Raw genomic sequence first — 144,179 nt, forward strand, 5'->3', positions numbered from 1 at the left:
GGGTGGTGGGCCTGTATTACCGAATCTTTCATCGAGCCACTTTCAGGATGAAACATTCCTGCCCAAAATAACTTACCACGAACAATATTTACCTTCAGGGCCCCTTTTCGTTCATCATTTTCAATACTTCATACTTTAGTTTAGCTTAGAAACACAGAGCGTTAACAGGCCCTTCGGCCCACCGAGTCCACACCAACCAGCGATCCCCGCATACTAACCCTATCCTAGCGACTATTTAAAATTTTTACCTAAGCCAATTAACCTACAAACCTGTACGTCTTTGGAGTGTGGGAGGAAACTGAAGATATTGGAGAAAAGCCACGCAGGTCATGGGGAGAACATGCACATTCCACACTGACAGCACCTGTAGTCAGGATCGAACCTGGGTCTCTGGTGACATAAACACTTTAAGGTGGCAACTCTACTGTTGTGCTACCATGCCATCCCAACGCAATTTAAAAAATATATAAACACCTCCAGTCCCACTAACTGCTGCTCAGGACATAATGATTCATGGGCCCATTTCTGCCCATCATTAGCCCCATCATTTTCCCTCTGTTTCCCATTTTGCCAATTAATCCAATCTACAATTCCACCGTGGGCCCCACGAGAGATTCCCCATCAGACATACCTCATGACAAAAGCCTTGGCGAGGGTTTGATGTAAGTCAAGTTCCAGAAAACTTCCTAAGTGTGTTGTGACCTCATAGAGTTTAGAAAAATCTTTGCATGACCTGCCTCTCACGGAAACCTTGGGCGGGGCGCAAAGTCTCCAGAGGTTTCCGTTCAGGTTTCCGAAGTGGGACAGGGGCAAAAGTGGGACAGGGGCATAACAAAAAAGAAATGACAAATAATACACTGAGCTATTTTGCTAAATCATTTATTCAGTTTGTTTTCGTGGTATTTGGTTACATATTCAACGGTTAATCATCAGCGGTGAGTGTGTGGGTAACAATGTCTTATTTTATTCAGAGAGCAAACCGTAATTCTGATGAGATTTAGAGACAATCAATGCCTGAGATGAGGTCTCTGGACCTCACCAGAGGTGAAGGGGCCACCTGGTACAGAATTTTGAAAGTTATCCCAGTCGTGAGCTCCCTGCAACACCGACCCGTAGTCTTACCATGGCCTTAATGGCCCATTGTCTGCCAGGACAATGGGACATTAGGGCCATGATAAGACTACATATTATAGTTAAGGGCCTGTCCCACTTGGCCGTCATTTACGCGACAGGCCAGTAGTGACTGACGTGCGACGGTCGTGCGCGTCATCATGCGTCCGCACAGCCGTCTGGAGCACGTGACGTCATTTGGAGATAGACACAAAATGCTGGAGTAACTCAGCGGGACCGGCAGCATCTCTGGAGAGAAGGAATGGATGATGTTTCGGGTCGAGGCACTTCTTCAGTCTGAAGAAGGGTCTTGACCCGAAACATCACCCATTGCTTCTCTCCAGAGATGCTGCCGGTCCCGCTGAGTTACTCCAGCATTTTGTGTCTATCTCCAATCATCTTGGCCCCGCTCTGGGAGTAGGGGAGGGGGCGGATCTGGATCCACAACGGCCGTGAGCCCCAGGCCGAGCTCGGCGATCGTTTGCCTGCTTCTGCTGCTGCTGGAGGTGAGACTTTGCGCCGCGCCAGGATCTCGGGCCAGTCCCACCTTGGCCGTCAGTTACGCCACAGGCCGGTGGCGCGCGAAGATTGTGTGCAGGCCGAAGTCCACACTCCTCCACACCACTCCATGCACCCGTCCCGTGCTACCCACGCGCTACCCACGCGCTACCAGCACGCTAGCAGGTCGCGGAAATGGCGCGCGAATGACGGCCAAGTGGGACAGGCCCTTAACAACTTGACTGAAGACCACAAGATGGTGCTTGAAACATGGCGCCCCCTAGTGTACTGCCTCGGTGAAGTCTGCTATTCCTACACTGCAATTGTCGCAGTTTTGTAATTATTTATGATTGCCCTTATGCATAGTATGAATTTACTGATTGTGTGGAGTCTGCACATATTTAGGTTTATGTTTATTATTGTCATGTGTACTGAGGTACAGTGAAAAGCTTTGTTTTGCCTGCTATTAAAGCAGATCAGATAATACTATACATACATACAATCAAATCAAAGTACAACAGGTAGAGCAAAGGCTAAGATAGAAAGTGCAGAATATAGTTAGACAATAAACAATAGACAATAGGTGCAGGAGTAGGCCATTCGGCCCTTCGAGCCAGCACTGCCATTCACTGTGATCATGGCTCATCATCCACATTCAATACCCCGTTCCTACCTTCTCACCATATCCCCTGACTCCGCTATCTTTAAGAGCTCTATCCAACTCTCTCTTGAGAACATCCAGATAATTGGCCTCCACTGCCTTCTGAGGCAGAGAATTCCACAGATTCACAACTCTCTGAGTGAAAACGTTTTTCCTCATCTCCGTTCTAAATACCTACCCCTTTAGTTCTCAGCATTCTAGCGCATCAGTTGGTATCTTTTTTATTTATGTTTAAAGTATGTTCTTTAGTTTTTTTCTTTGGTGTTTTATGTGGGGGGGAAGAGGGTATGGCAAGGGGGAAACCATCCTTCAGTCACTTCCTGGCGAGGATGCAACTGTTATCCAAGTCGCGTTCTCGCCCCCCTCCTCGTGGCCTACCAGCTGGATTGGCGCGGCCTTTCCTGCCGGGACCAGACCACAGCTTTAGCAGCGGCAACGCAGCACTGGATACATCGCGGAGCGGGCAAGTCCTTACCTGGGATTGCCGTTTGGAGCTCCAGAGTGTTGGGCCTGCTGCATCGATATCGCGGAGCTGTGGTTGCGGGGCTGACTAACATCGCGGAGTCCTGGGACCCTTTGTCGGGAGTCGCCAGCGTGAATCTCCGCCCAGCTCGGCCTGTGGACATCGGGAGCCGCGGACTCCGGTGGGAGGTGGCTGATTTAGAGGTCCAGGCCGCTGAGGATGTTCTACCTTTCGCCATCGGGGTTCCATGATTTCCGGCGAGAGGGCCTGAACATCAGGCCGCCCGTAGCGTAACTGCGGAGGGATCGGGAGGCCCCGACCACGGGTGAACATTGGGGAACATCAGTGAGGAGGTTGACTGGATTTTGGTTCCTTCCCTCACAGTGGGGAACTTTGGTGCCGCTGTGGGGATGTTTGTGTTGTGGGCTGTGTTTTGTGTTTTTTTACTTGTATGACTAAGGAAAATAGTATTTTGTTGTCTCTTAATTGAAGACAATGACAATAAATGAATCCAAATCCAAATCCAAATCAGTTCCATAAACTCAGTCCAATGTTCACAATGGGGTCGAGAGATGACTGGATCAGTACCCTAGCTTGTGGAAGGGCCATGTAGAAGCTTGATCACAGAGGGGCAGAAGCTGTTCCTGAGTCTGTGGTGCGTGCTTTCAAGCTTCTGTACCTTCTGTCAGATGAAGCAGGGAGACGAAAGAATGACCGGGGAGTGGGTATTTGATTATGTTGATTGCTTTGATGAGGTAGCCTGGGTGTAGATGGAGTCAATGGTGGGAAGTCTGGCCAGTCTGGTGGACTGGGCCACATCTACTACTCTCTGCAACTACTCTCTTCAATTTCAGGGGTCTTAGGCAGAATGTGATGCAACCTAACAGGATGTTTGCTATGGTGCATCTGCAGAAGCTTCCCCTGCAACCCTGTGGGCTTCCTCTGGGTGCTCTGGTTTCCTCCCACATCCCAGAGAAGTGCAAGTTGGTGGGTTGGTGGGCTGCTGTAAATTGTCCCCAGTGAGTCTTAGAGTCTGGGGGGAGTTCATGGGAATGCAGCAGAGTTACTGCCTCACCAGAGGTCAAGGGGCCACCTGGTACAAGCAAACTCCACACAGACAGCACCTGTAAGCAGGATTCAACGGGGTTCTCAGGGAACCAAGGTTCAACCCTGGCAACAGGTGCTGTCTGTGTGACATTTTCACATTCTCCCTGTTACCGCATAGGTTTTCTCCGAGGATATCGATCGGAATGTTACAGCTGAGCTACCCTACCTCCCCTGATTATTCCGTTAATGTTTTCCCTTGCAATGCTACCAATAGCAATTCCCGAAAGAAAATGATGTCTGGCACAAACCATCATGGGAATCAGATGTCATCAAAGATCCCACTAAAAACAATGGGGGCAGCAACCAAGGCGTCTACTGGAGAATGTACAAGGAGCAGAATGGGCGGGTAATGAGCCAGTTAGAGATGGCCCTGCACTCCTGATCAAAATAGCAAGCTGGGAAATTCGTCCCTAGTTTAGCATTAGTTTTAGTTTTAGAGAGACAGCATGGAAACGGGCCATTCGGCCCACCGAGTCCATGCCGACCAGCGATCACCCATTGGCTAGTTCTATCCTACACACTGTGCACAACTTACAGGAGACAATCAACCTACAAACCTACGCGTCTTCGGAATGTGGGAAGAAACCGGAGCACCTGGGGAAAACCCACGCGGTCACGGGGAGAACGTGCAAACTCCACCCAGGCAGCACCCGAGATGAGGATGACCCGGGTCTCTGGCGCTGTGAGGGAGCAACTGCACCAATACGCCACCGTAAAGGACAGACAATGGTCATTCTTTCTAGTTGCCAGGCAGTACTGGATCAGAAACAATTGAGCTCATATGATGTTTATTTTACGTGTGTTGTTTTCAAATTAATCGAGCGACGAACTATTGAGACTTTATGAAGGTTTTGGTGCTCCACAATGGCGATGAAACTCCAGCGGCTCCATCTCCAACCCTCAGGACGCTGGTGGCTCAGTTGCTGCAGCCTCATCCTGCTCATCATTGACTGGAGGCTCGATGGTAGCTTCTGCGGTGCCTGGCTCCTCTCCCGAAGCTCCGGGACTGGACTCTGCAGGTTTAGAGTAAAACTGTTAGCACATTCTCCCCTCTCCCATCAGGCAAGAAGTCCAGAAGTTTGCAAACACATGCTTCCAGATTCATGGATAGATCTGGAATGAGGTCCACCACCTACCGGAGAAATTTCAGCCTATAGCCCGACATCGGATTAATTGCTGGGCCACTATTTATACAGCATTTGGAAGATTGGATCAGATATTGTGAACTAATGCATCTTTCCAAAAAATGTATTAACTCTGGGCTTCCAGATTATGATCGATGTCTCTCAATAGAAACATGCACCATTTTCCCAACTGCAACCAGAGGAAAATTCTCCATGGCAATTGGATGAAGGTATGTTGCTTTGATCTTCTTTCAGGGGGGTCTGGTCCTCAGCAGGCATAGCTGAGAGCGTCTGACATGGGTCTGAGCGAACGTGTTACAGACTTCTCCCTCACAGAGCTAGATAGGAGCTGAGACACAAGAAACTGCAGGATCTGGGATTACCAGCAAAACACAAAGTGCTGGAGGAACTCAACGGGTCAGGCAGCATCTGGGGAAGGAATGAACAGACAATGCTTCGGGCCGGACTCTTCTTCAGACTAAAGAAGGGTTCTGATCCAAAACTTTGTCTGCCCATTCCCTCCTCAGATGCTGTCTGACCCGTTGACTTCCTCCAGTATTTTAGTTTAGTTTAGAGATGCAGTGTGGAAACAGGCCCTTCAACCACCGAGTCTGCACCGACCAGCAAACAGTACACTAATTCCACCCTACCACTAAGGACAATTTAAGGAAGCCAATTGAGCCACAAACACACACGTCTTTGGGATGTGGGAGGAAACTGGAGAACCCAAAGGAAACCCACGCAGTCATAGGGAAGAACATGCAAACTCCACACAGACAGCGCCCGAGGTCAGGATCGAACCCGGGTCCCTGGTGTTTTGAGGCAGCAACTCTACCGCTGCGCCACAGTGCTGCCCAAAACGCATTTGTGCTTTAGAAAGGAGCTACGATGGAGAGGAGTCAACCAAGGCCAGTTTGAGGGCAGCTTCTGGAGATCAGTTGCCCATTCCTCATGTCGAGAACCGATGGGACCAAAGGAGACAAAAAAAGGAGATAGAAAATCCATCTGATACCTTCCGCCTGTTCCCTGCTGGCCTCAGCATCTTGTCCTTCGGATGGCAACGCAACCTCAGGATCATCTCCCTCGGATGGCAACGCAACCTCAGCGTCCTCCGGCAAGTTAATCTGCTCCTGCAGTTCACTAGGAGGTTGGTGGAAAGCAAGGTGGAATGTTATTGAGGGTTAAGACCATCTCTATTCATTGGCAACATTTCAACTCAGCATCAGGCACAAAAATACCCATGCAGAGCCTTCCCTTCAACTGACCCTTTAAAATAATTACATCTGCACAATGCTTCTCCTTTACAGGTAGGTTCCTTCAATCATATTTGTGATTTGTATAAAATCTTTATAGATCTCTTTTATAAACCTATATCATGGAGTTATAGTTATAGAATTATGCAGTAAAGAAACGCTGACCGTTAAGTACAAGAAGTTAGACACAAAAATTCAGCAGGACAGGCAGCATCTCTGGAGAGAAGGAATGGGTGACTTTACGGGTCGAGACCCTTCTTTAGACAGAGATGCTGCCTGTCCCGCTGAGTTACTCCAGCTTTTTGTGTCTATCTTTGGTTTAAATCTGCAGTTCCTTCCTGCACACCTGATCATTGTACAGGTAGTCTACCATAAAGATAGCACACTGACAAAGTATTTTTATTGTAGTATGAATGTCAAAATAAACTTGTACTATATTGTCACTTTATTCCCTAATGAAGCTCTACTCTATCTCTGATTATTGTTTTGGCCTTACTGTAGTTATATAACGCTTTGGGATTTTCCTTAATCTTATCCGCAAGTGACATCTCATTCTCCCTCAATGACCCATTTCTATTTGAAATCCTCCATGCAATTTCTATACATCTAAAGAGCTTTCTCAGTTTTCATTTCTGTAGATGTACAAGATTTTATGTTCTTTATTCAGCTCTCAACATCTCTCGATGACCACATTTCCCTTGGGCTTGGGCTAGCTGTCCATACGTTTCACCCTCCTGGAAATACATTGGTCTTTCCTGGGCTATATCTTGCACTAAAAACGTTACGCATATTATTCCCTTTATCATGTATCTGCACACTGTGGATGGCTCAGTTGTAATCATGTCTTTCCACTGACTGGTTCGCACGCAACAAAAGCTCTTCGCTATACCTCGGTACACGTGACAATAAACTAAGCTGAACTCGAATAATATTTCAGTTTTGAAGAACTCCAAATTGGTGGATGTGGACCAATCTTCAGGCATCTGTTCCCAGTCTGTTCCCAGTCAACTGCTGTCAGATCTTATCTTATGATATTGCGACTTAATTCTGGATTTCTGGGATATTCAATCCTTTTCCGTAATTAAATAATTCCGTAATCAATTAGTTATAGCCACTATCTACAAAATCACATTTCAGCTTCCTAGCCAGCAACATTCCTTACATAGATCGTCAACAATCAGCTCAAAAGGTTCTCTCAGTCACATTGTAAAATATCTCTGTAACATTTTCCTGCTACATAATCTTTGATAACATTGATATTTAGCAGGCAACCACTTCGGCCACTGCAGGCAAGGAGGGGGGGAATTATCGACGCAGAATTGCTGCATTATGGTGAACGGCTCCACTGTACCATTCAGCAGAACAGGACAATCAGCACCTCAGCCACAAGTGGTCACTGGAATATCATTCTGCTGGAATAATAGCAAGGATTAAAGGGTTAAACGGGAACAGGTGGTTCAAATGCGGTGGCTTATCGTCCTTTGATTACGGCAGATTGAAGGATCATTCATTGAGTGGGGATTTAATAGAGTGAATGAAACGTAATGTTCCCACTGAGAGGGAATACAGAAGGAAGAAAACCAGGAACAGCTGGATCAGGAGTGGAATACAGAAGTGCTCATTTCACACACAAGGGTGTTCAGAGTGAGAATTATCCCTAAAAATAGATTGTGGATACAGAAGGATAATGGAAGTTCTCAAGAGAAATCTAAGCTTTGAGTGGCACCCAGAGAGAGCCATGAAGAGACCTTTCCAGGCCAGCCAGAAGAGCTGAATACTTGGTTAATTTGGTTTAGTTTAGTTTATTGTCACGTGTACCGAGGTACAGTCAAAAGCTTTTGTTACGTGCTATCCAGTTAGCAGAAAGTCAATACATGATTACAATCGAGCAATTTACAGTGTATAAATACATGATAAGACAATAGACAATAGACAATAGGTGCAGGGGTAGGCCATTCGGCCCTTCAAGCCAGCACCGCCATTCAATGTGATCATGGCTGATCATCCCCAATCAGTACCCCATGCCTGCCTTCTCCCCTTATCCCCTGACTCCACTATTTTTAAGAGCCCTATCCAGCTCTCTCTTGAAAGCATCCAGAGAACCTGCCTCCACCGCCCTCTGAGGCAGAGAATTCCACAGACAATCGAATAACAAGGGAATAACGTTTAGTGCAAGGGTGACCAAAGAGGTAGATAGTAGTTCAGCACTGCTCTCTGGTTGTGGTAGGATGATTCAGTTGCCTGATAACAGCTGAGAAGAAACTGTCCCTGTGCGTTTTCACACATCTATACTTTTGCCTGATGGGAGAGGGGAGAAGAGGGATTGGCCGGGGTGCGACTCGTCCTTGGTTATGCTGCTGGCCTTGCCGAGGGCAGTGTAAGGTATAAATGCAGCCTAGGTTCACAAGGTTAATTCCCGGGATAGCTGGACTGTCATATGTTGAAGGAATGGAGCGACTGGGCTGGTATACACTGGAATTTAGAAGGATGAGAGGATATCTTATTGAAACATATAAGATTATTAAGGGTTTGGACACGCTTGAGGCAGGAAACATGTTCCCGATGTTGGGGGAGTCCAGCACCAAGTGCTACAGTTTAAGAATAAGGGGTAGCCATTTACAACGGAGATGAGGAAAATCTTTTTCACACAGAGGGCTGTGAATCTGTAGAATTCTCTGCCTCAGAAGGCAGTGAAGGCCAATTCTCTGGATGCTTTCAAGAGAGAGTTAAATAGAACTCTTAGAGATAGCGGAGGCAGGAATGGAGTGCTGATTGTGGATGATCAGCCATCATCACAGTGAATGGCGCTGCTGGCTCAAAGGGCCGAATGGCCTACTTTTGCACCTATTGTCGATTGTCTATTGTCTATAAATGGAGTCAATAGAAGGGAGGTTGGTTTGAGTGATGGTCTGAGCTGCATCCACAATTTGCTGCAATTTTTTGCAGTCTTAGATGGAGCTGTTCCCAAACCAAGCTGTGATGCATTGTGAAAAATATACAGTCTGGCACTCCAAGGCATATGTAAGGTGATATACTTACTGTTGAAACAGCAGGTCATGTAACCCTGGGGGGAAGAGATAATCAACCATTAAAAAGTACCAACGTCTCAATATAATCCATGAATTAGTTAAGGGAACAATGTTGGTATGCAAAGATCTGATAACAAACTTATTTTGTTTAATTCAATGTGCTTTAGATGTATAAAGTGTTTAGGCTGCAATTGTAGAAAATACAGCAGCTGCTTGTGAAGTTAATGGTCAATATTATGGAACAACCTAGTCATTTGGATTAATACCGGCTTTCACTTGAAAATGTATCATTTCCAAACAGTTCTTTCTTTCTCTCAGTCATTACCAAAGATCCTATAGCGAGCAAGATAGTCCATTCGACGAAAAAGACGTAGTACGGTCATGGGTAATTTTCGGCCCCATTTCCGTAACCGGCTTCCATCTCCGCACCAAAGATACCATAGGATACTAGTGCGGAGACGGGAGCTGGTTATGGAAACATCCTCGTAAAAATAAAAGTTATTTGGTAAAAATCTTCTCCTCATTTTCAGAATTATAATTTATTAACACAAACTGTTCCCCCGCAACGTTGATTACACTGCGGGTCGGGTCGGGTCTGGTTACGGAAATGGATGAAAAAAAGGCCCACGTTCCGTTCCATTGCATACTATACGTCAGCCCATTGCATTTAACAGGAGTGGTCTATCTTGCTCCGCAATAGGATCTTGGTCATTACCCTCCATCTAACCAGTGGCGCAGTGGTAGAGTTGCTGTCTTGGAGCGTCAGAGACATGGGTTCAATCCTAATTACGGGCGCTGTCTGTATGGAGTTTGTACGTTCTCCTGGTGACCTATTGTTTTCTCCGGGTGCTCCGGTTTCCTCCCACACTCTAAAGACTTGCAGGTTTGTAGGTTAATTTGCTTCAGTAATATTGTAAATTGTCCCTAGTGTGTAGGATAGTGCGAGTGTACAGGGTGATTTCTAGACACATAATAATAATAATAAATCTATACCAATATCAATACCATCAACCACCCATCTACACTAATCCCATATTAATTCCCTTTTCTTTATTCTCTTCCCATTCCTATCGTGTCCACCAGATTCTACCATGCACCTACACACCAGGGGCAATTTATTGACTTCAATTAACCCAACAAACCCACATGTCCTGGTGATGTGGGAGGAAACTAGTGTACCCAGAGGAAACCCACGTGCTCACAGGGAGAACGTGCAGACTCTGCACAGACAGCACCCAAGGTCAGGATCTAACCCGGGTCTTTGGCGTTGTGAACCAGTGCTTCGTTTAGTTTTGTTACTTTTGTGGAAACAGGCCCTTCTGCCCACCAAGTCCATGCTGACCATCAATTACCTGTTCACATTAGTTCTATGTTATCCAACTTTTTCATCCACTCCCGTCACACCAGGGGCAATTTCAAAGAGGTCACTTAACCTCCAAACCTGGGCCTCTTTGGGAGTGAACAGGAGCCAGAGGACACTCACGCAGTCACAGAGAGAACATACAAACTCCACACAGACAGTACCTGAGGTCAGAATCGAACCTGGGTCTCTGGTAAATTGTCCCTAGTGTTGCTGGTGGATAGGGTGATCTGATAGTGCTGGTGGACAGGGTGATCGCTAGACACATAATAAGAATAAATCATACCAATATCAATATCAACCACCCAGCTACACTAATCCCATATTAATTCCCTTTTCTTTATTCTCTTCCCATTCCTATCATGTCCACCAGATTCTACCATGGATTCTTTGGAGCGTGTGGGAGGAAACCGAAGATCTCGGTGAAAACCCATGCAGTCATGGGGAGAATGTACAGACTCCGTACAGACAGTACCCGTAGTCAGGATCGAACCCTGATCTCTGGCGCTGTGAGGCAGCAACTCGACCGCTGCGCCACTGCGCCGCCCGTAGTTCTGAAAGTAATTTATGTGCAAGCAGGATGTTAGTTACTTACATGGAATGTTTTCACGGTTCCGTATAACGTAGCGAAACAGCAACATGGTCCCGGCAACGGCAACCAGCATCCCGACCACGGCAGCACCAATCACCGCTGGCAAAGCACTGAACGGTGGGTCAGCTGAAAGATAGCCGGGAACAAGACCAACAATTCAGCAACGCCCTTTCAATCCATGTAGAGATCTCAGTTCAGTCAAACATCAATAGCAAGCTTAAAATTCAACTAAACCAGATAAAATAGTAAGATTAAACGAGAACTTACCAGTTTGAAGTTTGATCTGTATTTTATGAGGAGTTACGATGAGGGATTACGTGAAGAACCCGCTCAGCACGCATGCGCGGCATACTTCAAAGCAGCGGTGTGGAATCACAGATAGACACAGTTATTGAAGTAAACATAGTAAAGACAAGGAGACATCAGTTTATCAGTTTGACCCATATTATTGAGGGTAGGAGCGGAGGGCACGTAATCCCTCATCGTAACTCCTCATAAAATACAGATCAAACTTCAAACTGGTAAGTTCTCGTTTAATCTTACTATTTTACTTCGGAGTCACGTGAGTGACTACGTGAAGACTTCAAAGCTCTGTGATTTCAAACCGTGTAACAGGTATTATTTCACGCACTGCCGAAGTCCTTGAGGGAGGAAGTGTGTTATCGTAATCAACCAATGAATCTGTTTGTAGAAAAACACAATGGTATTTTTTAACAATAACAACAAAGAAATTAAATTGCTCCCCTGGGCTTAAATTAAATATTTGCAGTCTGTAAAATCTTTTCTGCAAATAAAACAGGTTTTGCCAAAGGCTTATTATAGAATTTCTGAACGGTCTTTCCCCCCACCATCCTGCTGTAGCCAGGATGTGGTCTATAAGCACGTCCATTCTTTTAGCCGTCGACGTGGATGCTGCCCGGGTGGAATAAAATTTGTACATGTTAGTGTTTATCCCAGCAGTTTCTAACACCTGCTTGAGCCATCTCGCAATGGTTTGGCTCGCCACCCGACCATAAGGTTTTTTATGACTGACCCACAAGGCTTTTCTTCTCCCTCTAATATTTTGGTTGTGTCTATGTAGGATAGTAGGTGGGTCATGGCACATAACCGTGGTTCTGGCGGGTAAGCCTGGAATTCCACGACTGGATTAGGTGTTCCTGGTCTGCTCTGTTTGATCAGTCTCTGGATAACGACAGAGATCTGGTCTGGAGCTGTGAGCATGCTGTCCAGTCGCAATAGGTGTAGTGACTGGACCCTCTGTGCAGATACAAGTGCCATCAACATGAGTGTTTTTGAGCATAGATTGTTCCAGGTTGAGGGATCTGGCTGGTGGCCATCCCCTGAGGTATGTCAGGACCACACTGACATCCCATATATGGGTGTACCTTGGTCTAGGGGGTTAGAGTTGTAAATACCCTTCATTAGTTTGACCACCAGCGGGTGGGACCCCATGGCCTGTTGTCCTGGAGCTGGTTTTAAATAGACAGGCAGGGCACTTCTAGCTGTGTTGAATGGCTCTGTAGCTGATGTCCTTCATCGTGGTGAAGGTTCGCCAGGAATTCCAGTACGTTGGTAACTGTAGCGGTTAAGTAGGTGGTCCCTGTATCCAAGCAGTACTTCTCCCATTTTTTGATGCTGAACAAGTGCTGTTTTTTAGTGGATGTTCGGAGGGATGGTGACATGGTGTCGACGGTTTGTTCTGATAATCCCAGTCCCAGAAGTGGTTTGTGCAGAATCTGCAACCCAGGAGTTTGATTTGTTCATGGCACGGGTGGCTTGTGCCCGACACTGGGTGTTAATAACTCTGGGTCACTGGGTAATACCATCGGAGTTTCAACAACCATGTCATGGAGTATTGGGAACCGTGGCTGTGTAGGCCAGTCGGGTACTATCAAAATACCTGAAGGAGAGTCCATTTGTATTGTGCGTAGTCCCCGACTGATGAGGCAGAAGGGAGGGAATGCATAGAAGAAGAATTTCCCAAATCCAGCGCGAACGCATCTACCGCTGCTGCCTCGGGGTCTGGTTCCCAAGCGACATACATAGGTACCTGGTGATTTAGCCTTGATGCAAATAAATCAATATCTGGCGTGCCATATTGCTTGATAACTTTTGCGAAATTTTTTTTTTGGGTTTTAACATCCATTCGATGTTGTCATTAAATTTACGTGACCTGGTGTCTGCCACTGTATTTAGCTTACCTGGCAGGTAAGTTGCTGATAGCCAAATATGTCTTTGGACACACCATTGCCAAATTGTGTTAACCAACTTGTCGCATGATACCGATTTTATGCCGCCCATATGGTTAATGCTGCAGGTAGAGCCTGCACCTGCAGCCGCACCCAGCACTGACAACCCGCCACTCGCTGTGAGTACGGAGGACGTCAGAAGAACACTCCGCAGGGTCAACCCCAGGAAGGCTGCTGGACCAGATGGCATCCCAGGGAGAGTATTGCGGGACTGTGCAGACCAGTTAGCGGAGGTTTTTAGCAAAATCTTTAACCTCTCTCTGTTAACGTGCACTGTCCCTAAATGCTTTAAGACTGCTACCATCGTGCCTGTACCCAAAAAAACATTCATTAAGAGCTTGAATGACTATAGACCTGTTGCTCTCACTTCGACCATGATGAAATGTTTTGAACGGCTGGTCCTGGCCCACATTAAGTCCTCACTCCCACCCACCCTGGATCAGCATCAATTTGCGTATAGAGCTAATAGGTCAACGGAAGATGCCATCAACACAGCTCTACATTCTGCACTGACACATCTGGAGCGTCCTGGCTCATATGTGAGGATGTTATTTGTAGATTTTAGTTCTGCATTTAATAAAATCATCCCCAGCAGAATGGTGGACAAACTGTCTGATCTGGGTGTTAATGCAAACACATGCGGATGGATTAAGGACTTTCTAACAGATCGCCCACAGACTGTCAGGATGGGGTCCAATTACTCCCCAGTCCTGACGCTCAGCACTTATGACTGTATACCAACACACAGTACAAACAGGATCATTAAGTTTGCGGACGACACGACTGTGGTGGGACTGATAAACAACAACGACGAATCTGCCTACAGGGATGAAGTCCAAAAACTGACTGTCTGGTGTACCAAAAACAACCTGGTACTCAATCCATCAAAGACAAAAGAGCTGGTCGTTGACTTCAGGAGGAAGAGGAGAGAGGAACCTGCTCCCTTATACATCAAAGGAGACATGGTGGAGAGAGTCACTGGCTTTAAGTTCCTGGGAATAAACATCTCCCAGGACCTCAAATGGCAAATGAACACTGTCACTCTCGTGAAGAAGTCACATCAGCGGCTGTATTTCCTGAGGTCTCTGCGGAGAGCAAACGTCTCACAGCCGCTGCTGCTGTCCTTCTACCGATGCGCCGTGGAGAGTATCCTCTCCTATGGAATCCTGGTGTGGTTTGCTAGCTGTACTGTGGCTGAGAGGAGGACGTTGCAGGGAATTATAAAAACTGCGCAGAACATTACAAACGCCCAACTGCCCTCCTTGGATGACATATATAGGGCCCGATGCTTGCGCCGGGCCACAAATATCAAGCAGGACACATCCCACCGTGCCAACCACCTTTTTACTCTGCTACCCTCTGGGAGGCGATTCAGGACTCTGAAGGCTCGCACCGGTAGACTAAAGAATAGTTTCTACCCATGTGCGATAAAAGAGCTAAATTCCAACAGAGAATGCTGGGGAAGCAAAATGTAATTCCAAGAAATGCCACCAAATTCTTTTAAATTCTTTTAAATTCTTTTAAAATACCTATTTATTTTTTACTGATAAGTGTACATATGTGTTAATGGTTGTCGTGTTTGTATTTTTTTTAACCGGAGGAGATGTAATGGAATTTCGTTGCACAGTATTGTGCAATGACAATAAACGTATTCATTCATTCAATGTAGGCCACCACCGTAGTATTATCTATTTGTAACCGTATATGCAAGTGATGCATATTTGTGCATATGCTTTTAAACCATAAAAGTCACCCAACATCTCTAGATAATTAATGCCCAGTGTAAGTGGTAACGATGACTCTGGGTTAGTCCATCTATTACTTGTGCTGGATATAGAGTTAGTTGCTCCCCAGCCTTGAGCACTGGCATCTGTTTGGATAACTGACGTAGGGTTAGTGATGATAATAGGCTGAAACTATGCCAAACGTTCTCTTGGCAATGTTACAGTCACGTAGACTGAATTAATTGTGAAGCCCAAGTAGTCCATGATTGTGGATGGCTTCAACTTAGATTTATCTGCATGTAAGACAATCCCAGGATTTCGAATAACTGTTTGGTAGCTGATACAGCTAACATAGTCAATTCCATGGTCTTGCCTACCATTTAAGATATCATCAAGATATGCCATGACAATATGTTTTTGTCTTCTGAATATTGTCAGAGCTGGTTTTAGTGTCTTGGTGAACAATCTTGGGCTGATGTGAACCCATTGGGTAACGCTTTAAACTGTTATAACTGCCCCATCCAGGTACATTTCAGGTATCTGCGATGATCCTTGTGAATGGTACTAAATAGTAAACCTTAAGATGAATGCTTGCCATGAAGTATCCTTTGGAATTTAGGTGTTTGGCAGTAACAACCGGTTCCATTTTGAAATGTATGTACTTAACAAACATATCTAGTGAAGTTAAGTCAATGATGATGCAACATCCACCATCTTTTTTGGGTTTAGTAAATATATTTGATACGAATTGCAAGGGTTCATGTTTTCCCATGATACCCTTTGTAATTATTCTCACCAGTTCAGCTTGTCCCTCTTGTTTCTTTAACGGAGAGGGGAAAAATACCCTCTGAGGTGAATGTTGACCTGGTGGCAATTTTTCTAGTATGAATATATTTGTATTCACTAATGCCATTGAGTATATACTGATCACTCGTGATAGACTCCCATGTGTTAGTATTACTCTATATACTGGTAGGAACCAGACCCACCTACCTCCATGGTTATGGGTATTCTTCTGTTTCCTGCCGGTCCAACGAGTGTTGCACGTCGTCTGACGTGGCGGTGACGTTGGGGGGTGGCACATTTTCCATGGGGTCTGCTCTGGGCCCTCGTCTAAAGAAGACTTTCGGTGATAGAATGCGGACCCCGAGCTTTCATCAGTCCGATATGGTAGACGTTGACTGATGGACGCGATGGGGTGCTGCTGCGTAGGAATGACTGTTTTTGGTTTGCTCGTCCCGGCCCTGCCATAATGAGCCGAAAGTTTTGTAAAACCTCTTTCATGTCCTTCATATGCTTTGTGAGGTTTTTGACAAAGAGCAGTGGGTCTGGCTCAGTGGCTGGGGTATGCACAACCCCGCAATGTAGGATTTTTATGGCAGGTCTTATGACTTGTTTACGAAGGTTGTGGTCATCTCCGTATTTGTCCATGGAATGAGGAGAAACGATGTGATGGCTGACGTCAGGCTTTTAACGGCCTCCTGTACGTGGGGTTGCCATGTAGCGGTCCACCACACCTAGCAGCTCTTCCTGTTCCTGCACCCCTTGCATACTCCTGAGATCTTCAGCCATTGCCCCTGTTCTTGACCAGCCCAGTCCTGGTCACCAAAGCTATCCTCTGGAAAGGAGGAAGCAATGGACAGTGCACAAGGCACTGTGGAGGGAGTGCCTGACCCCCCTCTGCGAGAGCGCCCCTCCTGGGGTGCACCTCGCTGGAGCTCCTGCTCCAAGAGCCGCTCCATGCGACTCAGGCGACTGTCTCTCCCCCGCCTGGGTGGAGAGACGTCCCCGTCCGACAAGTCAGAGCCACCGGCCGGACGCCTCTTCCGTGGCGTTACTTCCAGCTCGCTGCTCAGGCGCTAGCGGGGCTGGGCTCGGACGCGGTGTCGGGGAATAGTGGACCGCCCGGTAAGCGGTCCTACCGCCTTGTTGCTGCCCCCCCAGATGGAACGCTCCTCCGTGGAGTCGAGCGGGGGACAGGTCTGTTCTGTTGCTGCCCCCCCACCAGATGGAACGCTCCTCCGTGGAGTCGAGCGGGGGGCAGGTTTGTTCTAGAGCCTTTCTTCTCTGCCGGAAAGCAGAAGGCTCCCTGTGAAAGAAACCCCCGACCTCAGCTTACCTGACGGTCCGTTCTTTCACCTCCGTAGCGGGAGCGCCTGATTCCCGCTGTGCCGCTGTTGCTCTGCTGAACGTAATGCCGCGCATGCGTGCTGAACGGGTTCTTCACAGAATCACTCACGTGACTCCGAAGTAAAATTATGTCATAAGTTCATGCGATAGGAGCAGAATTAGGCCATTCAGCCCATCGAGTCTACTCCGCCACTCAATAGTGGCTGATCTACCTCTCCCTCCTAACCCCATTCTCCTGCTTTCTCCCCATTACCCCTGACACCCGTACTAAACAAGATCGATCTCTGCCTTAAAAATATCCATTGACGGCCTCCACAGCCAACTGTAGCAATTTCCTCTGCAATTTTAACAAAACATCTCTTGGGCAATGTAAGATCCTTAGAGGAGAGATGAAAAGTATCAAGGGGGAGAGAGCCCGGGGGAGATTTTCAGGTAATATCAAAGCCCAGCTCAAAGCCCTGTGACTGAGGCTGCAGCAGGGATTGTGGGGTAGTACAGTCCCCCACAGTTCGTGAGTGAAGACTGCCAACTGCGCTGAATATGTACCAGAACAATAAATGTGAGGTTATCCATTTTGGTGGCAAAAACATGAAAGCAGACTATTATCTAAATGGTGGCCGACTAGGAAAAGGGGAGATGCAGCGAGACCTGGGTGTCATGGTACACCAGTCATTGAAAGTGGGCATGCAGGTGCAGCAGGCAGTGAAGAAAGCGAATGGTATGTTAGCTTTCATAGCAAAAGGATTTGAGTATAGGAGCAGGGAGGTTCTACTGCAGTTGTACAGGGTCTTGGTGAGACCACACCTGGAGTATTGCGTACAGTTTTGGTCTCCAAATCTGAGGAAGGACATTATTGCCATAGAGGGAGTGCAGAGAAGGTTCACCAGACTGATTCCTGGGATGTCAGGACTGTCTTATGAAGAAAGACTGGATAGACTTGGTTTATACTCTCTAGAATTTAGGAGATTGAGAGGGGATCTTATAGAAACTTACAAAATTCTTAAGGGGTTGGACAGGCTAGATGCAGGAAGATTGCTCCCGATGTTGGGGAAGTCCAGGACAAGGGGTCACAGCTTAAGGATAAGGGGGAAATCCTTTAAAACCGAGATGAGAAGAACATTTTTCACACAGAGAGTGGTGAATCTCTGGAACTCCCTGCCACAGAGGGTAGTCGAGGCCAGTTCATTGGCTATATTTAAGAGGGAGTTAGATGTGGCCCTTGTGGCTAAGGGGATCAGAGGGTATGGAGAGAAGGCAGGTACGGGATACTGAGTTGGATGATCAGCCATGATCATATTGAATGGCGGTGCAGGCTCGAAGGGCCGAATGGCCTACTCCTGCACCTAATTTCTATGTTTCTATGTTTCTATGTTTCTAACAATGAAATTTTGTACTTGTTGCAGCCCTACAGGCTCGTTAGACACAACAACAACAAGAAATATAGAATAAATTGTCAGTTAATCTCAGAACAACGTGGGGGGGGACCTCCGTGAGGGAGGGGGAGAACAAAGAAGGAACTGGCGCGGGGGTACTTTGTAACTTTGTCAGTGCCCTTTATGTAGCAACTATTTGCATACCTTGGGTAGGCAAGCAAAGAATTTCACTGTGTCTTGTTACGTGACAATAGAGTATTCCATTCCATAAATTAGACCAGGATAAAGCAGAATAGGAAGTAGCAATCATCACAATGCAAACTCCGTAGTTGGGAGCTGAGGTAGGGTTGTGGTTAGGGTTAGTGCAAGGTGGTTCAAGAACCTTATGGTTGAGACGAAGAAGCGGTTCTCCAATCTGAGGAACCAGTTCTCAGGCTGAAGTATCCTCTCCCTAATGGCAGCAGTAAGACGTGAGCATGGTCAGGGTGGTGTGGATCTTTGATGGCATTAGCTGCCTTCTTGAAGTGGAGCTTCCAGTACAGCAGATCTCTCCGATGGTAGGGAGGTCAGTACTCCTGATGGATCGGGCCATGTCCACCACTTTCTGCAGCCTCCTTCGTTCTTGAGTGTCTGAATTTCTGCACTGCGTTGTAATTCAACCAGTCAGCTTGCCTTCCACCTGTAAAGGTTCTACAGTCAATGAGGCAAGGTGCCAAATCTCCTCAAACCTATGAGGAAACAAGGGCATGGGTGAACTTTCTTTGTGATTGCATTAATATGCTGAGCCCAGGATAGATCAGCAGAGATGTGTACACCAGGAACTTGAAGATCTCCACTATCGGCTCGTCAATGAAGATAGGTGAACAGTCCTCGAACAGCAGTCGTATTAGTGTCTGGCTACAGTCATGGGTATAGAGGGAGCTGAGCAGGGGGCTCTGCATGCAGCCCTGAGATGGCCATGTGCTGATGGTTAGCGGGAGGATGTGTTGTTGCCAATCTGTACTGATTAAGGTCTTCCAATGAGGAAGTCGAGGATCCAGTTGCATCGAGGACAGCAGAGACCCAGTTCCCTGAGTTTGACGATAGGTTTGAAAGGGATGATAGTGTTGAACACCGAGCTGCAGTCAATGAAAGAAAAGCATGTGTTCCTTTTGTCCAAGTTGGTCGAGTGCTGAGTGAAGAGCCACCGAGATTGAATTCGCTGTCGATCTGTCGTTGCTCCAGGTCATTACTGAGGCAGGAATTGAGACATCATAAACAACCTTCTCAAAGAGTTTAGTCGCAATGGATATGAGTGTTGCCAGTAGTTTTTGGAGATATGCACCTTGTACTTCCTGGACATCAAAATTAGAATTATCCTTTTAAAGCAGATGGAAATCTTGGATCATAGCAGTGAGAGGTTGAAGATGTCCGTTAAACCTCTAGCCCATTGTTGCACACAGGTTTGAGAATGCAACCAGGTACACCGCCAGGGCAAGACGCTTTTTGCGGGTTCACCCTTGAGGAGGAACGGCTGGTATTGTCCTCAGATACTGAGATCATGGGATCATCGGGGACTTTAGGGGCTCATGAAGGTATATCAATGTTTTCCCTTTCAAAGTGAGCATTGAGGTTGTCCAGTGATGCTCGTCCTGCTTGGTTTCAGCGTGTAGGAAATTAATTCGGAGAAAAGGCTGCTTTAATAGCGTTGCGGAGGATTTGGTGAAAGTGGACTGTGTCGAGATAGTTGTGCATAAAATGCCATCCGATTAGTGTGAGTCTTTTAAGAGTGAGTTATTAAGAGGTCAGCACCATGTTTCAGTAAGGATGAAAGGCAAAGATTGCAAGGTCAGAGAACCTTCAATGACATAGAACGTTAAAGGTTTGATCAAGATCCTAATTTGAGGAAGGACATCCTTGTGATTGAGGCAGTGCAGCGTAGGTTCACAAGATTGATCCCTGGGAAAGATTGAAAAGACTAGGCTTGTATTCACTGGAGTTTAGAAGGATGAGGGGGATCTTATAGAAACATATAAAATTATAAAAGGACTGGACAAGCTAGATGCAGGAAAAATGTTCCCAATGTTGGGCGAGTCCAGAACCAGGGGCCACAGTCTTAGAATAAAGGGGAGGCCATTTAAGACTGAGGTGAGAAAAAACATTTTCACCCAGAGAGTTGTGAATTTATGGAATTCCCTGCCACAGAGGGCAGTGGAGGCCAAATCACTGGATGGATTTAAGAGAGAGTTAGATAGAGCTCTAGGGGCTAATGGAGTCAATGGATATGGGGAGAAGGCAGGCACTGGTTATTGATAGGGGACGATCAGCCATGATCACAATGAACGGCGGTGCTGGCTCGAAGGGCCGAATGGCCTCCTTCTGCACCTATTTTCTATGTCTATGTCTAACAAAAAGGAAGCGCAAGAGACTGCAAATGCTGAAATCTTGCACAAAAAATTAAATATTTGATGGACTCAGTGAGTCAGGTAACATTAGAGGTGGAAAGTGGACATAAAATGTTTTGTGTTAGAAACCTTCTTCAAGACTGGAGTAGAAGGGAAATAGGTGGTAGAAAGAGGTGAGGGGAGCTCTGGTCTATGAGCAGTCTATGTATTGGGCCAGGAGGATGTAACAAGGTATTAAATGAATACTTCTGGTCTGTATTCACCAAGGTGAAGAACATGGAGGGTATCGAGTCTGGGAAGGAGTAGATGGATAGACTGAAGTACCTCAGGATAAGTACCCAGGCCAGATGAGATCTATCCTAGGTTTCTACAGGAAACAAAGGAGGTGATTACTGGAGTCCTGCTGGAAATTTCTGCATCTTCATTAGCCACCATTATATAGATGTTGTCTTCATGGAGTTTAGTAAGGCATTTGATCGCGTCCCAGGTCAAATCCAGATGGTCAAGGTACATGGGATCCAAGGCAAGTTGGTTCATTGAATCCAATATTGATTTAGTGACAGAGTGAAAGTAGTAATGGAGTGAGACAAAAATGCGGGAGAAACTCAGCGGGTGAGGCACCCTCTCCTTACCTTGGAGGACTTACACAGTTCCCGCTGCATCAAAAAATCCCAGAGTATTATAAAGGACATTTCCCACCCCGGACACTCCCTGTTTGAACTGTTACCGTCAGGCAGACGGTACAGATTTACAAGGACAAGGACAAACAGACTTAAAAACAGTTTTTACCCCACTGCTATAAAGGCACTAAATGTAGCCGCCAAGGAACGCAGGGGCGATACATACTAAGAGACTGTGAAATCGACAGAAGGATGTAGGGCTGGGTGTTTATGCGTGCTATTTTTATGATATTTATTTTAGTTGTTTATCTTTTTTTAAATATTTTACCTTGTATGTATCGTTAGCTTTTAGAAATGTTTGAATGGTGCACTGACTGGCTGACATTTTACAATTTCGTTGTACATGGTTCATGTTACAATGACAATAAAGAAACTATTCTATTCTATTCTATTCTATTCTATGGAGCGAAGGAATGGGTGACGTTTCGGATCGAGACCCTTCTTCAGTAGGTAGTATTGGATGTCTGTTACCAGTGGTGTACCCGCAGAGGTCAATGGTGGGACATTATTTGTCTGTTAGATGTATTAGCAACTCAGATGTGAATTTAGGTAAGTTTGAAATATGGGGTGTCATGGATAGTAAAGAAACTTGGCCGACTAATAGACAAATGATGGAGAGGGAGAGGGGGAGAGAGGGAGAGAGGGAGAGAGGGAGAGAGGGAGAGAGGGAGAGAGGGAGAGAGGGAGAGAGGGAGAGAGGGAGAGAGGGAGAGGGAGAGGGAGAGGGAGAGGGGTTGAAAATGAATAAGGGGCATCTTTAAAGTAGAAAGGTCATTTACTCTGACCGGTGCATATAATATACTGAGGGAAGCATGTAAGGTGAGACAGACGATAGAATTTAAAGTGATTTGTATCTGAACACAAGGATAAGCCCGGCATCAGTAAAGGTGTTGCTGACAATAGGAACAATTTTAGCAATGATAATCCAAATGCAACTTCAGTGTTGCTTTAGGTTTGTATATTAGAACCAGCATCATTCATTAAAGACCAGTGGCTGGTTGTTGTGTGGGAATGGTGTCAGATAATTAGAGATTTAGAGGGGAAGAACAGTTTAGGTATCGTATGATTAGGTTTTGGATAATAGATGGTGAGGATATTAGATGTCTGCAATATAAATGATGACAGTACCTAGGTTGTATCAAGTACTGGATACTTCTGACCATCAGGGTTATTACCTAATTAAGTTTCCCAAGGAATGTTGTACCAGATAATTACAATAATGAGAAGCCTGAGGTAGTCAATGAGATAATTCCAAGGAATCAAACAGCATATTCTTGTCCGCAACCCTTATTTGTGAACAGTCATCAAAAGACAAAAGATTTTCATCACACCGATAGGCAAAATACTGCAGATGCTGGAAATCAGAACTAAATACAGAAAATGTTGAATATATTCAATGGCTCTGGCAGCGTGTGCGGAGAGATTTGATTAACTCTGTTTACTCTCCACAGATACTCTTCTGCTGAGTACTTGCTGCCAATTCCATTTTTCTCCCATTACCTTGAGCTGGGCTAGCTTTAAAACGGCAATCTTGCCACTTTCCACAGAAAAACAAGTTTACAGAGACTTAAAGTAGCTTATAATGATGCCATGAGAATACTACTAAAGAAACCTAGATGGTGTAGTGCAAATGAAATGTTTGTGGCTGCAGGAGTCAGTACTTTACAAGCTATCCTAAGAAATCTATTTATTTGCCGGATTAATGACTCAGAAAATGAAATCATCTTGCCCCTATCAAACATAAGGTTTAGCACTACACGCCACCAATCCCAGCTGTGGGGACATTGGTATAGTTGTCTCATTGTAGGACACTGGTCTTTCTTTTATTCTGGATCTTAAACCATGTGTTGTGTTTATGTATATCATTTATGGTGCTCTTAGAAGTAATTTGCTAAGATTTTATATGTAATTTATTGTGTTTTTATATGCAATGTATTCTATGTAATGTTGTCATTTATCTGGACCTTGAGTCTGTAATAAAGTTTAATCATTATTATTGTTATTATAATATGCACAGACAGACACACACACAGACACGCGCACACGCACACAGTGACACACACACACAGACACGCGCACACGCACACAGTGACACACACGCACACACAGTCACACACACACACAGTGACACACACACACAGACACGCGCACACGCACACAGTGACACACACACACACACACACACAGTGACACACACACACAGACACGCGCACACGCACACAGTGACACACACACACACGCGCACACGCACACGCACACAGTGACACACACACACACACACACACAGTGACACACACACACACACAGTGACACACACACACAGACACGCACACACGCACACAGTGACACACACACACAGACACGCGCACACGCACACAGTGACACACACACACACACACATACAGACACACACAGTCACACACACACACACAGTCACACACGCACACACACACACACACACACAGACACACGCACACGCACACGCACACGCACACGCACACGCACACACGCACACGCACACACACAAACACACACACACACACACAGTGACACACACACACACGCACACAGTGACACACAAGCACACAGTGACACACACACACATATACAGACACACACACACACACACGCACAGTGACACACACACACACACACACACACAGAGTGACACACACACGCACACAGTGACACACACACACACACACACACACACACACACACACACACACACACACACACACACACACACACACACACACACACACACACACACACACACACACACACACACACACACACCCCCCTATAATGGTGATATAAGAAACTGCAGATGCTGGAATCGAGGGTGAAATACAAAACGCTGGAGCTACTCAGTGGGTCAGGCAGCACAGGCAGTTTGAAGAAGGGTCCTGACCTGAAACGTTGCTTGGACATTCCCTCCAGAGATGCTGCCTGGCTCGCCGAGTCACTGCAGCACTTTGTCTTTCACACTGAGCTCCACAACCTTTCCTCACACCAGTGAAAACTTTCCTATTTTCTCAGAATTAGATCTGAATCCACATTAAGAGAAAAGTTTAATCTCTTCAAAGGAAATCTTCGTGAGTGATGTACTCTAAATACTAACTTACTGCCGGTCGATGTTGAAGATTGCCAGAACAACAAGATATCCATCAGAGTCCTGCACGTCAAGTCAGCTAACTTTCAAACAATAAAAAATAACGCAGAGGCTGGATGTCTGAAATAAAAACAAGGAGTGCCATATATTCCAAGATGGCGCCCAAGCTCGGTGGCTCTTTGTGTGCTGGTCACAGAAGTGGGCCTGCAATCACTAATTACAATCGCTCCACTCTTTTAAACCTCTACACCAACAGCAACACTTTCTTGCACTAAACATTATTCCCTTTATCATGTATCTGTACACTGTAAATGGCTCGATTGTAATCATGTATAGCCCTTTCACTGGCAGGTTAACGAGCAACAAAAGCTTTTCACTGTACTTCGGTACAGATACAATAAACTTAAATAACTAACTAATGAACTAACTAACTATCAAGTCAGACAGCATCTGTAATATGGTTTAACAATTACCAGAGCCTGAAGCTTCTTGGTCTGTGTGATGAGTGTGATAAGGATAAGAGTTTGATTGATCATCAAGCACAGTTTAACAATTTAACAGTCTACCCATTCATTTATCGTGGATTATTGTTGTGACAGGCTGATATTTGCATATGCTCACTGACAGTGACTGGGGAGGGATTATTTTTGGTATCTCATTTTTCTTTTATTGTTATTGTCTTATTATATATTAGCATAAGTTGTATTTTACTTATTCTTTGGACAACTTTGCACTTTGTTATGTCCTGACAACTAAATAAAAAAGATTTCGATTTAAAAAAGGATAAGAGTTTGGGACCTCCTTGTTTGGCCTGACTTATACAAGTGGGATAAGAAACACAAAGACAACATGATATACAAACAGAAACAGATTTTCCATTTGCTTTTCCCCCACCTTCTCTCCATCTGAGAACTAACTTGTATCTCACTCCATCCAAATCCCGATGCAGGGTGGCACACCCAAACCCTCGGCCACTTCTCTCTCCACAGTTACTGACTGATCTGTTGATTTTTTTGTGTTGCATTTTTTTGAGTTGATAACAATGGTGCAATCAAATTCCTTGCCTTTAAATAAACATTTCTGAATAATTAATAAAAGATATGAAGCGTCTGAAGAAGGGACGAGACCCGAAACGTTACCCATTTCTCCTCTCCGGAGATGCTGCCTGTCCTGATGAGTGCTCCAGCTTTTTGTGTCTATCTTCGAAAGATATTTTCCTACAAAGCAAATCAATCCAATGTATCAAATCATTGCTATGGTCAGGTCTATATCAAGCAGTGGCCACTCGAATCCCACAGCCCAACATTTAATTTACATTGTTCAAGAAGGAACTGCAGATGCTGGAAGATCGAAGGTACACAAAATGCTGGAGAAACTCAGCGGGTGCAGCAGCATCTATGGAGCGAAGGAAACAGGCGCCGTTTCGGGCCGAAACCCTTCTTCAGACTGATAGGGGGTGGGTGGGGGGGGGGGGGAGAAGGAAGGAAAAAGGGAGGAGGAGGAGCCCGAGGGCGGGGGGATGGGAGGAGACAGCTCGAGGGTTAAGGAAGGGGAGGATACAGCAAGGGCTAGCAAAACTGGGAGAATTCAACGTTCATGCCATCGGGACGCAAACAACCCAGGCGGAATATGAGGTGCTGTTCCTCCAATTTCCGGTGTTGCTCACTCTGGTAATGGAGGAGACCCAGGACAGAGAGGTCGGATTGGGAATGGGAGGGGGAGTTGAAGTGCTGAGCCACCGGGAGTTCAGGTAGGTTATTGCGGACTGAGCGGAGGTGTTCGGCGAAACGATCGCCCAACCTCCGCTTAGTCTCCCCGATGTAAATCAGCTGACATCTAGAGCAGCGGATGCAGTAGATGAGGTTGGAGGAGATGCAGGTGAACCTTTCATTTAAATTCATTTATATTCTTCGTTTGCCAGTCATAACATCATAAGTGATAGGAGCAGAATTAGGCCATTCGGCCCATCAAATCTACTCTGCCATTTAATCATGGCTGATCTATCTTTCCCTCCTAACCCATTTTTCCTGCCTTCTTCCCATAACCCCTGGCACCCGAACCATTCAAGAATCTATCTATCTCTGCCTTAAAAATATCCATTGACTTGGCCTCCACAGCCTTATGTGGCAAAGAATTCCACAGATTCCCCACCCTCTGTCTAAAGAAATTCCTCCTCATCCCCTTCCTAAAGGAACGTCCTCTATTTCTGGGGCTGTGACCTCTAGTCCTAGACTCTCCCACTGGTGGAAACATCCTGTCCACTTCCACTCTATCCAAGCCTTTCACTATTCAGTACATATCAATGAGGTCCCCCCTTAATCTTCTAAACTCCATCGAGTACAGGCCCAGTGCTGTCAAACGCCGATCATATGTTCACCCACTCATTCATGGGATCATTCTTGTAAACCTCCTCTGGACCCTCTCCAGAGCCAGCACATCCTTCCTCAGATATGGTGCCCACAATACTCCAATGTGTGAAAACTCTTAAAAACCACTGGCTGCATGAAGTAGGTTAGCAAATGCCTTTTATCATCATGAGCAGAAATCCAGTTAGAAATGAGAAGAGGCAGGAAGCAGGAAATCACTTCTTCATCTGGGAATAAGCAGTCCAATATCCAATTGTAAACTGGGATAATTGGGAGAAGGGGTTAGAAACATAGAAACATAGAACATAGGTGCAGGAGAAGTCCATTCGGCCCTTCGAGCCAGCACCGCCATTCATTGTGATCATGGCTGATCATCCCCTATCAATAACCCGTGCCTGCCTTCTCCCCATATCCCTTGACTCCACCAGCCCCTAGAGCTCTATCTAACTCTCTCTTAAATCCAGGTTAGGTGTGGTTAGATGACACTCAGCATAGCATTGGAGTGTGTTTACATTACATTGAATTGCCTTTCAGGAAGGCTTAAGTGAAGAAATATTCTTTAGTTTAGAAAAAACCCATCAATAATTATATTATCTAGAAAATCAACGAGAACACAACACCATTTACCATGCAAATGATATGAAAATCAAGGGATAGAAAATAAAGACGTCTGCAAAATAGGTGCAAAGATAGTAAATGGATCACCAAATAACAACATATATCAACAGCAATGACTGCAGTTCCAGAAATACATGGCTCTGCACATATTGAACTTGCAGATTCTTATGTTTCCTCATAAACCTGTTACTACTTGGAATTAATTCAATAAACTATCCAATAAACTCCAAACTCTCCAATAAACTCTACCAAGTGCACATCCGATTGATTGGTGGCAGATCCTGTTGGATCATTGAATATTCTTCACATGTGCGGTGATTTAGCTCACTGATGCAGTACCACCTCCTTCACCCCAGGGGGCCACATGAGTGGCAAGGGTGCCGGGCATAATTACGGTTTTTGGGAACATGTATAGCCATGGAGAATGCCGAAGGAATTTTGCACTCCTCTTGTTTTGTATTTATTTTTTATCCTGAATAAAGTTTATTTAGATTTTTTTAAAAGTATGACTGCCTTTGAAAACCAATCAAGTCAACCCTCATTTGCATTCTCCCCAAAATCTCTCTAATGTTTCTCTGAGGTAGTTTGTTCTGAATACTGGGCCTGAAGGGCCTGTCCCACTTGGGCGTCATTTACGCAACATCATTTACGCGTCACGACGCACGACGCGTGCATTGTGATGCGCACGTGCTGCGTGCATGGCATGCATTACGCGCCCATGGTGCGTGGTGACGTAGGCAGTGATGTGCAGTCGTGCGCGGCGCCCCAGGATTTTGGGATTCACAAAATCTTCGCGCGCCACCTGCGTGACGCGCAAATGACGCCCAAGTCCAATGACAGGCCCTTAATTCTCTTTCCACAAACCTACGTATCAAATGAGCAATGTGAATCCTTTCTGCTTACGTGCGAAGATAATTCTTTCTGCTCCATCACCTACGTTCAATCTAAATCTGTGATATCTCATTATCAAAGCATGAGATATCAGAAGCAGTTACTTTTCATACACTTGATCTACGCTTGTCGCGAATTTTCCTCTCCTCTGACGCACATCATATCACGAGGCATTCCCAACACAAAACTATTGTTCAGTGCAGCCAGTCTCTGCCAATGTTTGACATGATCCCACCTGAAACCACTAAAGAAGCAGCAGACGTAAAGGGGGTGGAACACTGACAAATATCGCAGACCTAACCTGCAGATCAGCTCAGACCCTCTGCAGTCCTGTCATGTCCAGTCAAGAAGTATGGTGGATAATTGAACAGCTAACAAGCGGGAACGACTCCAAGAATATACCCGTTCTCAACAGCAGTGTTACTGAAGCATTTTGCAACCATTTCAGCTGAAAGGAGCATGCAGATAATTTGACTTCCTCCGTCCCTGCCATCACAATCATCCCCCAATTCAATCCACTCTACACGTATCAAGATGCAGCTGAGAGCGCTGAATACACAAAAGGATAAGGAACCACACAGCATCCCAGCCAGAGTGTGGCGATATAGACAATAGACAATATACAATAGGTGCAGAAGTAAGCCATTCGGCCCTTCGAGCCAGCACCGCCATTCAATGTGATCATGGCTGATCATCCCCAATCAGTACCCCGTTCCTGCCTTCTCCCCATATCCTCTGACTCCGCTATTTTTAAGAGCCCTATCTAACTCTCTCTTGAAAGCATCCAGAGAACCCGCATCCACTGCCCTCTGAGGCAGAGAATTCCACAGACTCACCGCTCTCTGTGAGAAAAAGTGTTTCCTCGTCTCCGATATGCTCTCGAACTGGCCATTCCGATGATCTAAAGGTTCCAGTACAGTTAAAACACTGACATTTCCCCAATATCTCCCACAATAAAAACAGAACAATTACACTTCAGCTCATTAATCCGCCTGCTCTCAGTCATTGACCAAAGTGGTCATAGATGTGTCAAAAATGCCACTTGCTCACCAATATCACACTCACTGATGCCCAGTTTGGATTTTCCTGGAGTCCTTATCTCCAGATCTCACTACAACTTTGGACCAGATATGGACCAAAGATATGTGTTCCAGAGAAGGGGTGAGAGGACTACCTCTGACACCAAGGCAGACATTTACTAAGTGTGCCATCTGGGAGTCATGGTCAAAGGACAAATAGACTCAAGGAAAGCGTTTATGGTTGCTGAAGGTCAGTCACATAATTAAGGGCAGCAACGGTGGCACAGCGGTAGAGTTGCTGCCTTACAGAGCTTGCAGCGGCCGGAGACCCCGGTTCGATCCTGACTACGGGTGCTGTCTGTAAGGAGTTTGTACGTTCACCCCTTGACCACGTGGGTTTTCTCTGAGATCTTCGGTTTCATCCCACACTCCAAAGCCATGGATTAATTGGCTCGGTGTATATGTGAATTGTCCCTGGTGTGTGTAGGGCAGTGTTAATGTGCCGGGATCACTGGTCGATGCGGACTCGGTGGGCCGAAGGTCCTGTTCCCACACTGTATCTGTAAAAACTAAAAACATCAACCTCAAGACATCGTTGCAGGGATTATCTTGGGGCGTGCCTAAATCTAACCGTTGCATTATGCTGTCTCCAGTAGATAGTTCGTTAAATAATGTATTCCTTATCATATTCTTGATGTCAAAGTATGATATTATTTCTGGGCTACTCACAAGCCTGCAGAGTGGTCATCCGCCATCTTGCCAACAACTCCAGCACTGGATGCTGGATGCTAAAATTGTATTAGTCAGTTGGCACTGGAGGGTAGGACATCTTCTCCATCTTTCCTTTTACAGTTGTTTCAGTTTGTGCTGATTTCAACATTCAACAAAATGGAAAGTCCACACTCCTAGTGTTCCAATAAACACAAATAAATTCATATGCATTAGCTTCCAGGAAATGTAAGCTATTTCTTAACATAATCTGACGAGCCGTCAAAATAAATTTTCAATGCAAACTTTCAATCAACACATACACAGGTCTAACACAAAGCTCACAAGATGCTTTGGTTTCTAATAGCTCTCAGAGAACTGGCCATGATTTGGTTGCTAGTCATTGTGTCCCAGTTGAACAAGAGTTGAGGCGCATCATCTTGAGTTCTTCTTCTTCTTCTTGCATAGCTTAAAGTTGGAGGACAACTTGTTCTATTTGATCTTATTTGATTGTGCACGCCGGGTCGATTGCATTCGTCGAAACAGGGTGGACCACATGAAGGTTGCAATCTTCCACCCCATCATGAGTTCATTATTGGCTTTGGTCTCCTGCTCCTCTTCCACAGTTTTCTTCTGTGTATTTCTATGTCTGTCACGCCTGTCTCAATCCTCAGTGCACAGGTTTCAGGGTCGATATGGTGACAGGTGACTCCAGCTTCGCTGCTTCTTCCTGGTTGGTATCATGGTCGAATTTCGAGCGGTGGGAGTTCCTTCGCTATCATGTTGTGGTCGGACATTTACTTTCCTTCTTGCTTTTCCTCCATCTGCTTATTCCATTTGGAGTGTTAGTTTTCCACCACCATCAGCTGTTGCTCTCTTTGACAATTCATCAGTCTTTAAACTTGGCTTTGACTGAACTCTGGCATCGGTGTCTGTCCGTGTTCCACGAAACTTAGCCGGCACCATGTTTAATTATTTGCTTTGCTCGGTAGCAGTTGATTGCCTTTAAAATATCCTCTTTCATTCCATTGGACTGTGGCCAGAGTGATGACCATGAAGCATGAGTGAATTTCCAAGTAGCTGAAGACTGGAAACTCATCCAAAGCAATGTGTGTTTTCCCATCGCAATATCATGTCTGGCCAAAGGCTCTGTCAACTTATGAATAATAGTTGATGATCTAGTTCTATTGATGTAAACTATTTCCAGGATGCTGGATAAATAGCCACTTGTCATTAGGTATTGGTCTTGGCTGTGATGAGATCTATTGCTATCATGCCCAAGACTGATGTGGCATCGTATGTTCAGGCATTTCTTTCCCAATGTAGATCTTCACATATAACAACTTCATGTCAAGCCTCTCAGCTCTACAGTGACTCCTTGCCATCACGATGATCCGTGACCTCTCCGCAATCTTGCACGTTGTTCAATTCCGCGCACAATCCAATCGCGGACCGTCCAGTCCCTCAGACCACGGAAGTTATGATTTGCAGTCAGCAGCTTCGGTTTTGTCAAGTAAATGCAGAGGTTTTTGCAGAGATCGCAAAAACTGGAATTACTTGGCCCATTGCAATGATTCTTAAAGACTTTGAGAATCTCTATCAAAAATCTCACTGGTCATCGCATTGGTCCAGTGAAGCGTCAGATACACCAGCATCTTCACTGTTGTTTTCTCTTCCTTGGTAGTCAACCTTCCTCCTTCCTCCTTCTCTTGCTTCCACTTTGGTGAGGTTTGCCTCAGTTTGCTCCACCAGTGTAGTCCAAGTCCAAGTGTACCATCTAGAAATCCAGACCTACCCTTGCACCATGTATATATTATTGCTACCTGGTGGGATTCTACCTACCTAATATCTCCCATAACCATCATCCTCTAAAATCTAGAGACACAAGAAACAGTCGAAGCTGGAATCTAAAGCAAAACACAAACTGATAGAAGAACTCAATGGGTTAGGCAGCATCTGTGGATGGAATTTCTTGGGACCCAAAATCTCTCTTTTTCCAAGCCTCTCTGCACATCATTCTCCTACATCGGTTTGAATAACATTGTCTCATCAGCAGTCTTTCAAGCGAAATGATACTAATGGGCCTGTCCCACTTATGCGAATTTTTCGCCGACTGCCGGCACCCGTCATAGGTCGTTGCAGGTCACTAAAAATTTTCAAAATGTTGAAAATCCAGCGGCGACCAGAAAGACACTATGACTCTTTGGGCAACTGAAGAGACTACTCACGACCATACAGCGATATGTCGCGGGGTGAAGGCTGTATGGTCATGAGTAATCGCCCAAAGAGTCTTACCTTGTTCTGGTCGTCGCTAGATGTTCAACATGTTGAAATTTTTCGGCGACCTGCAACGACCTATGACGCGTGCTGGCAGTCGCCGAATAAGTTGCGGAAGTGGGACAGGTCCATTAAAGTCAACATAAAGTAATTCAACCACTTTTGACACCTTTTTGGTTGTCATTTCTTTCAGTACTTTACTCGTTGTCATGTTCCATGGTTTCTGACTGAGTTACCTCTGAGCTCCTCACCAAACTTCATTGTGGACAACCTCCATTTTGTCAACATCTTCTGAGCCTGATGCACATGATCAAGGTGCTTCCTTAAAATGATGCTAGATGGCTACTTCACATACACCAGCTTCAGCTAGTTTACCAATGTCCTTCATTCCAATGTAGGACCAGAGGAGGGGATGTCGACTGATGATTAGTCAAGGAGCAATGTTCACAGTCTCTTCCCAAGCAGCAGGCCTTGGACAACATTTATGGACAGGTCGAGTATAATTTCTGTCATACAACTGCTAAGCAATAGCAATCTTCAAAATGAGTGTCGAACAACTATCTTTGTCATTTAGTCATAGACATACATCATGGAAACAGACCTTTCAACCCAACTTGCCCATGCCAGACTAGATGCCCCATCTACATGTCCTGCCTGCCTGCAATTGGCCCCTATCCCTCTAAAGCTTTCCGATCCATGAACATGTCCAAATATCTTTTAAATGTGCTTACATTACCTGCCCCAGCTACTTCTCTGGCAGCTTGTTCCATATAGCCACCACCCTCTGAATGAACACCCTCTGTAGAACTTTGAACAGTACAGCACAGGGACAGGCCCTTTGTCCCACTATGTCTGTCCTGACCACGTGCCAAATTAAACAAATCCCCTCTGGCTATGTGTGATCTGTATCCCTTCCATTCCCTGCCTGCATATGTGCCTGTCTAAATGCCCCATCTAACCTGCTTCCACCACCTCCCGAACGGTGGGTTACAACTACCTACTACTGTTGGTATAGAAAACTTCCCCCGTGCATCGCCTTCAAACATTCCCTCTCCCAGGTTTTAACTATGCCCTCCGGTCTTTGACATTTCTAATCTGGGAAAAAGATGCTGACAATCTACCCTGTCTGTGCCTCTCATAATTGTATATACCTCCATCAAGTTGCCCCTCAGTCTCTGACACTCCAGAGAAAACAATCCAAGTTTTCCTAACCTCTCCTTAACCAAGCTAATGGGCCTGTCCCACTCACGCAACTTTTTCGGCGATTGCCGGCACCCGTGATAGGTTGCGAAAATTTTCAACATGTTGTAAATTCAGCGGCGACCAGAAAGACGCTACGACTCTTTGGATGACTGAGGAGACGACTCACGACCATACAGGCGACATGTCGCGGGGTGAAGCCTGTATGGTCATGAGTAGTCGCCCAAAGAGTCGTACTTCTGGTCGCCGCTGGATATTCAACATGTTGAAAATTTTCGGAGACCTGCTGCGACTATGACGGGTGTTGGCGAGTCACTGAAAAAAATCACATAAGTGGGACAGGCCCATAATTCACTCCAATCCAGTTAACATCCTGATAAACAGTATACTCAGAATATTAATGTAAAATTATCGATTATCCACTTTAATAGCAGGAGCCTCTATGCGAATTTCAATAGTATTAAAGAGTATTTACAAAAAATTTTACAGCCATTCAATGTCATCGCAATATCTGAAACATGGATTAATCAGGAAAAAGGAATTGATTTTGAGATGGACGGATATGATTTCAATTACATCAATAGAAAAAATAAGGGGGGAGGAGGGGTAGCACTATATGTGGATACAACTCTGAATTATAAGGTAGTAGATAATATGACAACTGTGGTTGACAATCTGCATGAATGTATAACTATAGAAATAATTAATGGTGGAAATAAAAATGTAATCATTAATTGTATATATAGGGCACCGGGGTCAAGTATTGAAATCTTCAGTGGCTGGATGGAGAGTATGTTTTCAACAACAAGTAGTAAATCAGTGTTTTTATGTGGAGATTTCAATATTGACCTACTAAATCCTAATCAACACAACCTTACAGAAGATTTTATTAATACAATGTACAGTATGAGTCTATTTCCTAAAATCACTAGACCGAGTAGAATTACTTCCCATTGCGCTACACTCATTGACAATATATTTAACAATGATGTGGAAAATAAAATAGTAAGTGGATTATTAATTAATGATATAAGTGACCATCTGCCAGTTTTTATAGTTTATGATAATATCCACAGGAACAACAAACCAAACAAATTAATAGAATATAGACGAGTGAGATCGGAGGAAGCTATCAATGCACTAAAAAAGGATCTATTGGTACAAAACTGGGATATAATATACCAAAAAAGAGACATTGATAGTGCTTATGAAACATTTATTGCTATGTTTAAGTCATTATATGATCAAAATTGTCCAATTAAAGAATATAATAGAAAATCAAAATATACTAAATGTCCATGGATTACAAAGGGATTACAAAATGCTTGTAAAAAAAAGAATGCCCTATACAGAGATTTTATAAGAGAGAGAACTAAAGATACAGAAAATAAATATAAAATGTATAAAAATAAATTAACTTACATCATAAGAGAAAGCAAGAAAGATTATTATAAGAAGAAATTAGATGATAATAAAGACAATATAAAAAGAATATGGAGCATACTTAATAGCATTATCAGAAATGGTCCGGGGAGAACAAATTACCCGAAGTATTTTACTGATAAGGATAAGGAAAATTATAATATGGAAGATATAGCTAATAGCTTTAATAATTTTTTTGTAAATATTGGACCAGACCTGGCTAAACAAATCCCCGATTCAGGGACATCTGGAGAAACTCCTGAGAATTTAGTGGAGAGAAATCCCTGCTCTATGTTTCTTACGGCAGTAGAAGAAAAAGAACTGTTGGATATTGTCAAAACATGTAAAAATAAAAAGTCTACCGATTTCAACGACATTGGCATGTCGCTAGTTAAGATGGTCATTGAGGGGATCTCCAAACCTTTAACATTCATCTGTAATTTATCCTTCCAAACCGGTACTTTTCCAATTCAAATGAAAATAGCAAAAATAATACCAATATACAAAACTGGGAACAAGCATCATTTTACAAACTATAGACCTGTTTCCTTACTCCCACAATTTTCCAAAATATTAGAAAAAATCTTTGATAATAGATTAGACAAATTTGTAGAAAAGAATAAATTAATCACAGAAAGTCAATATGGATTCAGAACAAATAGATCAACATCACTTGCAATACTAGAATTAACTGAAGACATCACAAACGCCATTGATAATAAATTATATGCAGCTGGGATATTCATTGACATAAAAAAAGCATTTGATACAATTAATCATGGTATTTTATTAAAAAAATTGGAGAGGTATGGAATTAGAGGAATAGTACTGGACTGGATTAAAAGCTACTTAAGTAACAGGCAACAGTTTGTAAATCTGGGTAGTCATAATTCTACATGCTTGGACATTGTGTGTGGTGTACCACAGGGGTCAGTGCTGGGCCCAAAATTATTTATCATGTACATAAATGATATTTGTAATGTGTCCAATGTCTTGAGGCTGGTTTTGTTTGCAGATGATACAAATATTTTTTGTTCTGGGGAAAATTTAAAACAGCTATTGGATAAAATAATAAAAGAAATGGGTAAATTGAAAATATGGTTTGATAGGAATAAAATTTCATTAAATCTGAGTAAAACTAAAATAATGTTATTTGGTAATTGTAGAATAAATACACTAGTAAGTATAAAGATAAATGGGGTGGAAGTTGAAAAAGTGCATGAAAATAAATTTCTTGGGGTTATAATTGACGATAAAATAAGCTGGAAATCACATATTAAACATGTAAAATTAAAATTGTCAAAAAGTATCTCTGTATTATACAAAGCCAAGCAAGCTCTGGATTACAAATCACTCCGTATTCTTTATTGTTCATTAATTTTACCCTACTTAAATTATTGTGCAGAAGTCTGGGGTAATAACTATAAAAATTCGATACACTCATTAACCATGATGCAAAAAAGAGCAATTCGTATTATCCATAATGCTAAGTATCTGGGTCATACGAATCCATTATTTTTAGAGTCAAAATTATTAAAATTAGAAGATTTGGTTACATTCAAAACAGCTCAGATAATGTTTAGGGCCAAAAATAAAAATTTACCTGGAAACATTCAAAAATTATTTAACGAGCGTGTGGGGGGTTACAATTTAAGAGGAATATTTAACTTTAAGAAACAAAAAGTCCGTACGACTAGAAAAACCTTTTGTATTTCAGTTTGTGGAGTAGGAGTGTGGAATAAATTGAACGGGGAATTAAAGCAATGCACAAACATGAATCATTTTAAAATGATATATAAAAAAATAATTTTCAAGGGGTACAGGGATGGAGGGATGGTTGACAAGTGGGGGGGGGGTTAATGTTTATCTATTGCTTTACTATTGTTTACTTATGTTTGGGTACTTCAGACATGAAGTTTGTATGTACATAATAGTTGTATGTATATATATGTCTGTAGGTATTATGGGAAATTGCCTAGGGTAGTATTATTATTAGTAATTAATTGATTTTTAAATATGGTAGAAGTGTTGGGGAAAAGGGGTGAGATTTAATAAGTTATTCTTCTTCTCACTCCTTTTCGAGCTTGTACAGACACAGAGTTGGACATTGGAACTTTGCTTTTGTTCTTCTCATTGCTTTGTAAATATTGATTGTAATGTCCAATTGTTTGATAATTTCGATTTTGTTACTATTAATGTCTTTAATGTCTTTACTTGTTCGGAATAAATAAATAAATAAATAAATAAATAAATAAATAAATAAACCTCTTCTGCACCATCTCCAAAAGCTTCACATCCTTCCTGTAATGCAGTGACCTGAGCTGCACATAATATACCACAGGTGGCCCAACCAAAGGTTTATACATCTGTAACACATTCGACTGTGGACTCCGTGCTCCGACTGATGAAGGCCAGCATGTCTTCTTTACCACCCTTTCTACTCCTGTTGCTACCTTTAGGGAGCAATGGATGTGTAGTCCAAGTTCCCTTTACTCATCGATGCTCTTAAGGGTCCCAATGTTCTCCATATACTTTCCTCTTGCATTTGTCCTTCTAATGGCATTTCCATTGAGTTTCCCACTGTCAGCATCCCTGGGGCCATTGTAACCTGTTACTCAACTGGCATATCACATTAATACTGTGGCTAAAAGTGCAGGCCAGAGGCGAGGAGTTTATTGCTTTGCTCATTCTCCCACTATCTCCAAGCCTAGGATGTAATTAAATATTGTCCATGTATCTGCATGGGTGTAGATCCAGTAATAACCTAGTTAATGTACATTTCAGACCATCATTGGATTTCTTGATCGACCACCATCCCCACCTGTACCCCCCACCATCATAGCTCTCCACCCTGAGAGGCTTCCTCTCTGAACAACTGCACACAAAGCCAATGTTGCAATCTGCTGCACTAACCCTATCTGGCAGATTCTCGGCAGGACAACTAAAGGGCTGGTTCCGAACCTTACCTTTTGTGCAGATGCAAGTAAACGATAGGATAGAAGCACTATTACATAGCCCAATGTTTTATGTGTTATGTGATTCCCTTTTAACCTGTAAACTGATCATCAAACATTAGCAGTAATGCCCCTGTCCCACTTAGGAAACCTGAACGGAAACCTCTGGAGACTTTGTGCCCCACCCAAGGTTTCCGTGCGGTTCCCGGAGGTTTTTGTCAGTCTCCCTACCTGCTTCCACTACCTGCAACCTCCGGCAACCACCTGCAACCTCCGGGAACCGCACGGAAACCTTGGGTGGGGCGCAAAGTCTCCAGAGGTTTCCGTTCAGGTTTCCTAAGTGGGACAGGGGCATAACTGCTAATGTTTGATGATCAGTTTACAGGTTAAACGGGAATCACATAACACATAAAACATTGGGCTATGTAATAGTGCTTCTATCCTATCGTTTACTTGCATCTGCACAAAAGGTAAGGTTCGGAACCAGCCCTTTAGTTGTCCTCTCCCATTACACACAGAGACCGGAGGACATATAGTGATGTCAATCAGCAACGTCATGCTGATGTGATGTTGTGGTGCAGAGGTGCTTTAGAAATGGTGACAATTTTGAATTCATGAGCAAGACTTTGCTGAAGCATGGCGATCTGCTCCAGAAGTTAAAAGGCTTGTTCTTAGTCATGAAGCATCTCAAATGATTGTGGTGTCTTAAATCCAACAGCCACGTCCTTCATTCTCTGTCATTGCAGAAGAGTGTGGGCTGGGATGGGGCATATGATGCTACAGCCCTTGTCTTGGGAGCCCGTCTCCAACTACACATTGTTCTCTGGTCAGTCAGAGACATGGAGTGTCTGCTCCCACTGCCCACCAGAAACGTAAGGGTAAATCTGCTTTATTGTGAGACAATTTGCATGAGTCATCGAGTCAGAGGATATGGGGAGAAGGCAGGAATGGGGTACTGATTGGGGATGATCAGCCATGATCACATTGAATGGTGGTGCTGGCTCGAGGGGCCGAATGGCCTACTCCTGCACCTATTGTCTATTGTCTATTGAGTCATAGAATCATACAGTGTGGAAACAGATCCTTCAACCCAACTTGCCCACATCGACCCACATGCCTCGTCTCCACTAGTCGCACCTGCCTGCATTTGGCCCAAATACCTTTAAACATATCCTTCATCCGCCAGCTTGTTCCATATATCTGCCACCCTTTGCATAACAAAGGTGCCCCTCAGGTTCCTATTAAATCTTTCTACATTTAGCCTTTAGCTTGTAACCCTTCAGTAGATCTTGCAAGATATTTCACATCATGTGAATGAAAACAATCTTTCCCAAGAACTTGCAGGAAACTAATCTTGACTCTTCACAGTGTGCTATTTTACTGCATGTTTTAACACGTTAAAGCCACAAGATCTATATGAGGAAGGACCAGCTTTCCACCATCCTAACAACCTGAGTTTTGGATCACCTCAAAGTTAGCTGGTTCAGTGATCAGTGTGGGAGTGCAGTTGTGATATGGACAAGCTACTAAAGTCTACCTAGTTAACTGTGAGCCAATAGTCAAAGAATCAATAGTCAATAGACTGGTGCAGCACACAAACACGTATTTTGGCCCAACTCATCCATGCCAGCCAAGATGTCCCGTTTATCGTATATCCTACTAAATTTTTGCGATCCATATTCTCAACCAATGTTTTTTTAAATGTTGTTATTGTACCAGCGTTAATCACTTTCTCTGTCAGTTCAGAAAAAGATGATGTGCACTCCAAGGAATAATGATCTAGTCAACACAGCTCCACAAGTTTGAATGTCATAGGGACAGAATTACAGCATTCGGCACATCAAGTCTACTCCGCCATTCAATCATGGCTGATCTATCTGTCCCTTTCAACTCCATGCTCCTCACATAGCCTTTGACACCCTTACTAATCAAGAATCTGTCAATGTCGACATTAAAAATATCCAATGCCTTGGCCTCCACAACCGCCTGTGGCAATCAATTCCACAGATTCACCACCCTCTGACTAAAGAAATTCCTTCCCATCTCCTTTCTAAATGTAAGTCTTTTTATTCTGAGGATGTGCCTCTGGTCCTAGACTCGCCCACTAGTGGAAACATTCTCTCCACATTCACTCTATCCGGTCCTTTCATTATTTGGTGACTTTCAATGAGTTTCACTGAGAGTACCCTCATCGTTCTAAACTACAGTGAGTACACGCCCAGTGCTGTCAAACGCTCATCATACATTCATCCAAACATCCCCAGGATCATTCTCATAAACCTCCTCTGGATCCTCTCCAATGTCAGCACATCCTTCCTCAGATGTGGGTCCCAAAACTGCTCACAATACATCAAATGCGGTCCTACCAATGCCTTATAAAGCCCTCGCTTAACATCCCTGTTTTTAAATTCTAGTCCTCTCAAAATAAATGCTAGCATTGCATTTGCCTTCCTCACTACTTATTCAACTTGCAAATTAACCTTTTGAGAATCCTGCGCCAGCACTCAAGTCCCTTTGCATCAACTTCTCCCTATACCCAAGATCTCGAATCCTGGCAATATTCTCGTAAATCTTCTTTGCACTCTTAAAGCTTAAAGGTACAGTTTTGAGAACAGGTTGATCAAAGTTAAAAAAGATTGTCCCAACTTACTGGAGTAACTCAGTGGGTCAGGCAGCATCACTGGAAAGAAGGAATGGGTGACGTTTCAGGTCGAGACTACTCGCCAGGGGGGAGGGGTCTAGAGATATGGAAGGGCAAGGTGTGAAAATGACACATCAAAGCAGACGATGATAAGGAAAAGTAGAATGGTCCATTGTTGGCTGAGGGGAAGGTGACAGGGAGGCATTCAATCAGTAAAATTAATCATAAAGATCGTGAAACTAGTCGGAGAACCAAGGTGAGAAAGGGACACAGAGAGAGGGAAAGTAAGGGTTACTTGAAGTTAGAGAAATCAATATTTATACTGTTGGATTGTAACCAAAAATTTGTATCTGGAAATGGACAATAAACGTATCTTACGTTACGAACACCAGAGTCATCTTGAAATCACAAACTGAGACAGAGATTAGCTGCTCTTGTGAATTATTTTAAAAACTTCCAAACAATTTGATGGCCTACCTGGAGTTTTCACTTCTGAAGGATACCCTGTGGTCCTGTGATTGACGGCCAAGATGCGGAAAGCGTATAAGACGCGAGGGTCCATCCCGCCCAGTTTGTGACCCCTGACCGCAGGGTCAATGGCATTGGCGACAACCTGCCAGGGAATGTGTGGGTCGATGATGGATGCCTTCAAGTTGCCTGTGGCCCGACCAGCGAGGGACCTCCTTGCTGGTCGTCTCTGCACCAAGAAACCGGTTAAATCGCCAACCCCTCGGGTTATCCACTCCAGGACCACCTCTGTCCTCTGGCGGCCGTACAACAGCTTGCTGATCGTGACGTTTGGCGGCGTAGGATACTCTGTGAGGGGCAGATGGACAATCACTTGTTGTACCACAGCATATAGAGCCATCAAGAAAACACATTCAGTTCAGTTCAGCTCAGTTTACTCCCAAACTTGACGACACAGTTTCTCGAGCGGGGCGATCAAAGTTAAAAAAGATTGTCCCAAAATACTGCAGTAACTCGGCGGGTCAGGCAACATCTCTGGACAGAAGGAATGGTACCAAGGTATACTGAAAAGCTTTTCATAGAGTCGTAGAGTGATACAGTGGGGAAACAGGCCCTTCAGCCAACTTGCCCACACTGGCCAACATGTCCCAGCTACACAAAAATGCTGGAGAAACTCAGCGGGTGCAGCAGCATCTATGGAGCGAAGGAAATAGGTGACGTTTCGGGCCGAAACCTTTCTTCAGACTGATGTCCCTTTCTCGCCCTAGTTCTCTGACTAGTTTCACTGTCTTTCTGATTAATTTTACTGATTGTATGCCTCCCTGTCACCTTCCCCTCAGTCAACATGTCCCAGCTACACTAGTCCCACCAGCCAGCATTTGGTCTATATCCCTCCAAACCTGTCCTAGCCATGTACTGTTTCTTAAATGTTGGGATAGTCTCAGCCTCATCGGCCTCATCTGACAGCTTTTCCACACACCCAAAACGTTACCCCTCAGGTTCCTATTAAATCTTTTCATTCAAATTAAACCTATGGTCCTCGATTCACCTACTCTGGGCAAGAGACTCTGTGCATCTTTTGTTGTGTGCTATCCAGCCAGCAGAAAGACCATATATGATTATAATCGAGCCATTCACATAAGGGATAAGGGAATTCAAGAAAACACCTCACAAAGCTAATGATGAAGAAAGTCCAAAAGAAATAAAACATAGAACACAAAACAGTACAGCAGAAACAAGGAACCGCAGATGCTGTTTTACACAAAAGGATACGATGTGCTGGAGTAACTCAGCGGGTCAGGCAGCTTCTCTGGAGAACTTGGATGGGTGATTTTTCGGGAACCTTCTTCAGACCGAACAGCACAGAAACCACAATGCCCCACAATGTCCACACCGAACATGACGTCAACTTAACATCCTCTGCCTGTAGGTGTTGCATCTCCCTCCATTGCCAGCATATCCATGTGCCTGTCTAAAAGCCTCTTAAATGCCATTATCTCATCTGCTTCTGCCATCATCCCTGGCAGTGTGTTCTAGGCTCTCGCCACCCTCTCTGTTAAAAAACCCTGCCCTGCACCTCTCCTTTACACTTTGTCCCTCGCACTTTAAAACAATGCCCTTTAGTCTTTGACTTTTCCATCCTGGGAAATAGATTCTGACTGTCCACAGTATGTATGCCTCTCATCATTTGATATACTTCGATCAGGTCTCCCCTCAGACTCTGACGCTCCAGAGAAAACAATACGAGTTTGTCCATGTTTACTGTTGTATTCGAGGGCTCAATAATTCACAAACTATACTTGGTGTCCAGAACCCAAAGTGTATTTATTACAAGCCAAGCATGGCTGCCCTCCAGCCCTGCAGACCCCCCAGGGGAAACATTCATTTCAAGACTGAGCCCTCTAGTAGTGTCTCCAGGACACAACATTCACATCACCTGTCCATGTTCTCCGGAGATGCTACCTGACCCACTGAATTACTCCAGCACTTTAGGTTTGTTTTCCAACTTTGTCCAAGTTCTCCTCCTTACTAATACTCTCTAATCCAGGCAGCATTTTGGTTACAATGCAATATGGAGTGAGAAATATACTGGGCCATTGCATCAGGTGAGTGGGGTATTTTATGGAGTGGGATGTCCAATGATACAACATGAGTGGAAATAAAGTCCAAACAATCTAATGAAAGGTCATCTCCCTAAAATAATAACATAACATATATTGGCAAATGCAATGCTAGCATTTATTTCAAGAGCGCTGGAATACAAAAACAGGGATGTAATGTTCAGGCTCTATGAGGCGCTGGTCAGGCTGCACTTGGAATATTGTGAGCAATATTGAGCGCCATATCTGAGGAAGGATGTACTGGCTCTGGAGAGGGTCCAGAGGAGGTTTACAAGAATGATGCCAGGAATGAGTGGAATAACATATGATGAGCGTTTGACGGCACTGGGCCTGTACTCACTGGAGTTTAGAACGATAAGGGTGTCCTCATTGAAGCGTGCAGAATAGTGGAAAGCTTGGATAGAGTGGATGTGGAGATGATGCTTCCACTAGTGGGAGAATCTAGGACTAGAGGTCACAGCCTCAGAAGGAAAGGCCGTTCCTTTAGGTGTGCAGCGGTAGAGTTGCTGCGAATGCAGCGCTGGAGACCCGGGTTCGATCCTGACTATGGGTGCTGCCTGTACACAGTTTGTACATTCTCCCTGAGACCTGCGTGGGTTTTCTCCGAGATCTTCAGTTTCCTCCCACACTCCAAAGACGGAGAGATTTTCAGGTAAATTGGCTTGGTATAAATGTGTGTGTAGGATAGTGTTAATGTGCGGGGATCGCTGGTCGGCGCGGACCCGGTGGGTCAAAGGGGCTTTTCTGCGCTGTATCTCTAAAGTAAACTAAACTAAAAGGAGATGAGGAGCAATTTCTTTATCAGAGGATGGTGAATCTGTGGAAATCTTTGCCACAGAAAGCTGTGGAGGCCGTCAATTGATGTTTTTAAGGCAGATATAGATGGATTCTTGATTAGTAAGGATGTCAGGGGTTATGGGGAGGGCAGGGGAATGGGGTTAGAAGGGAGAAATAAATCAGCCATGATTGAATCCATCACTTATGAGCTTATTAATTGTATTATTCTCTCTCCATGGATGCTGCATGAATTGCTGAGTAGTTCCAGCACTTTCTACTTTTATTTGCATGGTATGCATTTTAATTATGGGGTAGCAATTGACTTCTGCACCTCAACATTGCCCCAAATTTGCATAGGATAACCAGTGGTAGTCAAAATCAAAGCTTTAAAAGCAACGTGATCACAGATGTGGTTTAACTTTCAATAGCCATACCACAGCCTTAAGATGAGTTATGGTTCCAGAGCCTTTCTGGATGATGCGTTTTGCTGGACCAACAGAGGTCACGTTCTCCGAGAGGAGTCCAACAGTACCGATTGGTCCGACTGGGATGGCCAAGAGCCGAGATACTAGCCCGCAAAGTCGGCCGCAAAAGTCGGCTATGGGAACGGTTCAGCAGTCTCCAGCCGGGCCACAGAGCCCCGGACACAGGGGGAAAACTGGACATGCTGACCGGCATGGAAGTCCCAATGAAGTTGAAATCGACCGCCTCACCCGAATTAGGCGCCACATTTTCAGGGGGACCTCCGTGAGAGCTTTCAAACGCGCTCTCGTAATTTTGTCTGGATTAATGGAGGTGCCGGAGCAGCAGTTGCCGGAATATCGGTGGTGGGCCTGCACACGCAACCACATGCGTAATCCACATAAACATTCCTGCTCAAACATATACATGCACTCCAGTAGCCAACTGCAATTTCACACCTACCCACACGCACACATACAGAATGTTTACAACTCAATGTAAAGGGCCTGTCCCACTTGGCCGTCATTTGCGCGTCACGCAGATGGCGCGCGAAGATTTTGTACAACATCACAAAATCCTGTGACGTCGCGCGCGACCGCGTGTCACTGCCTATGTCATCACGCACCATGCACGTGTAATGCGCACCATGCGTGCATCATGTGCATGTCACGACGCACGCGTCATGCGTCGTGACGCGTAAATGATGTCACGTAAATCACGCGCAAATGACGGCCAAGTGGGACAGGCCCTTTACTTTCTACAGAGCTAAGCGGTGGGGAAAGGCTGACTCACTGTTCACACGGAGCTTGATGCCCATGGTCGCGCTCCCCACTACGTTGACGGCTGTGCACCAGTATGTTCCATTGTCCACGTCTCCGTCTGTCTCCCGAATGGTCAAGTTTGACCAGAAGGCCTCGTGGTGAAGCTGGTACTTCTTGGGCTTGAGCCAGATGCTTTCGTTCCTGTTGTTGTGCCAGGCGATCTCTGTGGCGGGGTAGGCAGCTTTGAGGACACAGGTCATGTGGACATCACTCCCCTCGAAAACTGTCACTGCATTTCTCAGGGTGAGAAGGTTGGGAGCCTCTGCAATCAGGATGAAAGCCGTCAATTATAGCTCTCAATAACACCTTTACTCCCGTTAAGGACAGGAGATCCCGGGGAGAGGTTGCGCTGAATTCTAAGTCTTTCAACTTAGATTTCCTGAAGTCTGATTGCCCTTGGGTGACACGGTAGCGCAGCGGTAGAGTTGCTGCCTTACAGCGCCAGAGACACAGGTTCGATCCTGACCTCGGGTGCTGTCTGTGCAGAGTTTTAAGGGGCTGTCCCACTTGGGCGAGTTTAGAAGAGTTTTAAAAAAATGACATGTTGAAGACCTCCTTCGACTATGTAGAAGACTAGCTACGACTAGCTACGACTAACTTCGGGAAAATTGGACACCAAAATAGTGGAGAGTGAAGACGACCTCCTTCAATCTCCTTTGACCTCCCTTCGACTATGATAGAGACTATCTACGACTACCTTCAACTACCCTCGATTACCTACGACTAATATGCCGACCTACTACGACCAAACCTACAAGTAAAAAAAGTATTGATTTTTTCCATGGCGCCCTTTTTTACTTGAGGGCATTTTTTAACATATTGAAAAAAACGCCGCGACCTAGCTGAGGCCTCGAGTACACGGAGACCACTCTCGAGCATGAAGGAGAGTTACGAAGACCCCCTACGACCTTGTGTCGACCATGCTGCGAGTATGAGACGAGGGAAAACTCTCCAGAATGCGCAGATTAGGTCGCCCAAGTGGGACAGGCCCTTTACTTTCTCCCCATGATCGCGTGTGTTTCCTCCGGGTGTTCTGGTTTCCTCCCACATCCTGAAGATGTGCATGTTTATAGGTTATCTGTAAATTGTCCTTAGTGTCTAGTGGGATAACTAGTGAGAAGGGATCATCGATGGTCGGCGTGGACTCATTGGGACGCAGGGCCTGTTTCCATGCTGTATCTCTAAAACTAAAATTAAAACCTCCATCACCATGAAAGGAGTGGCCTGTGATATCGTCAGCTGTTCATGTGGTGGCTGCAGGCTGCATGGTGAGATGTTCAACCAGTGACATTGAGCTCCACGTGAATGGTGTGGGACCCCGTCACCAGCCACTATCACCGTCATAAGTTGGACTCAAATTGTGTGGCTTGGCAGGCGAATTGGCCACTGTAAGCTGCCCCTGGTGTGTAGGTGAATGGTCAAGTCTGGGAGGAGTCGGTGGAAACATGGGGAGAATAAGTTGGCATTAGTGTAGGATTGGTGCAAATGGGTTGTTGATGGTCAGTATGAAATCGATGGGCTGAAGGGCCTGTTTCCATGTTGTCTGACTCTATACTCAAAGACTTCCTTTATGTGTACATATGTGAGTCTTCTTTCTTAGGCCCCCTTCGGTCATGGCTGGCCATGGGTGTCTCCAGGGTTGGAGGACACCTGTGCGTGTCTTTGTTTAACGTGGGGAGACTGGTGCACAGACAGCCACCCCACGGCCCTTGGCAGATCTGGGTCAGGATCCAGTGGCATGGAGTCCAAGACGACAGGAGACCCCTTTCTGCTGCAGCCTTCATCCGCCTTCCCAGCTATTGTGACGCTCCACTAAAGTCAGCCATCATCCTCCGCCTGTTCCACCGTTGACGTCTTGGTTGGATTGCTCTTTGTCAGAGACCTCCCCTCGACCTTACCGCCATGGGTGGCCCTACCAGGAGCATAGCTCCAGACGGCATCGCTCTCAGGATCTCAGGTCCACACAAGCTTCTCAACCACGACAAGGTGACAATCCACAGAGAAGATGTAAGTAAGTGTAAGTTTATATATGTGTATATGAGTGTGTGTGTGTTATCTTTGTATGAATGCACATATTTGTATGTGAGTGTGTGTATTTTATCCATTGTGGGGCATTTGTACGAAAACAATTGTTAATCAGTTAATCCATTTTGCCTAAACCTCAATACCTGCTCAAGTCATTTCTTTACCAAAAGTGAAATGAACTAAATGTAATAAAAAGGAACTGCTGATGCTAATTGAAACCAAAGGTAGACACAATATATTGGAGTAAATCAGTGGGTCAGGCAGCATCTCTGAAGAAAATGGATTGGTGATGTTTCAGGTCAAAACCTTTCTTCGAGACATAAGAATGGTCCCTACCCAAACTTACCCTATCCATTTTCTCCAGAGATGCTGCCTGACCCGCTGAGTTACTCCAGCATTTTGCGTTTATCTTCGATAAGGACTAAACACTGTATTAGTCAAAGTTTAACCACTCCACACTTTGAGGGTAAAAACATAGAAACATAGAAAACATAGAAAATAGGTGCAGGAGTAGGCCATTCGGCCCTTCGAGCCTGCACCGCCATTCAATATGATCATGGCTGATCATCCAACTCAGTAATTAACTGTAGTTTAGTTTAGTTTAGACATACAGCATGGAAACAGGCCCATCGGCCCACCGTGTCCATGCTGACCAGCGATCCCCGCACATTAACACTATCCTACACACACTAGGGACAATTTACATTTATAGAACGGCAATTAACCTACAAATCTGTACATCTTTGGAAAGTGGAACCGAAGATCTGGGAGAAAATCCACGTGGTCAGGGTGAGACCGTACAAACTCCGTACAGACAGCACCCGTATTCAGGATCGAACCTGGGCCTCTGGCGCTGAAAGCGCTGTAAAGCAGCAACTCTACCGCTGCGCCACCGTGCCGCCTGGCAACGGTAAAATAATAATTTTCTCGGAAGCGCTCCTCACCTAGTTGAATGTTGCAGGTCCTACTTCTGGTCAACGGATGTTTCGCTTGGCAGATGAATTGCTTGCCATTGTACTGCTGGGCTGGACTTTAAGCACTTGGTTATTGATGGATCGTTCAGCCTTGCCCAAGAAGACACTTCTCCAGTCTGTCCACTGCAGTGAAGCCTGTGGTAGGCCCCCTTCCCAGCTACACGACAGCATGGTATATACCAAGCTCTTCACGTTGGTTGCAGTACATGTGGGCCGTCCTTCAGGCAACACTGGGGGGTAACCAAAACACAAGCACATTTTAAGATCAAATAGTCTTTACTTTACTTTAGACTTTAGATATACAGTGTGGAAACAGGCCTTTCGGCCTACTTAGTCTGCTCTGACCAGCAATCACCCCGTACACTTACACTATCCTACACACTATGGACAATTTACAAGTTACGGGAGTCAATTAACCTACAAACCTGCATGTATTTGGAGTGTGGGAGGACCTGGAGAAAACCCACACAGTCACAGGGAGCACGAACAAACTCTGTACGGATAACACCCATAATCGAGATTGAACCTGGGTCTCTGGTTCTGTAAGACAGCAACTCTACCGCTGCACCATAGTACCACCGCTGAATGAATCATTGAATAACTCAAGGTGTAAGTGATTTAAAGTGAGGCGAGTTGATAAAGGTCCGAGACAGAGCGGATATTTTCCCTGTGGGAAAACCTAAAACTAGAGTTCACTTTAAAAATAAGTGATTTCCCAATTAAGCCAGAAATGACGCAGAAAAAATGCCTCTGCTTATATTTAGGGTTACCTTTAGCTTTATTATTGTCATGTGTACCAAGGTACAGTGAAAAATAGTGGTTTTGTATTCTACTCAATCATATCAGGTGATATTTTACATACATACAATCAAATCTAACTCATAGGTAAAGCAATTGAGAAGGTACACAGTGGAGAATCAAGTTCTCAACATTATAGTGCAGCAGTCCAATGTCTGGTCAGGGAGGTGGGATTATTGGATATAGTTAAGATGCAAACAGATAAATATTTGATAGATTAGAGTATTTAGAGCATTGTGTTCATTTCTGGGCACCATGTTATTGGAAAGATGTTGTCAAGCTGGAAAGGGTACAGAGAAGATTTACGAGGATATTAGCCAGAAATCGAGAACCAGAGGACATAAGTTTAGGGTGAGGGGGAAAAGAGTTAATATGAACCTGAGGTCTAACGTTTTCACGCAAAGGGTAGTAGTGGGTGTATGGAACGACTGCTAGAGGAGGTATTTGAGACAGGCACTACCTCAAAGTTTAAGAAACATTTAGACTGTTACATGGATAGGATAGATTTAGAAGGATATGGGCCAAACGCAGGCAGGTGGGACACGTGTAGATGGGACATGCTGGTTGGTGTGGGTAAGTTGGACTGAAGGGCCTGTTTCCGCGCTGTGAGACTCAACGACTCTATTAAGGAATTGAGGGATTGGGGAAGTGCAACAGAAGAAGAGTTGAGGCCGGTGTAGATCAGCAATGATCATAATGAACGGAGAGGCCAAATGGTCAACTCGTACCCCTAGTTCCTTGTGCTCTTGTGTTCGAACGTTCCAGTTGACCATTGTGCATTGAGTGCAGTATAAAGTTCCTGCAAACAAATAATCAGAAGTTTCCGATGGCGGGAGAAATGATTGCTTTAGGGTTGAGGGGTGCAGGCTGGGGTGGGGAGTGATAGGTGGAGACGGCAGTGGGCATCATGGTAAGAGGCTAGAGCATTTTCTGCGCAGTTATATATGAACCAGTTGTACTCACGTGCGGTGGTTTTGCACGACCAGTCAGCCCTCAGAGCTGGGTGGGAAGGTCTGCAGGCGTACGTACTATTGTGTGCCATCTCCTGGCCTTGGATGACTCTTGAAACACTGGACCTTCCCTCAGCATCGGTGCTGCCACTCAGCGGATTAACCCAGCGCAGGGTCGCTGCAGGGTCTCCACCTTCCCAAGAGCACCACAGAGCAATATCCTGGTTATCATTAACAGACAGCACGGTGCAGATGGGCCTCCCGGCTGGCAGATCTATACATGGCATGAAGGACTAGAGAGATTAGTCACACCAAATCCGTGGAAGGCCAGCGAACAAGTCAGAATCTAGCGACAATTAGCCCATGGACAATCAAAAGGAACAGGGTATTACATATGTGAAGAAGGGTCTCAACCTGAAATGTCACCAATTCCTTTGCTCCATAGATGCTGCCTCACCTGCTGAGTTTCTCCAGCATTTTTATCTACCTTCGATTTTTCCAGCATCTGCAGTTCCTTCTTAACAGGGTATTACATATGGTTAACATGAATAGATCAATGAGGAAACACCTTATGTAGGAATTGGAAGCAATTGATTAGTCCATAGAGATTATCCTGTCTCTTCTGTAAAACCAGAGCCTGCTCCTTTCCCTGAGTCCATACAATTTCTCTGCAACTCCTCTTACCATCATTTCACCAGAACTGCTATCTGCTCATTCACTACTTCTATTGATTTTACCATTGTAAGGTTCATAAGATTCATTTATTGTCACACACACCAATTGGTGTAGTGAAATTTCACTGGCCAGGTCAGTCATACAATTTTAAAAAAGCAACACTCAAAAATCACATTTTAACATAAAACATCCATCACAGTGACTCCTACACATTCCTCACTGTGATACAAGGCGAAATAAAGTCGTCTTGTAGTCTTAGGAGCTAGCAATTCACAGAATCATGCAGACTTTTGTCTGCATGTGTTTTTAATATTTGTTATTAAAACATATAAATGTTCATGGAAACACTGCCTTACCAATTGCTCAAGTGAAACATTAATGTCAGAGCAATATCGGGTAAACACACGGAGTCTTTTGCCCAGAGTAGGGGAACCGAGAACCAGAAGACCTGGTTTAAAGTGAGGGGGAAAAGATTTAATAGGAACCCGAGGGGTAACTTTTTTACACAAAGGGTGGTGGGTGCATGGAACGAGCTGCCAATGGAGGTAGATGAGGCAGGTAATATCGCAATGTTTAAGAAATATTTAGACAGGTACATGGAAAGAATGGGTTTAGAGGGATATGAGCTAAACACAGGCAAGTGGGACTAGTGTAGCTGGGTCATGTTGGACGGTGTGTGCCAGTTGGGCCGAATGGCCTGTTTCCACACTGTAGGACTACAACTCTATGACTCAAATAGACAAAGAACTGTCAGGAAACAAAGAAATTTGATGCCCTCATGCTTAAATCAGTTAAACCTGGTGGCCAAATGTGAATCATTATTAAAAAAATCTAATGGTCTACATCTCTACACCTTGGTGTGTAAAGGAAGAAGTCATTCTTGAATTGTAAGGAGCTTTAGTCAGCCTCCAAGCAGGGAAATGCATGCCATTGTACTGACTTGAGGTAAAATGTGATGAAACAAAAGATGGAAATCATTTCATGAGAGAATTTGGACCGCGAGGCACATCTTAAAGTTAAAGCTCGGTCATCCAGGAGTGAAACCAGGAAGCGGATCTTCATGTGTAGGAAGGAACTGCAAATGCAGCTTTAAACTGAAGATAGACACAAAAAGCTGAAGTAACTCCACGGAACAGGCAGCATCTCTGGAGTGAAGGAATAGGTCTGAAGAAAGGTCTCGACCCGAATCGTCACCCATTCCTTCTCTCCAGAGATGCTGCCTGTCCCGCTGAATTACTTCAGCTTTTTGTGTCCAGCCAATCTTCATGGATGGTGTAGAAATCTGTAAATCTCTATCCAAAATGTTGGGTGGCCGTTTCACAGTTGGGATTGAAAATGATGTAAGTTTTCATAACGTGATGCTAATAAAGAATATGAACCAAGGGAAAGTACACAGATCATCTGTGATTTAATAGAATGACAGTACTGGTTCTGTTTACATGAGCTTAGATAGAGCATCAAGATGGTGTAACTACAAGCAGCTTGAGTAAGTCTCTTTCACTGATTGTCTAAGTTTGAAAAAAAATAATATACAGTAACTTACCTGTAAGGTGAGCAAACCAAGGCTTGTGACTGGATGGCCCCTCTTCCTCCAACTGAAGCTCATGAGCACAGATTACATTTGTCTCAATCATTAGGATGTTCTAATTCTTAATTAACATTATTATGAGCTTCTGCAGAGCACAGTAGACCTGAGGATCAATCTGCAGTCACCTCCAATTCTCCAACAATATGTTCCTTTAATTCTAGCCTATATATCTGTGTTGTCCCGAAAATTTAACCTTAAATCTCTCCCCTCTTTATTGTTTCCTCAACGTTTAAATACATCATGAAACATTGTTGCCAAACCTTTGGTCTTGTTCCAATATTAATGCGAGTTGGCGTCAATGTCCGATATGGCTTAGTGGCGGCGCCTAACGGCAGCGGCTCGACTACAGTCGTCTGTCTTTTTTTATTTTTGTCTTGTTAAATGTATGTCTTGAGTTAGTTTTTATTATTTTTTTTAGCTGTGTATATGTGGGGGGGCTGTGGGGGAAACCATTTTAAACCTCTTCCCTGTGCGGGGACCCGACTATTCCCTGTCGGGTCTCGGATGTCGTTGGGCCTAACATCGTGGAGCCGGCGGCGACATCCGGCCGGGACTAACCTGGGGGCTCCAGTCGCGGAGCCTGCGGAACTGACATCGCGGAGCTGGCCAACTTCGGAGCGGGAAGAGCTGTGGTGGCGCGCGGCTGCGACCCGACTTTTGGAGTTCGGAGGCACCGGCCACAGACCCGGTGGACGGGAACATCGGGAGCTCGCAGGTCCCTGGTGGGAGACCACTTTTCCGAGCTCCGCAACGGCGACTTCTCCCGCTGGAATCGCGGGTTTAAGGACATGGAGCCGGGGCCTAACATCGCCCGGCGTGGCTTAAACGGCCTCAGGACTTACCATCGCCCACCGGGGGCTTTAACATCGGAGCCCCAGTTCGCCTCGACACTGCAGTGGGACTGCTGAACCGCGGGAGAAGGAACAAAGGGAAGAGATAAAGACTTTGCCTTCCATCACAGTGACGAGATGTTGGAGACTCACTGTGATGGATGTTTATGTAAACTGTGTTAAGTGTGGGTCTTGGATTGTTTTGTAATGTAAAAAACTGTAGAAATGATATTTCGTTCAAACCTAGGTTTGAATGACAATAAATTGCATTCTATTCTATAAATGAAACTCTTTAGGACACTTCTCAAATTGAAGGGAGCTATAACAATGAAATGTGTTGCTATCGAAACAAACTCACTGGCACTGAGTCTTGGGAAGCTTTGTCTATTTTGGTTACAGAATCCATCTTAAAAAATGGCTATTAAACTCAGCCATCACTGTACCTGCCACCGTTCTAGTATGTGAACTCTGTACACTGTGCAGTCCAATTCAATCAACTCTCACTGGAGAGCTTCTAATTACATAAAGCCCCCAAGGGTCCTGATCCGAAACATCACCCATCCTTTTTCTCCAGAGATGCTGCCTGACCCGCTGAGTTACTCCCGCAATTTGTGTCGACCGATTGGGAATCTAATCACCAGTCACATTAACTGCCATTGCAAATATCTAGTACAATTCAGATATCCAATGTCAAAAATGCATCAATTAAAATAGTTTCATGCTGAGATTAACGAGGCCTGGCATTTCACCGAGAAGGACCGTTGGGGGGGAAGGGGATGTGGCGGGGAGGTAAACGGGCAGGAGTTGCATCTCTATAATTAGGTATGTTGCAAAGCCTACCTGAAGCGTCGCTGAAAATCTGTCGCTGCGGGTGTGCGCGATTTTGGCGCCGTTTAGAGGGGGCGGGTTTAAAACGCGATTTTCTCTAGGCTGTTCAAATCGAAGATGTTCAGCCTAGTTAATTATTAATGAAAAATCGCTGAAAGACCCCGTCGCAAAAGCTATTATTAGTTTTAAAGGCCTCGTAAAATAGTTATAGTAGTTTAAAAATCAATCTCTAAACCCGCGACCACCAGCAACCGCAGGGTCTCATAAAGCAAATAATTGAAGGTATGCTGTATATTTTTACATTAAAAAGGGCTTCTAAAGAACCCTTTATACAAAGTTTAATGTTGCGAGTAGCTCATTTTGGGCCCATTATATCCCGCAGTATTTTTCTGGGCATTTGGGGCACAAATCTACCGCAATGTGAACGTTCTAAACCAGCGCGTTCACAGGATCCCACTAGAAAGCTGATTTAAATGGGCATTTATTTACAGCAATTGAACACTAAATTCCTTCCATTTGGTCTATAAATTAATGTAAATGAGATTTAAAAATCATGTTTTATTGTGAATTATTTGTGAATATTATTTGGACATTTAGGCTATTTAAAAATGTTAATCATTTATTAAGAAATGGATAGATGTTTAGATCTAGTAATTCTGAAATTAGCTACAATTAGGTAACTAACTAATTATATGCTTTAATTTCAGGTCATCCAAGTAAGATTATTTTATATTTGTTTCAGAATGCTTCAATCTATGATAACTGAAAATTTCATTCAGTTCTCTTAATTTTTAAGAACGTTATGGGCTTTTGACTGTTCACGATCACAGCTTTTTTGTTATGTCCATAGAAAATCAATAGGGAACAAGATGCTCATTTCCCAGTATGAAAATGGCCATAACTTTTTAAATACTTGAGATATGAAAGTGAATTAGGTGTCAAATTAAACTTATTTTTATGCTTTATCTGATGGGATAAATTGCAGACTTGATTTTTAAAATCTCAAAATTTTGTAACATTGCTACTATAATAGCGTGGGAAAGTGCCATAGGGAGTTGATGGAGATGGAAGAACAGACCAGGGAGTTGCAAGATGAACAATCCCTATTGAATGTTGAAAATGGAGAGGGCGAAGATGATCTTCCACCTGTAAGGACTCCTAGATAGTGCAAAGGAAAGGGGTTAAAGGGCAAGTGTTAGCTTGAAGCTGGTTGCCTTTGATGTTCCATAGAGAGATAGGGTAAATTAAACAGATTGAAAACAGAAATTGTGTCTTCCATTCCACAATGCCTCCATCATTCTGCATCTGCAGAACCTCTGACTTGCCTTGTGCAATGCCAAAGGTGGCACATTTCAAGAAGTAAAAGTTAGTCAGACGAGGTGTTCTTCTGTGGTGAATCCATAATTGTGGGAGAATGTTGGCTTCATTCTCAAGAAATAGACATTATATTCTGTTTAGAGATATAGCGTGGAAATAGGCCCTTTGGCCCATCGAGTCCATGTCGACCATCGATCACCCATTCACACTAGTTCTATGTCATCCCACTTTTTCATCCTACATTCTAGGGGTGATTTACAGAAGTTAATTAACCTACAAACCTGCGTGTCTTTGCAATGTGGGAGGAAACTGGAGCAGCCGGAAGAACGTACAAGCTACTTACAGATAGTGCCCGTAGTCAGGATCAAACCTTGTTCTCTGACTCTGTGTGGCAGCAGCTCTACCACTACGCCACTGTGCCGACCAACTGGGTATATTCTGAACAGGTATACCCCAGAGATGCTATGATTTTAAAGAAGACATCTCACCATGGACAGGAGATCACAGTGAGGGTCAACCTCAGTATTCCTGTCCAAACAACCAGCTCCATTCAAATGGACTTCAAATGTTTCCACCAGTGGGAGAGTCTAGGACTACAGGTCGTAGCCTCAGAATTAAAGGACGTTATTTTAGGGAGGAGATGAGGAGAAATTTCTTCAGTCAGAGGGTGGTGAATCTGGAATTCTTTGTCACTCAAGGCTGTGGAGGCCGAATCAGCGGATATTTTTAAGGCAGAGATAGATTTTTGATTTGTGCGGGTGTCAGAGGTTATGGAGAGGAGGCAGGAGAATGGGGCTCGGAGGGAGAGATAGATCAGCCATGATTGAATGGCGGAGTAGACTTGATGGGCCGAATGGCCTAATTCTACTCCAATCAATTATGACCTTATGATCTTATGATTTTTGCCTCCAATAACCACTTTCCCCTTCAGCCCTCAGTGCTCCATCACCATCACAATACCAATGTTATCACGTCAACTAGGCTAGTTCTTCCGAACATCTTTTTTTAGCATGAGATCTATGTGCCTGGATAACATTCAGATATATGTGATTCATCTGCTTGGGCTCACGGGAATCTGTTGACAGGAGCATTGAAGACGGCGGTTATTGGGAAAAGCACCCAAGTCTGTGGTGGCTGGGTCTAAGGTGGTTAATGCAAAGGTGGGCAATAATGAACCCGCAAATCTTAATGCCTCCCTCAAACATCACAAAGGAATGATCTAATGCTACATTTCCATCATATATAATTCATACAGATGAGCCGTAGAAAGCATTTTATCGGGATACATCGCAGCTCGGTTTGGGAGAAGCTCCATCCAAGACAGCAAGAAATTGCAGAGAATTGTGGACGCAGCCCAGACCATCACACAAACCGACCTCCCTTCCATTGACTCCGTTTATACCTCACGCTGCCTTGGCAAGGCCAGCTGCATTATCAAGGGTGAGTCGCACCCCGGCCACTCCCTCGTCTCCCCTCTCCCACCGGGAAAATGTACAGAAGTGTGAAAACGCACACCTCAAGATTCAGGGACAGTTTATTTCCAGGTGTTATCAGGCAACTGAACCATCCTACCACAACTAGAGAGCAGTCCTGAGCTACTATCTACCTCACCGGAGACGATCTTTGATCGGACTTTACTGGCTTTATCTTGCACTAAATGTTATTCACGCTATTTCATGTAACATATATCTGTACATTTTGAAAGGCTCGATTGTAATCATGTATTGTCTTTCCGCTAACTGGTTAGCACACAACTAAAGCTTTTCACTGTACCTCGGTACACGTGACAATAAACTAAACTCAAACTCATACTGCAAATGTGTTACTTATTTGAATACATTAAACCAATCTTCAAATATCTCCACAGATTGCAATTAGTGAAACTACTGAAGCTTGCAACAAATGTAGATAGAATAATGTATTGTTCATCTTACATAGGAAAGTAAGAGACCCTTAGAACTCTCTTTTCCATGAACTCATAAATGCCTTCCACTGTGGCAGACCCTGACAGTAACTACGGTGGCTGATTTTAGCCAGAAAGATGGCAGAGGGAAGGACAGTAACTTCCATTCATGCAACCCATGGCCCCTGTTTTAGCTTCCATTTACTGTACATTCTGAGTATAATGTTGCATAATTCTTTCATTACATGATAGATAATTGTTTGAGAATAATATCATAGCATTCACAGAAACCATCAGTCGCTTTCCAAAGCCATATTTCAATTAACCTGGATCTGTCCTAAATATTACTCGCAATACAAAAAGCCATCACAGCTGTGTTGACTGCCTCAATCGTAGTGTTCGTAATTGGTGCAGGATGTTACAATAATATACTGACAGCACCTTGCACTTCACAAGTTTATTAATCTCACAACAGAGGTTTGAGAGGTCTCCATATCATCGACAATCTTGACATTTGCCAAAAAATTGAGCTTTCCTAAGATCACTGCATTCAGTAATACAATGAAGGCAAGAGAACACAGAGCATTGAAATAAAACAGAAAATGCTGGAAATACTCACAAGGTCAGGCAGCGTCTGTGAAGAGAGAAACACAATCAATGTTTCCCGAGGATGGTCATTCACAGATGCTGCTTGGCCAGCCGAGTTTTGCCAGAATTTTATTTCAGATATCCAACATCTGCAGTTTTTGTTTTTGCGCGTTCCGTTTAAATTGCAGAAGGATTCGTGAAACTTTTTGAGATTAAAATTCTACTCACAGTAGACAGTGAGTAGGATGGCAGACTTAGTTCTGGTGTTGAGGACTGTGTTGTGGGCAAGGCACATGTACGTCCCCGTCTGACTTTGGGAGATCCTCTCGATGACAAACTGCTGCCCGGCGTAGACCTGTGAGTTGTTGTGGAACCACACGTACTGGCTGGGTGGGTTGGAAGGGGCTGAACAGATCATAGACACGGTGTCTTGCTCGATGGCTGAGTAACCGACTGAATTGAGAGAGTAGGGAGTTATGTTGATGGCTGGCTGATCGGGTCCATCTGAAAAATATCAGGGTGAGCTACCATCAGTTCAAGAGCAAGACATGATCCTCCAACACTTTCGCCACCTCCAATGGGATCCCACTATTAGCTACATCTCCCCATCTCCACCCCGTTACGCTTTCCGCAGAGACCATTCCCTCTGCAACTCCCTGGTCGACTTGTCCCTTCCCACCCAAACCACCCCCTCCCCAGGTACTTTTCCCTGCAACTGCAGGAGATTCAACACCTGTCCCTATACCTCCACCTTCGACCCCGACAGTCTTTTCAGGTAAGGCAGATGTTCACTTGCACCTCCTCCAAACTCATCTACTGTATCCGCTGTTCCAGGTGTGGACTCCTGTATATCGGCGAGACCTAGCACAGGCTCACCGATCGTTTCACTGAAGACCTCTGCTCTGCTCAGTCCGCCTAAACCTACCTGATCTCCCGGTTGCTTAACACTTTAACTCCCCTCCCATTCCCAATCTGACCTTTCTGTCCTCCATTGTCAGTGAGGCCCAGCGCAAATTGGAGGAACAGTACCTCATATATCACTTGGGCAGCTTACACCCCGCCCAAGTAGCCTTTGCTTTCCCTCTCTCCCCATTCTCTCCCCCTTCCCAGTTCTCTGACTAGTCTTACTGTCTCTGACTATCTCTGTACTGCCCACTCCCCTGACATCAGTCTGAGGAAGGGTCCCAACATGATTTGTCACCCATTCCTTCTCTCCAGAGTTGCTGCCTATCCCGCATAGTTACTCCAGTATTTTGTGTCTACCTTCGATTAAACCAGCATCTGCAGGTCTTTCCTACACAAAGTTTCAATGGGCAGCCGTGATCCTTGCGTGGTCACACACATCTTCCATTTGGCCTTCTACACCAGGCACCTCAAAGCACTGGCACCACACCAACAATGCTGTCACTGTAAACTCCACCAAAAGTAAAACAATGTCCATAACCTTTCCCAGCATAGAGGTCCTAATTACAAACAGTCTGAAGAAGGGTCTCGACCGGAAACGCCATCCATTCCTTCTATCCAGAGATGCTGCTGGTCCCACTGAGTTATTCGAGCATTTTGTGTCACATTGAAATGACTTCTTGGACTTATTGCATTTAGGAACTATTCAAATAATTTAAAATATAAAAATGATCTGATAAATGATCTAATTTAGAGATACAGCGCTGAAACAGGCCCTTGGGCCCACTGAGTCTAATGAATGAAAAGTAATACATGTAATTACACAAATGAAAAACTAATTAAAAACTTTGAATTATAGTAAAATCAACTAAAATCATAGAACATAGACCAATACAGCGCAGGAACAGGCCCTTCGGCCCACAATGGCTGTGCCGAACATGATGCCATGATATACTGATCTCATCTCATCTGCACATGACCCATGTCCCTTCATTCCATGCTAATCTAAAAGCCTCTTAAATGCCACTATCGTATCTGCCTCCACCACCAGCCTGTTCCAAGCACCCACCACTCACTGTGTAAAAAGTCCCGCATACCACCATTAAACTTGGCTCCTCTCACCTTAAATCTATGCCCTCTAGTCCTTGACATTCCCACCTTGGAAAAACGATTCTGAATGTCTAAACTCTCATAAACAATCACCCATTCACACTAGTGGCATGAAGAAGGGTACAAACCCAAAATGTCGACTGTCCTTTTTCTCCAGAGATGCTGCCTGCCCCACTGAGTTACTCCAGCACTTTGTATCTATCCACACTAGTTAACACACACACACACACAGTGTGTTCTCATCCACTCCCGACACACTAGGGGAAAATTACAGCAACCAATTAACCTACAAACCCGCATGTCTTTGGGATGTGGGAGGAAACAGAGTCACCCAGAGGGAACCCACCCGGTCCACAGGGTGAACGTGCAAACTCCACACAGACAGCACCCGGGTTCAGGATCAAACACTGGTCTCTGGTGCCGTGAGGCAGCAGCTTTACCAGCTGCACCACTGTGCCTCGCTAAACATGAGGGGTGAGTAATTTTTCCAGGCCTTGTGACTGTGAGTGCTGTCCGTATGGAGTTTGCATGTTCTCCCTGTGACCGCGTGGAATTCCTCTTGCTGCTCCAGTTTCCTCCCACACTCTAATGAAGTGCGGGTTTGTAGGTTAATTGGCTTCTGTAAATTGTCCCTAGTGCATGGGCGGCATGGACTGGGGGGGGGGGGGGGGGGGGGGGGGGGGGGGGGGGGGGGGGGGCGGAGGGCCTGTTTCAAAGCTGTATCTCCGAACCAAACCAAACCGACTTTCAGAACATCTCGACCCACCAGAAGCTCTTGTCCGAGGTTACGGGGAGAAGGGATTAGAATGGGGTTAGGAGGGAGAGATGGATCAGCCATGATTGAATGGCGGAGTAGACTTGATGGGGCCGAATGGCCTAATTCTGCTCCTATCACTTATGATCTTTAACTGTACGCGTCAATAAGTCCTGTTGCCCGAGTACTGATGGGGACTCACAGATGACGTCAAGCCAGACCCGGTTGCTGGTGGCCTCATTCACCTCGTTCCTGGCAGAGCAGGTGTACCAGCCGGTGTGGTTCCTGTTTACCGTGGTGAGGTTGAGCAGGCTGCTGTCTGTCTGGGAGATGTTGACGGGGCTCCTGGACAGAGTCGCCTGCCTGCTCCAGGTGTATTCCAGCGGTCCAGTCCCATTCTCCACAGAACACAGGATTGAAACCGTGGAGCCTTCCACTGGCGCCGAGGTGCTCATCTGAATGGACGGGTTGGTAATTGGAACTGTGGAGTCAAAGGAGCATGGTCAATTCCACAAAAATAGCACCGATATTTTCACTTCAATTCAACAACCCCTCCTAACCCCCCCCCCCCACCCCCCCCCCGACTGAAACCATCGCTTGAAAAATGAGATTCTGTGGTCTTGGTCCAGTTCATCAAGTCGAACACGAGGGCCTGTCCCACTTTCATGACCCAATTCACGACCTCTGCCTAGATTGCCCTTGACTCATATTCGCAGCATGGTCGTCACGAGGTCGTAGGAGGTTGTGGGAGGCCGTAGGTAGGTCGTAGCAGGCCGTGATGCTAGTCGTAGGTACTTGTGGCATCAAGTAGGTCGGGGCGTTTTTCTAGCCTGATGAAAAATGTCCACGAGTAAAAAAGGTCGTGAATTATGTCGTGAAAGTGGGACAGGCCTAATCCTAAACCTGTCCATGGTTTAGTTAGTTTAGCTCAGTTTATTATTGTCACGTTAGCAATACAATACGATACGATAAAACTTTATTCATCCCCGGAGGGAAATTGGTCAGAAAAGCTTGGGGTATAAACTCTAAGGTGTGCTGCACACAATCCAACCTTCCTTCCATTGACTCCACTTGCACCTCACACTGCCTCGGCAAGGCCAGCAGCATAATCAAGGATGAGTCACACCCTGGTCACTCCCTCTTCTCCCCTCTCCCATCGGGCAATAGATGTTGAAGTGTGAAAACGCACACCTCCAGATTCAGGGGTAGTTTCTTCCCAGCCGTTATCAGGCAACTGAACCATCCTACCACAACTAGAGAGCAGTCCTGAACTACCGAGGTGACCCTCGGACTATCTATGATTGACCTTTGCTGGCTTTACCTTACACTAAACTTTATTCCCTCATCATGTATCTGTACACTGTGAATGGCTCGATTGTAATCAGGTATTGTCTTTCCGCTGGTTAGCACGCAACAAAAGCTTTCCACTGTACCTCGGTACGTGAGAATAAACTAAACTGAACTGCTGGATTGCTTTCTGAATCGTAGAAACATTACAACTCAAAAGGAAGCCATTCAGCCCATGAATTCCGTGCCAGTCTAATAAGAACTACCCCAACCAAAGGCCACCTTCCTGCCCCAGAACCATAGCCCTGAAGTCCATGGTTCTTCAAGCACACGCCCACTTTTTCTCAAACAGTACACTGGAGAAACACAGCATCATTCCAGTGTTGATAAACGGTCTCAACTCAAACCATCAACAAGTGGCACAGTGCCGCAGCAATAGAGTTACAGCGCCTTACAGCGCAAGAGACCTGGGCTCGATCCTGGCACAGGTGCAGTTTGTGTGGAGTTTGCAGGTTCTCCCTGTGACCGCGTGGGTTTTCTCCAGGTGTTCCAGTTCCCTCCCATATCCCAAAGACATGCAGGTTTGTGTGTGGGATAGAACTAGCGTATGGGTGATCATTGGTGGGCCGAAGGGCCTGTTTCCACACTGTATCTAAATCAAACAAAATCAACTTGCAACTTTATCCTCCACTGCTGCTGAGTGGCCACTAATTCCTCCAGTGTTCTGTTTTTGTTCTACCTTCCAGCATTTATTTGCCTCGATTAAATCTCCTTTCAGCATCTTTCCTCATCAAAATGGCAAAACCCCTCATAAATGTTGCCTTTTGTCTCGGACTTTTTATAAAGACGGAAAGAGTTTTGTCTCCAACCTTTCGTTCAGCAGTGAGTTCCAGATTCATCTCACCATCCAGGTGAAACAATATTTCTTCATTCCCTCCTCGTTATTCTTTCTACCAATGTATTTTATCCTTGGTTCCTTCCTACTTGCCTCAGCTCTTTATAATTTTACTTCGGAGTCACGTGAGTGACTACGTGAAGAACCCGCTCAGTGCGCAGGCGCGGCATTACGCCAGCAGTGCAACAGCGGCTGCAACGGGAGTTAGGCGCTCCCGCTAGTACCTGAGCAGCGGGCTGAATGCATAGCCACCCGAAGAGGCATCCGGCAGGTGTTCCCGATTTCGGACAGGACGTCTCTCCACCCGCACGGGGGGAGAGAGAGCCGCCTGAGCCGCTGGAGCGGCTCTCGGAGCAGGTGCCTGCGAGACGCGCTGCTTGAGGGGCGCTCTCGCTTCTACAAGGCACAAAAGCTCCAGAAGAAGGCGGTAGGAACAATTACCGGGCGCTCTGCTATCCCCATCACCGCGCCGAGCCCAGTCCCGCTAGTGCCTGAACTGCGGGCTGGATGTCTAGCCATCCGAACAGGCATCCGGCCGGTGGCGTCCGATTCGTCGGACGGGGACATGTCTCCACCTAAATGGAGGAGAGACAGCCGCCTGAGCTGCATCCAACAGCTATTGGAGCAGCTCCAGCGAGATGCGCAGAAAGAGCGCTCTCGCGGAGGGAGGTCAGGCACCCCCTCCACAGTGTTTCATGCACTGCCCTCTGCTCCCTCATTACTGGAGGCTAGCATTGGTGACCAGGGCTGGGCTGGTCTGGAACAGGGGCAGGCGGACGAATTCGGGAGTATGCCAGGGGTGCAGGAACAGGAAGAGCTGTTGGGTGTGATGGACCGCTTTGTAGCAACCCCACGGGCTGGAGCACCGCTGGAACCAAGAATGGCGGCCAGCATCAACCATCTATCCAATAAACCATTACTGGAAAAGGTGCTTGCTGAGGTGCTGAAACAACACACAGCACCAGAAAACTGTGAGGCCCTCAAAGTAAAAAGTGTCAACAGACAAATCTGGGGGCATGTGGGGTCACACATCCGGACCCAAGAACTCAAGCTACAGCGGATCCTAAGGCTCCTGACATCGGCCATCACAGCCTTTGCTCGTTCCGTGGAGACCACGGAGATGGATACCTGCCAGCAGGATGTGCTGGCATTAATGTGTACCACACAATTTGAGATCAACAATCTCCGGAGGGAAACATAAGACCTGCCCTCAATCCCAAATTTGCTAGCTTGTGTAAAGCCCCAGCTGCGGAGACGGACGCGCTGCTATTTGGGAAAGATCTCAATAAAAAGCTGAAGGAGATGGAGGAAGCATCAAAAACCTTCGGCCTAATGAGGGCAGGCCCTGGGACGAGCAAACCAAGACCTCCGATACCCAAGCGGCAGCACCCCACGGCATCCACCAGTCGACGTCCGCAATATGGGACTGGTGAACGCTTGGGGTCCGCACATTATCCCCAAAGATCTTTTTAGATCAGGGCCCGCAGCGGACCCTCTGGAAAATGCGCCTCCCCCCAACATCACCAGCACGTCAGAACAAAACCTTCAGGAAAATGAAGAAACAGAATTGCCAATAACCATGGAGGTAGGTGGGTCTGGTCCCTACCAGCATATAGAGAATAAGGGTGCTTTATTAACAGGGGGGAGGTTACACTTGTTTAAAGAAGCATGGGGTATGGTCACGAGTGACAAGTATATACTCAACAGCACTAGTGGATATAAAATACAATTCATGTCAGAAAAAACGCCGCCAGTTCAACATTGGCCCCAAAGGGTATTTCTCCCTCTGTCAAAGAGAAACGTGAGGGACAAGCTGAACTGGTGAGACTTATCACAAAGGGGGTCATCGAAAAGACCAAACATGAACCTTTGGAATTTGTATCGAATATATTCACTAAAACCAAAAAAGATGGTGGCTGTCGCATCATCATTGACTTAACATCACTAAACAAATTTGTTAAGTATATACATTTCAAAATGGAGACATATGTTACTGCCAAACAACTGAATTCCAAAGGACACTTCATGGCAAGCATTTATCTTAAAGATGCTTACTATCTAGTACCCATATACAAGGATCATCGCAGATACCTAAAATTTATCTGGATGGTACAAAGCATTGCCCTATGGGCTAACTTCAGCCCCAAGATTAGTCACCAAAATATTGAACCCAGCCATGGCAATACTAAGAAAAACATATTGTCATGGCATATCTGGATAATATTCTGATAGTAGGGAAAACGATGGAATTGGCTGTGGCAGCAGTATCAGCTACAAAACAGCTCCTCGAAACTCTGGGGTTCGTCCTACATCCAGATAAATCTAAGTTGAAGCCATCCACTATCATGGACTACCTGGGCTTCACAATTAACTCAGTCCATATGACTGTTACCTTGCCAAAGGCAAAAATGGTTGAATTAGCACAATCGTGCAACAATTTAATGGTCAACGAGCGACCAACTATTCGACAAGTAGCAAGAGTAATTGGGGAAATGGTAGCAGCATTTCCGGCTGCACAATTCGGACCTTTGCACTATCAAAAAATTTACAGAGAGCATAGGTACAGGCAATAAAACGACATACAGGTCACTATGATCGTGTCATGAACTTACCCACTGAAGCAATATCAGAGCTACAGTGGTGGGCAGAAAACGTTTGGCATAGTTTCAGCCCTATCTTTATCACTAACCCTACTTTAGTTACTCAAACAGATGCCAGTGCTCAAGGCTGGGGAGCGACTAACTCCATATCCAGCACAGGTGGTAGATGGACTAACCTAGAGTCATCATTACTACTTACACTGGGCATTAACTATCTAGAGATGTTGGGCGCCTTTTATGGTTTAAAAGCATATGTATCTAATATGCAGCACTTGCATGTTCGGTTACAAATTAATAAATACTACGGTGATGGCTTATATTAACCATATGGGTGGCATAAAATCATTATCATGCGACAAATTGGTCAACATGATTTGGCAATGGTGTGTCGAAAGACATATTTGGCTATCAGCTACTTACCTACCAGGTAAGCTAAACACCCATGCCATGAGAAAATTAAACGCCTGGGTTGCAAGTTTGAACAGACCTTACCTGGAACTGGGATTGTCCAAACAAACCATCACCACCATGTCGGCATCCCTTCGAACATCCACCAAGAGGCAGTACTTAACCAGCATCAAAAAAGGGAGAAGTACTGCCAGGAAACAGGGACAACATACGCAACAGCTACAGCCACCAACATACTGGAGTTCCTGGCCTATCTACACCACGATGTAGGGATCAGCTACAGTGCCATCAACACAGCGCAGAGTGCTCTTTCTGCTTATCTCAAACCAGCGCCAGGACAACAGGCGATGGGATCCCATCCACTGGTGGTAAAACTGATGAAGGGCATTTACAATATCAAGCCCTAAGCCCAGGTATACCCATATTTGGGATATCAGTGTGGTCCTGACATATCTCAGGGAATGGCCACCAGCCAGATCCCCCGGCCTCGAGCAAGCTACACTAAAGACGCTCATGTTGATGGCACTTGTATCCGCTCAGAGGGTCCAGTCACTACACCTATTGCGACTGGACAACATGATCACAGCTCCAGACCAGATCTGTCGTTATCCAGCGACTGGTCAAACAGAGCAGACCAGGAACACCTAATCCAGTCGTGGCTTACCCACCAGAACCACGGTTATGTGCCATGACCCACCTACTATCCTACATAGACACAACCAGAATATTCGAGGGAGATGAAAAGCCTTGTGGGTCAGTCACAAAAACCTTATGGTGGGGTACGAGCCAAACCATTGCGAGATGGCTCAAGCAGGTGCTAGAAACTGCTGGGATAAACACTAACATGTACAAATTTTATTCCACCAGGGCAACATCCATGTCGACGGCTAAAGAATGGACATGCCTATAGACCACATCCTGGCTACAGCAGGATGGTGGGAAGGGAAAAGACCGTTCAGAAATTTTATAATAAGCCGTTGGCAAAACCTGGTTTATTTGCAGTAAAGATTTACGAACTGCAAATATTTAATTTAAGCCCAGGGGAGCAACTTAATTCTTTGTTGTTATTGTTTAAAAAATACCATTGTGTTTTTCTACAAATAGACTCATTGGTTCATTACGATAACACTTCCTCCCTCAAGAACTTCGGCAGTGAGTGCAATGAAACTGTTACACGGTTTGAAATCACAGAGCTTTGAAATCTTCACGTAGTCACTCACGTGACTCCGAAGTAAAATAGTAAGGTTAAACGAGAACTTACCAGTTTGAAGTTTGATCTGTATTTTATGAGGAGTTACGATGAGGGATTACGTGCCCTCCGCTCCCACCCTCATTATATGGATCAAACTAATAAATTGATGTCTCCTTATCTTTACTATGTTTACTTCAAAATAACTGTGTCTATCTGTGATTCCACACCGCTGCTTGGAAGTATGCCGCGCCTGCGCACTGAGCGGGTTCTTCACGTAATCCCTCATCGTAACTCCTCATAAAATACAGATCAAACTTCAAACTGGTAAGTTCTCGTTTAATCTTACTATTTTATTTCCTAAGTACAATAGTCCTGACAAAGCCGAACAACTCACCATCAGTCACCCCAGAGAGAATCGCTGATGAACAATCTGCTTATCAGTATGTTGCTGAATGTAACTGGAGATTCTTATTTTCTGTCATGTCTAATCCAGCTTGATTGCTTAACCAGTTGAAAGATACAGGGATTGAAACGGCCCTTCTTCCCACCGAGTCCACGTCAACCATCACAATCTCCCGTTTACATTAGTTCTATGTTATCCCACATTTGCATCCATTCCATACACACTGATGGCAGTTCACAGAAGGCCCTTTAACCTACAAACCCGCACATCTTTGCGATGTGGGAGGAAACCGGAGCACCCAAGGAAACACACACACACAGGGAGAACGTTCAAATTCCACTCAGACAGCACCTGATGTCAGGATCGAGTCTGGGTCTCTGGCACAGCGAGGCAGTAGCTCTAATAAATGTCAGCATGCATATCTGCATCCTGGCGAGAAAAGTACAGCGAAGCAAACTCAATCACGCACAATGTACTGGACTGGGCTCGCACTGCCTCGCAGATTCAAATCTCAAACTCACCAAGGACGTGCAGGTCCACATAGATGTACACCAGCCTGGCTCCATCGTTGCTGTCGTACAAGCTTTGACATGTGAAGCGGCCCTCCGCTGCCAGCTGCAGATTGCCTATGACCAGCGACGCACTGTCGGAGAGCACTTTCACCTCACCGAACGCGGAAGCCATCTTCTGCAGTTTGGCGCCCATCCCGTAGTCATAGAGCACGGCTCGGATGCCGCTGGACCCAGGCCGGGTGAATCCCCAGATGTAAATGGTGGGCAAGGACTGGCCGCATTCCAACACCACAGATCGACCTATCACCCCTTTCACCTCGGCCTCGATGTACGTGACCTCCTCCGGATCCAAGATCACCAACCCTGGATTGGAAAGGAAAACAAGTTAAGTGAACAAGTAAACGCAGAGAGTATTACGACCAAATAAACCAACACAGCTGGTGGAGAGAGGAACAAATAGCATTTGAGTTCTTCAGTAAGAATGTCATTGTTCTATCTGGGACATATGACAATAAAACACTCTTGACTAATCTTCCAGGTGCAGGAGATGCCATCTTTTTCAGAGGGTGAGAACACGGGTGGCAAGTACAGAAGAGATGGAGCTATTGTATAAGGATAAAGAAGGTGGCTATGGCCAAAGGTAGACACAAAATGCTGGAGTAACTCAGTGGGTCAGGCAGCATCTCTGGAGAGGAGGAATGGGTGATGTTTCGGGTTGAGACCCTTCTTCAGACTGAAAGGCACGGAAAAGGGAAACGAGGGATATAGACGATGTTGTAGAACAGTTGAATGAAAGATATGCAAAAAAGTAACAAAGATAAAGGAAACAGGCCATTGTTAGCTGTAGCTGGGTGTGAACGAGAAGCTGGTGTGACTTGGGTGGGGGAGGGATGGAGAGAGAGAGAATGCAGGGGTTACTCGAAGTATGAATATTCATACCCCTGGGCCAAGTAAAGGAAGAAGTAATGGGTGGAGATGGTGTTAGAGCAGAGAAGCAGAAGGTAGGTTGAAGAAAAGCTATGAAAGAGGAGACGGCTGCCATGGACTGAGAATGTGGTCATGGAAGGCGGGCATTGTCCAAGGGGTTGGCCAAGGGAAACGCCAGATTGTTGAGCGGATGATTCCACAGTTCAAGCAGAAGCTCAGACTTGCACCACTCCTAGATGTTGCCAACCTCCATCGATGCAAACTGGGAGCGGTGCTGAACATGGAAAGTTGTGGAAGCCAACACAAAGTGTCAAGTAGAAGGAAAAAAGTCAATGTGTAACCCCACGCCACAGACGCATTCTTCAGTCAGGCTCGTATTTACATAACGCCTCACCATCCCAAATGGACATTTTTATACTTTCCTCACATATAATCACTTTGACCTGTGATGAGTTCCATTTTATTGATGAACAGAACCAATACCCATCCTCAGCGAGATCATGCAGGCAGCTGAGTGATTGAGCAGTCAAGCTAGTTCTGGTTAGTTTGGTTGAGAGATATGATCAGCCAGCTCTTCGAGTAAACTTGCCACTGTTCTTTATGTTTTGTCATGTAACTTATATACACACTTAACCAGGTTTGATATCCTGCCCAAAGCACACACCCCCAACACCGCAATACCTCCTCAGTACCTACCTGTCACCTTAGATTATGACCAAGGATAGCAACCTAAGCCTATAAACTCCTAAAAGATTTTCACGGCAGACTTACACAATTTATTGCCTTCCACTACAGTGAGGAATGTGGGGAATCCACTGTGGTGGATGTTTATGTTAACTTTTACATAGTTGTGTGTCTTGTTGCTTTTTTCTAGTATGGCTGTATGGTAATTCGAATATCACTGTACCTTAATTGGTACACATGACAATAAAAGACCTTGGAAACGTTTGAAACCTTACAACCCCATATCCTGTAACACTAGATGCAAGGAACTGCGGATGTTGGTTTTTAAAAAAAGACACAAAGTGCTGGAGTAACACCGCAAGTCAGGCAGCACGGCTGGAGAACATGGGTAGTGACGTTACCGGTCGGGAACCTTCCTCAGACCCGAATAAAAGTCCCGACCTGAAATGTCACCTATACTCTGTTCTCCAGAGATACTGCCTGACCCGCGGAATTACTCCAGCACTATGTATCTTTTTTTCCTGCATTACTATCACAAGAATTCAGTGATAGTAATGCAGGAAAAAAAGATACATAGTGCTGGAGTAATTCCGCGGGTCAGGCAGTATCTCTGGAGAACAGAGTATAGGTGACATTTCAGATCGGGACGTAAAAAAATTTGAAAACCATGTATCATTTTCCTTCCACTTCACAATTATGCACCACTTTGTGTTGGTCTATCACATAAAATCCCAATAAAATACATTTACGTTTGTGGTTGTAACGGGACAAAATGTGGAAAAGTTCAAGGGGTACGAATACTTTTGCAAACCACTGTAGGTGACATTTCGGCCTGGTATCTAATTTCAGTCTGCCGAGGCTCTCGACCCAAAACATCACCCATCCCTTTTCAGAGATGCTGCCTGTCCCCCTGAGTTACTCCAGCACTTTATGTTTTTTTTTTTGTAAACTTTCTATAGTTAACCCTTAAAATAATGATCTAGCCTCCCTTCAAATGGACCGACGAATTTGACTCAGCCTCTCCTGCAGTAGCCAGTTGCACGAAGTCCCACTCCTATCAATGTTTTTTGCACCACTGTTGGAGAATCTGGTCCATTCAATCTTCCAGCAGAAGAGAGATATTTTATATCTCTGATCTCCTTTCACTCTGGTCTCTTTCACAGAGTCTTTACAATGAGAAACCTGGACTAGAATCCAACCTGGAATTTTTTGTCCCAGGAACGAAGGCTACTGATTTACCCAAGCTACAGGCAGTTTTCATGAATTAAGTAATTTGGGATGTTCATACCCATTCCCCAGCTGTGTATCAGGCAACTGAACCATCCTGTCACCAACTAGAATGCAGTCCTGGCCAACCATCTACCTCATTGGAGATCCTCAGACTATCTTAATCGGACTTTACTGGACTTTATCTTGCACTAAACGGTATTCACTTTATCCTGTATCTGTACACTGTGGACAGCTTGATTGAAATCACGTATAGTCTATTCACTGACTGCATTGCATAGTAAAAAAAAACAGCATTCACTGTACGACTGTACACTTGTCAATAATAATATAATAAACAAAACATTTTGTTTGAAACACGGTCAGAAATGCATAGCCGAACATCCTCCTGTAACAGTACTTCATTACCCGATTGAAACCAACCATAGATATTGCTGGAGTAACTCAGCGGGTCAGGCAGTGTCTCTGGAGAAAAGGAGTAGGCGACGTTTTGGGTCGAGATATTTCTTCAGACACTCGGATCTCAACCCGAACTTCTCTCCAGAGATGCTGCCTGACCCATTGACTTACTCCAGCATTTTGTGTCTACCTTTGGTGTAAATCAGCAGCTGTAGTTCCTTCCTACACATTTTGAAACCAACCAGTCTAATTGTAAAGTATTGTGTAGGAAGGAACTGCAGATGCTGGTTTAAACCAAAGATAGACACAAAAAGCTGGAGTAACTCAGCGGGATGGGCAGCATCTCTGGAGAGAAGGAATAGGTGATGTTTCGGATGCCTGTCCCATTGAGTTACTCTAGCTTTTTGTGTCTATCTTCAATTGTAAAGTTTTGCTCTTTGACATTAAAACACAGTTCGTAACTGTTGCACGTCCAGTTCTTACCAAGAGCCAATGGAGGCAGGATCCAGAGAAACCTGAACAGAGTTTGAGATTTCCAAGTCAATCCATCACCCATTTCGGGACCATGCTGCGGAAGAGGGCACTGGATGTGCGGAGAACACCCCTCTGACCAACGTGACGTCAGAACAAGTTGTCCTGGGGTGCGTTACTCAGTCCTTTCAGTGGGATTTCCAGCCACAGTGCTTTCATGGGAAGACTGGTGCAATTACAGTGAGGTGCCTGGACTGCTGCGTACAGGCATGGCCCAAGGAACAACAAGAGGCACTGACCAGATCTCAGATAACTATGAATTATTTATTTCATCGTCCTTGATAAACTCCTCTCAAGCTTACTAATCTGCTTTGTGCTCTATCTATTATGCAGAAGTAAACATCTCTCCTTCCCAGCCACTTGTCTGATTGTCTTACTCAATTTAATTAATAACCAAGTGAAACTTTTTTATTGAGGATTTGCTCAAATTGCAGAAATCACTCCTTTTCACATTGATACCTGAGAGTAAGAGACAGAAATCTTACTAATGAATACAGTGACATATTTATAACTTTAAATTATAAGATAGTCTTCATTCTTTAGGCAAAGGATGACTTGCTTCTAGCAGTTTTGCAGGTTCTGGGGTGACCCCTGAAGTCAATGTAGGAACCATCGAAGGGGCAGGAGGTGGCTGAAGGGGAGACGGGTGGGCAGTTGTTGAGATGTTATGCCATTTCAGAATTCATATAGGTCTTCTGTGTGCTTCTGATGCATGGACTTGTGGTTCTCAACACCATTCTATTTGCTCCTTCTTTACTTTGGTGGACTGGGAGGCCATGTTGCAGTTATATTGGGAGGTCATGTCATAGTTATATAAGTTGTTTGTTAGGCCACATTTAGAGTACTGTGTTCAGTTCTGGGCACCATGTTATAGGCAAGATATTGTCAAGTGGGAAAGGGTACAGTGAAGATTTATGAGGATGTTGCTAGGACTAGAGTGTCTGAGCTATAGGGAGAGGTTGAGCAGGCTGCGACTCGATTCCTTGGAGCGCAGGAGGATGAGGGATGTTCTTATAGAGGTGTATAAAAGCATGAGAGGGATAGATCTGGTAGACGCACAGAGTCTTTTGCCCAGAGTAGGGGAATCAAGAACCAGAGAACATAGGTTTAAAGTGAAGGGGAAAAGATCCAGGAATCTGAGGGGTAACTTTTTCACCCACAGACGACACACAAAACAAGATGTCAGAGGAGGGAGTTGAGGCAGAGACTATCGCAAAATTTAAGAAATAATTAGACAGGATAGGACAGGTTTAGAGGATATGGGCCAAATGCTGGCAGGTGGGACTATTGTAGCTGGGACATGTTGATCAGTGTGGGCAAGTTGAGCCGAAGGATCTGTTTCCACACTCTATGACTATGACTCTATGACCATGGGCCAGGGATTCCCTGTAGTCAGTGAGGACATTACATTTCTTTGAAGAGGCTTTGAGCTCATCCTGGAACCGTTGCCTCAGTTTGCCTGGTAATCCCTTCCCTTGACAAGACTCAAGGCTTGCCTCTTTATTTCAGGAGTCTGTTGTTGGCTGGCCAAGCAAAGTGTAAACAGGGTCTGGTTGCTGAGAATGTTGCACTCGGAGCAGACACTGACGCTGGCTCGATTATCTTGCCAGTCCACAAATACACGGCATCAGGGAGCGTGTTATCCAGGGATTTGAATGCGTTATATTAAATATTAAAATAAATTGATAAAAGAAAGAAAGTGGTCAGCAGAATTAGTTTACAGTTGATTCTAACAAGGGGTAATACTAGGAGCATTGGGTTATGAATGGAACAGAACCCTGTGGTATATTGGGCATTTTTCGGCAGAGACTAAGGAGATAGAGACAGATTGGAAGGATGGACAGATAGGTGGTAGATTACATTTAAATGTGAATAAATGTGATATTCGAAATGTTGGTGGGACGAATAAGAAGAAACAACCTAAACTAAACTGGGTACAAAGGCAAAGAAGTCTGCGGGTAAATACACATAGAGGGTTGAAAATGGAAGGACAGTTTGACTCCCACGGCTATCTTGACTTCTCTTCCTCCCACCCTGCTTCCTGTAAGGACTCCATCCCCTATTCCCAATTCCTCCGTCTACGCCGCATCTGCTCCCAGAATGAGGTGTTCCACACCAGGGCATCGCAAATGTCCTCATTCTTCAGGGAACGGGGGTTCCCCTCCGCCACTATAGATGAGGCTCGCACCAGGGTCTCCTCCATACCCCGTAACACTGCTCTCTCTCCCCATCCCCCCACTCGCAAGAAGGGCAGAGTCCCCCTGGTCTTCACCTTTCACCCTACTAGCCGGCACATACAACAAATAGTCCTCCGTCAGTTTCGCCACCTCCAACGTGACCCCACCAATCGCCACATCTTCCCATCTCCCCCCCATCTGTCTTCCGCAAAGACCGCTCCCTCAGCAACTCCATTGTCAATTCTTCCCTTCCCTCCCGCTCCATCCCTTCCCCGGGCACTTTTCCCTTGCAACCGCAAGAGACGCTACACTTGTCGCTTTACCTCCCCCCTCGTCTCCATTCAAGGACCCAAGCAGTCGTTCCAGGTGTGACAGAGGTTCACCTGCACCTCCTCCAACCTCATCTATTGCATCCGCTGCTCTAGATGTCAGCTGATCTACATCGGTGAGACCAAGCGTAGGCTTGGCGATCGTTTTGCCGAACACCTCCGCTCGGTCCGCAATAACCAACCTGACCTCCCGGTGGCCCAGCACTTCAACTCCCCCTCCCACTCCGTATCCGACATCTCTGTCCTGGGCCTCCTCCACGGCCAGAGTGAGCAACACCGGAAATTGGAGGAACAGCACCTCATATTCCGCTTGGGGAGCCTGCACCCTAGTGGCATGAACATTGAATTCTCCCAATTCTGTTAACCCTTGCTGTCTCCTCCCCTTCCTACCTCAGCCCTCGGGCTCCTCCTCCTCCTTTTGCCTTTCTTCACCCCACCTCCCCCCACCCCCTATCAGTCTGAAGAAGGGTTTCGGCCCGAAACGTTGCCTATTTCCTTCGCTCCATAGATGCTGCTGCACCCGCTCAGTTTCTCCAGCACTTTTGTGTACCTGAGAAAGTAGGATCCTGGTTTTATAAATGCAGGTATAGGTTACAAGAGCAAAGAAGTCACGACAAACATTTATAAAAGAGTACTTTGACCATAACTGGAATATTGCGTCTAGTTCTGGATGTCACAGACAAATATTATGGAGAGGATGTGGACAGATTTACTAAAATGATGACACAGGGAACTGCAGATATTGGGATATTGGAGGAACTGAGTGGGTCTGGCAGCTTCGTGTGGCACTGTGGCGCAGAGATGCCCAGCTTTGATCCTGACTACATGTTCTGTCCCTGTGCATGGGTTTTCTCCTGGTGCTCCGATTTCCCCCCACACTCCAAAGCCATACAGATTTGTAGGTTAATTGGCTTTGGAAAAAAATGTAAATTGTCCCTAGTGTGTAGGATAGTGCTAGTGTCCTTGGATTGCTGGTGAGTGTGAACTCGATGGGCAAAGGGTTTGTTTCCACACTGTATCTCTATACTAACCTTAACAAAGCATCGATAGAGGGAATGGGCAGGTAATATTTCAGATCGGGGTCCCTCTTCAGACTGAATTCTTCCAGCACCTTCTGTTTTACTAAAATGATTTTAGGGATAAATAACTTCAGTGTTGTGAATGCAAGACTTCTTCTCTTTAGAACGGAAGAGGTTGTGGGAGACAATGGAAAGCTTAGACAAGGTGGCTAGAGAGAAACTGACCCCATTGCTGTGTGTTATACAGGATAGAATCAGGCCCAGCTCATCCATGCTGACCAAGATGTTTGCCTCTTAGTCCTATAAACAACATCCTTGGAACATAGAATGATAGTGACTGCAAAAGAAACAAAATAACATATGGAGAAACATTTTTACATGGAGCATTATGAGGTCTGGACTCCACTGTGAGCAAAGGTTTAGTTTAGTTTAGTTTGGAGATACAGCGCGGACATAGGCCCTTCGTCCCGCCGATTCCGTGCCGACCAGCTATCTTCGCAGATTACCACGATCCTAGGGACAATTTGTAATTCTATCAAGCCAACTAACCTACAAACCTGTAAGTCTTTGGAGCGTGGGAGGAAACCGGAACACCCGGAGAAAACACACACAGGTCACAGGGAGAACTTACAAACTCCATACAGACAAGCGCCCACAGTCAGCATCGAACCCGGGCTCTGGCACAGTAAGCCAGCAACTTGCCACTCCTCATGAATTTGAGGGGCAGAATTAGATAATTGATCTATTGGGGGTAATTAGGGGTAATTAGGGGTTGATCTATCTTTCCCTCTCAACCCCATTCTCTTCATATTAGTGGAAGTGGGTTTGATTACCTCTAAAGGGTAATTGGATTGGAAAGGAAAGAATGAGCAAGGTGAGGGAGTGGGGCTAGGTGGATTGTTCTAGCACATAACCAGTATAGAATGGATGGGCTGAATAACCTTTATCCATGCTGGAAACATTCGACAATCCTTTGAGGAACTAGAAACTAGGGTGGAGAAGGGTTCTGACTAATAAGGGTAATATTTGCAATTACATTCCAGTAATAACCCACTGCAAGATACTCAAGACCCAATGAATAGGTAGTCTTCATCAGCAAGAAACCCAAGCTCTTCAGTGACTTCAGCCAGCCACAGATCACCATGACTACGCTCCCTTGAGACATATAGGCTTACAGAGCAGCGTACAGACCACACAAGTTGATCACCAGAGGAGCCAGAGTCACGGCAGACTCCTATTAAGTGACCACCATCAGCTCAATTGGATTTTGTTCCGAATTCTTGTAAAGTACCGTGAGAAAATAAAATTTCACAATTGTACTCCTCTTTTTCTCTTCGGTTTGTTAACAAACTGCAATTTCACATGGCCGGCAAAATGAAACCTCAGATCTATTAGAAGGCTGAAGCAAAGAGTAATAAATCATTCAGCTCGATTCTCAAGTATCAAGTCTGGTCCCAACTTTCCACCTTATTAACTTCCAGGGACATGGCAAACTTCCACCGTAAACAAGCACGGAGCCACATTGAATGACAGTGCCAAGATCCACCATTGAGGTCATTATTAAGCTCTGAGAGTTCACTGAATAATAGATTACATCCTGCTCATTTTCAGTGAAAGGGACCTAAAGGAAGTATTGACCACAGAGAGGTTTAAACGCCAATAAACACAGTGTGTCATGAATTAAAATGTAGATGAGTGAATATTGATTTCTCTAATTTTAAGTAAATATCGATTTCTCTAATTTTAAGTAAATATTAATTCATCCAAATCTATGGGTTTTTAGTCCAGTAACTTAAACACCATGTGACTGTCCAAGTTCTAAACCTTCAGAAAGCATAGTTTTAGCATGCAATGAGTGAGCAATTTTAGGAAAAGATAATAATTCTCCAAGCTTTCCTTCACTAGAGTTTTCCACGTATCTAATGTGTGTCATTATTGTACATTAATTGATAAAAAATAATGATCAGCCCTTTATCACTGTAACACATAACTGACCAGGTGAGTCATGGAGTCATACAGCATGGTAATAGGCCCTTCTGCCCAGCATGTCCATGCTGACCAAGATGCCCCATCCAAGCTGGTCCTATATGCTCGCATTTGGCACATATCCCTCTAAACCTTAGATAGACACAAAAAGCTGGAGTAACTCAGCGGGACAGGCAGCATCTCTGGAGAGAAGGCATGGGTGACGTTTCGGATCAAGATCGTTCTTCAGACTCTAAACCTTTCCACCCACGTTCCTCTCCATGACAACCGGTGGTTGAAAGTGAACTACTGAAAAGAAACTGAGAGCAGACAAAATTGCTGGAGAAACTCAGCGTCTATAGAGCGAAGGAAATATGCAACGTTTCGGCCCGAAACGTTGCCTATTTCCTTCGCTCCATAGATGCTGCTGCACCCGCTGAGCTTCTCCAGCACTTTTGTCTACCTTCGATTTTCCAGCATCTGCAGTTCCTTCTTAAACAAGAAACTGAAAGCAAATGAGTATGTTTTTTGTGGAAGAGAATGTAATGCTTGAAGCTGTTCACCAGACTCCCCGGCACTGCCATCATTAATTGTTTTGTAAGCCTCTTCATGAAATGATAAGGTGCTTTAAATATTCAATCCTTTCATTCATGCTTTGACAACAGGGGAGGGAATCTTGTCTTCACAAAGCAGGAGAGGAACTTGAGGCGATGATGTGATCCAGGGCTTTCAAACATGATGGCGTAGAAGCAACAATGTTAATTTAAACCACGATCGTGGTCCAGGAGGAATGGAGTAAGGAATGTGAGAGGTTTCACATGACGCCAGAAATCAGGCACGTCCAAGTGGACGCCGACTGAATATATATCCGATGATAATTACCCATGGATGGTGATCATGTTGCTGTGCAAGGATCATCTTGCTCTTTGTCATTTCGAGGGCGGAGTGGCTGAATGACTAAGTGACTGGGCATCTAAGCGAGATGTCAAAGATAGACACAAAGCGCTGGAGTAACTCAGCGGGTCAGGCAGCATCTCTGGAGAAATAGGATGGGTAACATCTAAACATGCTGTGGACATAAACCACGAGAGAGTATTGCTTTATCGTAGATATTTGTCAGAGATAGATATCCATCATTCATGGGCTGAAAGGACAGGGATGAATTTAGACCCTTCACGGTGTACCACTCGAAGTTAGCATCTGAATGGAACTTAAGAAGTCATTAGACAATAGCAAACACACAGAAACATTGTCAAGAGCTCAAAAACAGATTTATAAAAGAGAGGTCTGATATGCTTGATGGAACGGTGATGGAACGGTGTACTGAATAATTCACACAGTAGAGAGGAGTTTGTTACAGATTGAGTTTCTAATCCTAACTCCCACCTGCTGAAAGATTCTAAGATGAAAGCATCAATAATTGAGCCACTTGTTTTACATTACTGACCTGCTGGTCCACTCCCACAGTGAAGCAAAATCGTGCCCGCGTGTCCTTGGAGAGGGAACACGCGGTGTCCACGGGGACCGCGGGAGGTTTAGTGTATTATTGATAAAGTTGGTGATATATTAATTTGATGACTGTTTGGTTGTCGATATAGGCAGCCTTTGATCGTGTTAATACTCTGTATGTCTGTTTTTGTTTTATGAATAAAAATATTAGTAAAAAGAAAACCGTGAAGCAAAATGGTTTTATCATGTAACAATATATGTTGTAAAAGCTTGCTGCCCTGCTCACCCCACATGTCCCCAGGTACTGACAGAGCTTGGCAAGGCAGGGAGAGAGCAGACTGATGAAGTGCCTCTGTACTCTGCTGAGAACATAAGAACACAAGAGAGAGAAGCAAGAGTTGGTCACTTAAGATCTTGTTTAGTTTAGTTTAGTTTAGTTTAGTTGAGAGATACAATGTGGAAACAGGTCCTTCGGCCCACCGGCTCCTCGCCGACCAGCGATCCCCAGACACTAACACTATCCCGCACATTAGGGACAATTTATAATTCTATCAAAGACAATTAACCATGAGCATGTACGTCTTTGGAGTGTGGGAGGAAACCGGAGCACCTGGAGAAAACCCATGCTGTCACGGGAAGAATGTACAAGCTCTGTACAGACAGCACCCGTAGTCAGGATGGAACCCGGGTCACTAGTGCTGTAAGGCAGCAACTCTACCGCTGCATCACCGTGCCACCTAAACATGACCAAAAAAAAGACTCAATGTAGTGGAGTAATTAACAGGACAGGCAGCATCTCAGGAGAACATGGGTCGGTGACATTTCAGGTAGACATCCTTCTTCAGTCCGGGGAAAGGCCCCAACCTGAAACGTGACCTATCCATGTTTTTCAGAGATGCTGCCTGACCAGCTGAGTTACTCCAGCACTTTGTACCTTTTTTTATAAACTAGCATCTGTGGTTCCTTGCGTCTCCATGGTGACTGACAAATGGTTACATCTCCCTTTCCTATCTCTCTCCCTATATATATGTGCATTCATTTAATAAAGCAGTTTCTAACTGCTGGCCTCAGATCTTAGATTGCAAAGATATCAAAGCAGTGGGCGCCGATCAGTTTTAATGTTGTGCAAGAGCGTTTTCATGCAAGGACAAGTTTCACAGATGGGGAGTTTGTCAAAAGGAGACTTCTCTGCGAGACTGGGAGAAGTTTACATCTGGGGGAAAATTCCTTAGAAGGCAGCACAGCAGTAGAGTTGCTGCCTTACAGCACCTGCAGCGCCGGAGTTCCGGGTCCGATCCCAACTACGGGTGCTGTCTGTATGGAGTTTGTACGTTCTCCCAGTGACCTGCGTGGGCTTTCTCCGAGATCTTCGGTTTCCTCCCACACTCCAAAGACGTACAGGTATGTAGGTTAATTTGGCTTTGGTGTAAATGTAAAAATTGTGTGTGTGGGATAATGTTAATGTGCGGGAATCGCCGGTCAGTACAGTCTCGGTGGGCCGAAGGGCCTGTTTCCACACTGTATCTCAAAACCAAGCTAAACTAAAGGAAGCGTTGCACTAGTGGAATTATTTCTATCAAAATGGGAGAAAATGTTTTAAGCGGTGAAGGTCTCAGATGCAGGGACATTTCAGAGGTCAGCGTTTCACAGTGAGGAAGGTCACACACAATAAGGTTGCAGTTTCAGCGAGGAGCAAGTAACTTTCAGCAGGTTTTGTGCATAGAGTTTCATGGACAACTTTAGCATAATAGTTGGCCAAACATTGTGTGCTATGAAGACCATTATGTCATTAGGGAAAGAATGGTAGGATCTAGAAAGTTTCTGGCTCGCAATAACAAAATTATTTTTTCCACAGGATTTCAAAATCAAGAGTAGTAGGTTTATTTTCGATACTGCAAGCTAAAATACTAAAGGAAGTATGGTACATTGTTTTACAGAGTATCATTGCACAAATATCAATAGAAGCAATTGCTTGTCAACTTCCATGATCCCCTGTTGTGAAACTGACATACTGTGTTTTAATGTGATAATGGTGTCTGATTTCTGCGAGGAGGTTACATGAAAACAATTTTTTTTGTCCTCTTTGCTGTTTAAATAACAGGCAGCTTTTTTTTCTGCTTGTCAATTTCCAAAGTAACTTTTAAGTGGTTCTCAAGTTCACAATCACGATTACATTAAACAATAAACAATTCATAATAATACAATTACAATTCATTCATAATACAAATAACATTCCCTAAAGCATCACACAAGTTATATCCAATTTGTTTTATGGAAACATGCACAATACGAGACGATAGAACTGTATTTATCCCAGCATGGAAATTGATCTGCAACAGTCAAAGAAAACACAAAATACATGAAACATGTGTTAGGGCAGAACTATTTGTGCAATGAAATAGGTGGCCCATTCAACTCTTCCCCATCCTAACCCCCTCTGTATCTATATTACAAAACCTTCAGCTGAATAGATTGGGTGAATACAATGTCAGTTATTTGCCCTGAGTAGGGGAATCAAACACCATAGGTTCACGGAGAGAGGGGAAAGATCTAATATGAAACTGAGGGGCAACATTTTCACACAGAGTGGTGAGTATATGGAATGAGCTACCAGAGGAGTTATATATGGCAGGTACTATCACAACAGGTAAAAGACATTTGGACAGGTACATGGATAGGAAATGTTTAGAGGGATATGGGCCAAACATGGGCAGGTGGGACTAGCATAGATGGGGCATATTGGTCAGCATGGGCTAGTTGGGCCGAAGGGCCTGTTTCTGTGCTGCGACTATAACTGTAATCTGATCTTGACAACATGGGCATGTTGGTTGGCATGGGTACGTTGGGCCGAAGGGCCTGTCTTCATGCTACATGACTCTATAACTCCATGATTTTAAGTAGTTCTCTAGTTCCCAATCAAAATTACATTATAATCAATACAGCACCTCCTATTACAAATAAAGTTCCCTAATACATCACATCTTAAATACAATTCTTGGTTTGAAAATATGCATTGGGGAAGAACATCCTGCATAATAAACGAGCTGGCCCATTCAACCCCTCCCCACCCTAACCCTCTGTGTGTGTCTGCGTGTAAGCCAAAACCTTCAGGAAAGTAATGGTCAGATAGAATACGAGATGAGATGAAGTTTCACCATTGGAATCTACCAGCTGTGGCACAGTGGCACGGCTAATTGAGCTGTTTCCTCATCTCGTCAAAGTCCCTGGTTCGACCCTGACGTCGGGTACTGTCTGTGTGGAGTTTGCAGATTCTCCCGACGACCACGTGAGTTTCCTCCGATTTCCTCCCACATCCCAAAGACGTGCGGGTTTGTAGGTCAATTGCCCCTCTGTAAAATTGGCCCTCATGCAAGGGGAGTGGATGTAAAAATGGGATAACATAGAACTAGTGATTGGTGATTGGCCTGGACTCGGTGAGCTGAAGGGCCTGTTTCCATTGCAGTCTCTCTAAACCCGATGAATTCTGCAACAACAGTTAGGAGGGCGTCTCAGCATAGTCTGCAAATGCTCTCTGAATTTAGACTGGGTCAACGCGTAGATAAAGGTGTTCGTGCAGCAGCTCAGCAGCTGAAGCATGAAGCCAATCTCCTGAACAAAGTTGGGTGGAACTTCAGAACTGAAACCCAAATACCATGTTTGGTTCCACAAGCAGTGCACAGCCAAGGTTGACCATAACAGTATGAAATTCCCAGAGATGAGAAACAGCAAAATGATAGACTTCCTTCGGTTCTCCATCTCTGGGTCTCTGGAGTTCTCCAAACCATTGTGACACCGGAGCCGTCTCCTGGCCTTGCTGACTACTGAGATGTGCCTGACCGTTAAACCATTCAACAGCAGAATCATAACAAATGCCATCCCTGGGGTAAGAATGTAATGCAATGTTTCGAAAGCCCCCCAAGCCCGTGAGTATAGAGATTCGTATTCCACATTACAAAACCAAGGGTTGTTCAATAGCCAGTATTGCCCGCTGAGCATGAAATACCAGCTGATGTTCTTCAGGCAGCTCAGCGCGGTCACCGTTCCCAGGACCGCGGCCGCCATCTTGCCCGTGCAGTGCTTGGTCTTCAGCTTCTGGCAGCAAATGTTCACAAACCGGTCGAAGGTGAAGGAGACGGTGAACCAGACAGAACAGTCGCTGGCGGCAAACAGGACGCTGGCGTGGATGTTGCACACATGCAGCGACTCCATAAACAGGAATCGGTGCCAGAAAACAATCGGGATGTGCCTCAGGATCAGGTCGATGACGATCACCAGGAGATCCGCCGCTGCCATGGCAACCAGGTAACGAGTGACGTTTTTGGACAGGCCACACTTTCGCCGAGAAAATATTATAATCGTCATTATGTTGGCTGTGAGAGTGGGGAATAAACAGGGAAATAGTGCATCAGGCCACAAGTATGTTTATCAGTTTGGTTAAGTATTATAGTCAAAAACTCACACAGCTGAGACATACAGGTATATGTGTAAATTGTCCCTCGTGGGTGTAAGATAGTGTTAATGTGCCGGGATCACTGGTCGGCGCGGACTCGGTGACCAAAGGGCCTGTTTCCGCATTGTATCTTTAAGAGTAACATTAAACGAGAACTTACCAGTTCGAAGTTTGATCTGTATTTTATGAGGAGTAACGTTGAGGGAATACATGAAGAACCCGCCACCTCGCACGTGCTTCATTCTTCAAAGCAGCGGAGTGAATCACAGATACGTGTAATGACTTAAGCATAGTAAGATTAGAGAAAAGATACCAGTTGTGTTTATGATCAAGGGTGGGAGCGGAGGGCATATATTCCCTCAACGTTACTCCTCATAAAATACAGATCAAACTTCGAACTGGTAAGTTCTCGTTTAATCTTACTATTTTACATCGGAGTCACGTGAGTGACTACATGAAGATTTCAAAGCTCTGTGATTCAAGCCGTGGAACGAGTCCATCATCACGTCTGCCTTGGTTTTGGGGAGAATAGTGATAACATATTAAACATCAATATGATATATATAAATAACCATAAAGTTAATAATTGATAGCCCCTGTTTTTTGGGGTAAATTATGGTACAGAAACTTAATAATGTTTCTGAAAAATTCCAGTTTCCATTACTGGTTAGTTATAATCCTTAGAATGTTCTTTCCGATGGCCATCCTGCAGTCCTGAGGATTTTATCCATAGGAACCTCCAATTTAAATGCTGCCGACGTTGCTGCAGCCTGGTGGAGTGAGATTTTAACCCAGTTAGTGTTTACACCAACTTAATGTCAATACTATGTTAGCCATTTAGCTGGCTGGCCTGTTATTCTTTAATGAGGCTGTCTGTCGTTGATGAGAAGTTCCTCTTCTGTGCCACTTATGGTCTGGGTTTGTTCCATGTATATTTGTAGATGTCTCACAACACAGTCAATCATCTGTAGGGTAGGCTCTAAAAAATGTTATTTTAAGGCCTGCTGACCCCTGTCTGTTTAGTTCCCTAATTCCTGAATATAGAAGTGTAAGTTGCCAGGTGAACTGGTCAAGGTATCCAGCCTTAATTTGGTAGGGACTGAGTCCTTAGTGCCGTGACCTAAGCCATCAGCATGACAGTTTTGTAAAATGTCAAAACCTGTAATGACAGCGCTGTGGCTGGAGCCCAGTTCTTTAACAACGTTAAGACGATGCTGATGTCCCATATTTGGGAATACCTGGTCTTTGGGGAATTCTCATAAAAAGTGTCCCTCATAAGCTGTTGTTCCGTTCTCTTGCCATAGGTAAGTAGATGGGCCACTTCTGGCACAGTTGATGTCACTAATACTAAGCCCCTGTAGGTTAACAAAGCTTCCAAACAGGCTGGATGATGTATTATGGTTGCAACACATCTCCCATTAGTTTATGTATTTTAGACATTGTCTTTAGGTTGATTGTCTGTGGCCCGCTGTGATCATGTCCATTGCTCTGGCCGTCTGTTTTGGATGGTGCTGCATGGTTCTAATCTCATTCCCTAATACCACCTAGAACCATGGTTGGGTAGGTCAGTCGGGTACTGTTAAAAACACCAGACGCAGAGTCTCGTAGTATTTCCCTTAGTACCCCCCCCCCCCCCCCTGATGAGGTTGCCAAATTGTGTTGGCCAGATTGTTACATGATGTAGATTCCCTTTCACCCATGTGGTTGATATGTGCTACCACAGTAGTGTTGTTAATTTATAATCTAATAACCTGTTTAATATATTCCAGAGCAACATGACTTTAGGCCATGGAAAAACACCCAACATTTCCAGGTAGTTATGCCCAGTGTTAGTAATAATGATGCTTGCTGTGTATTCCATCTTCCTCCACAGCTGGAGATGGAGTTGGTAACACACCATCCTAGTGCATAGTATCCATATGTAGGACCATAGACTGGTTGCTGACAATTATAGGATTGGAGCAATGCCCAATGTTATCTTTCCACCATTTAGTTCCAATATGGCTTCTGTATGGCTTCATCATTCTATTGAAATGATCACCATTAATTTTAAGAGCTCATATTTTGGCCCTCTGTAAATCTTTATAATGTAAGGGTCTGAATTATGTGGCTGGAAACCATATGTTGCTAATATTCTTGCTACCAGTCTGATGGATGGTTTATCCTCATGTCAATGATTTTGCTGTATGCCTCTATTAAGGTTGTAACCTCTGTTGGCAAAGTTACTGACATGAGGAACTGAGTTAATGGTGAACCCCAAATAATCCCTTTAGTTTGAAGGCTTTAATTTTGATTTAATTGGATGGATAATGATCCTAGTTTCCAAATAATTGTTAAGTGGCTGTTACCGTTTGTTCAGCCCGTCCTAAGTTTCCACACAGTTAGTATGTCATCCAAAGAAGCCATTACCATTGTGTGGCTGGTTGTCATATTTTGTAAATAACCTAGGTGCTAATGTAAACACATTAGGTAGTGCTCTATACTGCTAGAGCTGAGCCATCCAATTAGATAAAAATAACGTCCGTGGTCACCTGTTATGGGTACTGAAATTGTAAGCATCCTTTGAATCAATGCTTGCCATTTTCGTTCTTAAAACGAATATACTTATCAATAGAAAAGGTTTCTGTTCTTAAAACGAATATATCGTTTTATTTATTTTCACTTTCCATCTATTTATTTATTTATTTAATTTTATGATATATGGTCCCTAGATAAGGGACATATCAGACATTTAAACTGATGAACAGATATTATACTTGATCTTAGCCAAAAAGCCGAGATCTGATCTATGATTGATGCGTCAAGCGCCATATCCTATTTTGTTAGGAAGGGAATGCGTAGATAATAACTCTTCCCTTGCAATGCAGCTAAAACCCCATCTGTTGCTGATGTCCAGTGTCTGTATCCCTTATGACATACTTTGTAATTGGTGATTATGTCTGGATACGAGTAGATCGGCATCTGGTGTTCCATATCGTGTAGAAACATCAGCAAATACTATAGCCCAACTTGGTGTTCTCCTCCAAATTCCTCTCTCGATATATCAGCTGGACTAGAAGTTTATGTGTTGTAAAATTCTATTGTGTATCCCCGGATACTGTTTACGATATGAGTGTCAAAAAGTTATTTATTCTATGTCTTCTCGCACCAACCTCCTTGCTTCCTTCTGGTTTTACTGTTTTCATCTGGATCCCCGAGGCCGTGTGTTGTGGGTGTACACATCTTCCAGCATAGGGGCGATACCTTTGAGGATGATGTTTGGACGTTTAGATGAGCTCCAGTTTGGCTTCATTGTCCAACTCCTTGACCTTCTAGATAGGTCACCCCCAAATAAAATGATTTTGCTAGGAGGTTTCGGGTTTACACAGGCCCGCGTCAATCCCGGTTGGATGTAACCAGATGCATAAATTGATTAGTTTAGTACATTCAGGGATTTACAATCCCCGGTGGCAAGTGACAGCTATGGTATCAGCTAATGTTTGCCCCTGCAGTAGATAGAAAACATATGGTCTATGCTGGCTTCTAACCTGGTTTGTAGATCTTTCCCAGTTAGCTTTACTCACAGCTGTACTGTTGTTCCCCCTGAAACATAGACAGACATTCCCGTGTGACTTCCCAGATGGGAATGGAATTTGTCAGTAAATTTTTGGACTGCTAAATCCTTCAGTCACAACATAAGTATTCCTGTATTTCTATCAGGAAAGGACCAATAATGCACTCTATGTACTTTGTGACTTAGAAAAGGCATCACCTCATTGTTACAGCTCTTACATCTGTTTACCTGTCAGGGTTTGCTCTAGACTTGACCCCAGCTCTCTTCTGACAGAAGAGTCTACTGGGGAGAGAGAAGCATGATTATAGCCCTATAGAAAAGGTGCTGCTTCCTTCTCCCTGAGTCTGTCTTTTCCTCAACCACTTCCCTGTAATAGTAGAGTGAAATACAGCCCTGTATAAGGTGCTGCTATGGGACTTACCCACTGGAGGATTTCTTCTTGGACCTGCATCGCTGCAAAACGGTATGTTCTCGCAGGTGCAGGCCCCGCAGTGCCAATGCGGTGCAGTGTACACGGCCACTGTGCCGCCTGTATCCCCGTTGGCCTGCGGTGCTCCAAAGCGCGGTGCAGTGCTCACAGCACTGAGCCGCCCGTACTGCCGTTAGCCTGCGGTGCTCCAACGCGGTTCAGTCCCTCGGGGAGCTGGCCGCTCGCGACTCGCAGGTCTGGCAGTTTTAATGCGGTGCAGTGCTTCCCGCACTGTGCCGCTCCTTCTCTACTTGGGCCTGCGGTGCTCCAACGCGCGGTGCAGTGCTCACAGCACTGAGCCGCCCGTACTGCCGTTAGCCTGCGGTGCTCCAACGCGGTGCAGTCCTCTCGGGGAGCTGGCCGCTCGCAGCCGCAGGTCTGGCAGTTTAAACAACGCGGTGCAGTGCTTCCTGCACTGTGCCGCTCCTCTCCACTTGGGCCTGGGGTGCTCCAACGCGGTCCAGTCCTCTCGGGGAACTGGCCGCTCGCGACCCAGGCCCAGCGGCTCCAACGCGTACTCAGTGCTCTCGGGCACTGCCCGCTTGCCGCTATTTTTAGTGCTGTGGAAAAAAACTCAGCACCTTCCAGCCCCTCGGACCCATGTAGTATAGGTCCGTGGGGCTGTTGTCCGAGCCGTCGGAATGACGGCTCCAGAATGCTCCACCGCTGTCGGCGTCCTGCTGGAGCTGAGGTCGGCTCCGGCTCCCGTTTAAGGGAGATAGTGGTGCCCCCGGCCGTTGCTGGCTGCCTGCAGTTCTGCAGACTCTCCCCAGCCAGTTTTCATCAGCCTGCCTGTAAAAAAGGTAAGTCAAGAAACTAAGTTCTCCTACCTTACTTGTTGCAGGTTCAACCCTGCCGTTTGGGAGGAACGTCCTCCCCTCGTAATGACTTGTTCACAATGCGTGTAGCGATAATGACACACGTGCGTAGTGGCGGGTTCTTCATGTAGTCACTCACGTGACTCCGAAGTAAAATCTAAATTAAAGTCCTTCCATCCTGCCATGCTGACCAAGACGTCCATCTAAGCAAGTCCCATTTACATGCATTTGACATGCATGCTTCTAAACCTTTCAAATCAATCTACCTGTTCAAATGCCATTTTTGATGTTGTTACTGTACCAGTCTTAATGAATTTCTCTTGCACCTCATTCTAACTACGTACCACTCTGTGGGGGAAAAAGTTACTCCTCGAGTTCCTATTCAATCTTCACTTCTCACTTTAAATATGTGCCCTCCAGTTCGTGGTTCCTCAACTCTGGGAATGTGTGCATTCACCCAATCTATGCTTCTCACAATTTTATACACCTCTAAAAGATTTCCCCTCAGTCTCCTACTCTCCAAGGGAAAGTCTCCCCCAGCCTCTCCCTAGAATTCTGTCCCTCGAGTCCTGGCAACATCCTCATGAACTCTTTCCAGCTTAATTGCTCTTTCTTACAGCAGGATGACCAAAACTCCACACAATACCCCAATTGATGTTTCACACATCAACGATTTGTACAATTGCAACATAAAATCCCAACCTATACTGTACGCCCTTACTGATGAAGGTCAACATGCCAAAAGTCCTCTTCATCACTCTATCTACTTGTGATGCCACTGTACTTATACTCCTAAGTCCCTCTCTTCTATAATACTCCCCAGGGACGACCGTTCACTGTGTAAGTCCTACCCTATCTCGGTTTCATTTCCAAAAATGCAACATCTCACACCTTTCTAAATTAAACATATATTTTGAGATATCCAGCCCCTCCTGTATTGTAAAGTGGACTATCCCCAAGACATCTCCAAACTCCCAAACTTTCATGTCTTTCTCCTCGGCAAAAAAGAGGCAAAATATCCATTGAGGACCTCGGCCATTTCCTGCAGCTCCACACAAAGATGTCCACTTTGGTCTCCGAGGGGCCCGATTCTCTCCCGAATTGCAGTTTTACTCTGAATATACTTACAAAAGCTTTGGATTCTCCTCAATCCTCACTGCCAAATCTATTGTATATCCCCTTTATTCGCCTGATTTCCTTCTTAAGTATACTCTTGCATCCTCTATACTCATCCAGGGATTAACTGGATCCCATTTGCTTGTCCCTGACCCTTGCCTCCTTTTCTCTGACCAGAGCTCTTGCAACCCAAGGTTTCCCACTCCTGATGGCCTCGCCCTTCACTCTAAGGGGAACAGGCAGAGCTAGACCTCGCGCAATCTCACTTTTAAAATCCTCCAGATTACAACACGGGCTTTTGCCTGCAAATATTCTACTCCAATCAAAGTTTGCAAGCGCCTCCCATCAAATACCATAAAAAAATAAGTAATAGAAATGTGGTCACTGGTCCTAAAATGCTCTCCCACTGACACCACAAGTGTGTCGTGATATCAGCTGATTTGTTACTGTATTAAAAGTGTTATTTGTCTTATCCATTCAGAGGAATTCAGTGAGCTTTCCTCATCATTGTTGATCTGAGATGAACGTGGATCAAGGTCACACTACGGAGACTGGATAAAGATGGTAGAGTTTCTATCAGGTCAGGACATACACAATCCAGATGTTATTTTACAGCAATCCAGTAGTTTTGTGGCTACATCCACTGACTAAAAACTTTATTTTTTGATCAATTAATTGCTTGATTTTACATCCCTCCGCTGCTGTGATGGAATCTGATCCCATATCTCCTGGATTAATGAAGGCACAAGGGAAATTGCAGATGCTGGGATCATGAGGAATAGACAAAGTGCTGGAGAAACTCAGTGACTCTTGCAGCATCTGTGGAGGAAATGGACAGACAATGGATATCAACCCACGTGCTCCAAAGTGAAAAACAAGTCTAGGTAATGAGAGAGGCTGATGCAAGGAACCCCTGCATTGAATGTCTATTTTGGCATGATGCAAGATGAAAATCATCTCAGTGCAGATACTTCATAGTTGAATAACATCCGATACTATGCAATCAAATTTCTTGGCGTTCAACTTCACTATCACAGTTTAAAATCATACCTAGTAAAACCATTGCTACCTATTTTTCACCAGAGAACAAGGAACAATAAGTGACATTGTGGTGGGGGAATGGGAGGGTGAGATTTGAAACAGCTTTGCATCTCTATATTTATAATATCTAAAAAGATTATAATATCTTTGTATTGCAACAAGGGCGCACGGCGGTGGAGTTGCTGCCTTACAGCGCCGGGACCCGGGTTCGATCCGGACTATGAGTGCTCTCTGTACAGAGTTTATACGTTCTCCCCATGACCACGTGGGCTTTCTCCGAGATCCTAGGTTTCGCTGCGCACTCCAAAGACGTGCAGGTTTGTAGGGTGATTGGCTTGGTCGAAATGTAAATTGTCCCTAGTGTGTGTAGGATAGTATTAGTGTGCGGGGATCGCTGGACGGTGCGCCCTGGGTGGGCTGAAGGGCCTGTTTCCGTGCTGTATCTCTAAACTAAACTAGATCAGGAACTGTTCTCGGGCAGTAAGATGACCACAGTGGGCAGGAGCAGGTTAGACACTGTATATGATGGAGATACTGACATGCCACAATTGCCTAGAGAGTCCCGGAATTTAGACCCAGCAACAATGTATTTACAAATCAGGATAGTGAATCTGGTGGAGAGATGTTTCTGTGTTGATGTTCCATACTGCTGCTTTCTTGTGGTAAGGTTGTAAGGGGAGAAGTGCTGCTAGTGAAACCTCAGTGAGCCGAACCAGAAGGGTTCCAGCCCAAAATATCACCTGTCCATAATGGGTTTTGGCCCGATTTCCTTCGCTCCATAGATGCTGCTGCACCCGCTGAGTTTCTCCAGCACTTTGGTCTGCCTTCGATTTTCTAGCATCTGCAGTTCCTTCTTAAACACCTGTCCATGACCTCCTGCTGCCTGACCTGCTCAATTACTCCAGCATTTCTTGTCTTTTTTTTGGTAAACCAGCATCTGTTGTTCCTTATGTCCTGCAGTTCCTTATGAGTGGCTATTGTGCACTTTATAGTTGGTACTGTAGGCAAGATGCACTGGGAATGATGAGGTTAGAACATCACATATCAGTCAAACAGGCAGCTCTGCCTGTGTGATATTCCTAAGCCGAACTCATCCAGGCAAATGGAGACAGACACAAAACGCTGGAGTAACTCAGCGGGACAGGCAGCATCTCTGGAGAGAAGGATTGGATGACGTTTCGGGTCGAGACCATTCTTCAGACTGAGAATCGGGGAGAGGGAGACACAGAGATATGGAAGGGTGAGGTGTGAAAACATCAGATCAAAGCCGACGATGTTAAGGAATTGCAGAATGGTACATTGTTGGCTATGGGGAAGGTGACATGGAGGCAAACAATCAGTAACATTAATCAGAAGGACAGTGAAACTAGTCGGAGAACTAGAGTGGGGAGGGACGGTGAGAGAGGGAAAGCAAGGGTAAATGGGGAACATAGATTCCTTAATGATAGGTATAGACACTTTGGCAAGTTAGGAGATGAGACAATTGCCAAAGAATACCCAGCCTTTACCCTGCTGCTTCAGACACAGTATATACTCAGTTGGACCAGTTGGGTTTCTGGTTGACGATGACCGTTAGAATATTGCCGGTGGGGATTCTGTAATGGTCACATTGTAAATGTCAAGGGGAAGCAGACAAACTCTGGCATGTTGAAGATGCTCATTATCTGCTACTTGTTATTTGTCACCCATCACACATGCCTGAAGATTGTTTGCATCAGCAGAGTGTAGACTTGGCTTCACCACCAGAGCAATGCAGGTGGGTGTAAACCTGTGGGCTATTTTCTCTTGACTGTAGGAGGTTGAGGGGAGATTTGATAGAAGTACATAAAATTATGAGGCATAGATAGGGTAGACAATCAGAACCTTTTTCTCAGGGTGGAAATGTCCTACACTAGAGGACATAGCTATAAGGTGAGAGGGGGGAACATTATTTTCGATAAACAAATGGTAATAGAGGGATGTGGATCATGTCCAGGCAGATGAGATCAGTTTAAATTTGCTTCATGTTCAGCACAGACATTGTGGGCTGAAGGGCCTGTTCCTGTTCTGTTCCATGTTCTGAGTGGCATATTTTCTGGATTCTTGGATGTAAATGGCTGAATACTCCAACACTGATTTAATTTACATTGGTGTTAAGCTGTTAAACAGTAGTTTAATACATTTTGCAGCAAACCCAGCAGGTTTCAAGTGTGTAGTGGAAGCAGTATCCAGTGAGATACAAACTTTACCCTCAGGAAACAGCGTGAACACCATCCCCATATGCTCCTCTCACACCCATTTCTTGATTATCCCCTCTTCTTCACACACCCCCACCCCACCCCCATTCCTTTTCCTCTCCAGGTCTGACACCGTTTTGTCTCATGTTCATCTCTAGCCTTTGTCACCTACTCCACACATCTTCGAATCAAGCCCCCTCACCTGTATCCACCTATCACTTGCCAGATTTTGTCCTGTCTCCACATCTGTTTTCCAGTTATCCTCCCCTACTCCATCAGACTGAAAAAGGGTACCGTCCCAAAATGCCACCTGTCCATTCAGTGGTGCAGTGGTAGAGTTGCTGCCTTACAGGTCCAGAGACCCGGGTTCGATCCTGACCTCGGGTGCTGTCTGCTTGGAGTTTGAACATTCTCCCTATGACCACGTGGATTGCCTTTGGTTTGATTGCTCTGGTTTCCTCCCACATACCAAAAACATACAGGTTTGTAGGTTAATTGGTCTCTGAAAACGAAAAATATTTTAATCAAATGAAACATGTAGGTGAAAGTTCAAGAATTTCTATAAATTGTATGATTTTGAAGAACTAAATAAATAGCGTGACATTTAGTGCTTGTGTAGCAGATCATTAAGGGCGGAGAGCAAGTCGATGAGTTGTTTTGAGAGGTATAGAAGTGTGAAAACTCACACCTCCAGATTCAGGGACAGTTTTTTCCCCAGCTGTTATCAGGCAACTGAATCATCCCACCTAAACTGGAGAACAATCCTGAACTACCTCAGTGGAGACCCTCGGACTATCTTTGATCGGGCTTTACAGGCTTTATCTTGCACTAAACACTATTCATGTTATTCCCTCTATCATGTACCTGTGATCCGTGAAGGGCTTAATTATAATCATGTATTATCTTTCTGCTGACTGGTTAGCACGCAACAAAAGCTTTCCACTGTACCTCGGTACACATGACAATAAACTAAACTAAAGGAAAGGTATTTTTTACCAGTTTGTTTAGTTTAGTTTAGAGATACAGCGCGGAAACAGGCTCTTCGGCCCACCGGGCCCGCGCCCATCAGCAACCCCCGCACATTAACACTATCCTTCACCAACTAGGGGCAATTCTTCCATTTACCAAGCCAATTAACCTCCTAACCTGTATGTCTTTGGAGTGTGGGAGGAAACCGAAAATCTCAGAGAAAACCCACGCAGGTCACGGGGAGAACGTACAAACTCCGTACAGACAGCACCCGTAGCGGGATCAAACCCGGGTCTCCGACGCTGCATTCGCTGTGTGGAAGCAACGCTACGCATTATCGGGCTACGGGGCTTTACATAAGGTGATGGCACCGGCACTACTCTCAGAGCTGGGGAAGATTTAAAACTAAGCTACTAAAGGATTTTTGAATCTATTGGGGTTTTGGTAGAGAGAAAGTAGAACCTTCTGAATGAGTGATGGTAACGAGAGATCAAGAATTATTTAGCATTAAAATCATTGGCAAATGTTCAAGACAACACCCTTAGAATTGCAAGGATTGGCACACTATCAAAAAAGATGAAGGGAACTGATTCCATAACACATTTTAAAAACGTAATCAGGCAGACCATTACATTTAAGGAGTCTACAGGATTGGGGACAAAACTGAGATACAGAATCAGGCACAAAGCAAATCTATAAGAGTCCCTTCCAGCACAGAGGACTAAATACAGTGAAATATGTTTTGCAGATGTAATAGAGACACAAGGGACTGCAGATACTATTTGTTACAGAATTAATGTCTGGACGCAGAGTTTAACGAGGCAGAGATGGAGAGAGAATGAAACAGGAGCAATGCACTAAAATAAAACAAATGGAATTAATTTTGTGGACCACGAGACTTACCAGGAACACCCACAAATATGAGGATAGGGTAGTAGACTTTCTCCACATCCTGGAGGGCAAATAATATCTGGTTCTGCAACTGGATCCAGTCGACCATTCTCAGTTCCTCTGGTGGTGCTGCTAATCCTTGTCAGTGCTGGAGACTCTGCTCTCTCTCAACCTGTGGATTTACAAGCATCGCCTTTTTAACAGGAGGGAATTCTCCAGTGGCACAACTAGGGTCTTTGGGGAACGAGGTTAATTGCAGGCACTGTGGCCAATGGCAAGAATATGTTTTACCCAAAATACATTGGCATTAATGGGGCCAGGCTGGGTTGTGATTATAATGGCAATTTATGTTCATCTTTACAAAGATTGTCCCAATGTGTAGGATGGGACTGCGGACGCTGGTTTAAACCGAAGATGACCTGTTTATTGTGTGTTTGTTTCGTGCATGTTTATTGGCTGTTTTTTCCAACACTGTAGATCGCTGAAGAAGGGTCTTGACCCGAAACGTCACCCATTCTTTCTCTCCAGAGGGGGTGGTGTGGGGAGGGGGGTGGTGTGGGTTAGCGTGAGGGGGTGGGGGATGGTGTGGGTCAGTGGGGGAAGGGGGGAGGGGGGGCGGGGGTGTGGGGAGAAGGGGGAAGGAGGGTTGTCTGGGGGGAGGGAGAGGGGGGAAAGTGGAGGGGAAGGGACTCCACTCAGTGGCCATCGGCCGCAGCACCACACAGCACCTCTCGACTCCACACTGCGGCTTTCCCGACTCCACACTGCGGCTTTCCCGACTCCACACTGCGGACTCAATTAGCACGGCTTATTTACTCAGCCCCACCCCAGTCACCAGGAAGGGTCGTTACCTTCATGGTGACTGACAGGCATGAAGACCAATCTGGTAATTTCACGAATTTTTAATCCTTTGTAACTTTTCTCATATTTCACCGATAGGAACAAAACGTGGTGTCTTGGAGTAGACGAGAACGGTGAGAAAAGTAGCGAAGAAATCCTAGTGATATAGGGTACTGTTTTTGAGCAAATCTAATTACAACGCAGACCGGGTCAAGATGAGAGTTTTTGTAATAGTATAGATAGATAGAAGATAGATAGATAGAGAGATGCCATAATATATAATATAATAATATATATCTTTTATTGTCATTGCACGTCAGTGCAACGAGATTTAGTATGCAGCTCCACTGATGTACAAGAAAGGTAAATAAATACAATACATAAATAAACAAGCTGAATTGATTGACGTGACCATCTGAGGGAGACTGTCCAAAGGGGGTGGGTGGGGGGGCATTCATTAGGGCCGGTTCAGAGCCGCTATAGCTCTTGGGATGAAACTGTTCCTGAGTCTGGAGGTTCGGGCGTAGAAGGCCTTGTAACGTCTGCCGGAGGGAAGTAGTTGAAACAGACCGTGGCAGGGGTGTGATGAGTCCTTATGGATGCTGAGGGCCTTCCTGAGGCACCGCGTGTGGTAGATGCCCTCCAAGGCTGGTAGCTCTGTCCCGATGATCCTCTGCGCTCTGTTGACGACGCGCTGAAGAGCTCTCCTCTCCGCCTCCGTGCAGCTGAGATACCACACAGAGATGCCATACGTTAGTATGCTCTCTGTGGTGCAGCGGTAGAACGTTGTCAGCAGCTGTTGGGGCAGACCAGCCTTTTTTAATGTCCTCAGGAAGAACAGTCGTTGCTGTGCCTTCTTGACCAGCGCGGCGGTGTTTGTGGACCATGTGAGGTCTTCTGAAATGTGAGTGCCCAGAAACTTAAAGCTGGACACTCTCTCCACACTTTCCCCATAAATGGAGATTGGGGCGTATTCTCCAGAATGGGACCTCCTGAAGTCAATAATCAGCTCCTTGGTCTTGGAGGTGTTTAGTGCCAAGTTGTTATTGGCGCACCAGTCCGCCAGGTTCTGCACCTCCGCTCTGTATTTTGTTTCATCACCGTTGGTGATCAGCCCAATCACTGTTGTGTCGTCTGCAAACTTCACGATGGTGTTGGTGTCGAATGCAGGGACACAGTCGTGAGTGAAGAGGGAGTAGAGCATGGGGCTTAGTACACAACCCTGTGGTGTGCCAGTGCTCAGGGTGATGGTGGAGGACAGGTGCGGGCCCAGTCTCACTGCCTGCGGTCGCTCCGTGAGAAAATTTAGCATCCAAGCGCATATCGGTGAGCTGAGGCCTAGCTGGTGGAGTTTGGTGGTGAGCTTGGTGGGGATGACCGTATTGAATGCAGAGCTATAGTCAATGAAGAGCATCCTCACATACGTGCCCTGTCTGTCCAGGTGAGTCAGGACAGTGTGAAGAGCCAGAGAGATGGCATCCTCTGTCGATCTATTTGCCCTGTATGCAAATTGATGGGAGTCCAGTGAGGCAGGGATGCTGGATTTAATATGGGAGAGGACCAGCCTTTCGAAGCACTTCATGGGGATTGGAGTCAGGGCAACCGGCCGGTAGTCGTTGAGGTTGGTGATTTTGGACTTTTTCGGCACCGGCACTATGGTGGCTGTTTTCAGGCACTTGGGGACCGTTGCCAGAGATAGAGAGAGATTGAAGATTCTCGTGAATACCTCCGCCAGCTGTCCAGCACAGTCCTTTAATACTCTTCCCTGTACACCATCCGGGCCTGCAGCCTTGCGTGGATTGATCCTACGCAGAGCGCACTGTACCTCCTGAGTGCTCAGTGTTAAGGCCTGTCCCTCCGCTATGGCCGGGGTTATTCCACACCTGGTGGTGTTGCCAGTATCGAACCGGGCAAAGAAGGTGTTTAGTTCGCTGGCCAGTGTGATATCACCGTGGGGGCAGGCGGGGCTGCTCTTGTAGTCAGTGATGTCCCTGACACCCTGCCACATGCTTCTGGTGTCCGCGGTATTGAAGTGTTCTTCTACCCTTTGCCTGTGGATGACTTTGGCCTTTTTTATGCCTCTGTTCAGGTTCGACCTGGCCGCACTGTAGGTAGAAGTGTCCCTGGATTTAAAGGCGTTGTTGCGTGCCCTTAGTAGATCCTGAACCTCCTTGTTCATCCAGGGTTTCCGGTTTGGGAACATCTTTATTTGCTTGTCCACTGTGACAGTCTCCACACAGCAGTTGATGTAGGAGAGCACAGTGGATGTGTACTCCTCCAAGTCTACCTCTGTGCCACTGGTAGCCTGTTGTGCAAACAGGCTACCATGAGACATGTATTGCAACAATGACTGGAGGGAAGATTACAAAAACGCTCTCTCTCTCCCTAGGTGGAAAACATCAGCTGGTTGGTACAGACACAGTGATAATTGACAAAAAGAACTCAATGTAGTGGAATAAATAACTGGACAGGCAGCATCTCTGGAGAACATGGGTCGGTGACATTTCAGGTTGACCTGCTTCTTCAGTCCGGGGAAAGGCCCCAACCTGAAACGTGACCTATCCATGTTCTTCAGAGATGCTGCCTGACCAGCTGAGTTACTGCAGCACTTTGTGTCTATTTCTGTAAATCAGCATCTGCGGTTCTTTGCGTCTCGATGGTGACTGACCAATTGTTACATCTCCCTTTCCTGTCTCTCTCCCTATATATATGTGCATTCATTTAATGAAAAGACTTCTCTGCGAGTCTGGGAGAAGTTCACATCTGGGCGGAAATTCCTTGGAAGCCAGCAGCACGGTGGCACAGCAGTAGAGTTGCTGCCTTATAGCGCCTGCAGCACCGGTGATGCAGGTCCGATCCCAACTGCGGGTGCTGTCTGTACGGAGTTTTACGTTCTCCCTTTACCTGCGTGGGCTTTCTCCGAGATCTTCGGTTTCCTCCCACACTCCAAAGACGTAAAGGTTTGTGGGTTAATTTGGCTTTGGTGTAAATGTAAAAATTGTGTGTGTGGGATAATGTTAATGTGCGGGAATCGCCGGTCAGTACAGTCTCGGTGGGCCGAAGGGCCTGTTTCCACACTGTATCTCTAAACCAACTAAACTAAAGGTAGCGTTGCACTAGTGGGATTATTGCTATCAAACTGGGAGAAGAATTTTAAGCGGTGAAGGTCTCAGATGCAGGGACATTTCAGAGGTCAGCGTTTCACAGTGAGGAAGGTCACACACAATAAGGTTGCAGTTTCAGCGAGGAGCAAGTAACTTTCAGCAGGTTTTGTGCATAGAGTTTCATGGACAACTTAGCATTACAGAAAATGGTGCTATGAAAACCATTATGTCATTAGGGAAAGAATGGTAGGATCTAGAAAGTTTCTGGCTCGCAATAACAAAATTATTTTTCCACAGGATTTCAAAATCAAGAGTAGTAGGTTTATTTTCGATACTGCAAGCTAAAATACTAAAGGAAGTATGGTACATTGTTTTACAGAGTATCATTGCACAAATATCAATAGAAGCAATTGCTTGTCAACTTCTATGATCCCCTGTTGTGAAACTGACATACTGTGTTTTAATGTGATAATGGTGTCTGATTTCTGCGAGGAGGTTACATGAAAACAATTTTTTTGTCCTCTTTGCTGTTTAAATCACAGACAGCTTTTTTTTCTGCTTGTCAATTTCCAAAGTAACTTTTAAGTGGTTCTCAAGTTCACAATCACGATTACATTAAACAATAAACAATTCATAATAATACAATTACAATTCATTCATAATACAAATAACATTCCCTAAAGCATCACACAAGTTATATCCAATTTGTTTTATGGAAACATGCAGAATACGAGACGATAGAACTGTATTTATCCCAGCATGGAAATTGATCTGCCAACAGTCATAGAAAACACAAAATACATGAAACATGTGTTAGGGCAGAACTATTTGTGCAATGAAATAGGTGGCCCATTCAACTCTTCCCCATCCTAACCCCCTCTGTATCTATATTACAAAACCTTCAGCTGAATATATTGGGTGAATACAATGTCAGTTATTTGCCCTGAGTAGGGGAATCAAACACCATAGGTTCACGGAGAGAGGGGAAAGATCTAATATGAAACTGAGGGGCAACATTTTCACACAGAGTGGTGAGTATATGGAATGAGCTACCAGAGGAGATATATATGGCAGGTACTATCACAACAGGTAAAAGACATTTGGACAGGTAAATGGATAGGAAATGTTTAGAGGGATATGGGCCAAACATGGGCAGGCGGGACTAGCATAGATGGGGCATATTGGTCAGCATGGGCTAGTTGGGCCGAAGGGCCTGTTTCTGTGCTGCGACTATAACTGTAATCTGATCTTGACAACATGGGCATGTTGGTTGGCATGGGTACGTTGGGCCGAAGGGCCTGTCTTCATGCTACATGACTCTATAACTCCATGATTTTAAGTAGTTCTCTAGTTCCCAATCAAAATTACATTATAATCAATACAGCACCTCCTATTACAAATAAAGTTCCCTGATACATCACATCTTAAATACAATTCTTGGTTTGAAAATATGCATTGGAAAAGAACATCCTGCATAATAAACAAGCTGGCCCATTCAACCCCTCCCCATCCTAACCCTCTGTGTGTGTCTGTGTGTAAGCCAAAACCTTCAGGAAAGTAATGGTCAGATAGAATAAGAGATGAGATTAAGTTTCACCATTGGAATCTACCAGCTGTAGCACAGTGGCACGGCTAATTGAGCTGCTGCCTCATCTCGGCAGAGTCCCTGGTTCGACCCTGGCGTCGGGAACTGTCTGTGTGGAGTTTGCAGATTCTCCCGACGACCACGTGAGTTTCCTCCGATTTCCTCCCACACCCCAAAGACGTGTGGGTTTGTAGGTCAATTGCCCCTCTGTAAAATTGGCCCTCATGCAAGGGGTGTGGATGTAAAAATGGGATAACATAGAACTAGTGATTGGTGATTGGCCTGGACTCGGTGAGCTGAAGGGCCTGTTTCCATTGCAGTCTCTCTAAACCCGATGAATTCTGCAACAACAGTTAGGAGGGCATCTCAGCATATTCTGCAAATGCTCTCTGAATTTAGACTGGGTCAACGTGTAGATAAAGGTGTTCGTGCAGCAGCTCAGCAGCTGAAGCATGAAGCCAATCTCCTGAACAAAGTTGGGTGGAATTTCAGAACTGAAACCCAAATACCATGTTTGGTTCCACAAGCAGTGCACAGTCAAGGTTGACCATAACAGTATGAAATTCCCAGAGATGAGAAACAGCAAAATGATAGACTTCCTTCGGTTCTCCATCTCTGGGTCTCTGGAGTTCTCCAAACCATTGTGACACCGGAGCCGTCTCCTGGCCTTGCTGACCACTGAAATGTGCCTGACCGTTAAACCATTGAACAGCAGAATCATAACAAATGCCATCCCTGGGGTAAGAATGTAATGCAATGTTTCAAAAGCCCCCCAAGCCCGTGAGTATAGAGAATCGTATTCCACGTTACAAAACCAAGGGTTGTTCAATAGCCAGTATTGCCCGCTGAGCATGAAATACCAGCTGATGTTCTTCAGGCAGCTCAGCGCGGTCACCGTTCCCAGGACCGCGGCCGCCATCTTGCCCGTGCAGTGCTTGGTCTTCAGCTTCCGGCAGCAAATGCTCACAAACCGGTCGAAGGTGAAGGAGACGGTGAACCAGACAGAACAGTCGCTGGCGGCAAAGAGGACGCTGGCGTGGATGTTGCACACATGCAGCGACTCCACAAACAGGAATCGGTCCCAGAAAACAATCGGGATGTGCCTCAGGATCAGGTCGATGATGATCACCAGGAGATCCGCCGCTGCCATGGCAACCAGGTAACGAGTGACGTTTTTGGACAGGCCACACTTTCGCCGAGAAAATATTATAATCGTCATTATGTTGGCTGTGAGAGTGGGGAACAAACAGGGAAATAGTGCATCAGGCCACAAGTATGTTTATCAGTTTGGTTAAGTATTATAGATTCAAAAACTCACACAGCTAAAACATACAGGTATATGTGTAAATTGTCCCTCGTGTGTGTAGTATAGTGTTAATGTGCCGGGATCACTGGTCAACGAGGACTCGGTGGCCAAAGGACCTGTTTCCACATTGTATCGTGAAACTAAATTAAACTAAACAAAGAACAAGTCCTTCCAACCTGCCATGCCGACCAAGGCGTTCATCTAAACTAGGCCTTTCAGCAAAGACCGCTCCCTCCGTAACTCCCTGGTCAATTCCTCCCTTCCCTCCCACTCCACCCCCTCCCCGGGCACTTTCCCTTCCAACCGCAAGAGGTGCTACACTTGTCGCTTTACCTCCCCCCTCGACTCCATTCAAGGACCCAAGCAGTCGTTCCAGGTGCAACAGAGGTTCACCTGCATCTCCTCCAACCTCATCTATTGCATCCGCTGCTCTAGATGTCAGCTTATCTACATCGGTGAGACCAAGCGTAGGCTTGGGGATCGTTTCACCGAACACCTCCGCTCGGTCCGCATTAACCAACCTGACCTACCGGTGGCTCAGCGCTTCAACTCCCCCTCCCATTCCGAATCCGACATCTCTGTCCTGGATCTCCTCCATGGCCAGAGTGAGCATCACCAGCAATTGGGGGAGAAGCACCTCATATTCTGCTTGGGGAGTCTGCACCATTGTGGCATAAACATTGAATTCTCCAATTTATGGTAGCCCTTGCTGTCTCCTCCTTCTCTCAGCTCTCCCTCAGCCCTCGGGCTCCTCCTCTTCCTTTTCCCTTTCTTCTCCGCACCCTACCTCAGTCTGAAAAAGGGTTTCGGCCCGAAATGTTGCCTATTCCCTTCGCTCCATAGATGCTGCTGCACTCGCTGAGTTTCTCCAGCACTCTTGTCTACCTCCCATTTGCATGCATTTGACATGCATGCGTCTAAACCTTTCAAAAATCTTTCAACCTGTTCAAATGCCATTTTGATGTTGTTATTGTACCAGTCTTAATGGTTTTTCCTTGCACCTCATTCTAACTACGTACCACTCTGTGGGGGAAAGGTTGCTCCTCGAGTTCCTATTCAATCTCCACTTCTCACTTTAAATGTGTGCCCTCCAGTTCGTGGTTCCTCAACTCTGGGAATGTGTGCATTCACCCAATCTATGCTTCTCACAATTTTATACACCTCTAAAAGATTTCCCCTCAGTCTCCTACTCGCCAAGGGATAGTCTCCCACAGCCTCTCCCTAGAATTCTGTCCCTCGAGTCCTGGCAACATCCTCATGAACTCTTTCCAGCTTAATTGCTCTTTCTTACAGCAGGATGACCAAAACTCCACACAATACCCCAATTGATGTTTCACACATCAACGATTTGTACAATTGCAACATAAAATCCCAACCTATACTGTACGCCCTTACTGATGAAGGTCAACATGCCAAAAGTCCTCTTCATCACTCTATCTACTTGTGATGCCACTGTACTTATACTCCTACGTCCCTCTCTTCTATAATACTCCCCAGGGACGACCGTTCACTGTGAAAGTCCTACCCTATCTCGGTTTGATTTCCAACTGGGTGTAAACCTGTGGGCTATTTTCTCTTGACTGTAGGAGGTTGAGGGGAGATTTGATAGTACATAAAATTATGAGGCATAGATAGGTTAGACAATCAGAACCTTTTTCTCAGGGTGGAAATGTCCAACACTAGAGGACATAGCTATAAGGTGAGAGAGGGGAACATTGTTTTCGATAGACACATGGGAATAGAGGGATGTGGATCATGTCCAGGCAGATGAGATCAGTTTAACTTTGCTTCATGTTCAGCACAGACATTGTGGGCTGAAGGGCCTGTTCCTGTTCTGTTCCATGTTCTGAGTGGCATATTTTCTGGATTATTGGATGTAAATGGCTGAAAACTCCAACACCGATTTAATTTACATTTGTGTTAAGATGTTAAACAGTAGTTTAATACATTTTCCAGCAAACCCAGCAGGTTTCAAGTGCGTAGTGGAAGCAGTATCCAGTGAGATACAAACTTTACCCTCAGGAAACAGCTTGAAACCAGACGGATTCAGTAATGAATTCTATAAAGCCTTTTACGACATAGTTACTCCACGCTTACAGAAAATGTATACATATGCTTTTAAAGAGCAAAGCTTACCTGAAACATTAGCAGAATCAACGATCACTTTAATACTTAAAAAAGATAAAAATATAGAAGAACCCGGATCATACAGAGCTATTGCTTTGTTAAATACGGATCAAAAAATAATAGCGAAAACACTAGCCAGAAGACTAAGCAGGTATGTTAGTAGACTAATAAATGAGGATCAAACAGGATTTATACCTAAGAGACACTCATTCAATAATTTGAGACGCTTGCTTAACATAATGCACTCACATAAATCTCATGACCAAGAATTATCTATCATCTCACTGGACGCAGAAAAAGCGTTTGATCAAGTAGAATGGGATTATATGATTAAAGTATTGCAAAAATTCCAAATGGGAGAGAACTTCGTCGGATGGATAAAATTATTATATAACAAACCCACGGCTAGAATACTAACTAATAATATACTATCCACAAAATTTGAATTATCAAGGGGCAATAGACAAGGATGTTCACTATCACCGCTGTAATTTGCTTTGGTAATTGAACCCCTTGCTGAAAAAATAAGAACACACCCGGATATTTATGGTTATAATACAAAATATTCAAATAACATAATATCTTTATATGCCGATGATGTACTATTGTACATCACAAAACCACAAATTAGTATACCAAACATATTAAATTTAATTGAGGACTTTGGATCCTTCTCAGGATATAGAATAAATTGGAACAAAAGTGAAATTATGTCGATAAAACCAAAAGACTCAACACACCTCCGGAAATTCCCCTTTAAAATAGCCACAGAAAAATTCAAATATTTGGGAATTGAAATTACTAGAAACTACCATGATATGTTTAAAGCCAATTATAATCCCTTACTTAAGAAACTAAATAATTTGATTAAATTCTGGAAAACACTTCCGATGTCCCTAATAGGCAGAATAAACGCTATAAAAATTATCTTTCTACCACAAATCCTATACCTATTTCAATCAATACCTATATATCTCCCAAAAAAGTTTTTCAAAAAATTGGACTCAGACATTACAAATTTTATATGGAATTATAAATCCCATAGAATACAAAGAGCACACCTTAATAAACGAAAAGAATTGGGTGGTCTAGCGCTCCCTAATTTTATGTATTATAATTGGGCAGTAAATATTAAAAATATGATTCACCTGCTGGACAATTCTGCCCAGCAGGTGGACTGGATTGTAATGGAAAGAGAGGACTGCTCTCCGGGTAATATAGGAGCGACTCTCCTCTCACCAGTACATCTGAATAACAAAAATTATAATAAAAATCCAATTATACATAGCACAATTAGAACATGGAAACAAATAAAACAGAATCTAAAATTAAGAAACCTATCTCTTTTAATACCAATAGTTAATAATCCATCGTTTAAACAATCAATTATAGACAAATCATTTATACAATGGGAAAGAATGGGAATCAAAACGCTCGGAGATCTGTATGAATTGGGAAAATTACTATCATTTCAACAACTACAACTGAAATATAATTTGAAAAATAATCAATATTTTAAATATCTTCAAATTCGTGATTATCTGAAAAAATATACAAAAGACTATCATAATATGCCTACCGACTTACTGGATGAAGCAATGAAGACAAAGGCGGAATCAGCTAATCTAATATCGTACTTATATAACATCATCTTAAACATAGAAATACCCACAACTGATGGAATTAGAAGAGACTGGGAACAAGAATTAGCTATAAAAATTTCAAAAGAGAGCTGGGATAATCACTTACTACAGGTGCATAAATGTTCGATCAACGTACGACATACTCTCATCCAATTCAAAACATTACATAGACTATATTATTCAAAAACTAAAATAAATAAACTCTTCCCTAATGTCTCACCCATCTGTGATAAATGTCTGTGTCAAGAAGCTACCATAGCGCATTCTTTCGTTTTTTGTACAAAAATCCCAAAATTTTGGTATGAAATATTTGATATCTTTACAAAATTAATTAAAATAAAACTGGTACCAAAACCAGAATGGATCATTTTTGGAATATCGGAAGGTAACCCTGAACTAAATGTGTTTCAGAAGAATCTACTCAATTACGGGTTAATAATGGGAAAAAAGCTCATACTTAAATTCTGGAAAAATGCGCCTACACCAACAATAAAAATGTGGATATCAAATATGTTTGAAACACTACATCTGGAAGAGATGAGATTCCTCTTAGCAGGCAAAGCAGACCACTTCCAAAAGACGTGGTCTACGTTTTTGGAACTATTACAAGCATAAGGTGCAATAGTAATTTTAAAAATAAATAACTAAATAAATAAATAAAAGGTACCAGGATCTGGCAAAAAAAAAAAAAAAAAAAAAAAACCCCAACAAAAACAGACTTGGTTGGTAGTCCCCTTACTGCGGAGTTTAATGTTATAATAGAGCGATTGTTTCTCCTTTCTTTTTCCTTCTTTTCTAGGGTCTACTTTCTTTCTTTACTTCCTTCTCTAACTTATTTTCTAAGGGGCTTTCTTTTCTCAACACTCTCTTGCACCTTCACGACTCTTGCACACTTTCCTTACTTCCTTTACTTCTATCTTTTTCTTAAAGTTCAAAAAATGAAGCGGTACAAAAAATGTATTAAGACATATGTGTTGTGTAGTATTGTAACTTACCGTACTTCTAATAATTTTTTTTTTTTTTTTTTTAATTAAAAAAAGTAAACAGCTTGAACACCATCCCCATATGCTCCTCTCACACCCATTTCTTGATTATCCCCTCTTCTGCAGCCCCCCCCCCCCCCATTCCTTTTCCTCTCCAGGTCTGACACCGTTTTGTATCATTTTAATCTCTAGCCTTTGTCACCTACTCCACACATCTCCGAATCAAGCCCCCTCACCTGTATCCACCTATCACTTGCCAGATTTTGTCCTGTCTCCACATCTGTTTTCCAGTTATCCTCCCCTACTCCATCAGACTGAAAAAGGGTACCGTCCCAAAATGCCACCTGTCCATTCAGTGGTGCAGTGGTAGAGTTGCTGCCTTACAGCTCCAGAGACCCGGGTTTGATCCTGACCTCGGGTGCTGTCTGCTTGGAGTTTGAACATTCTCCCTATGACCACGTGGATTGCCTTTGGTTTGATTGCTCTGGTTTCCTCCCACATACCAAAAACATACAGGTTTGTAGGTTAATTGGTCTCTGAAAACTAAAAATATTTTAATCAAATGAAACATGTAGGTGAAAGTTCAAGAATTTCTATAAATTGTATGATTTTGAAGAACTAAATAAATAGCGTGACATTTAGTGCTTGTGTAGCAGATCATTAAGGGCGGAGAGCAAGTCGATGAGTTGTTTTGAGAGGTATAGAAGTGTGAAAACTCACACCTCCAGATTCAGGGACAGTTTTTACCCCAGCTGTTATCAGGCAACTGAATCATCCCACCTAAACTGGAGAACAATCCTGAACTACCTCAGTGGAGACCCTCGGACTATCTTTGATCGGGCTTTACAGGCTTTATCTTGCACTAAACACTATTCATGTTATTCCCTCTATCATGTACCTGTGATCCGTGAAGGGCTTAATTATAATCATGTATTATCTTTCTGCTGACTGGATAGCACGCAACAAAAGCTTTCCACTGTACCTCGGTACACATGACAATAAACTAAACTAAAGGAAAGAGATTATGGTCAAATTTTATAAATCTCATTTAGCTTTTGATTGGAATCTTTTGAATATTTGCGAACCTTGCTCTTCAGGATATCTACAAAGAATGTAGAAGCTATGCTGGAGGTATTTTTTACCAGTTTGTTTAGTTTAGTTTAGAGATACAGCGCGGAATCGGGCCGATCAGCGACCCCCGCACATTAACACTATCCTTCACCCACTAGGGACAATTCTTCCATTTACCAAGCCAATTAACCTCCTAACCTGTACGTCTTTGGAGTGTGGGAGGAAACCGAAAATCTCAGAGAGAACCCACGCAGGTCACGGTGAGAACGTACAAACTCCGTACAGTCAGCATCTGTTGTCGGGGTCGAACCCGGGTCTCCGTCGCTGCTTTCGCTGTAAGGCACCAACGCTACGCTTTATTGGGCTACGGGGCTTTACATAAAGTGATGGCACCGGCACTGCTCTCAGAGCTGGGGAAGATTTAAAACTAAGCTACTGAAGGATTTTTGAATCTATTGGGGTTTTGATAGAGAGAAAGTAGAAGCTTCTGAATGAGTGAGATGGTAACGAGAGATCAAGAATTATTTAGCATTAAATTAATTGGCAAATGTTCAAGAGAACACCCTTAGAATTGCAAGGATTGGCACACTATCAGAAAAGATGATGGAAACTGATTCCATAACACATTTTAAAAACGTAATCAGGCAGACCATTACATTTAAGGAGTCTACAGGATTGGGGACAAAACTGAGATACAGAATCAGGCACAAAGCAAATCTATAAGAGTCCCTTCCAGCGCATAGGACTAAATACAGTGAAATATGTTTTGCAGATGTAATACAGACACAAGGAAGGGACTGCAGTCTGAAGAAGGGTTTCGGCCCGAAACGTTGCCTATTTCCTTCGCTCCATAGATGCTGCTGCACCCGCTGAGTTTCTCCAGCTTTTTTGTGTACCTGCAGATACTATTTGTTACAGAATTAATATCTGGACGCAGAGTTTAACGAGGCAGAGATGGAGAGAGAATGAAACAGGAGCAATGCACTAAAATAAAACGCACGGAATTAAATTTGTGGACCACGAGACTTACCAGGAACACCGACAACTATGAGGATGGGGTAGTAGACTTTCTCCACATCCTGGAGGGCGAATAATATCTGGTTCTGCAACTGGATCCAGTCGACCATTCTCAGTTCCTCTGGTGGTGCTGCTAATCCTTGTCAGTGCTGGAGACTCTGCTCTCTCTCAACCTGTGGATTTACAAGCAGTCAGCATCGCCTTTTTAACAGGAGGGAATTCTCCAGTGGCACAATTAGGGTCTTTGGGGAACGAGGTTAATTGCAGGCACCGTGGCCAATGGCAAGATCATGTTTTACCCAAAATACATTGGCATTAATGGGGCCAGGCTGGGTTGTGATTATAATGGCAATTTATGTTCATCTTTACAAAGATTGTCCCAATGTGTAGGATGGGACTGCGGACGCTGGTTTAAACCGAAGATGACCTGTTTATTGTGTGTTTGTTTAGTGTATGTTTATTTGCTGTTTTTTCCAAAACTGTAGATCACTGAAGAAGGGTCTTGACCCAAAACGTCACCCATTCCTTCTCTCCGGAGATGCTGCCTGTCCCGCTGAGTTACTCCAGCTTTTTGTGTCTATCTAAAGATTGTCCAAGCTTTATCTGGTAGCAGGTCATGAGGAATCATTGAGTCTTGTCAAGCTGTGAGAGGAGAGGAATACAGGAATGTTATTCACTCACACACTATTCCACCGGGTGGCGTCTGGATGGCAGCTTCGCCAGTAGCCTGTGCGTTACTTTAACTTTTTTTTTTGTCATTTTTATTGTGTCTAAAATGTATGTTTTAATGTTTCTCTGTATGTTTTTTGAAAGCATTCCAGAAACACCCACTTGCAAGATGATTTAAATTCTCTCTTTTTTTTGACAATCATGTCATAAGAGCATCTAAATCGTCTATATTTTGTGTAATTGTCTATCCATATTCAATATTTTTATACTAAATATTCACAACAGTTTTAGTCACATGTATTGTGCAAAAAATAATAATTTTGATTATATTGAGAGTGGATGTTTCTAGATTAATTTATGGAAATTAAACATTAAATTCCTTCCATTTGGCTTATAAATTCATGACAGTGAGATTAAAAAATCATGTTATATTGTGAATTCTTGTGTGAATGGGATTAGTCTGTTATTTGGATACTAAAGGCTATTTAAAAATCTCGCCTTTTCTTAAGAAATGGATAGATGTTTAGATCTAGTAATTGAATTTAGATTAATTTAATTGATTAGATGAATTTAGTTGATTTGATGAAACTGATGAATAAGATTTTTTTGTGTTGGTATTTACTATTTGTTTTAGTGTTTAACTTTATCATTTCTACCTTTTTCCTAAAATTGCAAATAATAACTTGTTTCTATTAATGCTGTTCAGTGGGTTTTTTTTCCCTTTACATTTTAAACAGATGTCTCTGAAGAAGAAATGCAAAATTATCAATCCAAATGCCCAGCAAAAGAGACTGATTTAGACAGCATTCGCAGAGATTATCCGAATTTGGACTACTCCAAATGTGACGATCTACAGGACATTCTTAATAGGAAAGTATTGGGCAGAAAGGCATGTCATGCGTGGTTTGAAGAGCAAAAACCTGTAGTTTACAATGCTTAAATTGAAAAGTTGAGGAAAAACAAGGTGTACAGAGTTGCTTGTTGGTTACAATCTGAGGAGTATGATAATGCTACTGATTATGATATGCCAATGTACCAGCTAGCAACTGATCTTCTCCATAAAGACCTGGTCTATTGCTAGAAATTGTAATTTATTTACCTATCTGTTACGGACTTACAGAACATAATACAATAATATTAAAGTTCTGATCTTGAGAATATCACATTTTTTAAATTTTCAAGGCAATCTGGGTATTTATTACTATTTCCGTCACAACGGTCAATTTTGTAATTAGCTACAATTAGGTAACTAACTAAGTAAGATGTTTCATATTTGTTTCAGAATGCTTCAATCTATCTATATTACTAAAAGTCTGATCTTGACCGCTTTTGGCCCACTGTGCTGCGATTTCCAAGAGAACGCCACCACCTACGGCCATCATTTTTGGCCACCTCACTCAGAGCCCCCCTTCCGGAACTGGAGGATTTTTCCCATCGATGAAAAATCAGAGAGATATTAATGTTTTTTTTTAATTTGCCATTCTCTCTGCTGTGGCAGGGGGGAGGGACTATAAAACCCGGAAGTGTAGTCCTTCACTCAGTCTCTGCCAGACCCAGGAAGCGAGAGGGTCTGAGCTGCGAATAACACTGAACGCACGTCTACTCCACGGTGAGTCCCCTCGATGCGGCTGCTGCCCAATTGTTTGCCTCGCCTTTTTAAAACGTTTGTGTTCACAAAATGAATTTTGGTTGTAAGGTGGCTGTTGCCCAATTGTTTGCCTTGTCTTTTAAAAAAGTTTGTGTTCACAAAATGAATTTTGATTGTCAGGTGGCTGCTGCCCAATTGTTTGCCTTAGCTTGGCTTTTAAAATCGTTGCAACAGTTGGCTGCCAGCCCAAGAATCCATTCGGCCTCTGGAAACCAGTACCTTCAGCCCGCAACACCCATACTAGCGCAACAGAAAGTCCCCCCCCCCCCCCCCCCCCCACTGGCGAGCAATATTGGAATTGGTGGAGAGGTGGAATATTGCGTTGATGACCAGCCCTCCCATGTGATGCTGGGACCCAACAGGTCCCACTTAGTCTAGTAATAACTGAACATTTCATTCAGTTCTCTTAATTTTTAAGAAAGTTATGGGCTTTTGACTGTCCTCGATCACAGCTTTTGTGTTAAGTCAATGGAAAAGCAATAGGGAACAAGATGCTAATTTCCGAGTATGAAAATAGCCATAACATTTTTAATACTGAAGATACAAAAGTGAATTAAATATCAAATTAAACTTTTTATGCTTTATCTGATGGGATAAATTGCAGACTTGTTTTTTAAAATCTCAAAATGTTGTAACATTGCTACACATTGGTATACGTGACGATAATAAACTAAACTAATGAACATTTCAGCTGTATGAGAATCCTCAAGGATTGTGGAGCAAGGCAGGAATTAATTCAGTGACTTCACCTAGAGAGTAGACTCAATGGACTGAATGGCCTAATTCTGCTCTTATGCCTTATGAACATATGGACATGGCTTCTACGCAACTACAAGGCCTGGGTTTGACGTCCTGACTATGGGTGCTATCTGTGCGGAGTTTGTATGTTCTCCCCTTGACCTGCATGGGTTTTCTCCGGGATCTTCGGTTTCCTCCCACACTCTACGTACAGATTTGTAGGTTAATTGGCTTGGTATAATTGTAAATTGACCCTAGTGTGTGTAGGCTAGTGTCAGTGTGCGGGGGTCACTGGTCGGCGTGGACTCGGTGTCGCCTGTTCCTGCGCTGTATCTCTAAACTAAATTGAAGTGTGCATTCAAATGAAGCTAAATCACTAATTAGTCAATCCGTGGAAGTTAAGAGTTATGTGGACAACGTAAGGCAGCCCACTCTACCGCTGCGCCATCATGGCGCCCGCCTCCATTAATGGGAGGCAGAAAACACCTAGTGTTGGTGCTGGCCAAAGGAGCGACCCAACTTACTCCAACTGTACAGCACAGGTTGGTAGCCGTGTGAGTCGTGGCTCTCCGTGTTCACATCCAAGTAAGTTTAGTTTAGTTTTAGTTTATCATTGCCGCATGTACCAAGGTACACTGAAAAGCCGTTTTTAAACATGATAAGGATTTCCATCTGTTCTATCCTTGCAGCAAAGAGTTCCAGACTCTGTACTCTGGGTGTTTACTTCTCTCTGTTCACAGTTTTCCTGTAATAGTGACCAGAAGTGACTAGTTTGGGACGGCATGGTGGCGCAGCAGTAAAGTTGCTGCCATATAGCCGCAGGGACCTGGGTTTGATCCGGACTATGGGTGCTGTCTGCACGGAGTTTGCACGTTCTCCATGTGACCGCGTGGGTTTCATCTGGGTGCTCTGATTTGCTCCCACACTCCAAAGACTTTGAAGTTTATAGGTAAATTGGTTTTGATTAAAAATTGTAAATTGTCCCTAGTGTGTAGGATACTGCTAGTGATCGCTGGCTGGTGTGGACTCGATGGGCCAAAGGGCCTGTTTCCAAAGGGCCTCTAAAGTTCTGTGGAAATATGCCTACACTGTGTTTGGGCATTAAAGCACCAGGGATCCGGGTTCTATTTTGGGCTCTCGTGCTGTCTGTGTGGAGTTTGTACATCCTCTCTATCATTATGAGTTTCCCCCGTGTGATCTGGCTTCCTTCTGCGTTCCACTGATGTGCAGGTTGGCAGGTTTATCATCCTCTGTAAATTGTGAACGGTAGAATCCAGCGGGAATTGATGGAAATACGGGAAGAATAAAATCTGCGCAGGATTAGTGTAAAAATGGATGATTGATGGTCAGCATGGACATGGTGGGCCAAAGGGCCTGTTTGTGAGTACAGTATACCCTTGTTATTATGGACCTCTTTATAACGGGTTTTGGTTATAGTGAACGAAATCTGTTGTAACTAAAGTGTCCATTCATATCAGGAACAAAGAACCAAGTTCAAAATAAAATTACAGTACATTAACTTTTAATAATTTATTACAATGTTTTATGTATTTTGTCCCCTTTCCTGTTTATTGTGCGTCTTGTTTAGTGTATATTTATTGGCTGTTTTTTCCAACACTGTACATACTTACCGCCTTTAAGGGCTGTCCCACTAACGCAATTTTTTTGGCGACTTGAAGGCACCCGTCATAGTCGCAGCAGGTCTCCGAAAATTTTCAACATGTTGAAAATCCAGCGGCGATCAGAAAAAGGTACGACTATTTGGGCGACTACTCATGACCATACAGGCGTCACCCCGCGACATAGTACCTTTTTCTGGTCGCCGCTGGATTTTCAACATGTTGAAAATTTTCGGAGACCTGCTGCGACTATGACTGGTCAGGCAAGTCGCAGAAAAATATTGCGTAAGTTGGACAGGCCCTTTACTTGGTTATATCGTAAAAACAGATGTCATTCCCCCCCCCCCCCCCCCCCCCCCCCCCACTCCATCCCCCCACCCCCCCCCACTCCATCCCCCCACTTCCTATGGTCCTTTACACCAAGGTTTATCTGTATGTGAAAACTGTACACAGAACTCAAGCTACAACCTAAATGACATGTTATTTGACAGAAAAAACATTCCAGCTACTGTCATAGCTAAAAGGTACCTCTTGATATTTTGGAAAGAATATAGGGCTGTAAACATTACGAGAAGACGATGCAGGGGCCATTGCGAGCAATTTTTCTTCACATTACAATATGGAATATACTTGTGTAGGGAGGAACTGCAGATGCAGGTAGGATCTGAAGAAGGATCCCGACTCGAAACGTCACCCATTCCATCTCTCCAGAGACATTGCCTGTCCCACTAATTTACTCCAGCTTTTTGTGTCTGTCTATGGAATATACTTCACACTTTGACAGAGGTGTTAATTGTACATGTTGAGGCACATCTTGAGCCATTGGTAGAATCGGCTGCTAAATTAGACCAGCCCAACAATAAACACAAGGAACGACTGAGATCCAGGATGCTGGACAACTATCCCAAGTCTTTACCGACATTTTCAATCACTCACTGGCCCAGGGTGTTGTCCCCACTTGCCTCAAGACATCAACCATTGTGCCAGTGCCCAAACAGTCAGCCACAGGGAGCCTCAACGATTTCCGCCCAGTGGCACTCACCCCTGTCATTGCTAAGTGCTTTGAGCGGCTGATCTTGGTTCACCTCAAAGCCAGCCTCCCCCCCACACTGGACCCCCATCAGTTTGCCTACCGGGCCAACAGGTCTACAGAGGACGCCATATCGGCGGCCCTACACTCTGCCCTGACCCACCTGGACAACAACAACTCCTACATCAGGTTGCTGTTCATTGATTTCAGCTCCGCTTTCAACACTGTCATCCCCGCCAGCTTGATCACCAAACTCAGCGGGCTTGGCATCTCCACCTCCCTCTGCAACTGGACACTGGATTTCCTCACCAACAGACCACAGTCTGTTAGGGTCAACAACCTCACCTCCACCACTATAACACTGAACACCGGCGTGCCACAGGGCTGTGTGCTCAGCCCTCTCCTCTACTCCCTCTTCACCCACGACTGCATCCCTAAGTACGGATCCAACGCCATCATTAAGTTTGCTGACGACACCACGGTGGTAGGACTGATCAGTGACAACGATGAGTCAGCCTACCGAGAGGAGGTCCAGCACCTGACAACCTGGTGTGCCAATAATAACCTCGTCCTCAACTCCAAGAAGACGAAGGAACTTATTGTCGACTTCAGGAAGGTCAGAGGGGGCAGACATACCCCCATCCACATAAACGGGACTGAGGTGGAGCGCGTCTCCAGCTACAAATTCCTCGGGGTACACATCTCGGAGGATTTGTCCTGGTCCCTCAACACCTCCAAGCTGATCAAAAAGGCACAGCAGCGCCTTTACTTCCTGAGGAGGCTCAAGAAAGCCCATCTGTCCCCCCAGATCCTGACCAACTTCTACAGGTGTACCATCGAGAGCATCCTGACCACCTGCTTCACGATATGGTACAGCAGCTGCACTGTTGCGGACAGGAAGGCACTACAACGGGTGGTGAAAACCGCGCAGCACATCATCGGCGCCCCGCTCCCTGCCATGGATGCCCTCCACCGAAAACGGTGTCTGAAATGAGCTGGGAAGATCATTAAAGACCCCTCCCACCCCAACCATGGACTGTTTGCCCTCCTCCCATCAGGGAGGCGGTACAGGAGCCTCAGGTCTCGTACCAGTAGGATGAGGAACAGCTTCTACAATCATACCGTCGCATTGCTGAACTCGGAGTCCCGCCGATAGATTCCTCCGATCCCTCCGTCCCCATTGTTTAATTATTCTGTATTTTTGATTATTCTGTATCTTCTTTTTTTAAATTTCTATATGCACTACTACTACGGACTGACGCAAAACTGCATTTCGTTGTACCCATACTCAGTATTTGTGCAATGACATTAAAGTTGAATTGAATTGAATTGAAAAAAAAAACAAACTGCAAGCCATCTGTACCCTTCAGTAAAAAACTGTTTAGATTTTTACAAACAGTTGTATAGACAAAAGTATCACATCTTGCTGACTTGTGTGAAGTTTTCTCTGGCAGATTTCTTGGAACAAACGCACAAAGTGAATCTGTCTTTATGGAGCAGTGGGCACAATTAATTGCTTTGAGCAAAATTGCGACATTCAAAAGCGAAACCTCTGTGGACCAGAACTCATTAAAAGCTCAAAGACTGGAAAGATACTCATGACAGGGAAGCATTTAAAGAAAACAATTAGTGATTGTTTATCTAAATTACACACAAAATTGTGTGATTACTTTTTAAATGATCAGTGTAAGGGTGAATTATAGACACCGGGGTCTATTTGGATTGTGTTGGTAAATGTGAGCCTGTTTGGTGGACAAATTCATATAGAATCATTCTATCAAAATGTTGTGTTGAAATAAGCCTTTCTCAGCTTGGTTCGAGTTCAGGTAAATATCCTGCTGTTGCTTGAGCTAATCTGCATTTCAGTTATACATTCTATGTAAAAAGGGATGTTCTATTTAACTGAATGGAGAACAGGGCTGAATATTGGAATTTTCCGATGACAATAACTTAATAATTTATGCAGAGAAACCAAGCTCAGATTTCTCAGTAAATGGAACTTAACATTTATCATTTAATCATTTAATGTGCCCCGTATATCTTTTTAGATACTATTTAGCCCTGTGGTAGCCAATTTATGATTTCTAGTCAAATTGTGAAATATCACTTTGTGTAAATGGATGTCACGGTGGTGCAGCGGTAGAGTTGCTGCCTTGCAGCGCCAGAGACCCAGGTTCGATCCTGATTACAAGTGTTGTCTGTTTGGAGTTTGTACGTATTCCGCGTGACCTGCATGGTTTTTTACCGAGAGCTTCCGTTTCCTCCCACACTCCAAAGACGTACAGCTTTGTAGGTATATTGGCACGGTATAAATGTAAAATTGTTCCTAGTGTGTGTAGGGTGGTGTTAATGTGCGGGGATCGCTGGTCGGTGCAGACTCGGTGGGCCGAAGGGCCTGTTTTCGTGCTGTATCTCTAAACTAAAGTAAATGACAGCATGCTGGTTTTGTTGTTGCTTGCTGTCTCTATCTGTACAAATGTCAAGCTGCTTTAAAGTGCAGTGTGTGCAAAGTATTTTGGGGTTCTAATAGTTGCATGGTTTCTATTTTGATTATTTATCATGTTGGAATTGGCGACTTATTTTTTAAAATGGTTATTTGTACAAGATGAGGGCCATCACCCCCCCCCCCCCCCCCCCCCCCCGGACACTTATTATTATTTATTCAAATCATTTGCTATGTCGCTCTTCCAGGGAGATGCTAAATGCATTTCGTTGTCTCTGTACTGTACACCAACAATGACAATTGGCTCCACACGCCGATCCCCGATGTGGCATAGCCCGCTCCGCAATGGTAACTCAATGCTGCGCCTCCGCTGAAGCTCTGGCCAATCTCCGGCAGGAAAGGCCGCACCAATCCTGTTGGTAGGCCGCGGGGGGGGAAGGGTGCGAAGTTGCGACTCGGTGAATAGATGCATCCTCGACCAGGAAGTGACCAGGAAGCAGTTTCCCCCTTCCCCTGCACACCTCCCCCACATAAAAAAAAGACTAAGAAACCTCCAAAAATATACTTTTAAACAGACAAAAAATAACAAAAAGAGTGAAATGACGGACAGACTGCTGGCGAGGCTGCCGCGCATGGCGCCACCCGATGAGTCACTGTCTAAGAATAAGGGGTAGGCCATTTAGAGCCGAGATGAGGAAAAGCTTTTTCACCCAGAGAGTTGTGAATCAGTGTAATTCTCTGCCACAGATGTAGTGGAGGCCGATTCACTGGGTGTATTCAAGAGAGTTGGATGTAGCTCTTTGGGCTAATGGAATCAAGGGATATGGGGAGAAAGCAGGAACGGGGTACTGATTCTGGATGATCATCAGGCATGGTCACATTGAATGGCGGTGCTGGCTCAAGGGGCCGAATGGCCTGCTCTTGCACCTATTTTCTATGTCTCTATCTGCTGTTCCTTCCCTGCACACAGCAGTGCAAGGATCCCGTTGGTTACCCAACGAGTTGGCGCCAGACGGAGGGAGCTTCCAGTCGCGGGGACGGAGAGAGCGTGGGTACCGGACTCGTCTCCAGCGCACTGCGTGTCCAGCTCTTCCGCCTGTCAATACCCACTGGTTTAACCCCACTCTCACCGCCCCCCCCCCCCCCCCCCCCCGGCACAACAGAGCGGGTTGCGGGGCAGATCTGCACTTGAGTTTTTAGTTTATTGTCATTAGTACCACGGTTTCTTCCCTCCCGGCCCTGGGTTAAACTAAACTAAAGGGACAGGCCCTTTAATATTTATTAACCTTACTCGGTTATTGCGGACATTTGGCCATTTGGGCTGTTATAATGAGGGTTTACTGTATTTGGAAAATGGTAAACAGTTGTAGAGCCGCTGTCTACTCTCCACATCCGCTGTAACTATCCAGTAACTATGGAGATGCTGCCGGGGAGTTACCAATTGACTCTGCAATTAAAGACTCTGAAGGAAGACGTACATAAAGGTTATGTATCCGCAGAGAGTTCACTGGAGGAGTCACACAACTGGTCTTCATAACAGATTCCACCCAGGAGGCTGCTGAGTGGTCTAGGGTTACAGATTCCCAGTGGGATCAGAGATTAGATCTGCATTCAGTGATGGAAATGGGTTTTAGAACTAGGGGTACGCTAAGATCCATGCGGTTGGGAAGGAAGGGGGGTGGGGGTAGATGCTATGCCCCCCCATGAGAATATTTTTGTAATATGGTAAATTTCAGGGCCATTTTGAAAATATATGCACTGGGTACGATGATTACATACACATTGTATCTGTAACTCAGTCAAATAAAGATAAGTATAGCAAATATTGGTCACACAATGCCCCTCGGAGACTGTGTCTGATTGGCTGCCGAGTGACCAGCGCATTATGTGATTGGATACAATGCCCTTGGAGACAGTGGCTGATTGGACGGGAGGAGACTGATTTGTTGATTGGACGGGAATTTTATGGGAAGCTGGTCGGTGATTGAATGCAACCCCCTTAGAGACAGCAGTTGATTGGCCGCCAAATAGTCGGGCACAAAAAATTGACAAATAGGAAAACAATAAAATCAGAATTCTGATTTAAATCGGAAAAATATCATGCCTGATCTGCAGCAAAGATACTAGTATCTGCTCTAGTATCTTTGATATGCAGTTCCTTCCTATTGAAGAAGAACCCTAGCCCGAAACAACTCCTAATCCATTCCCTCCACAGATGCCGCCTAGCCCGCTGAGTTCCTTCAACACTCTGTGTTTTTAATTTAACTCTGAAATTGAAGATAGACATAAAGCTGGAGTAACTCAGTGGGACAGGCAGCGACTCTGGATAGAAGACCCTCTTCCCAGAGCCGCCACCCTTCCCGCTGAGCGAACCCAGCCCCCCGTGTCCACCTTCCAACTCCAGAGCCAAACAAAAAACACAGAGTGGTGGAGGAACTCAGCGGGCCAGGCGGCACCCATGGAGGGAATGGACCAGGAGCCGCCACGGGCCAGAGCTCCCCCCTCCCCCCAACAGGAAGGAACCGCAGATGCAGCCGTCACCGCAAAACGGCAATTTTTTCCGGGAATGCCGAGCCGCGAGAGAGGGAGTGAGAGAGAGAGACGAGATGGGGAGGGGGTGGAAGATTGCAACATTCACGTCGTTCGCCCTGTTTTGACGAATGCAATCAACCTGGCATGCACAATCAAATAAGATCAAAGAGAACAAGTTGTCCTACAACTTTAGGCTGTGTACGCCATACGCAAGAAGAAGAAGAAGAAGGAGTGATGGGGATACGCAAGAAGAAGAAGAAGAAGGAGTGATGGGGAGCAGTTCCTTCTTAAAAATAACATGGGTGGATGACTTTACCTGCACACCAGGAAGAAGCCCGTGCTCGCGGTCGGGAGCCCTCAATGACAGTGAGTTTTAAGAAATTCTCCCATGAATTTTATTCAAAGGAACACAACGTCATTAATACTTGGTCAAAACACAATTACATTTACTGAGTAATGTGGATCGATGTATTGATGACACATTGTATAACTACGTGTTAACTACTGGCTGTTTAAAAGTGCTAACAGTGGTAGTTAACAAATCGTTTTCATCTCATGGCCGGTACAGCCTGACTCCAGCGTGACTGCAGCGTGACCATTATCCTCGGTCGTTTGTAAAAGAAATCCACATTTAATAAATCAAAATCGTATTTCCATATGTGTATTGCATTTCCGTACGAAATACGGAAAATCGATACTACTTGGCAGCTATGAGGATAGCTAATAAACATGCGTCTCTGACTCCCTTCTAGTACAGAAATTGGACATAAACTGGAAACTGAAAAGTAGGGGAACGCCGTCCCCCTGTGTACCCCCCCATTTCCATCACTGTATTGCAATTTGCATCAAGCATTATTAGGTGAGTCTGCAATGGCGGTGGTTGCAATATGGGATCTAAGAGTGGGTTTCTTTTTTGTGGAAATACATGCAGTATTGGAGAGGGAGAGAGAGATTTTTTTATGGTCACGGAGGCTCCAGAGAAGGAGTTGGAGTTTATTTTGTTGTGCTTTTTCTGAGCTCTGTTTGGCCAGCACTTAATTCAGAGAGCCACAGGAAATCAGTGCAGAACACAATTCCCAATTTTCATCGCCGTGACTCTCGCGAAACAACTTCACCTGCAAGTCCCCCACCGTTACTGATCATTTTACTTTGTGGGCAAAAAGCAAGTCGTTGGTAACAACTTTTACAGACAATTTCTGTTGATAAAACTGAATGCCTGCTGCCAATTAGTTAATGCGATTAGATGCACACCACAGCCAAGCAACACACGAGACACCCTCGAGACAATCACACCTGCGCCCATTTCCCAGTGGTTGCTAATTAACCTGGAAATGGATGCATACGTGGCCTAATGAGCACAGGCTGCTAATTATGCAAAAATAAAATGACAAATTTGCCCTTTTCTTTGACAGAATGAATTGTCAATTCAATTGAATTCATAGCAATTCAAACATACAGGGGAAACATAAAAGGGAAATTCACAAATGGGTTAAAATTGGAGACTAAGGGAAAATAATTGTTCGGCACGGACTTGTAGGGCCGAGATGGCCTGTTTCCGTGCTGTAATTGTTATATGGTTAATGTTGAGATGTGGGGAGTTTGGATTTGCGCTTGTAAATTCTGCACAAGACAGTCAACATGTACAGAATTTACAAGTGGTGCTGTATAAATAGACAGTGCATAACATGCTACAAGCAGTACGTAGAGATGTCACAGTTATGGCTCAAGGATTATAGATGGTTTGTTGCAAAGTTACTCTAAGTGTGCAGGCTATAATGGCCCTGTGTTGTAGCGGATCTGACAGGGGAGCCAAGTAGGTCCATGTCTTCGTAAAATCTACAGACACAGGCACTCAGCAAACCTGTACCTGTACACTATAAGACTTTATCGACAGTCTACCCATGCTTATTGGCACTTCATAGATAGTCACACAATGAACAGAATGGGTCTGTGTCTATGAACATGTAAACACAAAATCAACTCTGACATTCACACTGCACAGAATCCTCCAGAATGGATTGTGTTTATATTGCTACAGGGACACAGGTTGTATCACTAGTTAGGTTTGTGTACTTTGACCGGTCACATAATGGCCTGGTTCGGCAACTCGAATGTCCAGGTCAGAATAACATGAGATATGACTACAAATTAAACACAGACATCAACATTTTTGCCAATTTCAGCAGTTAATAGACATATATCTGTCAACTTGGAACTGCATACAAAAATGATAAATAGTATGAAGTAATTGGATCAGATTACATTACGGTAACAAACCAATGTTTATCTACTCTCCAGAGAGACAAAGAGATCACGATGGAGATGGGGGCTAAGATCTGATCTTTCCCTCTATTGTAGCAGTTTGAGACGGGCACTGCCAGTGGTCAGCGGACGATTCACAGCAATGTAATTTGGCAGAACAGTAACTTTAGATCTTCCACTACCTCAAAATAACCGAAAAATCCAACATTCCTGCTTCATCCAGGAAACGGACCTCTGTCCTGTCCATCTGCTTTGTCCCATTAGAACAAACCCCAGTTTTGCCATCTATCCATCTAGATGTAACATTTCATCCTTTGAACCATTCTGACCAATTTGGATGCAAGTTTCTCAATTTCAAGCTAAATGTGAAATTCTAACCTTTGTCATTTACTCTTCCCAAAGGAATCTTACCTCTGAGATCATTAATTAGCCCTGCCTCATTACAAGAGTCTGGACCTAAAATAGCTTGGTCCCAAGTTGAATCCATGACAGATTGTGCCAGGAAAGAGCAGTGAATACATCCTCACGATTGCTGATGGGTACCGTTCATTAAACCATTACCTACCATCATTGCTTAATCTTCATTCGTTCCTCTTCCATCCATCGACCTTGGCCAACCTGACATCATGTACTTAAATAAAGACCTTTAATTCTGACTTTTTACAATGTTTGTTTAGTTTAATTTAGAGATACAGTGCGGAAACAGGCCATTCGGCCCACCGTGTCTGCACCGACCAGCAATTCCCGTACATTAACACTATCCTGCACACACTGGGGACAATTGACATTTATACCAAGCCAATTAACCTACAAACCTGTCCGTCTTTGGAGTGTGGGAGGAAACTGAAGATCTCGAAGAAAACACACGGGGTCACGGAGAGCACGTACAAACTCCTTGTAGACAGCACCTGTAGCCGGGATCGAACCGGGTCTCTGGCGCAGTAACTCTACCGCTGCACCACATGGCCGCCATATTGGTGAACCTAAAGAATTTTCAATCAATGATTAATTTGTTTTGCTATTTCTTCTCTACTCAAGCTGATTCTACTTATTCTTCTGAACCCAGATCATAACTCATTGAGGCAACGGCTCTACCAGCTGCATGATTGATATCTTAGGCGGTCCCTTAGCATTAAAGATAACTTCCTTCTCATCCAGACCTGTGGGGATTGAGATGGCTGAAGAATCCTCTTTGGTATCTGCAGATTCTGCCACAAGTAGGACAAGTAGTCCATGATGGGACAGGTGGGATGGGTTGTGGATGTTGTGGACTACTTCCACACACTCTTATCATAGAGGCTTAAGGTGTTTGTGTTTTCCTGAATCCACCTTTATTCGAGCACTCATGAGCCAGTGACTCTTCATCAGTTAACAAAGATGTTATACTTTTCAATAGACAATAGACAATAGGTGCAGGAGTAGGCCATTCGGCCCATTTGAGCCAGCACCACCATTCAATGTGATCATGGCTGATCATCCCCAATCAGTATCCCGTTCCTGCCTTCTCCCCATATCCCCAGACCGCTATTTTTAAGAGCCTTATCTAGCTCTCTCTTGAAAGCATCCAGAGAACCTGACTTACCACTCTCTGTGAGAAAAAGTGTTTCCGCGTCTCCGTTCTAAATGGTTTACTCCTTATTCCTAAACTGTGGCCCCTGGTTCTGGACTCCCCCAACATCGCGAACATGTTTCCTGCCTCCAACGTGTCCAAACCCTTAACAATCTTATATGTTTTGCCTCTCATCCTTCTAAACTCCAGAGTGCACAAGCCCAGCCACTCCATTCTCTCAGCATATGACAGTCCCGCCATCCCGGGAATTAACCTTGTAAACCTACGCTGCACTCCCTCAATAGCAAGAATGTCCTTCCTCAAATTAGGGGACTAAAACTGCACGCAATACTCCAGGTGCGGTCTCACTTTCAAGGGGGCTCTGGGAGCATCAGAGCTGTGGTTTTTGCATCATTATTGAATTCCTTTAACTCTTTTTGATGGAATTATGAGTAGCATAGTTTAGTTCAGAGATACTGTGTGGAAACAGGCCCTTCGGCCCACCGAGACCGCACCAACCAGCAATCCCCGCACATTAACACTATCCTACACACACTAGGGACAATTGACATTTATACCAAGCCAATTAACCTACAAACCTGTACGTCTTTGGAGTGTGGGAGGAAACTAAAGATATTGGAAAAAATCCATGCAGGTCACAGGGAGAACGTACAAATTCTGTACAGGCAATCAACATCTCCAACTAGAGAGCAGTCCTGATCTACCATCTAACTCATTGGAGACCCTCAGACTATCTTTAATCAGACTTTTCTGGATTTAATCTTGCACTAAACATTATTCCATTCATCCTGTATCTGTACACTGTGGGCAGCTTGATTATAACCATGTACAGTATTTACACTAACTGGAATGCACTCAATAAAAAAGTTTTTCACTGTACCTCGGTATACGTGACAGTAAACTAAACTAAACTAAACACAGCATAAACCGCTCAATGTGAAAGTGCTAACAGTAGGCAATCCACTAAATGGTCTCATAATCATAATAATAATACTTTATTAGCAAAGTATGTTTTGCAACATACAAGGAATGTGATTTGCCGTACGGTCATACCAGTAAAAAGCAACAAAACACACAAACACATTTTAACATAAACATCCACCACAGTGACCCCTCCACATTCCTCACTGTGATGGAAGGCGAAAAAATGTTCAATCTCATCCCTTCTTTGTTCTCCCGTGGTCGCGGGCCTCCAGCCTTCCGCTGATGGGGTGATCTTGGCCCCCGTAGCCAGCAGCGTTTGGGCCCTCGCATCAGGACGATCAAGCTCCTGCTTCGGGGGGGAATCTCAGCTCCCCTGCTCCCGGGCGATCGGACCCCGTGAGAATGTTAACTTGCCAGTGAAAAGCCAATGAAGTGGCAGGCAGAAGTCAACGGTTAAGGATTTGAGGTGATTTATGTTGCAAGGATGGATGAGGAGAGATAATGTTGGTTGAATGATGCAAGGGACAGGACATGTTTGTTTGGAAGGGTAGGCTAACAGATCACTTAGCAACACATATTGGATCTCTGGTTTTATAAACAGAGATACTTAGTGCAAAAGAAATCAGAAATTGGTTTTAAATCTGTACCATTAAAAAAATGTAGTTTAATGCACTTTACAACTATTGATGTAATTATGAAGTCATAGAGTCACAGCTTAGTAACAAGCCTCAGAATCACTGACTCCACGACGATAATGAAGCAACTGTTTACACAATCCCTACGTTCATACAACTACACACTTGGGGCGATTTCGATTCCCAATTATCTTGCCAATTCATACTTTATGGGATGCGGGAGAAAGCCGGAGCACCCAGAGGAAATCCAGATGACAGGGGGAACGTGCAAACTCTACACAGGTAGCAGCGGAGATCAGGATTAAAGCTGGATCACTGGAGCTATGAGGCGGCGGCTTTACGAGCTGCATCACTGTGTCTATCCATTACAAAACTCCTGGAGACTTTGGAAGCGGAGATGACTGGAGCGAGTGCAGTAGAAACCACACTTTTCGCTTCTGGGAAGGTGTTGATGGGAAGAGCCAGAAGTGATATGAGAATTAAAAAATAAAGTGTGTTAGGATTTGGGATGCGGTGATTTGGTTTTGATATGGATTCAATGGGAAGTTTCAGAAATGAGTCAATGAGATAATGAAAAACACAAGGATATTGGCGAAGAGCAGGGTTGGGGGAAATACCTGGATTTTTCTTTAAAAAATCTAGTTGAGATTTTCTCTTGATATATTGTAATGTACAGCATGGAACAGCTGGAGAAGGGGTGTCCAAACAGAAATGTCTGAGAGTGGGCTCAACTGGGGCGATCTCAAAAGAACTGCCAACAACCGAGTGAGGTGGAGGATATTTGTCAATGGCCTATGCTCCCTAGAGGAGCAAAGGGCTTAAGAAGAAGAAGAAGAAGAAGAAGGCAGCATTGAAACTGGCCCTTCGACCCACCGAATCCATGCTGACCATCGCGTATCGTTGGGATGTGGGAGGAAACCAGAGCACCCGTAAGAAACCCACATGGTCATTGGCAGAACATGATAACTCCACACAGACAGCACCCGAGGCCAGGATCGAACCCGGGACTCCAGCATTGTGAGGCAGCAGCTCTACTGGATGCACCACTGCTATTCTATGGTGTTATAAATCATCGTGTGTGGTTATAGAGAACAGCAAACCCTCTCATCACCACTCTTACTACTGGGACAGCAGTTCACTAGCAGGCAAAATGCTGACTGTGGTCCTTTGTTTTGAATGGCCCCTTTTGCTTTTGTCTTCGTTTTATGAACACCTCGTGATTTGCGTTGAAAGTCAAGTTTGTATATCCAGGATGATGAGGAGTGGGATGCAGCAGGGCATCTATTCCCTGTTGAATTTGGCGTGACGTATTAGTTTCTCATCAGATGTATCCCCGAGAAAACAATCGCTGACTGGTCAAGGGATTACAACTCATCCTTCTGACATCAGTATCATGTCACCCAGCAAACCTCAGTTTGCAACATATTCTGGACTTTCAGGCGATGTTTTGAGCTGCTCTGGAAGCTCTGGGGAAATAATGAGATGTGTTGACTCCTGTGTATTGATGTGCAGGTCCTGGGAGCCACCAGAGTTGGAATCAACCTCTTGCCCCGACAGTGATGGCATGGGTTTGGAGCACTCCGAGTGTTCATTGGGAAACTCCATTCCCGGAGACTGGTGCGCCGTTGCCGTTGCCGTTGCCGTTGCCGTTTCCGTTGCCGTTGCCGTTGCCGTTGCCGTTGCCGTTGTGTTGAGGACGTCAAATTTGGACTTCCCGGTGTCTGCATCCGACGTCTCCTTGGTAACGGCCCCGCTAGATTGCTGACCTTCTTCCTCCTTCAGGTGTGGACTCTCTGAGTTCTGTCCGTCTCTAGAATTGGAGGCCTGTTCACAACCTTCTCCTGAGCCTCGAGGCTCGGTTTTCACACATTCCGCCTTCGCCGAGCAACCTTGAGACTGGTCCGGCCCCGAGCTCGCTTTGCTTGACGATTCTTTCCTTTGCTTCGGATTTCCCAACTCCTTGGGTGCTCCGTACAAGCACAACTTGGTAATCGTTTTCCGCAGTTTCTGAACGGCTTTTCCTCCCGGGTGCTTCCCTTCCTGCCATTTCTTGGTTTTCTCCGGACTGAAGGAGAACTGGTGGGCAGGCCCGATCTTCGTCACTGGCGTTTTGGACACACGGGAGTAGAGGGAGGTCAGGGCATTCGCCATGGTCGTCAGGACCTCAATCTGCCGGAAACGACCTGGAGAAACAAGGACAAACATGCAGGGTCAATAGGAAGCCCATGTCTCACTCACTGGCGGAGCAGGTTCAACATTAGGGTTAGGCTTATTGTTGTCACATGTACTGAGACACAGTGAAAAGGTTCAGTATGCATGCTGACCAAACAGATCACATAAAACCATACATCAAAACAATCAAGTCAAACTCAAGTACAATAAGTAGAGCAATGGGGAAGATACGGAGTGCAGAATACAGTCCTCAGCATTGTAGTGCATCGGTTCCAGAGACAAAGTCCAATGTCTGCAATGGGCTAGAGGTGAATCGGACAGTACTCTAGCTTATGGAAGGACTGTTCAGAAGCCTGATAACAGAGGGGAATGAGCGGTTCCTGAGTCTGGTCGTGCGCATTTTCAAGCCTCTGTATAAAATGGAAATGCTATAAATTCTGTGTCAGCGTACATGAGTGTCCAAGGTTGCTTCATGTGGACGCCAAGGCAAATCAGTGGTAAATATTGGAGGAGAGAAAAGAAATGGAAGGGTTTGAGGAGGGGATGTCAGAACTTGGCACAGTGGTGAGGTAGGTCATGCCCGCTGCTTCACAGCTCCAGGGACCTGTTTCGAGCCTGTTCCCCAGTGCTGTCTGTGTGGAGTTTGCATGTTCTTCCTTTAACTGTGTGAGCTTCCCTTGGAGACACCAGCTACCTCCCACAAAGATGTGAAGATTAGAAGCTGGATTAGTTACTGCAAAGGAACCCTGATGTAGGAGAGAAGTTGGAGCATAGAGGTTGGGGGTGGGGGGAAGGTCTCATATGTTAATAAGTTATAGGAGCAGAATTAAGCCCCTGTCCCACGATACGAGTTTACCCGAGAGCTCTCCTGAGTTAAAAATAAATCTAACTCGTGGTAGGTACGTAGAATGTACGTAGCAGGTACATCGGAGCTCGTGGATGTCTCGTAGCGGCACGTAATGCTAACGGAGGGCACTCCGGAAACGCGGAAACTCGTGAAGTTTTTTCAACAGTGTGAAAAATTTCCAAGAGTAAAAAAATACTTGTGATGAAGTACCACGAGTTTGATTTTTTTTTTTAACTCAGGAGAGCTCTTGGGTAAACTCGCAATGTGGGACAGGGGCTTTAAGCCCATCAAGTCTACTCCGCCATTCAATCATGGCTGATCTATTGTTCCCTCTCAACCCCATTCTCCTGCCTTCTCCCCATAACCCCTGACACCGTCCTAATCAAGAATCTGTCAATCTCCACCTTAAAAATATCCACTGACTTGACCTCCTCAGCCTTCTGTGGCTATGAATCCCCCAGATTCACCACCCTCTGACTAAAGAAATTCCTCCTCATCTCCTTTCTAAAGGCACGCCCTTTTATTCTGAGGCTATGGCCTCTGGTCCTAGACTCTCCCACTAGTGGAAACATTCACCCCACATCCACTCAATCCAGGCCTTTCATTATTCAGTATGTTTCAATGAGGATCTCCTCATCCTTCTAAACTCCAGCGAGTACAGGCCCAGTGCCGTCAAACGCTCATCGTATGTTAACCCAATCATTCCTGGGATAAATCTCGAAAAACACCACGATACGCGTGGCAATAAATTAAACTAAACTAACTACAGCGTGAACTGTATTCCAGTTTGGAAGTGTGATAAGCAGTAGGCAATTTGCAAATGGACTCTGTGAGAACATGAGAATCAACTGGAGTACGAGACTGGGAGTGTAGGAGCAGGGAAGCATTGGCAGTGTGGGAGTGAAATATTGGAGGGAGAATACAATATCGTCAGTTGGATGATTGATGATGAATTAGCACATCAAAGGTGGTCAACACTAGTGCATCAACATCAGGGAGGGAGTTCATTCTTAGGGAGTGAGTGCTGATTCAAGTTGAGTCGAGTTTATTGCCATATGAGGTAAAGTACAGGAACAATGAAAGTCTTGCTTACAGCAGCATCACAGGCACAGAATCAGGCAACACAGAAAAGCATAAATTATACATAAACCACATTAATTTTACAATGGTGAAAATAAAAGTCGGCAAAATAAAAATACTAGTACAAAAATACACAATTAGAAAACAAGTCCATGGTAATGCAAGGGGTGGAGGGCCGGCCTTAAGCCGATTTGACCGATTGCTCCCAATTGGGCCCCGCGCCTAAGGGGGCCCCCGCACTAATGTTCCGTATTTCGTACGGAAATACGAATTCTCTTTGTTAAATAAAGATTTTTTTTTAATTTGCAATCCGGATTTTTTTTTAAACGAATATGTATAACAACCACTGCACGGCCACCAGACACAAACGATTTGTTAACTAGTATTGTTAGCACTTCTAAACAGCAAGTAATTAACACGTTGTTATACAATTTCATCAATGCATCCATCCGCATTCCTCAGTAAATGTTATAGTGTTTTGAACAAGTATTAATGACGCCGTGTTCAAAAGGGAACTGCAGATGCTGGAATATCGAAGGTACACAAAATTGCTGGGGAAGCTTCCCCAGCAATTTTGTGTACCTTTAATGACGCCGTGTTCCTTTGAATAAAATTCACGCGGCGCCATTAATACCTGTTTAAAACACAATTACATTACTGAGGAATGTAGATCGATGACACGTTGAGAATTTCTTTAAACTCACCATCATGAGTGAGGGCCCGGACCGTGAGAAGCGGCTTCTTCCTGGTGTGCAGGTTAGTCATTCACCTACCGACCCACGTTGCGTCTCTCTGTGTTTTGATCTCTCTCTCCCTCCCTCCCTCTCTCGCGCTCTCTCTCCCGCTCCCCATCTCGTCTCTCTCTAGCTCTCCCACTCCCTCTCTCTCACCCTGTCGCCTCGGCATTCCCGGAATCATTGACGTTTTGCGGTAGACAAAAATGCTGGAGAAACCCAGCACGTGAGGCAGCCGCCTGGCCCGCTGAGTTCCTCCAGCACTCTGTGTTTTTTGTTTGGCTCTGAAGTTGAAGGTGGCTCAGCGGGACGGGCATGGGCTCTGGGGAGAGGGTTGCGTTTCTGGTCGAGACCCTTCTTCAGACAATCACAAGTACTCTCACCGACGAGAGTTCAGTTTAGTCTGAAGAAGGGTCTTCTCTCCAGAGTCGCTGTGCTGCCTGTCCTGCTGAGTTACTCCAGCTTTATGTCACTCTTCAATTTCAGAGAAATACAATTTCTCATGGGGGGCTTATAACGTCTCTAAACCCCTCTGGGACCCTCTGAACACCTCTGAACACCTCTCAACACCCTCTAACCCCCCTCTAGCCCCCCTATTCCCCTCTAAACACTTCTAAACACACCTGAACCCATCTGAAGCCCTCTAAGGTGACTTGGATAGGCTGGGTGAGTGGGCAAATGCATGGCAGATGCAGTATAATGTGGATAAATGTGAGGTTATCCACTTTGGTGGCAAAAACAGGAAAGTAGACTATTATCTGAATTGTGGCCGGTTGGGAAAAGGGGAGATGCAACGAGACCTGGGTGTCATGTTAGCATTCATAGCAAAAGGATTTGAGTATAGGAGCAGGGAGGTTGTACTGCAGTTGTACAGGGTCTTGGTGAGACCACACCTGGAGTATTGCGTACAGTTTTGGGCTCCTAATCTGAGGAAGGACATTCTTGCCATAGAGGGAGTACAGAGAAGGTTCACCAGACTGGTTCCTGGGATGTCAGGACTTTCATATGAAGAAAGACTGGATAGACTCGGCTTGTACTCGCTAGAATTTAGAAGATTGAGGGGGGATCTTATAGAAACTTACAACATTCTTAAGGGGTTGGACAGGCTAGATGCAGGAAGATTGTTCCCGATGTTGGAGAAGTCCAGAACAAGGGGTCACAGTTTAAGGATAAAGGGGAAATCTTTTAGACTGAGATGAGAAAAACGTTTTTTACACAGAGAGTGGTGAATTTCTGGAATTCTCTGCCACAGAATGTAGTTGAGGCCAGTTCATTGGCTATATTTAAGAGGGAGTTAGATGTGGCCCTTGTGGCTAAAGGGATCAGGGGGTATGGAGAGAAGGCAGGTACAGGATACTGAGTTGGATGATCAGCCATGATCATATTGAATGGCGGTGCAGGCTCGAAGGGCCGAATGGCCTACTCCTGCACCTATTTTCTATGTTTCTATGACTGCGTCCAACTGTTGTCTGGTTCGTTGATAGGATTGCTAGATATGAACTGGTTTGGGAGAGAAAAATGCTCACGGCAGACCAAACGTGTTAAACAGAAATTGGTCAGATATTGAGCTTTAGTCTGTGAGAAATCATGTGAAATAATCACTGAATTTAATTTTAAATGAATGTACCTGCATGTTATACTGTTTAGTTTGGAGATACAACCAGATAGTCTGGTTGATACAACCAGTCTAGTTTGGAGATACAACCAGATAGTCTGGTTGATACAACCAGTCTAGTTTGGAGATACAACCAGATAGTCTCCACTGAGTTCGCACCGACCAGCGATTTTTGTTACAGATGTGACAATTTTATTTGACGGCCAATCAAACGCTGTCTCTAAGGGGGTTGCATCCAATCACCAACCAGCTTGCCTTAAAATTCCCGTCCAATCAACAAATAGGTCTCCTCTTGTCCAATCAGCCGCTGTCTCCAAGGGCATTGTGTCCAATCACATAATCAGCTGCTACGGTAAAGGTTGGAAGCCAGCGGAGCTACTGACAGGCAAACGGGAGGGAGCAGGAGAGATTCACACAGTGAATAACCCATAGCACCTAGTGTACAATTTCATAATATATACTAAATAACTGGGCTGACACACCTTGGCTGGGAATCTGGGGTTCACCAAAATTGTTCCCAATTGGGCCCCGCACCCCCTAAGGCCGGCCCATGGTGTTGTTAGAGTTTCAATGGGAGGGTTGAGGGTTGCAAGCCTCAAGACTTGGGCGAGAGCTGTAGTGACATTGGTCTCCGGTTTGTCAAAGGACAAGTAAAGGGCCTGTCCCACTTTCACGACCTGATTCACGACCTCTGCCGAGTTTGCCCTTGACTCAGACTCGCAGCATAGTCATCACAAGGTCGTAGGAGGTCGTAGGTAGGTCGTAGCATGTCGTGATGCTAGTCATAGGTACTCGTGGCATCAAGCAGGTCGGGGTGTTTTTTCTAACGTGATGAAAAATGTCCACGAGTAAAAAAGGTCGTGAATTAGGTCGTGAATGTGGGACAGGCCCATCGTACATCAAACCATGAATGGCAGTGAAAGCATTAATTGGGGTTGGAGGTACCGATTTCTGTTGGAGAACTATTTCCATTAGAGTCACGGAAAGGTAAGCCTTGGTACACTTCTAATCTGGACATTAATTTGTAACTCACTTGCCAGTGTGTAGCTGGGATTTTCCTCCCCCAGTCTCTTCACCTGAGCTTCCAAGAAGACACGGAAGTTAATTCCATTTGCGTGGGAGGTGTAGCTGAAAAAGCGAGATGGGATTTTTGCTGTAATATTCGGCTCTTCCATCCCAAAGCCAAGGTTGTACAGAATATCCTCAGGATCCTCCCTGTATAATTCCAGTATCTGAGAGATACTAGAGACAAAAATATAATCAATATTGTAAGTATACCACGCAAATATCTATACTTCACTTCTAGAAAGCAGAGTGAATCTTCGTAACCTGGTCTTTCTGTGAAGCATTCACCATGTCCCAATAACCCCAAGGAACTATTCACTGGAAATTCAATGCCCTGTTCTCAAGGGAGATATTAAGGCTAAATGTCAAGAGACTGATTTCTGAGAATCTATAATTTGTTTTTTTGCTTTAGGTTTAGAGATACAGCATGGAAACAGGTTATTCGGCCCACCAAGTCCACCCCAAGCAGTAATTAACCATACACTAGTTCTATCCTGCACACTAGGGACAATTTACAGAGGGCCAATTAACTTACAAACCCAGTGTTTAAGAAGGAACTGCAGATGCTGGAAAATCGAAGGTACACAAAAATGCTGGAGAAACTCAGCGGGTGCAGCAGCATCTATGGAGCGAAGGAAATAGGCAACGTTTCGGGCCGAAACGTTGCCTATTTCATTCGCTCCATAGATGCTGCTGCACCCGCTGAGTTTCTCCAGCATTTTTGTGAACCTACAAACCCAAACGTCTTGGGCAGGACAATGGAGCACCAGGAGGAAACTCAGGTCCCTGGAGCTACCAGCTGCACCACTGTGCCATCCTCATTTAGTTAATGGATATAAACGAGAGATTTAAAATATGAATTAGTTTCCCGCTGTTTTAGTTGCCATGACTGACTGTTTTTCTTTAAATTTCTCACCTCTTCAATGAAGTCAAATTTTCTGGTCGAGAGAGAAAATAAAAGGTGAATGATTAATTGTAAATGTATTAAACAAAGGAGGGGACAAATGGGACCGGTGTAGATGGGGCATCTTGGTTTGCATGGACAAGTTGGGTCAAAATCTAAAGGACACATAGGGCTTAATGGCCTAGTCTTGCTGTTCTCTATTCATCTGTATCCTTAAACACCACATGGGCAGCAGCCGAGGTCAGGATCGAACCTGCGTCTCTGGTGTCGTGAGGCAGCAGCTCTGCAATGTATCTTGCTTGTTCAATCTTGACTTACCCCAATGACATTAGCTGACTCGGACTCCGTGACACATTACCTGGGGGGGGAAAGCATAGAAAGAGTCAGTTGCTATTTACCACATGTTTCTGCTTTGGACTTTGGATTTCTTTTTACCCCCTCTGTTCAGGGAATTGGTGACATGTCCAAACCTCTGGACCACACAAAGTTTGTAAATGTGGCAGTAGAAAGCAAGAGGACATAGTTAGTCTGGCAGAATGTAATGAGTCCGGTGACGGGTGAGGTGATACACTGTGGCAGCAGGCGGTACGCGGTGACATCGTCAAATGAACGACTGTGAAGGAACAAAAAGTTTTGGACGACAATCTGCGCATATCCTTGAAGCGAGCAAAAGGTCTTGGAAGCATATGGGACCCTGGGATTCATAACAGAAGCAAAGAGTATAAAAACAGGGAAATTATGTTGAACGTGTATAAAACACACTGGGGTACAGTTTCTCAGCTCACAGAGTCCGCACCAACCAGTGATCCTCACGCTCTAGCGCTATCCAACACAACAGGGACAATTTACAATGTTTGCAGAAGTCAATTAACTTACAAACCTGTATATCTTTAGAGTGTGGGAGGAAGCTGGAGCACCTGGAGAAAACCTACACAGTCACAGGGAGAACGTACAAACTCCGTACAGACAGCGCCCATAGTCAGGATTGAACCAGGTCTCTGGTGCTGTAAGGCAGTAACTCTACCACTGCGCTACTGTGCCACGTATAGTTTCAACTCTAAAGTTAGATACAAGAAGCCGAGATTGCTCCCCTAAGAGTAAGGAAGTTTGACTGCAGAGTTATATATAGATTCATGGCTTTATGGGAATAGATATCGGGAAGCAGTTCCCATTGGTAAATACCTCAGGCAGCCTGGGCACTGGTCTAATATTGTGGATAAAAGCCTGCTGCCACTGCTTCTCTGTACAGAGGATGGCGATGGTCTGGAACTCACTGTCACAGGGTGGGGGGTCTACAGGCTTTGAGTCTATGGAGAACGAGCGGAACAATGGAATCAACAAGATTGTTCCACGAGAAGCCAGCAGACTGGATGGGCTGAATGGCCTTGCTCCGTACTGTGACAATTTCATGATTTTTTTATATGGAGAATGTTCTGGGATGAACAGAAGAGTTGAAGGTTTCAAGGTCAGTTTATTGTCACGTTTACCAATTAAGGTACTATGGAATTGGAGTTACCGTACAGCCATATTAAGTGAAAAGCAACAAGACACACAACCACATAAAAGTTAACATAAACATCCACCACAATGGATTCCACATTCCTCACTGTAATGGAAGGCAATAAAGTTCAATCATCTTCCTCTTTGTTCTCCCGCGGTCGGTGAAGTCAAACTATCAGCAGTCGGAGCGATCTCCAGGAAAAGCCGCCAGAGCGGACGGAGATACGACACGGAAAATCGCATCTCCGGTCGAAGTAAGAGATTGAAAAAAAGTTTCCCCCAACCCCACCCCCCACATAAAACAAATCAAGGAACACTATAACATACTTTTTAACACATGCTAAATTAGTGTGTATGACTGCAGGCAGGGAGAGGGAGAGGGAGAGGGGTGAGGAGCGGGAGATGGAGAGGGGGAGGAGAGAGGGATGGGGGAGAGAGGTGTGGGGGAGGGGGGGAGGGATGGGGAGGAGGGAGATGGTGTAGGGGAGGGAGGGGGGAGAGTGTGGAGGGAGGGGGAGAGGGGTGGGGGGAGAGAGGAGAGAGAGTGGGGAGGGAGAGTGGGAGGGGGGGAGAGAAGTGGCAGACGTGGGTAGGGAGGGAGGGGTTAGGGGGAGTGGTGGAAGAGGGACAGAGGGGTGGGGGTGAGAGGGGAGGGAGGGGGAAGAGAGAGGGGTGGGGTTAAGTGGGAGAGAAGTGGAAGACGTGGGTAGGGAGGGAGTGGTGGAAGAGGGACAGGGGGGTAGGGGGAAGGGGCGGAGGGAAGAGAGGGAAGGGGGGTGGGGTAGAGAGGGATGGGGTGGGAGGAGGAGAGGGAGATGGAGAGGGAAGGAGAGAGGGGTGGGGGAGGGGAGGAGAGAGGGGAGGGGGAGAGAGGTGTGGGGGAGGGGGGAGAAGGGGTACCACCTCCAGTTTAAATTCCATTTGGAATATTTTGGAGGACCAAGAAACCAAGAACCAACAACAAAAAGAAGAAAGGACAGACAGACTGTTGGCGAGGCAGCCACTGCTGGTGGTGCCACCCTGTGAGGAACAGAAGCGTTGGGTGGCGCAGTGACAGAGTTCCTGCCTCACAACAGCACAGACCCAGGTTCGATCCTGACCTCGGGTGCTGGCTGTGTGGTCTGTACATTCTCCCTGTGACAGGGTTGGATTTCCCTGTGTGCTCTGGTTTCCTCCCACAGTCCAACCGCAAGAAATGCAACACCTGTCCCTTCACCTCCCCCCTCGACTCCATCCAAGGTCCCAAGCAGTCGTTCCATGTGCGACAAAGGTTCACCTGTATCTCCTCCAACCTCATCTACTGCATCCGCTGCTCTAGATGTCAGCTGATTTACATCGGTGAGACCAAGCGTAGGTTGGGCGATCGTTTCGCCGAACACCTCCGCTCAGTCAGCAATAACCTACCTGACCTCCCGGTGGCTCAGCATTTCCCCTCAACTCCCCCTCCCATTCCCAATTCGACCTCTCTGTCCTGGGTCTCCTCCATTGCCAGAGTGAGCAACAGCGGAAATTGGAGGAACAGCACCTCATATTCCGTCTGGGGACCTTGCGTCCTTATGGCATTAACATAGAATTCTCCCAATTTGGCTTGCCCTTGCTGTCTCCTCCCCTTCCTTAACCCTCTAGCTGTCTCCTCCCATCCGCCCGCCCTCGGGCTCCTCCTCCTCCTCCCCTTTTCCTTCTTTCTTTCCCCCACCCCCCATCAGTCTGAAGAAGGGTTTCGGCCCGAAACGTCGCCTATTTCCTTCGCTCCATAGATGCTGCTGCACCCGCTGAGTTTCCCCAGCAATTTTGTGTACCTACCAAATATATACAGGTTTGTAGGTTAATTGGGTTCCGTAAATTGTCCGTAGTGTATAGGATGCAAAAGTGGGGTAACATGGAGCTAGTGAATGGGTGATGGATGGTCGGTGTGGACTCAGTGGGCCGAAGGGTCTGTATCCACACACTTTCTCTAAACTAAACATAGGTGTTCAACTTCATCAAATTTGTAAGCATAACCATGGAGCAACTTCTTGTGATGGCAGAAGGGAAAGATCCATACATGACACATGACACAATATAGGTTTAAGGGGAATAGCAAAAAAAAACTTGAGGTAAAATAGTTTATATGAAGTGAGTAGATCTGGTCTGGAATTCAATGGCTCGTTGAGTGTAACATTAAACATAGAATAGTTGGATGTAGAATGTTTGGGTTTTCCAGAAGGAATTGGATAAATGCTGGAAGTCTAGGAAGGAACTGCAGATGCTGTTTTAAACCGAAGATAAACACAAAATACTGGAGTAACTCAGCAGGACAGGCAGCATCTCTGGGGAGAAGGAATGGGTGATGTTTCGGGTCAAGAGCTTCATCTGAAGAAGGGTCTCGACCCGAAACGTCACCCAAAATGTCACCCATTCATTCTATCCAGAGATGCTGCCTGTCCCGCTGAGTTACTCCAGCATTTTGTGTCTACCTTTTGGATAAATGCTAAAAGTGGGAAAGGATGCAGCACCTTGAAGAAGGAAGGTGGGAGCACAGTTAATTGGATTGACTGCACACAGCAGTGATGAAGACAGGCTAGACATGAATGGAGACCGGCTGTGTTTCCCAATCTATGATTCCATGGAATGGTTTCTCCAGCAGAAAAGTAAAAAAGGGCCCTTGATTCCGATAGTCAGGTTACCTTCAGCCTTATTCACAGCACTCAAACCCGCATCTGTCGGAAAACACAGGAGACATAGAAACATAGAAACATAGAAAATAGGTGCAGGAGGAGGCCATTCGGCCCTTCGAGCCAGTTCCGCCATTCATTGTGATCATGGCTGATCACCCACAATCAATAACCCATGCCTGCCTTCTCCCCATATCCTTTGATTCCACTAGCCCCTAGTGCTCTATCTAACTCTCTCTTAAATCCATCCAGTGATTTGGCCTCCACTGCCCTCTGTGGCAGGAATTCCACAAATTCACAACTCTCTGGGTGAAAAAGTTTTTTCTCACCTCAGTCTTAAATGGCCTCCCATTTATTCAAAGACTGTGGACCCTGGTTCTGTACTCACCCAACATTGGGAACATTTTTCCTGCATCTTCAGTCGGGACACAGCCACAAGTCGGGATAGGTGCCCGCATCCTCAACCCCACCGACCACTCTCACTGATGTATGAATGAAATGTCAGCAACTTGAAACATTAACTGCATTTCACTCTGCAGATGCTGTCCGACGTTAGAGATATATCACGGAAACATAGAAATATTGAAAATAGGTGCAGGAGTAGGCCATTCGCCCTTCGAGCCAACACCGCCATTCGATATGATCATGGCTGATCATCCAAAATCAGTACCCCGTTCCTGCTTTCACCCCATATCCCTTGATTCCGTTAGCCCCAAGAGCTAAATCTAACTCTCTTCAAAACATCCAGTGAATTGGCCTCCACTGCCTTTCGTGGCAGAGAATTCCACAGATTCACAACTCTCTGGGTGAAGATGTTTTTCCTCATCTCAGTCCTAAATCGCCCACCCCTTATTCTTAAACTATGACCCCTGGTTCTGGACTCCACCAACATGGGGAACATTCTTCCTGCATCTACCCTGTCCAATCCCTTAAGAATTTTATATGTTTCTTTAAGATCCCCTCTCATCCTTCTAAATTACAGTGAATGCAAGCCCAGTCGACCCAGTCTTTCATCATATGTCAGTCCCGCCATCCCAGGAATTAACCTGGTGAACCTGGTGCACTCCCTCAATAGCAAGAATATCCTTCCTCAAATTCGGAGACCAAAACTGCACACAATGCTCCAGGTGTGGTCTCACCAGTGCCCTGTACAACTGCAGTAGGACCTCCTTGCTCCTACACTCAAATCCTCTCGCTATGAAGGCCAACATGCCATTTGCTTTCTTCTGGCCCTTCGGCCCATCGAGCACGACAACCACTGAACACCCAGTACACTAACACTATCCTACACACTAGGGACATTTTACAAATGTACTGAAGCCAATTAACATACAAACCTGGAACCTGGAGCAGCCGGAGAAAACCTACATGGTCACAGGGAGAACGTACAAACTCCACACAGGCAGGATCGAACTCAGGTCTCTGCCGCTGTGAGGCAGCAACTCCACCGCTGTGCCACCGTGCTGCCCCTGTCCTTTTTGTCAAGCTGCTCGTTTTTTCCTACACTCCAAAGTATTTAGTCCAGTTACTGTAGTTTGCCTGGTGTTTCACCCTGGTGATAATCATTGTTCCTTCCACCCCCTTGCCGCTTGTTTCATACTCCCTCATGTGCAGTATGTTTTTAATATATTTTTAAGTGGCCATTGTGAAGATACGTGCAATATCTTCATTTAATGCCTTTAGTTCCCGTTTCATTATTCCCCCTTTAAACATCCATGCCACATCTTCCAAGGAACCAAGAATAATTTTTTCTATTCCTTTCAGTTTTTCATGTAGAAATGGTTCTAATTAGTTTTTATTCTAATAGCTAATTTATTATTATTCTTTCTTCCTTATCATTGATTATCTTGGTTATCTTTTGCTCCTCTTTGGAATTGGTCCAATTCCCAGCCTGGTTTCTCTTCAATTCTCTCAGGGGTTGGCACGGTGATGCAGCTCTGGAGACCCAGGTTCGATCCTGACTTTGGATGCAGTCTGTACGGAGTTTGTCCATTCTCATCGTGACCTGTGTGAGTTTTCTCCGGGATCTCTGGTTTCCTCCCACACTCCAAAGACACACAGGTTTGTTGGTTAATTGGTTTGGTATAATTGTAAATTGTCCCTGTTATGTAGGGATAGTGTTAGTGTATGGGGATTGCTGGTTGGCACGGACTTGTTGGGCCGAAGGACCTGTTACAGCGCTGCATCTCTAAACTAAACTAAACCATCCTTGACTTCCTTGGTGAACTGCGGATGGATTTGCATTCCTGTGGAGACTATTGTCTAGAACATCATCAGCAACTTTACTGCAACATTAAGCCGACGTTATGTGCTACGCCCTGCCAATTGCAGCTGGCTCCACGGAGAAAGTGCATGACCTTGGAGGCACAAGCGGGAAAACACTGCCACATATGGGAAGTGGTGAGCTATCTGATAGTTCCCCTGCCACGTTTAGCTGCGGCCATATTTTGCACAGTAATCATAGCCCATAAAGCCACACACTGGGTCAGTATCCTCGACAACTTCTCTGTTGACTTCTTTCACTTGCAAAAATAACTGTAGGTAATTTAGGTAACCTCTCACCACCCCCAAACCCATTCCCACTCTTATTTCCCCCCCTCTCCTCCCCCCCAGAGAGTGGTGAATCTCTGGAACTCTCTGCCACAGTTGAGGCCAGTTCATTGGCTATATTTAAGAGGGAGTTAGATGTGGCCCTTGTGGCTAAAGGGATCAGGGGGTATGGAGAGAAGGCAGGTACAGGATACTGAGTTGGATGATCAGCCATGATCATATTGAATGGCGGTGCAGGCTCGAAGGGCCGAATGGCCTACTCCTGCACCTATTTTCTATGTTTCTATGTTTCTATGTACAACCTCTCCCTGTAGCTAATACTCCCTAATCCAGGCATCATACTGGTCAACCTCCTCTGTGCCTCTCTCCAGGGTACGAGGGATGAACAACGAAACGTATCAAAATTTCACAAACTTTAGTGTGTGCTATCTACAAATTCCGCAGTGTTCATTCACTGAGTGTTTTTTTTCACAGCATCTCCCAGATGTGCCACCTCCGCCACTTGGAAGGACGAGGCCAACACAGACATTGAAGTGCCACACCCAGGTTTCCCTCCAAGTCAGATGACAGCTTTAACAAACCAGGGGCAAAACGGCAGAATTCCCCACAGACTTCGCCAGGAGAATCAGAATGGCTTAAGTTTCACCAGGAAGATTAAAAGCAAATCCAAAAGTCTACAAAATATACACAAAATGCTGGAGCACCTCAGCGGGTCAGGCAGCATCTCTGTAGACCATGGATGTGTGACATTTCAAGTTGGGACACTTCTTCACACTGGTCAGTCTAATGAAGGGTCCTGACTCAAAGCATCATCTATCTATGTTCTCCAGGGATGCTGCCTTCCCCACTGAGTTACTCGCGCTGGTCAGGCCTGCTTGGAGTTCTTTCCTTTCAGGGGAGGCCGCTGGTCATAAACCAGCTGGTGGCCTCCATTTTATGGTACCGGCTGGCTACTCTTGTCCCACCTTCCGTATTTGTAACTGCTTTACAGAAGAAGCTGGTGGATTTCCTTTTGGGTTAACCTTTAGAATAAAACAGCATCAGCAGCTCCTTTCTATGAAATATTATAAAATATGAACAGGGTTCCAACCTGAAACGTCACCGATCCACGTCCTCCACAGATGCTGTCGGACCCGCTGAGTTACTCCAGCACTGTGTGTGTGTGTGTGTGTGTGTGTGTGTGTCGTATTTTGTAAAGCAACATCTGCAATGTTTCTACATGTAAAATGGGCGCTAGTCCCGTGATCCCTAGTGCTGCTGAAGGGCCGATGGGCCAGGCAGCGGACCAGCCCTGTACTTACCTGGGCCGTTGCTTGGTAACGTGAGGCTCTCTTCCACGTTCTGCCGCTGCCCTCTGCTCTGGGCCCAGGCCTGGCGCTTCCTGGAGATGCTTCTCTCCAAAGTGGACGGGGTTTGAGGGGACGAGCCCTCCATCTGGTCACCCACTGCAAAGTAAACCGAGTTCAAGGGATTGACAAAGACACAGCACAACATTCCGTTGTAACCTCAGAATGCCCAGTGTATCACAACTCAATGACTAACTCTCTCTCTCTGCTGTGTTCCCTCTCTTCACTGCTCATCCCCCCTTTTCCAGCTCCACCACACTTTCTCTCTGCTACTTATCCTGTTCTCTCTTGCACCAAACTGTCCGTTTGTCTATTCCACACTTTGCTCTCTTTATTCTGCTGCCCTTATAAGATGCATTTTCCTCTCTACTGTTTCTCTCCCCCCCTCTCTCTCTCTCTCTCTCTCTCTCTCTCTCTCTCTCTCTCTATCTCTTTTTTTTTTTCTCTCGTTTATCTAAATTCTCTCTCTCAACTCATTATCCCAACTCTTTCCATGTTGTGCTCTTCTCTTCAATCCACTGTGCTCTATCTCTCTCTATTCTGCTGTGTTATACTATATAAACTATATCCCTCAGGAAGTTTTCTTATGATAGTCTAGAGTATAGGTATAAAGAATCACTCAGGTGTGTTCTATTCATACTCTATATCTATTCTATCTCTCTCTACTCTATATATCTCTCTCTCTCTAATGTTCACTCTGTCACTCCACTGCTGTTCCGTTAGCTCTCTCTACTTCTCAATGCTGCTGTGTACTATCTGCTTTTTTTGTCTCTCTACTATATATCTCTCTATACTCATCTTCTATCTCGACTCTCTCTCTCTCTCTCTCTCTCTCTCTCTCTCTCTCTCTCTCTCTTCCTCCCTCCCTCTCCCTCCCTCTCCCTCTCGCTCTCTCGCTTGCTTTCACTCCTACTCTTTCATCCCCCCTCCTCTCTCTATTCTACAGGTCTGAAACATCAACCATTATTTTGCAGCTGAACGTGGAAGATATTCCCCCTGGGCCAGGGTCTGAAATCAGGGGTCACAGTCTCAGGGATCACAGTCTCAGGGGTCACAGTCTCAGGGATCAGCCACGGATGAAGTGAGGAGGAGTTTCCTCGCACAGAGTAGAGAGTGCTTGGAATCCTCTCCCTTGGAGATCTATGGAAGTATTGTCATGGATTGTATTCCAAAGGAATATCCAATGACGGTAGACAAAAGTGCTGGAGAAACTCAGCGGGTGAGGCAGCATCTATGGAGCGAAGGAAATAGGCAACGTTTCGGGACGAAACCCTTCTTCAGACTACTTGGTTTCTTGGTTTCTCGGTCCTCCAAAATATTCCAAATGGAATTTAAACTGGAGGTGGTGGAGGGTGGACTTAAGCCAGAAAGGGTTCTTGGGAAGAAAGAGCTAGCTTAAATTTAGTTGCATCTGGTTGGGTAACTATAGTTGGGTGGAGATTATTCCATGCTTTAATTGTGCGGGGGAAGAACGAATTGCTGTACACATCTGTCTTTGTAGCTGGGATCACAAATTGGATCGAATGCCCTCGTCTGCTCCTAATTGGTTTGGGTTTGGTGTAGGTTTTGTAATCTATGTCGAGCTGATATTACTGTGGACAACCGCCAATGCTGCCATAGCCTCAGAATAAAAGGACGTTCCTTGTGAAAGGAGACGAGGAGGAATTTCTTTAGAGGGTGGTGAATCTGTGAAATTCCTTGTGGAGGCCAAGTCAATGGGTATTTTTAAGGCGGACATTGACAGATTCTTCATTAGTAAGGGTATCAGGGGTTATGTGGAGAAGGCAGAAGAGGGAAAGAATGATCAGCCATGATCAGCCATGATGGGGAAGCCTTGATGGCCCTAATTGAGTTCCTATAACTTAACAGTGGCATGGTGGCGCAGAGGTAGAGTTGCTACCTTACAGCGCCAGAGACCCGGGTTCGATCCTAACTACAGCTGCATGCTCATACGGAGTTTGTACGTCTCCCTGTGACCGTGTGGGTTTTCCTTGAGTGCTGCAGTTTCCTCCCACACTCCAAAGACAAATTGGCTTGGTGTCATTGTAAATTGTCCCTAGCGTGTGTAGGATAGTATTAATGTGTGGGGATCACTGGTCAGCCTGGACTCGGTGGGCCAAAGGGCCTTTTTCCACGCTGTATCTCTAAACTAAACTAAACTAATAACCTATCAACTTATGAACCAATGGTCCTTTCTTAGCTCTACCCAAACGGACTCTGCTTCTTGATTCCAAAGCTGTGATCCTTTCTCTCTGTCACCTTGATCTCACACTTTGTTGGCAGGGATAGACCTCTTCCTTTTCCATGTTGTCTGCCTCGTCGAAAAGTTCAACACATTGATCATTTTACAACCATATCTCTGTCTTGGGCATTACATCGTACCTATCTATTTCCATTTATGTCATCGGTTCATCTATCTGAAGCCACGTTTGAAGAAGGTTGCCATTCCGAATCGTCGCCTGTCCATTCCCTCCCCAGATGCTGCCTGACCCGCTGAGTTACTCCAGCACTTTTGTGTTTTAGCCAAGATGCAGCATCTGCAGTTCCTTGTGTCCCCAGTTCAGCTACACGTTGCCGTGAACGCTGCTCGTATGAACAATGACATGCTCTCTTTCATTCGAACGTGTGGGTTGGAGGTTTTACATTCTCTTTATGGACCTGTCCCACTTCTGCGATTTTTTTAGGCAACTTCAGGCGACTAGTTTGTCGACACATGTTCGCCGGTGGTCGCCTGGAGTCGTCTCCTCAGTTGCGCTAAAAAGTCGTAGCATCTTTCTGGTCGCCGTTAAATTTTCAACATGTTGAAAATGTTTTGGCAACAGTGGGTTTGACCCCAATGAGTGTAGCTTGACTTCTCCTGACGTAGGTGCTGACGTAGGTTGTCCCCGGTTTTTTGGTGACCTGCTACGACTATGACAGTTGCCGGCAATCGCCAAGTGGGACGGGCCCATTAGTTTGATTAATGCCCTTCTCTAAACCAATAAAGCCGTCCAAAGCTTCTCATTTTTTTAAATCATGCATTTTAAATAGTTTAACCTAGTGGAGGAAGGAACTGTAGATGTTGGTTTAAACTGAAGAAAGACTCAAAAAGCTGGAGTAACTCAGCGGGACAGGCAGAATTTCCAGAGAAAAAGAATAGGTGACGTTTCGGGTCGAGACCCTTCTTCAGACTGCAATCCTTTCAACCTTGCGGACCTGTTCTATCTTATACTGTAATAATTAGATAGTAGTGTGAGCAATGTAGGCCTCCTCATCTCTTGCCGAAGATTCGTAATTCACTCAATGTGCATCACTTACCCAGAGCCTGCCCCTCCAAAGCCATCTTGAGAACACGTGGCTTGCTATCGGCTTCTGTTGCTGCAGTTACAGGAGACACGGACTGGCCATCGCCACATCCAGCGGCTGCTCCTTTGAGCCTAAACTAACGCTAAGCCTGAGTCTGAGTGGGAACGAGGAAGCTGAACGCGTTTCACAGTCTCAACCATTTCCTGTTCTCTGCCCAGTAACATCCGCATTTGAAATATCTGCAAAATATTGTCTGCGCACTGTCGCGGAAGTGAATTGCAAATTGCGCAGGGAGGAACAACCAGCCACAACAAA

General features: G+C 45.0%; 2 protein-coding genes and 1 pseudogene across 2 annotated transcripts; all 3 read right to left on the reverse strand.

Moving 5' to 3' along the window:
• Positions 1 to 4,739: 4,739 nt before the first annotated feature.
• On the reverse strand, positions 4,740 to 94,523 carry vsig10l2 (V-set and immunoglobulin domain containing 10 like 2). The gene is made up of 13 exons (XM_033049548.1): positions 94,379 to 94,523; positions 82,797 to 83,213; positions 68,146 to 68,499; positions 61,042 to 61,320; positions 58,301 to 58,576; positions 50,357 to 50,617; positions 48,566 to 48,646; positions 45,568 to 45,858; positions 41,426 to 41,764; positions 11,201 to 11,323; positions 9,256 to 9,280; positions 5,976 to 6,103; positions 4,740 to 4,852 (listed from the first exon to the last, which is right to left on the reverse strand). The coding sequence occupies exons 1-13, from the start codon at positions 94,473 to 94,475 to the stop codon at positions 4,740 to 4,742; spliced, it is 2,784 nt and encodes a 927-aa protein (XP_032905439.1). The 5' UTR covers positions 94,476 to 94,523.
• On the reverse strand, positions 85,969 to 86,079 carry LOC116991413 (annotated as a pseudogene).
• A 30,590-nt stretch (positions 94,524 to 125,113) lies between the features above and the next one.
• Positions 125,114 to 132,993, reverse strand: tespa1 (thymocyte expressed, positive selection associated 1). Its single transcript, XM_033049821.1, has 3 exons — positions 132,848 to 132,993; positions 131,594 to 131,802; positions 125,114 to 126,295 (listed from the first exon to the last, which is right to left on the reverse strand). The coding sequence occupies exons 1-3, from the start codon at positions 132,856 to 132,858 to the stop codon at positions 125,523 to 125,525; spliced, it is 993 nt and encodes a 330-aa protein (XP_032905712.1). The 5' UTR covers positions 132,859 to 132,993; the 3' UTR covers positions 125,114 to 125,522.
• Positions 132,994 to 144,179: the final 11,186 nt, after the last annotated feature.

Source organism: Amblyraja radiata, chromosome 33 (assembly GCF_010909765.2).
Source record: "Amblyraja radiata isolate CabotCenter1 chromosome 33, sAmbRad1.1.pri, whole genome shotgun sequence".
Taxonomy (NCBI): Eukaryota; Metazoa; Chordata; class Chondrichthyes; order Rajiformes; family Rajidae; genus Amblyraja; species Amblyraja radiata.

Bases quoted from the DNA above. Each gene is read 5' to 3' on its own strand.
- vsig10l2 (XM_033049548.1), bottom strand. From the start codon at position 94,475: ATGGTCGACTGGATCCAGTTGCAGAACCAGATATTATTTGCCCTCCAG. The intron at 83,214-94,378 runs GTAAGTCTCGTG...CCACTCTCACAG, and splicing joins CATATTTGTGGGTGTTCCTG to CCAACATAATGACGATTATA. The intron at 9,281-11,200 runs GTAAGTAACTAA...TCTTCCCCCCAG, and splicing joins GAACCGTGAAAACATTCCAT to GGTTACATGACCTGCTGTTT.
- tespa1 (XM_033049821.1), bottom strand. The intron at 126,296-131,593 runs GTGAGTTACAAA...TTGTTTCTCCAG, and splicing joins TCCCAGCTACACACTGGCAA to GTCGTTTCCGGCAGATTGAG.